This window comes from Eleutherodactylus coqui, chromosome 7 (genome assembly GCF_035609145.1).
Source record: "Eleutherodactylus coqui strain aEleCoq1 chromosome 7, aEleCoq1.hap1, whole genome shotgun sequence".
NCBI lineage: Eukaryota > Metazoa > Chordata > Amphibia > Anura > Eleutherodactylidae > Eleutherodactylus > Eleutherodactylus coqui.
In genome coordinates, this window is record NC_089843.1 from 14396737 (window position 1) to 14540915 (window position 144179).

General features: G+C 49.2%; 3 protein-coding genes across 5 annotated transcripts; 2 read left to right on the top strand and 1 right to left on the bottom strand.

Moving 5' to 3' along the window:
* The first annotated feature begins 7161 nt into the window (after positions 1–7161).
* AP5S1 (adaptor related protein complex 5 subunit sigma 1) lies at positions 7162–11870 on the top strand. 2 transcript variants are annotated; one of them, XM_066572873.1, is made up of 4 exons: positions 7183–7278; positions 7421–7477; positions 9177–9358; positions 11355–11870. In XM_066572873.1, the coding sequence occupies exons 3-4, from the start codon at positions 9183–9185 to the stop codon at positions 11764–11766; spliced, it is 588 nt and encodes a 195-aa protein (XP_066428970.1). In that variant the 5' UTR covers positions 7183–7278; positions 7421–7477; positions 9177–9182; the 3' UTR covers positions 11767–11870. The 2 variants fall into 2 exon arrangements, with proteins under 2 accessions (XP_066428969.1, XP_066428970.1); XM_066572872.1 differs by lacking the exon at positions 7421–7477 and having other exon boundaries at positions 7162–7278.
* A 5478-nt stretch (positions 11871–17348) lies between these two features.
* On the bottom strand, positions 17349–69548 carry ALMS1 (ALMS1 centrosome and basal body associated protein). Of its 2 annotated transcripts, none has more exons than XM_066572874.1 (18): positions 69467–69548; positions 59026–59203; positions 58827–58950; positions 47674–49603; positions 47376–47535; positions 43194–44342; positions 42956–43080; positions 35339–36797; positions 32811–32927; positions 32459–32614; positions 30014–31020; positions 29422–29527; positions 27747–27926; positions 27130–27374; positions 26890–27052; positions 26328–26391; positions 22544–22643; positions 17349–17567 (listed from the first exon to the last, which is right to left on the bottom strand). In XM_066572874.1, exons 1-18 carry the CDS (start codon positions 69500–69502, stop codon positions 17523–17525), a joined length of 7344 nt encoding a protein of 2447 aa, XP_066428971.1. In that variant the 5' UTR covers positions 69503–69548; the 3' UTR covers positions 17349–17522. The 2 variants fall into 2 exon arrangements, with proteins under 2 accessions (XP_066428971.1, XP_066428972.1); XM_066572875.1 differs by having other exon boundaries at positions 69482–69537.
* Positions 69549–112248: 42700 nt separating this feature from the next.
* On the top strand, positions 112249–114460 carry EGR4 (early growth response 4). The gene is made up of 2 exons (XM_066574584.1): positions 112249–112413; positions 113187–114460. Exons 1-2 carry the CDS (start codon positions 112254–112256, stop codon positions 114458–114460), a joined length of 1434 nt encoding a protein of 477 aa, XP_066430681.1. The 5' UTR covers positions 112249–112253.
* The last annotated feature ends 29719 nt before the right edge of the window (positions 114461–144179 follow it).

The following is a 144179-nucleotide window of genomic DNA, read 5'->3' on the forward strand; positions in this document are numbered from 1 at the left end:
ATAGAATGTATACGGCCTCCTATAACTGATATAATGTATACAGCCCCCTCCTATAACTGATAGAATGTATACGGCCCCCTCCTATAACTGATAGAATGTATACAGCCTCCTATAACTGATATAATGTATACGGCCTCCTCCTATAACTGATATAATGTATACAGCCCCCTCCTATAACTGATATAATGTATACGGCCCCCTCCTATAACTGATATAATGTATACAGCCTCCTATAACTGATAGAATGTATACGGCCCCCTCCTATAACTGATATAATGTATACAGCCCCCTCCTATAACTGATATAATGTATACAGCCTCCTATAACTGATATAATGTATACGGCCCCCTCCTATAACTGATATAATGTATACGGCCCCCTCCTATAACTGATAGAATGTATACGGCCCCCTCCTATAACTGATATAATGTATACAGCCCCCTCCTATAACTGATATAATGTATACGGCCCCCTCCTATAACTGATAGAATGTATACGGCCTCCTCCTATAACTGATATAATGTATACAACCTCCTATAACTGATATAATGTATACGGCCCCCTCCTATAACTGATATAATGTATACGGCCTCCTCCTATAACTGATAGAATGTATACGGCCCCCTCCTATAACTGATATAATGTATACAGCCCCCTCCTACTACTGATATAATGTATACAGCCCCCTCCTACTACTGATATAATGTATACGGCCCCCTCCTATAACTGATATAATGTTCATGACCGCCTCCTATAACTGATAGAATGTATATGGCCTCCTCCTATAACTGATATAATGTATACAGCCCCCTCCTACTACTGATATAATGTATACGGCCCCCTCCTATAACTGATATAATGTATACGGCCCCCTCCTATAACTGATAGAATGTATAGAGCCCCCTCCTATAACTGATATAATGTATACGGCCCCCTCCTATAACTGATATAATGTATACGGCCCCCTCTTATAACTGATAGAATGTATACGGCCTCCTATAACTGATATAATGTATACAGCCCCCTCCTATAACTGATAGAATGTATACGGCCCCCTCCTATAACTGATATAATGTATACGGCCCCCTCCTATAACTGATAGAATGTATACGGCCCCCTCCTATAACTGATATAATGTATACAACCTCCTATAACTGATATAATGTATACGGCCCCCTCCTATAACTGATATAATGTATACAGCCCCCTCCTATAACTGATATAATGTATACGGCCCCCTCCTATAACTGATAGAATGTATACGGCCCCCTCCTATAACTGATATAATGTATACGGCCCCCTCCTATAACTGATATAATGTATACGGCCCCCTCCTATAACTGATATAATGTATACGGCCCCCTCCTACTACTGATATAATGTATACAGCCTCCTATAACTGATATAATGTATACGGCCCCCTCCTACTACTGATATAATGTATACAGCACCCTCCTACTACTGATATAATGTATATGGCCCCCTCCTATAACTGATATAATGTATATGGCCTCCTCCTATAACTGATAGAATGTATACAGCCCCCTCCTATAACTGATAGAATGTATATGGCCCCCTCCTATAACTGATATAATGTATACGGCCCCCTCCTATTACTGATATAATGTATACGGCCCCCTCCTATAACTGATAGAATGTATACGGCCCCCTCCTATAACTGATATAATGTATACGGCCCCCTCTTATAACTGATAGAATGTATACGGCCCCCTCCTATAACTGATAGAATGTATACGGCCTCCTCCTACTACTGATATAATGTATACAGCCTCCTATAACTGATATAATATATACAGCCCCCTCCTATAACTGATATAATGTATATGACCTCCTCCTATAACTGATATAATGTATACAGCCCCCTCCTATAACTGATATAATGTATACGGCCCCCTCCTATAACTGATATAATGTATGCGGCCCCCTCCTATAACTGATATAATGTATACGGCCCCCTCCTATAACTGATAGAATGTATACGGCCCCCTCCTACTACTGATATAATGTATATGACCTCCTCCTACTACTGATATTATGTATACAGCCCCCTCCTACTACTGATATCATGTATATGGCCTCCTCCTATAACTGATATAATGTATACGGCCCCCTCCTATAACTGATATAATGTATACAGCCTCCTCCTATAACTGATATAATGTATACAGCCCCCTCCTACTACTGATATAATGTATACAGCCCCCTCCTACTACTGATATAATGTATGCAGCCCCCTCCTACTACTGATATAATGTATACAGCCCCCTCCTACTACTGATATAATGTATACAGCCCCCTCCTACTACTGATATAATGTATATGACCTCCTCCTATAACTGATATAATGTATGCAGCCCCCTCCTACTACTGATATAATGTATACGGCCCCCTCTTACTACTGATATAATGTATACGGCCCCCTCTTACTACTGATATAATGTATACGGCCCCCTCCTATAACTGATAGAATGTATACGGCCCCCTCCTATAACTGATAGAATGTATACGGCCCCCTCCTATAACTGATATAATGTATACGGCCCCGACCTATAACTGATATAATGTATATAACTACCTCCTATAACTGATATAATGTATACGGCCCCCTCCTATAACTGATATAATGTATACAGCCTCCTATAACTGATATAATGTATACAGCCCCCTCTTATAACTAATAGAATGTATACGGCCCCCTCTTATAACTGATAGAATGTATACGGCCCCCTCCTATAACTGATATAATGTATACAGCCTCCTATAACTAATAGAATGTATACGGCCCCCTCTTATAACTGATAGAATGTATGCAGCCCCCTCCTATAACTGATAGAATGTATACGGCCTCCTATAACTGATAGAATGTATATAACTACCTCCTATAACTGATATAATGTATACGGCCCCCTCCTATAACTGATATAATGTATACAGCCTCCTATAACTGATATAATGTATACAGCCCCCTCTTATAACTAATAGAATGTATACGGCCCCCTCCTATAACTGATATAATGTATACGGCCCCCTCTTATAACTGATAGAATGTATACGGCCCCCTCCTATAACTGATATAATGTATACAGCCTCCTATAACTAATAGAATGTATACGGCCCCCTCTTATAACTGATAGAATGTATGCGGCCCCCTCCTATAACTGATAGAATGTATACGGCCCCCTCCTATAACTGATAGAATGTATACAGCCCCCTCCTATAACTGATATAATGTATACAGCCTCCTATAACTGATATAATGTATACGGCCCCCTCCTATAACTGATATAATGTATACGGCCCCCTCCTATAACTGATATAATGTATACGGCCCCCTCCTATAACTGATATTATGTATACAGCCCCCTCCTATTACTGATATCATGTATATGGCCTCCTCCTATAACTGATATAATGTATACGGCCCCCTCCTATAACTGATATAATGTATACAGCCTCCTCCTATAACTGATATAATGTATACAGCCCCCTCCTATAACTGATATAATGTATACAGCCCCCTCCTATAACTGATATAATGTATATGGCCCCCTCCTATAACTGATATAATGTATACAGCCTCCTATAACTGATATAATGTATACGGCCCCCTCCTATAACTGATAGAATGTATACGGCCCCCTCCTATAACTGATAGAATGTATACGGCCCCCTCCTATAACTGATATAATGTATACAGCCCCCTCCTATAACTGATATAATGTATGCAGCCTCCTATAACAGATATAATGTATACGGCCCCCTCCTATAACTGATATAATGTATACAGCCTCCTATAACTGATATAATGTATACGGCCCCCTCCTATAACTGATAGAATGTATACGGCCCCCTCCTACTACTGATATAATGTATACAGCCCCCTCCTATAAGTGATATAATGTATACGGCCCCCTCCTATAACTGATATAATGTATACGGCCCCCTCCTATAACTGATATAATGTATACAGCCCCCTCCTACTACTGATATAATGTATATGGCCTCCTCCTATAACTGATATAATGTATACAGCCCCCTCCTACTACTGATATAATGTATATGGCCTCCTCCTATAACTGATATAATGTATACGGCCCCCTCCTATAACTGATATAATGTATACAGCCCCCTCCTACTACTGATATAATGTATACGGCCCCCTCCTACTACTGATATAATGTATACGGCCTCCTATAACTGATATAATGTATACAGCCCCCTCCTATAACTGATATAATGTATACGGCCCCCTCTTATAACTGATATAATGTATACAGCCTCCTATAACTGATATAATGTATACGGCCCCCTCTTATAACTAATAGAATGTATACGGCCCCCTCCTATAACTGATATAATGTATACGGCCCCCTCCTATAACTGATAGAATGTATACAGCCTCCTATAACTGATATAATGTATACGGCCCCCTCTTATAACTAATAGAATGTATACGGCCCCCTCCTATAACTGATATAATGTATACGGCCCCCTCCTATAACTGATATAATGTATACAGCCCCCTCTTATAACTAATAGAATGTATACGGCCCCCTCCTATAACTGATATAATGTATACGGCCCCCTCCTATAACTGATATAATGTATACGGCCCCCTCTTATAACTGATAGAATGTATACGGCCCTCTCCTATAACTGATATAATGTATACAGCTTCCTATAACTGATAGAATGTATACGGCCCTCTCCTATAACTGATAGAATGTATACGGCCCTCTCCTATAACTGATAGAATGTATATGGCCCTCTCCTATAACTGATAGAATGTATAGGACAGCCTCCTCCTACTACTGATGTTATGTATTCAACCGCCTCCTACTACTGATATAATGTATACGGCCTTCTACTACTGATATAATGTATACAGCCTCTTACTGCTGATATAATGTATACAGTCTCCTATAACTGAAATAATGTATATGACCGCCTCCTATAACTGATATAATGTATACGGCCTCCTCCTATAACTGATATAATGTATACAGCCTCCTATAACTGATATAATGTATACGGCCTACTGCTAATATAATGTATACAGCCTCCTATATCTGATATAACGCATAAGGCCCCCTCCTATTGAAATATGAGGCAGCATTTGATGCACACCCAGGGACATGGGAAATGAGCAAAGCTTTATTCAGTGTCGACATGAATCTAGGAGATACAAAGGCTCTCATATCCAGACTGCCTTGTGACATCACAACAGAGCCGTTATACTGGGTGGGCCGTCTCATTAGAAGCTCATACTTATTGGTCCATCTTATCTCTGATACCAGTTAGGCAGAGCGAGGGGCAATGAGGGACAACAAGGGGAGCAAGGGGCAGCGAGGACAGCGGGGGAAGTGAGGATAGGAGGGGCAACGGGGGATTGAGGATAGCGGGGGCAGCGAGGACAGCAGGACAGCGGGGGGATTGAGGATAGCGAGGGCAGCGGGGGGATTGAGGATAGCGAGGGCAGCGGGGGGATTGAGGATAGCGGGGCAGCGAGGGCAGCGAGGACAGCAGGGCAGCGGGGGGATTGAGGATAACGGGGGCAGCAAGGACAGCAGGGCAGCGGGGGATTGAGGATAGCAGGGGCAGCGAGAGCAGCATCCCATTTACACTCTCCGTATAGGAGACTTGTTACCTACAGAGTTGCGGGGGTGAACCCCTGTGCCCGCTCCTGGTACAGCGTTGCACGGGCTCCCTGACCGCCACCAACATCACAAGGTACAGGCAGCGAGCTTAATAAACGGTGCAGTTAGTACACAGCAGCTTTATTTCATCTGTTAGTTACTTAGAATTACGTTTATACTTATGTAGCAACAGAACAATATATATTTAGGCCGCCTGCAGACGGGCAGCATTCCACCGCTGGAAGCCTGCATAGGATTGCGTTAACATACGCAATCCTATGCAGACGGCCGCCGTTTGGCCGCGCAAAATCTCGCGTGGCAAACAAACCGCGGCATGTTCTATTAGAAACGTCACTCACCCGCCGCCTCTGGTCTGCGCATGCGCCGGCACATGAAAGGGCCGGGGGTGCGGGCGGGTACGTGCTGGTCCCTGCAGGCGTTCAGATCGGGTCCCGTGGCGAGAATCCTCGCCACCGGATCCGACCCGCCCGTCTGCAGGCGGCCTTAAGCTGGGTTCTCACAGGGCGGATTCTCGGCGGAAATCTCACGGTTTGGCCACAGCGAAAAACCGCAAGATTTCCGCCGGCTTTGAAGCGGTCTGGCCGCTCGCTCTACTGCTGCGTCCGGCGCTCCCGTAAAGGAGAGCGCGGCAGCAGCGGGAAAAAAAATGGACATGCTGCGGTCGGCAAATCCGCGCCACAGCGCCGGCTTCTGCCGGCTTAGACGCAGTGGATTTGCCGTCCCGTGTGGAGGTGATTTCTGAGAAATGTCGACCACATGGCTGGCTAATCCCGGGATTAGGCCAGCTGCACACGGCCGTGACGGGCCGCGTGGCGAAGCCCGTCACGGCGCCCCCCAGAGACCCCATACTTACCAGCGGACCCGGCGTTCTGGGTCCCGCATGACGCTTCCCCGCCCACCGCCGCGTCATATGACACGCCCACTGCGTCATATGACGCGGCCGGCCGCGTCATGTGACGCGGCGGCGGTAGGCGAGGCAAACGTTTTCACGCTATCTTCCGCTGTGCTACAGCAAGATATAGCGTGAACAGACGGCTTCCATTGACTGCAATGGAAGCCGTCTGCGCGTACACCCGCGGCAAATAGAGCATGCCGCGGGTGAGGACGGGAGATTTCACGGTGCGGAATTCCACGGTGGAGCACTGAGCTATAGCTGCAGGCAAAGCAGCGGATTTTCGCCGCGGCGGAAATCCGTTCGTGGGAAGGAGGCCTTAGCGGCCGTATGCGTGGTAAATCCGCCCGTATGAACCCTGCCTTAATATGCTTCAGCCTTCGGGCTGGTAACAGAGAAACAATAGCTGATAAGTCCTGATATGTATACGGCCGCCTCCCAGCAGGCCGCACATTCTAGCCCTCCCACTACTGGATCAGTTATATTGTAGTGGCTGCTCCGAGGAGCCAATACATTCTGCTTACAAGCAGCCGCTTGTTTCCTCCCCTCTCTCTCCATAGAACTGCAGTAGAGATAAGCTCCTCCCCACTCAGCCCTGTCAGCTGACCTCAAGACTTCCACGTGATCCGACCTCCTAGGAGCCCATACATTCTATCCTCCACTCCGCTGTCTCTTGTTCAGGTGGTCACCACAGAGCCGGTGGGACTGGTGAGTGTCCGACATTACCGGAGCGTCTACGAGCAGCGTGGTGTGCCGTTATGGGCTGTGGGGGCGGTCTTGCTCCTCCCTCAGCTGACACTGGTTGCTGTATTTGATGTGGCCTCAGTATTTAATGCTCTTTTCCCTGCAGCTTGATGTGTGAGCGGAGTAGAAGAGTGGGCGGAGTCCTATAAGTGCAGGCGGGGCTGTGAGTATCCGCGCTGGGATAGCGGGGGCTGCGTTACCGTACGGGCGCACATCGTGGGAAATCTGCATCCAAGTTCGTGTTCACATGGGTGGATGAGACGGGCGGATCTGAGATGGATGAGACGGGAGGATCGCGCGGGGGATCTGCGGGGCATGAGTCGGGTGGATCGCGCGGGGGATCTGCGGGGCATGAGTCGGGTGGATCGCGCGGGGGATCTGCGGGGCATGTGACGGGTGGATCGCGCGGGGGATCTGCGGGGCATGTGACGGGTGGATCGCGCGGGGGATCTGCGGGGCATGTGACGGGTGGATCGCGCGGGGGATCTGCGGGGCATGTGACGGGTGGATCGCGCGGGGGATCTGCGGGGTATGTGACGGGTGGATCGCGCGGGGGATCTGCGGCGGATGAGGCGGTCCCGTCCTCAGTGCAAAATTCGCACTCCGTGTGCCACTGACCCTCCGGCGGGGAGGCGGCGTCCGCAATGACCCTGCGCTGCGAACCGCGAGGAGACGTTCAGACGGCGCCAAAATAATTATGCAGATATGTTAAACAATAAAACCGCTATACTCGCCCGCTCCTCCCAGCGCCCTGCGGTCCGCCCAGTCTTCCTTTACATGTGCCGCCTCCGCTGCATACATGTGCCACATATCACCCTGTACCCCCAGAGCCCCCTCTAATCCTCTGTAGTCGGGGTGCAGCGGTCTGGCCCCCTCTAATCCTCTGTAGTCGGGGTGCAGCAGTCTGGCCCCCCTCTAATCCTCTGTAGTCGGGGTGCAGCGGTCTGGACCCCTCTAATCCTCTGTAGTCGGGGTGCAGCGGTCTGGACCCCCTCTAATCCTCTGTAGTCGGGGTGCAGCGGTCTGGCCCCCTCTAATCCTCTGTAGTCGGGGTGCAGCGGTCTGGACCCCCTCTAATCCTCTGTAGTCGGGGTGCAGCGGTCTGGCCCCCTCTAATCCTCTGTAGTCGGGGTGCAGCGGTCTGGACACCCTCTAATCCTCTGTAGTTGGGGTGCAGCGGTCTGGCCCCCTCTAATCCTCTGTAGTCGGGGTGCAGCGGTCTGGGCCCCTCTAATCCTCTGTAGTCGGGGTGCAGCGGTCTGGACCCCTCTAATCCTCTGTAGTCGGGGTGCAGCGGTCTGGACCCCCTCTAATCCTCTGTAGTCGGGGTGCAGCGGTCTGGACCCCCTCTAATCCTCTGTAGTCGGGGTGCAGCGGTCTGGACCCCCTCTGATCCTCTGTAGTCGGGGTGCAGCGGTCTGGCCCCCCTCTGATCCTCTGTAGTCAGGGTGCAGCGGTCTGGACCCCCTCTGATCCTCTGTAGTCGGGGTGCAGCGGTCTGGCCCCCCTCTAATCCTCTGTAGTCGGGGTGCAGCGGTCAGGACCCCTCTAATCCTCTGTAGTCGGGGTGCAGCGGTCTGGACCCCTCTAATCCTCTGTAGTCGGGGTGCAGCGGTCTGGACCCCCTCTAATCCTCTGTAGTCGGGGTGCAGCGGTCTGGACCCCCTCTAATCCTCTGTAGTCGGGGTGCAGCGGTCTGGACCCCCTCTAATCCTCTGTAGTCGGGGTGCAGCGGTCTGGACCTCCTCTAATCCTCTGTAGTCGGGGTGCAGCGGTCTGGCCCCCTCTAATCCTCTGTAGTCGGGGTGCAGCAGCCTGGCCCCCTCTGGCCCCTCCTACTGACACGTTATATTGTATTACAGGGCGCCATGGTCTACGGTTTCCTCATCCACACGGTGGGCCCCGCGGCGGGTGGGGAGTCCTGCAGGGTCCTGTACCAGCGCCGCTTCTCCTGCGGCTTAGTGGACGAGCAGCGGCGGGCGGAGGACGACTTCCTGGAGGAGGAGAAAGTTAGAAGAACGGAGCAGATGGAGGCGGTCGCCCGGTAATGTGCTCCCAATTTTACAGCGCCCCTGCTGGACGATATGTATAGAGGACCCCGAGTACCCCATAACGTGACCCTTGTAGAGAGCAGCCCCCTGTACAGCGCCCCTGCTGGATGATACGTATAGAGGACCCCTGAGTACCCCATAATGTGACCCTCGTAGAGAGCAGCCCCCTGTACAGCGCCCCTTCTGGACAATTCGTATAGAGGACCCCCCCGAGTACCCCATAACGTGACCCTCGTAGAGAGCAGCCCCCCGTACAGCGCCCCTGCTGGACGATACGTATAGAGGACCCCTGAGTACCCCATAATGTGACCCTCGTAGAGAGCAGCCCCCCGTACAGCACCCCTGCTGGACGATATGTATAGAGGACCCCCGAGTACCCCATAATGTGACCCTCGTAGAGAGCAGCCCCCCCGTACAGCGCCCCTGCTGGACGATACGTATAGAGGACCCCCGAGTACCCCATAATGTGACCCTCGTAGAGAGCAGCCCCCCGTACAGCGCCCCTGCTGGACGATACGTGTAGAGGACCCCTGAGTACCCCATAACGTGACCCTTGTAGAGAGCAGCCCCCTGTACAGCGCCCCTGCTGGATGATACGTATAGAGGACCCCTGAGTACCCCATAATGTGACCCTCGTAGAGAGCAGCCCCCTGTACAGCGCCCCTTCTGGACAATTCGTATAGAGGACCCCCCGAGTACCCCATAACGTGACCCTCGTAGAGAGCAGCCCCCCGTACAGCGCCCCTGCTGGACGATACGTATAGAGGACCCCTGAGTACCCCATAATGTGACCCTCGTAGAGAGCAGCCCCCCGTACAGCACCCCTGCTGGACGATACGTATAGAGGACCCCCGAGTACCCCATAATGTGACCCTCGTAGAGAGCAGCCCCCCCGTACAGCGCCCCTGCTGGACGATACGTATAGAGGACCCCCGAGTACCCCATAATGTGACCCTCGTAGAGAGCAGCCCCCCGTACAGCGCCCCTGCTGGACGATACGTGTAGACGACCCCCGAGTACCCCATAATGTGACCCTCGTAAAGAGCAGCCCCTCGTACAGCGCCCCTGCTGGACGATACGTGTAGAGGACCCCTGAGTACCCCATAACGTGACCCTCGTAGAGAGCAGCCCCCCGTACAGCGCCCCTGCTGGACGATACATATAGAGGACCCTTGAGTACCCCATAACGTGACCCTCGTAGAGAGCAGCCCCCCGTACAGCGCCCCTGCTGGACGATACGTGTAGACGACCCCCGAGTACCCCATAATGTGACCCTCGTAAAGAGCAGCCCCTCGTACAGCGCCCCTGCTGGACGATACGTGTAGAGGACCCCTGAGTACCCCATAACGTGACCCTCGTAGAGAGCAGCCCCCCGTACAGCGCCCCTGCTGGACGATACATATAGAGGACCCCCGAGTACCCCATAATGTGACTCTTGTAGAGAGCAGCCCCCCGTACAGCACCCCTGCTGGACGATACGTGTAGAGGACCCCTGAGTACCCCATAACGTGACCCTCGTAGAGAGCAGCCCCCCGTACAGCGCCCCTGCTGGACGATACATATAGAGGACCCCCGAGTACCCCATAATGTGACTCTTGTAGAGAGCAGCCCCCCGTACAGCACCCCTGCTGGACGATACGTATAGAGGACCCCTGAGTACCCCATAACGTGACCCTCGTAGAGAGCAGCCCCCCGTACAGCGCCCCTGCTGGACGATACATATAGAGGACCCCCGAGTACCCCATAATGTGACTCTTGTAGAGAGCAGCCCCCCGTACAGCGCCCCTGCTGGACGATACATATAGAGGACCCCATAATGTGACTCTTGTAGAGAGCAGTCCCCCCCCCCCCCCCCGTATAGCACCTACAAGCATTGAGGTACGTAACCCTCTATAATCTGTATGCCTTACATTCTAGTGTCCAGCAGGGGGCACTGATGTTACGTGATGTAGAGCATTCCCATGATGCATTGCTGTTTCTCTCCCGCAGGCAGGTGGAGGCGCTGTATCTCCTGAGGCGTCAGCTCTCCGCTCGTCCGGCCGCTGACTCTGAGGAGGCGGTCTCTTTCCAGGAGGAGGATGTTGGGGTGCTGGGGTTACCAGCGGGGGCAGCGTTCCCACAAGAGGTGGTTGTGCTCTGGCTGGGGGTTCACTCTCTGGGCTTCTCTCTGATCTGCGACCCCCAGGAGAACCTGACGCTGGCGGAGATGACGCTGAGGATGATGGTGAAGCACCTGCTGGAGACGCTGCGCCTCCTGACACACAGCAGCAACGCCGTCCTCCGCGCCGACAAGGTGGAGCTGATGCTGGACACCTTCATCCCGCAGGGGGCGCTGCTGTTCCTAAGTCACCAGGCGGTGCAGGCTCTAGAGAGGGAGCTGAGCGGCTGCATGACTCTCTGATAGCGCCCCCTGGACATTACAGGCCGTACGGGGAGGTGGGCCGGGGGTCTGGCTGAAACCAACCGGAATGTCGCATGGAAATAAAGCTACAGTTTTCTAATAGGTTTTGTTTTTCAAGATCTCTGCTTCATGTCAATGACTGGCATTTAGATCAGTGGCCGGTGGACAACCCCCAGTAGTGTCACCGGCCGCAGGCCGGAGAAGCAAATCCCCCTCAGTGCGGCCGCTATGGCCGCCTCTCCCTCCTCCGTCCAGCTGAAGTCCAGGAGGAGATCAGGGAGCGTCCAGCGCCGCAGAGCATCGCAGCAGGCCGTGGGCCGCCTCCTCCACGGCGGGACAGTCTGGGGGGTCCATGGCTCCAGGTTGGGGGAGGCAGCCAGCACTCAGCAGCAGGTTTGGTTATGGCAGCCTGTACTTGCCCCTGGGGTGGGCCCTCGCCGGGCTTCTCTCTGTTCCTGCAGTGTTATCGGTGTGTCCACAGGGTTTGGACGTCGCTGAGCTCTTCTTCCTCGTCTTCAGTTTGACCTTTGTTTCTTCTGGGGTTCGTTCTTCCTTTGGGATGTCCGAGAGGCCCTTCATGGAATGGACACGGGGGTTGATGTTTTGGATCTGGAGGTTGGTTTACTTAGTTTTTGCCCATGCGGTTCCACAGGTCCCAGAAGGAGCCGCCCGGGAGGGGTGGAGCTGTGGGTATACTTGTACGGCTGCTGGCTGGCATCATGGGCTTCCCTCAGACTGGCGTTGTTGGGGTTTGAAGCAGTTTACCCCAAACTCTCAATGTCAAAGCTATCCCTCCCCTAGGAGTATGAGCGGGCATGGAGGCTCTAGTACCCTGTTGGGCCGCCTCTAGCTTGGATACAAGATGTGATACGGGCAGGCATGGAGGCTCTAGTATCCTGTTGTACCGCCTCTAGCTTGGATACAAGATGTGATACGGGCAGGCATGGAGGCTCTAGTACCCTGTTGTACCACCTCTAGCTTGGATACAAGATGTGATACGGGTAGGCATGGAGGCTCTAGTACCCTGTTGTACCACCTCTAGCTTGGATACAAGATGTGATACGGGTAGGCATGGAGGCTCTAGTACCCTGTTGTACTACCTCTAGCTTGGATACAAGATGTGATATGGGCAGACATGAAGGCATATTGCGCCACCTTTGCTGTATCTGAGCCTTTAGAGCGTGTCGGCTGTTGCAGTTGGTGTCCCAGCTGGTCCCATACATGTTCTATTGGTGATACATCTGGTGACGGGCAGCCACAGAAGCGTGACCATGCTGCTGGGCGCCCCTGTGTGTGCAGGCGGGCATTATCCTGCTGGAGGAACACACGTGGCTGCAGGATGTCCTGAACATATCGCTGAGCTGTCATTGTCCCTGGTACCACTACTAGGGGGGGGGGGGCCGACTGTCATATGTGATGGCCCCCCAGACCATCACACCAGCAGGTGGCAGTGTGCCACCCCACAGCAAAGGCAGGATTGAGGAGCTCACGCTGAGGTCTCTAGACACGAACACGGCCGTCGTCAGCTCCCAAACTAAAGGCCCATTTACACGGGGCGACTGTTGGGCTAAAGCTGCCCAACCTTTGTCCTTGTGTTTCCTCGCTCCCCTGCTGTTGCACGGGAGCTAACAGAGCTGGCTGGCTCACGGAGCGGCGGGCAGTGCAGATTTCTCTCCGCTCGCTCACCGCCCCTCTACATCCACCTACTACAGTGGCCATATAAACTGAATGATGCCCGATGAGCTGATCGCTCAGTGTAAATAGCAGCCGCTCAGTAGTGAACAACCGCTCTGTTATGTCAATGGAGAGGGGCGGGGGGAGCGAGAGGAGAGAAATCTCCTGCAGCTGCCCCGCCCCCTGCTGGCCGCTCTGTGAGTGAGCCAGCTCTGCCAGCTCCTTACAACAGACACACAGGGACGAGTGTTGGGCATCGTTAGCCTGACAGTCGTCCCATGTAAATGGACCCTAAACCTGGATTCATCACTGAAGATAACGAAGTTTCATCGTTCTCAACATCACTGCAAAAGGAGGTGACTGAGAGGTTCAGAGGCAAGACGTGGGGGGGTCTGTCTCTGAACACCCCCCATGTGGGGGCCCCGCCTAGAAATGGTTCCCACAGACAGTGGCCTGTAACAATGGCGCCTCCTGCCTCTGGATGGCAGACAAAACAGGAGGAGCTGCTGGTGGTGGTCAAAAGATCAGACTGTTCTTTCTACTGGTGGTCTGTTGGGGCACACAAGGTGACTGGTCTCAGGACCCCCCAACACCTACTAACAGTCTGGTCAGACGCTCCTCTCTACTAGTGGTCTGTAGGGGGCGTCCTGAGCCCGGTCACCTTGTGTGCCCTCATCCACTGGTCCCAACACCCCCCTAACAGTCTGGTCAGAACGGCCGGTGGGGGACTAATTCGTCAATATGACTATCCAGCTTCTCACATCCCAATAATGCGCCCCCCTCTGGTAACGGGGTGAAATCTCTTCTCTGCGTCATAGAGGCGTCTAGTGGTCAACAAGCTCTACAAGCGGGAGAAGAGGTCACTATACACAAGGAGCCTCCGAGAGCCTCTTGTAGGCCAAGGGGGGAACCACTTTTAGGGCCTCCGGTGACCGTCCATCTAATCACCACAACTCTCAGCATTTACAGATCTGCCTGAGATGGAACTACAGGACAAATATTACACTAAACCAACAAATTTTCCTTGGAGAGCAATGGTGTGACAATTAGTGTACCTACCCCCCCCCCCCCCTCCATCCATCGCCTTCTTCACAAACAATTTAATTAAAAAAAAATAAAAAATTATATTTTATTAATGTTTGCCCTAAAAGTCACTAGGTCTTCTTTTCAGAGGATGTCTTATTTTCCTTATCTAGCAGGTTCAGTCCAGGTCCCTGCCGCTTCCTGCCGAAATACATCACAGCTTCCTGGTTACGGGATTCATGAATCCCACCTCCAGGAAGCGATGTCTGTGATTGGTTGGGCAGCGGTAGAAGAACCAATCATTGCAGCACTGGATGAACCAATGCGATGTCTCTGATTGGCGCATCCAGCACTGCATTGATTGGCTGAGCAGCGGTCGAAGAACCAAATCACAGCCATTTCTTCCTGAAGGTGGGATTCATGAGTCTTGTAACCAGAAAGTGGTGCTGCACAAGCTCCGAGAACTGCGGGATGTTGGCGGTAGGGACCGGGACTGCGCCTGCAATGGTAATGTACTAGTTAAATGTAGTGTTAGTAGGGCTTATATTTCTAGCCTCCCCGAAAAATTAGGGTAGGGCTTATTGTCAGGGAAATATGGTATAAGTGAAGGAATAGGTGGGCCACCAACAGGGGGACAGGCTGTCCGTGGCAGTGACGTCCCCTCCGTGAATACAGCCACCAACAGGGAGACGGACAGTCTGCGGCAGTGATGTCCGCTCCATGTATACAGCCACCAACAGGGGAAGGGGCCGTCTGCGGCAGTGATGTCCGCTCCATGTATACAGCCACCACGAGGGGGACGGGCCGTCTGCGGCAGTGATGTCCGCTCCATGTATACAGCCACCAACAGGGAGACGGACAGTCTGCGGCAGTGATGTCCGCTCCATGTATACAGCCACCAACAGGGGAAGGGGCCGTCTGCGGCAGTGATGTCCGCTCCATGTATACAGCCACCACGAGGGGGACGGGCCGTCTGCGGCAGTGATGTCCGCTCCATGTATACAGCCACCAACAGGGAGACGGACAGTCTGCGGCAGTGATGTCCGCTCCATGTATACAGCCACCAACGGGGAAGGGGCCGTCTGCGGCAGTGATGTCCGCTCCATGTATACAGCCACCAAGAGGGGGACGGGCCGTCTGCGGCAGTGACGTCCCCTCAGTGTATACAGCCACCAACGGGAAGGGGCCGTCTGCGGCAGTGATGTCCGCTCCGTGTATACAGCCACCAACAGGGGAAGGGGCCGTCTGCTGCAGTGATGTCTGCTCCATGTATACAGCCACCAACAGGGGAAGGGGCCGTCTGCGGCAGTGATGTCCGCTCCATGTATACAGCCACCAAAGGGGGGAGCGGGCCGTCCGCGGCAGTGACGTCCCCTCAGTGTATACAGCCACCAACAGGGAGACGGACAGTCTGCGGCAATGATTTCCACTGCATGTATACAGCCACCAAGAGGGGAACGGGCCGTCTGCGGCAGTGATGTCCGCTCCGTGTATACAGCCACCAAAGGGGGGAGCGGGCCGTCCGCGGCAGTGACGTCCCCTCAGTGTATACAGCCACCAACAGGGAGACGGACAGTCTGCGGCAATGATTTCCACTGCATGTATACAGCCACCAAGAGGGGAACGGGCCGTCTGCGGCAGTGATGTCCGCTCCGTGTATACAGCCACCAACAAGGGCACTGGCCGTCTACGGCAGTGACGTCTGCTCCATATATACAACCAACGGGAAGGGGCCGTCTGCGGCAGTGATGTCCGCTCCGTGTATACAGCCACCAACAGGGGAACGGGCTGTCTGTATATATGGAGCAGACGTCACTGCCGCAACCACCAACAGGGGGACGGGCTGTCCGTGGCAGTGACGTCCCCTCCTTGTATACAGCCACCAAAGGGGTGACGGGCCGTGACGTCTGCGGCAGTGATATCCCCTCAGTGAATACAGCCAACAGGGGGCGGTCCATCCGCGGCAGTGACGTCTGCTTGGTGTAAGAAAGGTAGATCCACTCGGCAATGAACAAGGAGCCGCTCAGCAGACGGCTCCGGAGTCTTTCACGTTCAGCCGAGGAAACACAAAAAGAATGGATTTTTGGCGAATTACAGCCCGGAGGAAGAGAGAAGCATCACACTTGTCGGATGTCGGCACACTACGTAACACTCGTTAACAGCAGTCAGGGGGGCACTTACTTTTGAACATGGGTGGTAGAGAAGCCTTAGCTCAGACTGTAGGCTTAAGGCCCTTTTACACGCAACAATTACCGCTCAAAATTCGTTCAAACGGCTGGAAGTGAGCGGTAATCGTTACACGTAAACGCGGGCATTGTGCGCCTACTTATTAGTCGCCATAAAAACGGTTGTCCGGTGGCTCCATGCGAATGGGATTTGTTCAGGCGAGCGGCTGCAGGACGGTTGTTTGCCTTCATACATTGTTTAATCATTGGAATCTTGCCGGACAGATAATCCCTCGTATAAACACCAGCTGGACAAACAGCAGCTCCAGAGTTTACTTTAGCCAATGCGGAAACGGAGGATTAGAAGCCATTATCTGTACCTGTCAGTTTATGCAAAATGTTGTCAGTTCCTTCAGCCGTCTGGCAGTTTTAGTGATATTGTTGCGTGTAAAAGAGCCTTTGTCTGATACATATTTGTCACATTGAATTCCTATGTAACAGAGGGCACCAAGAGGGGGGTGAATACTTTTCCAACGGACTGTACCTCTGTGTGACCCTGCAGGTCTGTAATAACTCTGCCTCTCACCCCATAATACACTCCACCGGGGGCTGCAGTTAGAGGTAAGACCCGGGAAGCCTGAGAGGTGACTAGAAAGCAGCAGAGCTGTAAATGCAGCTTTGGCTGTGAGTGGAGCACAAGTCTGATGGAATTCTTCCACGTAACATCAAATATATTACATTTATTTAACTTGTAAAAGCCCACAAATACATAATAAATAACAGCGATTAGAAAAGTAGAAATGAGACAAATACACAAATGGACGGGGGAGGGGCGGCTTGTATTGTCACATGTCAGGAGAAATAAGGCAATTCCTGGTGTAAAGGGGGTCAGCATCAGTTCCAGGGGGTCTTCCGGCCGAGAACACGGTTGGTCACCTTCTACAAGAAAATAGAAGAATTAGAGGAAACATCACCGGATAACAAGAGCAACAACCTCCCCACAGCACCGAGTATTACAGGAGGGGCCCGGACAGTACTACACCGCAGCACCAAGTACTACAGGAGGGGCCCGGACAGTACTACACCGCAGCACCAAGTACTACAGGAGGGGCCCGGACAGTACTACACCGCAGCACCGAGTATTACAGGAGGGGGCCAGACAGTACTACACCACAGCACCAAGTACTACAGGAGGGGCCCGGACAGTACTACACCGCAGCACCAAGTACTACAGGAGGGGCCCGGACAGTACTACACCGCAGCACCAAGTACTACAGGAGGGGCCCAGAGTGGACTACACAGCAGCGCCGAGTATTACAGGAGGGGCCCGGAGAGGACTACACCGCAGCACCGAGTATTATAGTAACAGCCCGGACAGTACTACACCGCAGCACCAAGTACTACAGGAGGGGCCCGGACAGTACTACACCGCAGCACCAAGTACTACAGGAGGGGCCCAGAGAGGACTACACAGCAGCGCCGAGTATTACAGGAGGGGCCCAGAGAGGACTACACCACAGCACCAAGTACTACAGGAGGGGCCCAGAGAGGACTACACCGCAGCGCCGAGTATTACAGGAGGGGCCCGGAGAGGACTACACCGCAGCACCGAGTATTATAGTAACAGCCCGGACAGTACTACACCGCAGCACCAAGTACTACAGGAGGGGCCCGGACAGTACTACACCGCAGCACCAAGTACTACAGGAGGGGCCCAGAGAGGACTACACAGCAGCGCCGAGTATTACAGGAGGGGCCCAGAGAGGACTACACCGCAGCACCGAGTATTACAGGAGGGGCCCGGAGAGGACTACACCGCAGCACCGAGTATTACAGGAGGGGCCCGGACAGTACTACACCGCACCACCAAGTATTATAGTAGCAGCCCAGACAGTACTACACCACAGCACCGAGTATTACAGGAGGGGCCCGGACAGTACTACATCGCAGCACCGAGTATTACAGGAGGGGCCCGGACAGTACTACATCGCAGCACCGAGTATTACAGGAGGGGCCTGCACAGTACTACACCGCAGCACCGAGTATTCCAGAAGGGGCCCAGACAGTACTACACCACAGCACCGAGTATTACAGGAGGGGCCCAGACAGCACTACACCACAGCGCCGAGTATTACAAGTGTGGCCCAGACAGTACTACACCGCAGCACCGAGTATTACAGGAGGGGCCCAGACAGTACTACACCGCAGCACCGAGTATTACAGGAGGGGCCCAGACAGTACTACACCGCAGCACCGAGTATTACAGGAGGGGCCCAGACAGTACTACACCACAGCACCAAGTATTACAGGAGGGGCCCGGAGAGGACTACACCGCAGCACCGAGTATTACAGGAAGGGCCCGGACAGTACTACACCGCAGCACCGAGTTTTATAGTAACAGCCCAGACAGTACTACACAGCAGCACCGAGTATTACAGGAGGGGCCCAGACAGTACTACACCAGAGCACCAAGTATTACAGGAAGGGCCCGGACAGTACTACACCGCAGCACCGAGTTTTATAGTAACAGCCCAGACAGTACTACACAGCAGCACCGAGTATTACAGGAGGGGCCCAGACAGTACTACACCAGAGCACCAAGTATTACAGGAGGGGCCCAGACAGTACTACACCGCAGCACCGAGTATTACAGGAGGGGCCTGCACAGTACTACACCGCAGCACCGAGTATTCCAGAAGGGGCCCGGACAGTACTACACCGCAGCACCGAGTATTACAATAGGGGCCCGGACAGTACTACACCGCACCACCAAGTATTATAGTAGCAGCCCAGACAGTACTACACCACAGCACCGAGTATTACAGGAGGGGCCTGCACAGTACTACACCGCAGCACCGAGTATTCCAGAAGGGGCCCGGACAGTACTACACCACAGCACCGAGTATTACAGGAGGGGCCCAGACAGCACTACACCGCAGCACCGAGTATTACAAGTGGGGCCCAGACAGTACTACACCGCAGCACCGAGTATTACAGGAGGAGCCAGGACAGTACTACACCGCAGCACCGAGTATTACAGGAGGGGCCCAGAGAGGACTACACCGCAGCACCGAGTATTACAGGAGGGGCCCAGACAGTACTACACCACAGCACCAAGTATTACAGGAGGAGCCAGGACAGTACTACACCGCAGCACCGAGTATTACAGGAGGGGCCCGGAGGGGACTACACCGCAGCACCGAGTATTACAGGAGGGGCCCAGACAGTACTACACCGCAGCACTGAGTATTACAGGAGGGGCCCAGACAGTACTACACCGCAGCACCGAGTATTACAGGAGGGGCCCAGACAGTACTACACCGCAGCACCGAGTATTACAGGAGGGGCCCAGACAGTACTACACCGCAGCACCGAGTATTACAGGAGGGGCCCAGACAGTACTACACCGCAGCACCGAGTATTACAGGAGGGGCCCAGACAGTACTACACCGCAGCACCGAGTATTACAGGAGGGGCCCAGACAGTACTACACCACAGCACTGAGTATTACAGGAAGGGCCCGGACAGTACTACACCACAGCACCGAGTATTACAGGAGGGGCCCGGACAGTACTACATCTCCCCAAAGCACAGATTAAGACAGGAGGGGCTAGGAGAGGACTACACCACAGCACAGAGTATTACTCGAGGGGCCCCGACAGGACTAAAACCCCCCATGTAGTACTGAGTATTACAGGAGGGGCCAGAACAGTACTACACCTCAGCACCGAGTATTACAGGAGGGGCCCAAACACGACTAGACCGCAGCACCGAGTATTACAGGAGGCACCCGGACAGGACTAATACCCCCACACAGTACCGAATATTACAGGAGGGGCCTAGACAGGACTGCACCTCCCTGCTGCACAGAGTATTACAGGAGGGGCTTAGACAGTACTACACTGCAGCACCGAGTATTACAGGAGGCACCCGGACAGGACTAAAACCCCCACACAGTACTGAATATTACAGGAGGGGCCTAGACAGGACTACACCTCCCTGCTGCACAGAAAATTACAGGAGGGGCCCAGACAGTACTACACCGCAGCACCGAGTGTTACAGGAGGGGCCCGGACAGTACTACACTGCAGCACAGAGTATTACAGGAGGGGCCAAGACAGTACTACACTGCAGCACAGAGTATTACAGGAGGGGCCAAGACAGTACTACACTGCAGCACAGAGTATTACAGGAGGGGCCAGGACAGGACTACACCCTCCCTCGGGTGGCAGTCTGTAATAGTGGGGAGATGCTGCCCTCGGGTGGCAGTCTGTAATAGTGGGGAGATGCTGCCCTCGGGTGGCAGTCTGTAATAGTGGGGAGATGCTGCCCTCGGGTGGCAGTCTGTAATAGTGGGGAGATGCTGCCCTCGGGTGGCAGTCTGTAATAGTGGGGAGATGCTGCCCTCGGGTGGCAGTCTGTAATAGTGGGGAGATGCTGCCCTCGGGTGGCAGTCTGTAATAGTGGGGAGATGCTGCCCTCGGGTGGCAGTCTGTAATAGTGGGGAGATGCTGCCCTCTGGTGGCAGTCTGTAATAGTGGGGAGATGCTGCCCTCTGGTGGCAGTCTGTAATAGTGCGGAGATGCTGCCCTCTGGTGGCAGTCTGTAATAGTGCGGAGATGCTGCCCTCTGGTGGCAGTCTGTAATAGTGGGGAGATGCTGCCCTCTGGTGGCAGTCTGTAATAGTGGGGAGATGCTGCCCTCTGGTGGCAGTCTGTAATAGTGGGGAGATGCTGCCCTCTGGTGGCAGTCTGTAATAGTGGGGAGATGCTGCCCTCTGGTGGCAGTCTGTAATAGTGGGGAGATGCTGCCCTCTGGTGGCAGTCTGTAATAGTGGGGAGATGCTGCCCTCTGGTGGCAGTCTGTAATAGTGGGGAGATGCTGCCCTCTGGTGGCAGTCTGTAATAGTGGGGAGATGCTGCCCTCTGGTGGCAGTCTGTAATAGTGGGGAGATGCTGCCCTCTGGTGGCAGTCTGTAATAGTGGGGAGATGCTGCCCTCTGGTGGCAGTCTGTAATAGTGGGGAGATGCTGCCCTCTGGTGGCAGTCTGTAATAGTGGGGAGATGCTGCCCTCTGGTGGCAGTCTGTAATAGTGGGGAGATGCTGCCCTCTGGTGGCAGTCTGTAATAGTGGGGAGATGCTGCCCTCTGGTGGCAGTCTGTAATAGTGGGGAGATGCTGCCCTCTGGTGGCAGTCTGTAATAGTGGGGAGATGCTGCCCTCTGGTGGCAGTCTGTAATAGTGGGGAGATGCTGCCCTCTGGTGGCAGTCTGTAATAGTGGGGAGATGCTGCCCTCTGGTGGCAGTCTGTAATAGTGGGGAGATGCTGCCCTCTGGTGGCAGTCTGTAATAGTGGGGAGATGCTGCCCTCTGGTGGCAGTCTGTAATAGTGGGGAGATGCTGCCCTCTGGTGGCAGTCTGTAATAGTGGGGAGATGCTGCCCTCTGGTGGCAGTCTGTAATAGTGGGGAGATGCTGCCCTCTGGTGGCAGTCTGTAATAGTGGGGAGATGCTGCCCTCTGGTGGTAGTCTGTAATAGTGGGGAGATGCTGCCCTCTGGTGGTAGTCTGTAATAGTGGGGAGATGCTGCCCTGTGGTGGTAGTCTGTAATAGTGGGGAGATGCTGCCCTCTGGTGGTAGTCTGTAATAGTGGGGAGATGCTGCCCTCTGGTGGTAGTCTGTAATAGTGGGGAGATGCTGCCCTCTGGTGGTAGTCTGTAATAGTGGGGAGATGCTGCCCTCTGGTGGTAGTCTGTAATAGTGGGGAGATGCTGCCCTCTGGTGGTAGTCTGTAATAGTAGGGAGATGCTGCCCTCTGGTGGTAGTCTGTAATAGTAGGGAGATGCTGCCCTCTGGTGGTAGTCTGCAGTAGTGGGGAGTTGCTGCCTTCTTGTGCCGCTGGTGGGGTGGTACTTACCTTCCGGTACAGCTGGGCTTTCAGCCGGTTGGTCTCGTACTCCGATCTTCGCTTCTCTTCTTCCTTCCTCTTCCTGATTTCTGGAAGCTGCTGATAAATTCTGTAACAAGTAGAACATGTCAGTGCGTTGTCCCCTCCCCCTCCTCCTCCCCTCCCCCTCCCCCTCCCCCTCCCCCTCCCCATATACATCTCTGCAGCACGCAGCCCCCACGCTGTAAATATGTAGTGGGACAATTAGAGGAGCCCTTTAACCCCTTCACACCACTTCCTGGTCAGGAAGCAGTTTGCGTCAAAGGCTTGAGCACCATCCATGGCAGGAGCCGGACTACAGCCAGCCTCCAGCTGCAGCAGCGGGGACCAGTGAGAACACCGATCCTCACTGTTAATGTCTTACATGCCGCCATCAATGTTGATCATGGCCAAGTCTTCACAGAGGGGGCGCTCCCTCTTACACAGCTGAGGGCTGACGGGCTTCCATGGCTACTGGATGTCTGACTAAGGCGTCCGGATCTGCCAGTGATGGCCAACACAGAGTGGAGTCACATTATTATGACCCCCAGCTAATATCCGGAGTGACCGCTGTGTGCCGCATGACAGGCGGGTTGGGGGGCTGTAAGGGGCTGGTAGGTGGTCTCTGGTATCTGGAGTCATGCTGACTATATCCCACAGCTGCTGGAGGATCCATAGAGCGAGATACACAAAAGGTGCGGGCGTCACGGCGCTCCGTCGGCAGAGATACACAAAAGGTGCAGGCGTCACGGCGCTCCGTCGGCAGAGATACACAAAAGGTGCGGGCGTCACGGCGCTCCGTCGGCAGAGATACACAAAAGGTGCGGGCGTCACGGCGCTCCGTCGGCAGAGATACACAAAAGGTGCAGGCGTCACGGCGCTCCGTCGGCAGAGATACACAAAAGGTGCGGGCGTCACGGCGCTCCGTCGGCAGAGATACACAAAAGGTGCGGGCCTCACGGCGCTCCGCCGGCAGAGATACACAAAGGTGCGGGCGTCACGGCGCTCCGTCGGCAGAGATACACAAAGGTGCGGGCCTCACGGCGCTCCGCCGGCAGAGATACACAAAGGTGCGGGCCTCACGGCGCTCCGTCGGCAGAGATACACAAAGGTGCGGGCCTCACGGCGCTCCGTCGGCAGAGATACACAAAGGTGCGGGCGTCACGGCGCTCCGTCGGCAGAGATACACAAAGGTGCGGGCGTCACGGCGCTCCGTCGGCAGAGATACACAAAGGTGCGGGCCTCACGGCGCTCCGTCGGCAGAGATACACAAAGGTGCGGGCCTCACGGCGCTCCGTCGGCAGAGATACACAAAGGTGCGGGCCTCACGGCGCTCCGTCGGCAGAGATACACAAAGGTGCGGGCCTCACGACGCTCCGTCGGCAGAGATACACAAAGGTGCGGGCGTCACGGCGCTCCGTCGGCAGAGATACACAAAGGTGCGGGCGTCACGGCGCTCCGTCGGCAGAGATACACAAAGGTGCGGGCCTCACGGCGCTCCGTCGGCAGAGATACACAAAGGTGCGGGCCTCACGGCGCTCCGTCGGCAGAGATACACAAAGGTGCGGGCCTCACGACGCTCCGTCGGCAGAGATACACAAAGGTGCGGGCGTCACGGCGCTCCGTCCGCAGATATACACAAAGGTGCGGGCCTCACGGCGCTGCGTCCGCAGAGATACACAAAGGTGCGGGCCTCACGGCGCTCCGTCCGCAGAGATACACAAAGGTGCGGGCCTCACGGCGCTCCGTCCGCAGAGATACACAAAGGTGCGGGCCTCACGGCGCTCCGTCCGCAGATATACACAAAGGTGTGGGCCTCACGGCGCTCCGTCCGCAGAGATACACAAAGGTGCGGGCATCACGGCGCTCCGTCCGCAGAGATACACAAAGGTGCGGGCCGTGGGTGCAAAACATTTCCAAAAACTAAACGAGATTTATTGTGTAAAAGTGGAAACACCTAAAAGCCGATGATATTAATGTGCTGATCGGGCAGAAATGACTATCCTGCCAGTGTGATGCTGCCAACAACTCCGTATTGAAGCCTTTTCTGTCCCGACCCCCCAACATAATAATAAGTCGTATAATAGATGATATCTACACAGATACGGCGCCGCTATAAACTGCAGCCACAAACACACACCGCCACGGCTTCTGAAAAGTGGAGATAAAAATCCACACAAAGTTGTCACATCCTTATGGGCCCGGTTACACAAATAACCTCCTCTGGCTGCAGCCTGCACAGCATTCAGCTTATAGAGCAGCAGCTTGTGCTCCAGAGCTGCTCTTCCTGCTATCAGTTGTTGGGACAGGAAACTGAAGCCACTTTGGTGTGTGTCCGGTATCGGTACGCGGACTCTATCCCCGCTGTCCACCAGTGTCGCCGCGTGACTCCTTGCAGCTGTATCGGTTTGCGGACTCTACCCCGCTGTCCGCCCGTGTCGCCTCGCAGCTGTATCGGTACGCGGACTCTACCCCGCTGTCCACCCGTCTCGCCGTGTGACTCCTCGCAGCTGTATCGGTACGCGGACTCTACCCCGCTGTCCGCCCGTCTCGTCACGTGACTCCTCGCAGCTGTATCGGTACACGGATTCTACCCCGCTGTCCACCCGTCTCGCCATGTGACTCCTCGCAGCTGTATCGGTACGCGGACTCTACCCCGCTGTCCGCCCGTCTCGTCACGTGACTCCTTGCAGCTGTATCGGTACGTGGACCCTACCCCCGCTGTCCGTCTCGCCGTGTGACTCCTCGCAGCTGCAGCATTAGAGAGTATTTACTATTTAAAATAAGAGTTTTCTGGTGCAAATTGCGCTAAAAAAAACCTGTGGAACATGAACTGTTTGACACTTTTCACCAATTTTCTTCGTGTCCAATAAAGGGCAGTGTGACCCAAACTGCACAAAGAAACTGCGCCAAACATAAGCCAACTAAAAGGAGGTGTAAACGGAGAGCAGGCAGAATGACCATCAGAGCAGGCGTAGCGAAGTGCAGAAACGGCGCGCATACGGAATGTAGTTGTGTACGGCGTGCAGCACGCACCCACGGGGGGCAGTATACTCCGTCACCCAGTAAAATAGAGGATGTTGTGCTCTTATTTTTACACACGTTATACACAGGCGTGAGTGGACCAATGAAAATGAATGTAACACGCAGTGAGGTGAGCCCCGCCGCGGCCGGTTTGCTGTAAGTTTGCGCTGTCTGAGTCTTAGAGAGTGAATAATCCCCATATCTTTGTTAAAGTGATATATGTATCCTACGGTGTATATATGTTTCTTACATCAGCCTAGGCAAACACGTGTATACATATATATTCATATATCTACCTTCTTAGTGATTACCCAGCATATAAATGGTTAAAGTGTTCTCAGATATGCACTGGTATGTATTCGATGCAGGCTCATACTCCCCCATATCCTCTCCCAGCGCTCTCTGTGTCAGTGATCCGTGTACACAACTTCTCATATAATGCGGACCGGGCAATGAAGCAATATGAAATCCCTCTGATGATTTTTCCATTTGCTGCGATACTGAAGTAGGAGAGGCCGCATGACCGCCCCGTGCGGGGAGCGAGGAACGCCACAAATCCTTATCCTTCATGCACCTGCATTAACACTTTGTGAGAGTTGGATCCACTCCCAGACACTTGCACTGGGTGCAACCCACCCCCAGTGGATGGCAGGATGGCAACCCTCCCGTGGATGGCACCAACCCCCCCCCCCCCCCCGTGGATGGCACAACACCCACTTGCACACCCGTCAGCTCAGCGCCCGCCGCTCACCTCTTGGACCTCTGGATCATCTCTTTCTTTGGGACGGTTCGGTTCTGCTGCAGCAATCTGGAATCTAAACCACAGGACATGTGTGAGACGGACGGCACTCATCGCTCCGCACCCTGAGACTAATCCTTATAGGACCTCAGTGACAGTCGGCCACTAGGAGGGGATCGGCAGCATCTAAAACATAACCTTAAAGGGGTTTTCACAATTATTTACAGCCACTCTGTCCTTCCAGAACATGTGACCGCTGCAGCCAACCACTGACCACAGCAGTGGCCTTTTATAGCTAGTGATTGGCTGCAGCAGGTCAGGAGGGGTATCATCACTTAGGGAGACACCTAGAAGGTGAGTGAGGAGACTTATAAGGCCATGCATGCTCCTCAGGGTAGTATATGCAAATAAGGGGGAGGGAGGGGCAGACAGAGATTGGGGGGGGAGGAAGACAGAGAGGCCATGCAGTCAGGTTTATGGGGACCTATCTGTACATTCAGCCTTAATGCAGCTTCCCATTTACATAGAGGACTACTCATTCTGGCCTCCCCCTAGTATCTGTAGCTGCTGTCACCTTTGTATCGGGGCGCTCCGCTCCTCGGTGGCTGGTTGAAGAGCTCATCTCTTTCCCCCTGAAATACGCTCTGTAATTTGCGTTCCTCGGTGAGAAGCTGCAGTCGTTTCACCCTCTCGCCAGAGTGGAAGATGAAGTCCGGGCGATGAGACCGCAGCGATTCCTAAGACATAAGCCCTGAGAATGAGAATGGCGCTCTGTGACAGCTTACCTCCCAACACCGCACCTACTCGCCCTCACCTGCAGGGTTACTCTGATGAACGGCTTGTCTAAAGCCTCAGGGATGACTCGGGCTCCATGGATAGGGCCGCCGGGTCTGTCTGGGAGCAGCTCCTGCTGGTTCTTCTCTCGTAGAGGTTCTCTCCAGGGCTTGGTGCTGGCGCCCGGCTCATACCAGGCGGGTCCTGGGCCTCTCCAGAGCTCCGGCTCATTCTCCTTCCGGGACTCGGACTTCAGGTTTGTAGCTGGCACAAACCAGCTGAGGCCTGTATGTGACCCGAACATACAATAGTCACCAACGGGAAACTCCTCTACTGAACGGTCCCCACCAGGCCGGCTGTGCTCGGACCGTCACCCCACCAGGCCGGCTGTGCTCGGACCGTCACCCCACCAGGCCGGCTGTGCTCGGACCGTCACCCCACCAGGCCGGCTGTGCTCGGACCGTCACCCCACCAGGCCGGCTGTGCTCGGACCGTCACCCCACCAGGCCGGCTGTGCTCGGACCGTCACCCCACCAGGCCGGCTGTGCTCGGACCGTCACCCCACCAGGCCAGCTGTGCTCGGGCCGTCACCCCACCAGGCCGGCTGTGCTCGGACCGTCACCCCACCAGGCCGGCTGTGCTCGGACTGTCACCCACCTGGCGGGATGTGCTGGGCCGCCGCCTTCCCTTTGTTCTTGGACATTCTGGTATTGGCCTCCGCGCTCACAGATGCCGGATCGGCCGCACACGTCATCCGCTCACCGGCTGGAGATGGGAATGTCGTCCCCACATCTCTGGTGTTCTTTCTGGTGGCGCTCATCACAATTTCCAGCTCTCCTACAAGAATCAGAAACACTAAACATCAGCAACGATCGTGGCGACGGCTACCTGAGAAAGCAGAAGGGGCGACCCTCACCAGTCCCACCAAGATCTACCAGTGTAGGGTGAACCCCTTTTATATAGTCCTGTGGAGCGGAGCCACCCCTTACATTAACCCTCTGCTTTTAACACCTTAATGCTAAATAATGCAGACAGACGCCCTCTGGTGGCGGGGTTTGCATAGAGCCAGCCCGTAAGCTGAGCCGGCTCCATACAGGGTGGGTTCAGCTGTCTGACTGTTGCGGGTGGGTGTTGATTGTCAAAATCATCATTAACCATTTAGATGCTGCTGTAAAATCTGTGAACACATTGACTTCCAGGTGAGTTGTATATACACCTCATGCCAGTTCTGAGCCCGGGGTCTTGTAATCTACATTGACTTCCAGGTGAGTTGTATATACCTCATGCTAGTTCTGAGCCCGGGGTCTTGTAATCTACATTGACTTCCAGGTGAGTTGTATATACCTCATGCCAGTTCTGAGCCCGGGGTCTTGTAATCTACATTAACTGCCATGTGAGTTGGAAACCGCGGCTCCAAGGTTAAACTAACTGTTTCCAGTGTGGCAGTCAATGTGTTAAATGGCCGTGCGCCACAACGGTGTCAGCAGAAGAACAACTTGTCCCACAAACAAACAGCGCCACCAGCGGAAATATAAGAGACATTACAACCGTCAGAAGATGCCACAGGAAGTGCTTTTTGTTTTAAGAGTTTTTTTTAGTACAACCCCCACCCCTCCCCCCGATATATATTTGGTTTAGCTTCATTCGTACAGCTCCAGAATTCTATGAATGGACCGAGGGCTGCCTGTGATTGGCTGAGCGCTCAGCCAATCAGACACAGCCCTTTCAGCAGGCGGGGATTTTAAATCCTCGCCTGCTGAAATAACATAATTACAGTGCCGGGACCCGAGCGGCTAGACACGCCTGAGCCCCGGCAGTGGCAGAAAGGTAAGTATGTTTTTTTTTCCCAAGCCCTTCCCCGAAAATCACTGCGGGGGTGCCGGCATCCTATTGACATCAATGGGGCTGTTGGCAGCGGCGGCTCCATTGAAATCAATAGGAGGGCTTCGCGGTCCCCTCCCACAGCTTTCACCGCTGTGGGAGGGATTCTTTACTCCCCGCAGGCAGTCCCCTTCACTCCCCATGTATTTAAAACCTGGAAAATTCCGCTGACAGCTCAGTGCTCTGCACATTTCAGCACTAGAGCTGTCCACGGAAACCTTCTGGGGTTTAACTACATGCTCAGCGCAGCAAGCCCCGGAGATTTTCCGGGCGTGCCACTCAAGGGGGTTAATGGGCGCCCCTAAAAAACACAACCACCCCGAATGGCTGTGGCGGCAGGAAAATACAGAAGTTATGATTTTTTTGAAAGTGAAGAGAAAAACAAACAAGCCAAACAACTTCTGAAGGGGTTAAACAAGTTCACTTCCAGAGCTTCAGAAGGGCGACCTACCTGCCTGGACGCCCTTGTTCAGCCTCCTGCTGCTCCGCTTCTGTCGCAGCGCTGGACTTGGCTCCCACAAACTGTTTGATGAGGCAACAGATTCGGATTCCGCCATCTTAGTAAGAAAAAGAGATGCTCAGTGACCAAAGGAGACCCCCAAGAAATAAGCAGCATCGTGAGCGCTGCCCACTGAGTGACCATAGAAGACCCCAAGAGATAAGCAGCATCGTGAGCGCTGCCCACTGAGTGACCATAGAAGACCCCAAGAGATAAGCAGCATCGTGAGCGCTGCCCACTGAGTGACCATAGAAGACCCCAAGAGATAAGCAGCATCGTGAGCGCTGCCCACTGAGTGACCATAGAAGACCCCAAGAGATAAGCAGCATCGTGAGAGCCCCCGACAGGAGACCCCCAAAAGATGTGCAACTTTGTGAGCCCACCCACTGAGTGACCACAGGAGACCCCCCCCCCCCAAAAGATAAGCAGCATCGTGAACGCTGCCCGCTGATAGACCACAGGAGACCCCAAGAGATAAGCAGCATCGTGAGCGCCGCCCCTGGACAATGCAGAGGACCCCCTTACAAGAAGCCACCTCCGTTACCTCACTCCTCCGGAGCTCCTGCATCTCCGCCTTGGCCCGCTCCCGTTTTGATCTCTTCACCGTTTCGTCGGTGCGCTTCTTCTGCAGATGGATGGTGCTGTAGAGACGGCCGAGCCGCGAAGAGGGGAGAACCCTCTCAGGGCCAAAGGCATTAACCAGTCTGATTGTGTCTATGGTGGAGGCAGAGCCGCTGCCGGACAGGGTATCGCTGCCTGTCTGCGACTCTGTGGTGGCACTATTGGTCACTGTGCGTCTCACGTCGGACAAGAGGTCTGAATGCAGTGAGCTGCTGTCAGCGCTGTCCTGGTAGGGTTTACCCACCGAGCCGTCCTCCAGTGAGTCTGCTCCCGGTTTCCCACTGCACCACTGCTCCTGAGCAGGTTTCTTTGTTTTCCTTTTCTGAGAGTTCTCCTCCTTCTCGCCTTTAGAGGGCATTAGTGAGTGGGGTGGAGGGTTCTGCAGCAGCCGGGCCAGCCGCTCTAGACGTTCCACAAGGGAGCCCTCTAGCTTGTTGCTCGGTTGGGTCATCTGCCTCCCCCTGCTTTCCGTGTACCGCGCCCACAGATCATCCAGGCTCTGGTTGGCGAGGACGCTCTGACTTGACCTCCGCCCTCCATCACCTCTGGAGACCCTCCCGTCCAGGCTGCCGTGGGGTGAGCGGCCCGGCTCTCCAGGGGTCTGTGCACTCTTGTGACTTTGTCCAGAAAGTTCAGTGCTGGTTGCAGAGTAGGTTCTCGCTCTCGCTGTGGCCTCCAGAGCCGTGGACCTCGCCGGTAGGTTAGCATTAGGCTGATCCTGGGAATAGTCAATCTCCGGCTGTAAAGGAAGGAACTCGTCCTCCAGTGAAGAGGCTGGAAACGGCTGCAGCCTCCCAGGGTCCGACCTCTCCGGGGGCTCAGCACTTCGAGGATGGATGGTGCTAAAGGACATTTTATTGAAGTTCCCAGATTCCTTCTCTGCCTGACACGGCCGGGGATGCTGGGATGCTTCCAGGTCATCAGTGGGACCTGGAGAGGAAAATACGAGAAGTGATGCTGACGACACGTGGTACGGTATTGGGGGTCATTCACACGGGCGTAATGAGATTTTGGTCCGCGTTTTTTTGGGAGTGTTAAAAATCGCAGTAACGTGCGCAAATAAAATTGCAAGCAGGCCCCACTGATTTTATGTGCAGATGAGTCGGCAGTGAATGTATTCTGTAGGTCGCGGCAGGCTTGCGCCGTCCAATGGAATGCAGCGGGCTATTTCCATCCGTAACGCGGACCAATATAGAACCCGCTGTGTTTTATTTCACACGTGTGAAAACCGCAGATCTGAACGCCCCAACGCAATACGTCCGTGTGAACAGACCGGAGATTTTTTTGGGTGCGTGTAATGTATTGTAGAGGGCAGAGAAAACACACCGGTTCTGCCTTTTTCATTCCAGGTTAATCACGTGTTACTCTGCGGTCCGTGCGATTACGCCAATACCAAAAGGATGGGAGTAATAAACAAAACCTAAACACACTCACATATTTTAAAGTCTTTCGAGTTTTGCACATTTTTATTTCCTGCGGGCCGCGCTCAGACACCCATACAGGTTTTATTATTCCTCTGCGAGGGCTTCTTTTGGCGCGACGAGCTCTAGATTTTATTGGTACCACTGCGAGTTAAGTGTTTGCCGTGCAACAGAAGTGCGCTGAACTCATTGTACTGGTCCTTACGGACAGGGGAGGGCGCAAAACAGGTTGATTTTTTATATTATTTTTTTTACAACTTTTATTTTTAGGCTTTTTAGGTGCCTGTTGGGGACTTGAACCTGTGATGTTATGTTCACTACTTCTGTACTGCAACGCATTTTCGCTTATCATAGTGATCACAGGGCATGGGCAGACCCGGATGCTGGTGTCTGGTTGCAATGGAAACCCATCGGCCCTCTGCGATGACATGGCAGAGGGCCGATGACGTCATAGAGAGAGCCGTGATCAACATGTAAGGGGTTAACAGCGGGGATCGGTGTTCTCACTGTTCTCTCCTGTTGGAGCAGGAGGCCGGCTGATCGCAGCGTGGACCCATGCCATCCATATGACCCAAATCTATGCCCATTCGTGGGAACCCCTCCTCACCCAGGGTGTAACTATAAGGGGTGGGATGGACTGACTTGCAGTGACCCTGAATCACATCACATCTTCTACTCCAGTCACACCTAGAGCTGTACACCACTAGATTCGCTGCATCTCCTACAACGGACCGGACTCACATTCATGGTCAACTCCCACTAACAGGGTAGAGCGAACTCTTGGCATGCCAGATGGCACACTGAAGCAATGGGTACAAGAGGCAGCGAGCAGAATTGTGAATGCAGCTCTGGATGCGAGTGGTGTACAGGACTGATCATACAAAGTGACTGAGATAGTAGAGCTGTGTGCATCTAGTAGCGGACCTGCTGCTGCAGCTGCTGCTCACCTCTTGCGGGCCTCTGCTTCCACTCTGCAGTTTCAGGGCTCGTCTCTTTACTGTAGATGCCCTCTGTGTGTCTGGGTATAGAGGGGTCAGATGACTTTTCTGTAGCGGACCCCAAAACGTTTGGGGGAAACTTTGGGGAAATGGCGTCATTGGAGCCTGTAGAAAGGGAGGAGAAGGAATAACCTTTATTATGACAGACTGAACAAACGGTTGGGGGAGGGTGCGGGGGTGGGGTGGGGGGAGAGGGGGTGGTTAGGGAAGGTGACGGTCCCCCTTGTCCCCCAGTAACAGCAGAATTAGAACAGATATGTCATACAGCCAGCCGCGGCGGGTGGGTGATGGAGGGGGTCACCTGGGTGGGAGCTCTCGGTGGTGCTGACCGGGGACAGTCGGGATCCTCCTTCCATGAAGGGCACATAGAACAGTTCGGGGCTCCCCAGCGGGCGGTACGGCAGCAGCAGCGGCTGATCTGTACGAGAATCAAATGTTAGCCTCTCTCCATACAGGGACAAAGGTACAAGAATATGAAGGTAGCGGCCCCCCACGACGGCCCCCCGCGGCTACTCGGCCACATTAGGCTGTACACATGTAGTTGGGGGTCCCGGGACAAGCTGGTGCCCAAGAGCCTAGGTTAAACTTCTGGCCGGTTGGCCGGACTAGAATTGGCCTTTATGATGGTGCAACGACTGCAAACACCACCAGAATAAGCTGACCCTGTCACAGGTAAGAAACAAGCCCCTCAAGCCTAAAATATGGGTGCATGGCCCCCTCCAGCTACATGTAATGGGGGCCACCAGTAAGGCAAGACATGACTCACCCCGCCATGTTGAGGACAACACCGGACCCTCCATAGATGCCATTCTGCAGCGCTGGCAGCTACACAGGTAACATTATATACCTGGAACTGATGACATCACAGAGTTCTACGCAGAACATCTGAGCTGTAAGATCTGCAGTCCTGTGCAAAAATATCAGGCGGGTGTGGAAGATGCTGCAGAGTAAGAACACTTTCAGATATAGAAGGGTTAATGTTTTATTTATGTTATGCCAAGTGACTGAACAAGAGAGATATGTAATCCCATCAGTGTTGGTTGTGACGCCCGTCACCTTCAGCATCAGTTCTTCTAGATACACTTGCACACAGTTTTTGAAGGCACTCGGCAGGGAGGTTGTTGCAGACATCCTGGAGACCTAAGCCCAGATCCTCTGTGGATGTCGGCTCGCTCCAACCATCTGTCTCCATGTGATCCCAGACAGACGGGATGATGTGAGATCTGGGCTCCGTGGGGCCAAATCATCACTTCCAGGACGCCTTGTTCTTCTTTACACTGAAGATAGTTCCTAATGACATCTGCTGGATGTTGGGGGCGATTGTCCTGCTGCAGAATATATCTGCAGCCAATCAGATACCTCCCTGATATTACATGATGGAAAGAAATTTCTGCCTGAGTTTCTCAGCATTAATGACATCATTAATCCAGACCATACCAAACTCTATGTGCTGAAATGCGGCCCCAGACATGTAAGGAGCCTCCACCAAGCTTCACTGCTGCCTGCAGACACTCATTATTGTACCGCTCTCCACCATGCTTCACTGCTGCCTGCAGACACTCATTGTACCGCTCCCCCCCATGCTTCACTGCTGCCTGCAGACACCCATTATTGTACCGCTCTCCCGCATGCTTCATTGCTGCCTGCAGACACTCATTATTGTACCGCTTTCCACCATATTTCACTGCTGCCTGCAGACACTCATTATTGTACCGCTCTCCACCATCCTTCACTGCTGCCTGCAGACACTTATTATACCGCTCTCCCCCATGCTTCACCGTTGTCTGCAGACACTCATTATTGTACCACTCTCCACCATGCTTCACTGCTGCCTGCAGACACTCATTATTGTACCGCTCTCCAGCCCACTGGCAAACAAACTGCCTTCTGTTACAGCCAAATACTTCACATTGTGGCTCCTCAATCCAGAGCACCTGCTGAATTTTTTTCTGCACCCCAGTTCACACGTTTTCATGTATCGTTTAGTCACTTGGCCTCGTTTCTACGTACAAGGTATGGCTTTTTGACCGCAATTCTTCCATAAGGAGTCCCACTGGTATCTGCCAGTTCTGAGCTGATGGCACTTCCCATTTCAAGCATAAGCAAGCATGTGTCGTCTTTCACCTGCTGCACTAAGTCTCCTTGGCCGACCGCTGTGTCTCAGCGTTGCCAGTTTCTTTTTGCTTCTTTAAAAGAGCTTGAACAGCACATCTGGAATCCCCCGTCTGCTGTGAAGTCTTTGCCCGGTACAGACTTCGCTGATACCGTATAACTACCTTGTGTCTTGTTGCTGTACTCCGTTTAATATTACAGATCATACACCATGGGAAGACTGTCTTCCACAACCTCACCTTTGCAGCAGAGTTCGGCTGTTCCTCACCCAGCTTTAATCCTCCTATACAGCGGGTTCTGTTTCAGTTAATGACTGTGTATACACATATATGAAAAATCATCATCACCTGTTTGGTATAATTGGTTAATCATAAGCCTCACTATAATCCCACGTTGTGCAGGTGTACCGAGAAGAACCGATGCCGTTGTGAAGGTGACGGGCGTCACACCAAACACTGATGGGACTTACATTTCTCTTTTGTTCATATTCACTTTGCATTTTATTAATTGACATATTAACCCTTCTATTGTGATAGCGTTCTTACTTGCAGCAGTTCTTCCACTCCTGCCTAAAGCTTTTGCACATTACTGTACATTTAATTCCTCAAGACCAAGGGTGATCTCTCAGAACACATACATGTAAGCGCACACACTATATTATATTAATAGCTGTGTATGTATGCACATATACACATATATCCATGATACTGTGCTCACCAGTAGCCCGGGAGAGGCAGGACAGTGAAGTATGAGAGGGCGTCTGCTGTTCAAAAGTCTGCTTGACCTTCAGGGTTGGAGACGTGACAGCTCCTCTTGGTGACCCCTCAACAAAGATCTCAGCTGAAAAGGTGGTTTTCTGTGGGCTTTCAGTGGTTATCTGTGTAGTGGCATCAGATAACGGAGAGCGTTGTCTTTCAGACTGGATCAATCTGCTGGTGATGTTTTCTTTGCCCATGAATAGGCCGATATCTTCATGAAAGTCCTTACTGCCTCCTATAGGGTTTATGTGGGAACTGCTGAGTGAGACTCTCCCTGCTAATGTATCGTTGTGGCTCGGGACCTGGCTGCTCCGGAAGAGGTTTGCAGAAGATGACCTAGAAGGATCTTCATCTGCTCTTAAACCATTATCAGCCTGCAAGGAGACCAGGGCTGTGGACACATCAAGAACTTTCATGTCCTCCTTTGGAGAGATTGTCACATGGATACAAGAAAGGGCTTTCAGAGTTGGAGAAGATATCGTTGGTTGGGTTTGGAATTCCTGAGATGATGACTGAAGTAATCCATCCCCACCGACTTTCTCCACACTAATCAGTCCACTATATGGTCTTAGTTGGTCTTCACCGCCATAACTCTCCATCTGATTATCATGATTATTGATTGCAGAACCCTCCAAATTTACATTTTTATATCCAGGATCCAAATTTTCCTTCTGAGGACATGGGAACATGCTAAATTTCTCACTGGACGGAGCAGAAGTCGGTAGTATGGATGCAGCCGCAGAATATTCTTTAACTATAGCCCAGGAACTTGCTGAAGACTCTTGGGTTGTAGAGTCACCGGTTCGCCATTGTTGAGAAGTCACCAGAGCGGGAGCCACATCTTTATAAACTGGGTGTGACAGCGACGGATCTTCATGATAAACGTGCTGGTCTTTATGTGATGCTGATGGTGCAGGAGAAGAAGGTCTAAGGTCTAAACCTTGGTTGATTGGTGACTTATCAAAGACAACTTGGAAATCAGATGGAAGTAGCTGAGAACCTCCATCAGGAGAAGAGCACAGAGGTGAAGAACGTTTACGGGAGGAGAACGTGATTGAGGATATTGGTTTGGTGGCCTCTTCGGTGGCTTTTATTAGAAGTAGGTTTTCTTTTTCCAGTTCATTAACATTTCTTCTTGGTGCTTCTTGTCTGTGAAGCTCAGTCATTGGGTCTACTTGGCAAGCAGCAGATGTTGGCGGTGGCTGATCAGACATGACAGAAAAACCGTCTTTAGTCATTCCTCCATATGTTGCCTTGTGTTGGCTGTTAGAATCTCTGGTGTCAGAGCTTCTATCTCTTCTGTCCTCCATGAAGTCATGAGAGCTGGTGACTGGTAACTGGAACGGTGATGGAGTCAGATGTAACCTGAACTGCTCACTGTCCCCTGAAGACGCTAGCTTGCTGGGATGAGAAGGATCCTGAAAGTGACAGTGATAGAACGATGAGCAGGTTTGTAGATTGGACATACGATGAGTAAGACTGGTCATATCCCCCACCACCGATCACCCATTCTCTAAACTCTCTTCTGTAGACACTACTACAATTCTGAGCAGGTCTGATACAAACAATGTAAACTTGCCTTGGGACTACATGCACCAATTATTGGGATGGCCAACACTTCTCGGAGGGAACAGCCGGATTACCTCCTATACAGCTATGGCCGCCTTTGCCGGACTTCCTTTTTACCCTTATTATAAACCACCGTCCCTATATAGTAGCTATTTATGGTGATCTTCTTCAGCAGAGCCGCCTCCCTGTCACCTACGTTTGCTTTCTTTGCCTGTTGCCTTCCATTGTGCCAGAAGGACAGGATTTTATATTCTGCGCTCCAAGCTTTTCATTCCATTATAAATATCTCGCTAGAAAGGAATTTCATACAAGGACAAAATAATAACCGCGAGGTGCGGATAAAAGAGCCTACGCTCAACGGAGGCTATAAATAAAGCTTCCGGCACTCGCGGTCATGGTCGGCAGAGTCGCACTCTGTAAAAGCGTTAGCTTTGAGTAGTACAGTGTAATCTAGAACTTCTGTAAGCCCCCCCAACCTCCCCTCCTGAGACCCCTCAACATACAATTAAACCCACCTATACACGTCAGGTGGATAATCTACGGGACATTTACAATACAAGCCAATTGCTTATAGAAACTCTCTGAGGAGGGCAGCGCTGCGTCTCGGAAAAGGCTCCACCAAGGTGCATTACACAACGGAAACCCACCAGGTGCCCGGTCTATCTGGGCAGAGGTCTCGCTCCTCGATGACCATTGCTCTTGGGTTTGCAGCCAGTGACGGATGATTGTTTTATGGAGGTCATGTTCCAGGTTACTAACACAGGCCAGAAGTAGATTTGCACCAGGTGGAGTAACAAAGTCTGGAGACCCCAGCAGTACTACTACATCCATGCAAAGAGCATAATGAAGACAAGGCAATCTGTACCGACTCCTCTGGAAGACTTACATCACATGCTATAGACACGGCAAGCAGGAAGCGGTCACACCAAGAACAGAGCCGCAAGCTGTAAGGATTATAGACATAAACCTTAAAAGGGGTGTCCCACTTCTAGCTGTTTTGCTGCAGTTGGCGGACCGCTCCATACATCATGTGGTGGCCCAGGTTGGCACAGTAGCCATTACTCCTATTAAAGTGAATGGGGCAAGGCCTGCAGTACCAAACCTCACCACTATGCAATGTATGGAGCTGTCTGCTTCTTGCAGTAAAAACACCTAGAAGTGGGACAACCCCTTTAATCATTGTATAAGGAGGTTCTGCAACGCTCTAATTAAAAAAAACGTTAAAAAATGTAAACATTATTTCCTTTAAAATAGTGAGAAGTTATAAGTATATTAAACATTTTTTTTATATTTTTTTCAGATTTGCCATGCTCAATGTCATGATCTTAAAAAAAAATAAAATCCTGCAGTTTTCACACTGAACACTAAGCTTTATAATAGTCTGATCCTTCCTGTTCTGTAGGGGAAACATCTCAGCCATCATCTCACTATGATCACAGGCAGGATTACACTGAAAGGTTGCATCGATCCATAGAGAACACACGATCCTCCAATAACAAAAGGAGATGTCACAGCTCACCTCCTCCCCCTTCCATGCACAGCTCATGCTCTAAACACTCACCTGTAGAAAACAATAGGTGATAAGCACAGCTCACTCTCGCGACCACCTCGTCGCTGCTGAAAGAGCAGGTCTTTAATCTCCCATTGAAGACAGAAAATAATAGACACAGATCACCTCCTCCCCCCCCTCCCCGTGAAGGTAACAAATCATGGCTATGAAGCTCTTCTATAGAAGTCAACAGGCGGTGGTCAAAGTCACTTCCTCCCGCTCCCTGCACAGGTCACACAGTATGCCTATGAAGCTCTCCCATAGAAGTCAATAGGTGATGGTCACAGCTCACCTCATCCCCCTCCCTGCACAGGTCACAGGGCATGCCCACAACATGCTAATAGATTATGTAGCCGCAGTAAAGCATCTCTCTGAACCGACCCCAACGCAGGTGAGAGTGCAGAGAGACGGAAACCCAGAACCGACCCCAACCCAGGTGAGAGAGTAGAGAGACGGAAACCCTGAACCGACCCCAACGCAGGAGAGAGAGCAGAGAGATGGAAACACTGAACTGACCCTAACGCAGGTGAGAGCAGAGAGACGGAAACCCTGAACTAACCCCAACGCAGGTGAGAGAGCAGAGAGACGGAAACCCTGAACTAACCCCAACGCAGGTGAGAGAGCAGAGACAGGAACACAGAACCGAGCCCAACGCAGGTGAGCGAGCAGAGAGACGGAAACCCCTAACTGACCCTAATGCAGGTGAGAGAGCAGAGACGGAAACACTGAACTGACCCTAACGAAGGTGAGAACAGAGAGACGGAAACCCTGAACTGACCCCAACGCAGGTGAGAGAGTAGAGAGACGGAAATACTGAACTGACCCTAACGCAGGTGAGAGAGCAGAGAGACTGAAACCCTGAACTGACCTCAACGCAGGTGAGAGAGCTGAGAGACGGAAACACTGAACTGACCTCAACGCAGGTGAGAGAGCAGAGAGACGGAAACCCTGAACTGACCCCAACGCAGGTGAGAGAGCAGAGAGACGGAAACCCTGAACTGACCCCAACGCAGGTGAGAGAGCAGAGAGACGGAAACCCTGAACTGACCCCAACGCAGGTGAGAGAGCAGAGAGACGGAAACCCTGAACTGACCCCAACGCAGGTGAGAGCAGAGAGACGGAAACCCTGAACTGACCCCAATGCAGGTGAGAGAGCAGAGACGGAAACCCTGAACTGACCCTAACGAAGGTGAGAGAGCAGAGAGACGGAAACCCTGAACTGACCCCAATGCAGGTGAGAGAGCAGAGAGACGGAAACCCTGAACTGACCCCAACGCAGGTGAGAGAGCAGAGAGACGGAAACCCTGAACTGACCCCAATGCAGGTGAGAGAGCAAAGAGACGGAAACCCTGAACTGACCCCAATGCAGGTGAGAGAGCAGAGACGGAAACACTGAACTGACCCTAACGAAGGTGAGAGAGCAGAGAGACGGAAACCCTGAACTGACCCCAATGCAGGTGAGAGAGCAGAGAGACGGAAACCCTGAACTGACCCCAATGCAGGTGAGAGAGCAGAGACGGAAACCCTGAACTGACCCTAACGCAGGTGAGAGAGCAGAGAGACGGAAACACTGAACTGACTCCAACACAGGTGAGAGAGCAGAGAGACGGAAACACTGAACTGACTCCAACACAGGTGAGAGAGCAGAGAGACGGAAACACTGAACTGACTCCAACACAGGTGAGAGAGCAGAGAGACAGAAACCCTGAACTGACCCCAATGCAGGTGAGAGAGCAGAGAGACGGAAACCCCTAACTGACCCTAATGCAGGTGAGAGAGCAGAGAGACGGAAACCCTGAACTGACCCCAACGCAGGTGAGAGAGCAGAGACAGAAACACTGAACTGACCCTAACGCAGGTGAGAGAGCAGAGAGACAGAAACCCTGAACTGACCTCAACGCAGGTGAGAGAGCTGAGAGACGGAAACCCCTAACTGACCTCAACGCAGGTGAGAGAGCAGAGAGACGGAAACACTGAACTGACCCTAACGCAGGTGAGAGAGCAGAGACAGAAACACTGAACTGACCCTAACGCAGGTGAGAGAGCAGAGAGACAGAAACCCTGAACTGACCTCAACGCAGGTGAGAGAGCTGAGAGACGGAAACCCCTAACTGACCTCAACGCAGGTGAGAGAGCAGAGAGACGGAAACACTGAACTGACCCTAACGCAGGTGAGAGAGCAGAGAGACGGAAACACTGAACTGACCCCAACGCAGGTGAGAGAGCAGAGAGACGGAAACCCTGAACTGACCCCAACGCAGGTGAGAGAGCAGAGAGACGGAAACCCTGAACTGACCCCAACGCAGGTGAGAGAGCAGAGAGACGGAAACCCCTAACTGACCCCAACGCAGGTGAGAGAGCAGAGAGACGGAAACCTCTAACTGACCCTAACGCAGGTGAGAGAGCAAAGAGGCGGAAACCCCTAACTGACCCTAACGCAGGTGAGAGAGCAGAGAGACGGAAACCCTGAACTGACCCCAATGCAGGTGAGAGAGCAGAGACGGAAACCCTGAACTGACCCTAACGCAGGTGAGAGAGCAGAGAGACGGAAACACTGAACTGACGGAAACCCTGAACTGACCCCAATGCAGGTGAGAGAGCAGAGAGACGGAAACCCCTAACTGACCCTAACGCAGGTGAGAGAGCAGAGACGGAAACCCTGAACTGACCCTAACGCAGGTGAGAGAGCAGAGAGACGGAAACACTGAACTGACGGAAACCCTGAACTGACCCCAATGCAGGTGAGAGAGCAGAGAGACGGAAACCCCTAACTGACCCTAACGCAGGTGAGAGAGCAGAGAGACGGAAACCCTGAACTGACCCTAACGCAGGTGAGAGAGCAGAGAGACGGAAACACTGAACTGACCCCTACGCAGGTGAGAGCAGAGAGACGGAAACCCTGAACTGACCCCTACGCAGGTGAGAGCAGAGAGACGGAAACCCTGAAATGACCCTAACACAGCTGTGAAAGCAGCCTTACTTATGCATTTACTGACACACTGTAACAAACTCAAAAGATGTTATAAGTATTACATCTAGTTCAGCTCCTCCATATTGATGTTTCCATTCACTGACAGCAAGCAAGTATGTTGAAAACAATGAGGAATTGAAATATAACGTCTATTAAAAAGTTGCAGAACTTTTCATGCTACAACTGCGGCGGACATTTAAACGTCAGAAGAAATCTGCCTCCTAGTGGAGCCGTCGTGGTGCGGGCGTCCAAACGGCAGCACCAGCTAGAGACCACATCTATCCTGTAACCATTAGCAGGTCACATTGTTAACCCCTCATGCTCCAGGACGTGCATTTACCCATGTGAGCACGGTTTGTATGTAGCTCCATACATGGTGGTTGCCGGCTGTCTTTGAAAGGTGACAATCACCCACGGCAGCCACTTGTAACTGCTGCACTCGGTATTAGAGGGTCCTGAACAGTCCCCCTGCATTAGACCATGAGGTGGTGTTCGGTTGCCATGGCTAATTGCCTGTCACAATGTGGTATAATGTATTGCATTATACTGTATGAGTGATCAAACAACCACAAGTTCAAGTACCCCGTGGGGACAAAAAAATGAAAAAAACCTAAAGAGGTCATTGGGAGTTTAATAAAAACTAAAACGCCCTTTTTCTATATTTATAATAAAAAAAGCAAAACCTATTTGATAATCGCTGCGACTCTAAAAGTCCAATCTATCAAAGTGACATTATTTTTCCTAATTGATATAAAAGCGACAGAAAAAAAATGTAATAAAAACCGATCAAAAGGTTGTTTGTACTCCAAACTGGTACAAATAGAAACTACGGTGAGTCCTTCAAACAAAGGAGCCGCACACAACGGTGCTGACAGAAACAACAGTTACGGGTGTCAGAGGATGGCGGCAGAAAATAAGATAGCTTTGCAAAAAAATATATATTAATTTTTTTAAAAATAGCACAGGAAAAAAAAACCCCAAAAAAACCCGCCAATGTTGTGTCCTCGTAAATCGCACTGGCCCGCTGAATAAACGTGTCATTTTTGCCGCAGTGTACATTATACGGTACAGTAAAAATAGTACTATTGAAAAATATAAGTCGTCCTGCAAACAAGGCGCCCTCCGACAGCGATGTCCACGGATTACCATTTTTGAAAGTAAGGAGGAAAAAACTCAAAATTAAAAAAAAAAAAAGACAAAAAACCCCCCAATAAACAGCCCGTACTATTAATGGAGTAAAGTCTGAAGAAGAGCTCTCATGCAGAGAAACACGGCACACCGCAGAGCGGGAACTTACCTGCAATCCGCACAGCTCGCTGCGTCACAACAAGTATAGAAATGTTAAAGGATGGAACGTGAATCTGCACCCTACCTGCCCCCCACAACTAGACCAGACTAACTGCATCCCCCTTAATTTACTCACTGCTGCCCCCTTTCTATGAGATGAGCGGTATGACACACGCTCCCCATCCTAGATGTATGTGCACCTTCTCTGCTTCCTTAGCTCTGTCCAGCAGTTCTCTCTTGATTTCCTCTATCCGTCTTCTGTCCTCCTCACTCAGTTCTGTGTCCGGTGTCATCGGGCGACTGGTCAGTCTCAGCTTCACTGAACCTTACAAGAAAGAAGATGATCGTCAGGGTCAGAGGTCACGGGGCTGGATCCATCAGTGCAGCGGCTAGCACAGTGGTCATGGCTCCTCCCCCTGACTACGGGCCGAGTCTTACCTCGTGCTCTCCTCTCCTCCTCTTCTGCACTCTGCCTTCCTTGCGCTGTGAAAGTCGATGGAGTGTCGTTCCTCAGGAGGTTTGTAACTCGTGCAGCTAAGGAGTCTCCGCTACTTTCGTCACTTTCCATTTCACTCCTCCGAACATATCCGGTTCCCGTAGCAGCCAAGGCGGTTTTTAAACCTCCAACCGAGGTTGAAACGCTACTTAGAAGTTGTTTATTGCGCTGCACCCTCTCAGTTACATCCGCAAGGTCCCTTTCTGCCCTGACAGCAGCAGCAGATGGCGTCATCTTATTTGTTATGGCTTTACTGCAGCCTTCTGGCTCTGACCTTCCCCACTGACTAAAGGGTGCAGCCAGAGGGCTTTTGTTTCCAACAGGTTCTCCTAAATAAGAGTTGTCCCTAAGAGAAGAACTACGAAGAGAGTCATTGTTCCAAGTTGCCGATGAATCTTTATTGAGGAGGTCACCAGTTGAACTGCTATTAAATGAAGAGTCCCACGACATGTTCTTCACCAGGAGATCCAGAGGACTTGCTGATCTGCTATTCAGAGAGTCTTCTAAATTCAGGCACCTTGTAGGAACCTTGGTGTACGGATCCCCTACTGGAGACACCAGGCTTAAACTAGAACTAGCTCTACCAAGAGCAACATCATCAGCTTCTGCTAAGAGTTTCTGGATCTCCTTGAGGGTTTTTGACCCAACAAACGAGTCGTCAACAGGAATCACGGTGAGAGGTTTCTTTGAGTAACCGTGTGAGGATGGCGCCTGTTCATGTACATCGTCATGTAAGGTGGTGCCATCAAAACCCCCAAACTGCTCTACCAGCTCCTTCACCCGCACTGATTCAACATTGTCCTCGATGATGAAACGTTGAGATAATGACTTAGGATCATCAATTGGTTGATCACCTGGAGACCTCTCTACATGGTGAGAGAGCACACCAGGATCACTCCCAGCACCCCGAGTTATGGCGTCATCCTGGCTTATCGGTCTATCGTCAGATCTGGAGCCAAACGGAGGAGACGTTTCAGTAGGTAAAGGAGATTCTGGCCCACCGTCCGACCCCATGGGGATAGATACGCTGGTGGTCGAGGTGGACGAGTACAAACTAGATTGAGAGATATTCACAGCGCTCTGAGAACCACCTGACCAAGAAGAGAAAGAAAGTAGAAAAATTAGTCAGTGACTAAACAAGTGTGGACTACTGCTAGAAAACAAATACTACATGATACTACTGTACGGAACTTGGTTAACACTACACAGGAGAGCATACACCAAACCAGTAGGGCGTGCTGGAAGAGGAGAGCGCAGCACACACACAGCTGTTCTTTGGTGATGCTATGGAGGACAGGGTGAGCAAATAGGTTATATTGGCAAACATTTGGGACTGCCACCAATCCTGTGCTGTCAGGCGAAGGGAATGTGCAAAATGGGTGTTTGAGCATCAGGTATAAAAAGGAGAGGATGACACATCATATCCCAGTACAGAAACCAGCAGATGTCACCGGGTGTAGAACTGACAACGGGGTCTGGTGGGGGGATGTCACCGGGTGTAGAACTGACAACGGGGTCTGGTGGGGGGATGTCACCGGGTGTAGAGCTGACCACGGGGTGCGTTGGGGGGGATGTCCCCGGGTGTAGAGCTGACCACGGGGTGCGGTGGGGGGGATGTCCCCGGTTGTAGAGCTGACCACGGGGTGCGGTGGGGGAATGTCCCCGGGTGTAGAGCGGACCACGGGGTGCGGTGGGGGAATGTTCCCGGGTGTAGAGCTGACCACGGGGTGCGGTGGGGGAATGTCCCCGGGTGTAGAGCTGACCACGGGGTGCGGTGGGGGAATGTCCCCGGGTGTAGAGCTGACCACAGGGTGCGGTGGGGGGGGGATGTCCCCGGGTGTAGAGCTGACCACAGGGTGCGGTGGGGGGGGGATGTCCCCGGGTGTAGAGCTGACCACGGGGTGCGGTGGGGGGGGGATGTCCCCGGGTGTAGAGCTGACCACGGGGTGCGGTGGGGGGGGATGTCCCCGGGTGTAGAGCTGACCACGGGGTGCGGTGGGGGGGATGTCCCCGGGTGTAGAGCTGACCACGGGGTGCGGTAGGGGGGGGGGGGGTGGCCCCAGGTGTAGAGCTGAACACGGGGTGCAGTGGGGGGGATGTCCCCGGGTGTAGAGCTGACCACGGGGTGCGGTGGGGGGGATGTCCCCGGGTGTAGAGCTGACCACGGGGTGCGGTGGGGGGGATGTCCCCGGGTGTAGAGCTGACCACGGGGTGCGGTGGGGGGAGGTCCCCGGGTGTAGAGCTGACCACGGGGTGCGGTGGGGGGAGGTCCCCGGGTGTAGAGCTGACCACGGGGTGCGGTGGGGGGAGGTCCCCGGGTGTAGAGCTGACCACGGGGTGCGGTGGGGGGAGGTCCCCGGGTGTAGAGCTTACCACGGGGTGCGGTGGGGGGAGGTCCCCGGGTGTAGAGCTGACCACGGGGTGCGGTGGGGGGAGGTCCCCGGGTGTAGAGCTGACCACGGGGTGCGGTGGGGGGAGGTCCCCGGGTGTAGAGCTGACCACGGGGTGCGGTGGGGGGAGGTCCCCGGGTGTAGAGCTGACCACGGGGTGCGGTGGGGGGGTGGGGGGGATGTCCCCGGGTGTAGAGCTGACCACGGGGTGCGGTGGGGGGGGGTGGGGGGGATGTCCCCGGGTGTAGAGCTGACCACGGGGTGCGGTAGGGGGGGGGGGGGGATGTCCCCAGGTGTAGAGCTGACCACGGGGTGCGGTGGGGGGGATGTCCCCGGGTGTAGAGCTGACCACGGGGTGCGGTGGGGGGAGGTCCCCGGGTGTAGAGCTGACCACGGGGTGCGGTGGGGGGAGGTCCCCGGGTGTAGAGCTGACCACGGGGTGTGGTGGGGGGAGGTCCCCGGGTGTAGAGCTGACCACGGGGTGCGGTGGGGGGAGGTCACCGGGTGTAGAGCTGACCACGGGGTCTGGTGGGGGGAGGTCACCGGGTGTAGAGCTGACCACGGGGTCTGGTGGGGGGAGGTCACCGGGTGTAGAGCTGATCACGAGGTCTGGTGGGGGGGGGATGTCACCAGGTGTAGAGCTGACAATGGGGTTCTGGTGGGGGGGATGTCACCAATCAGTAAGGCACATCACAGCTTCTAGACCTTCCAGAGTCCAGTGTTGGCCTTTTTTTTGGGAGATGGAGACCATCCTGTGTGTGTGGTGCTGCCACGTTCAGGAAGACCTCCTAAACTGACAGAATGTGGACAACAAAGCCTTGTAGGAGCTGTGAAGACATTACACACATTGTCTGCTCTCGCTCAGGGGGTCTCGCAGGATATTGGAACATCCATTAGTACCAGAAGCATCCGTAGGGAACGCCATGTGAAGGGATACCATGGACGAGCAGCTGCACACAAGCAAAGAATTCACAGCGGTGCCTGCGATGGGGGCGAGGAGCGACGGACTGTAAGTGAGTGGAGGTACGTGTTGTTGACAGATGAATCACAGGACACCATCTTCCAATCGGATGGCCGCACTTGGGTGTGGTGATCACCTGGAAAGCGGTTTCTACGTGACGGCATCATCATAACAGTGAAGTTTGGAGGAGGTTCTGTTATGGTGTGTGTGTGTGTGTGTGTGTGTGTGTGTGTGTGTGTGTGTGTGTGTGTGTGTGTGTGTGTGTGTGTGTGTGTGTGTGTGTGTGTGGACTAGTTATAGTGAAGTCCACCTTCAACGCCAACGGGTACAAAGACGTTTAGGGCAATGTGGCATCACCTTCCCTGTGACAGCACTCTGGTCCACATCCGTGTCTCCACCAACATGACGAGCGCCATGTCATAGGGCACGCAGTGTGGAGGAGCAGAACGTCTGCAATCTTTATTGACCTCCCAAAGTCCAGATCTCAATCCCAGCTAGCATCTTTGGGACGAAGTGTGCATCCGTACACACTAAACACAACTATCATCACCGCATCAATATACTGTATGAAGCTCCTCGAGGAATGAAGGCAAAACCCTCCACATATCTATGGGGATCTGAGGGAAAGCAACCTAGGAGGGTTACTGCAGTCATTGAGGCCAAAGGCGGCACAACACCAAATTGAAAATGGGAACCTAATCGAATTTCATTACCTCTTATAATGTGTCCCAATACTTTTGCCAACAAAGTGAAATCCACCATCGGAAGATTACCTTCAGAGAGTCTCATGCTTCTGCTGGGGGTTGCTGTGGATCCCTTGATGGTTCTCAGCTCTGTTGGGGAGAACTCAGGCTCTCGGATGGGTCCCTTTGGAGCAAATGGTGTGAGGATAGCACTAGGGGACTGATCAATGCCGAGGTTCCGGAGATACGTCTAGCAAACAAAATGACCTTGGTTAATTTGACCACAAGGTTTGAAAGGGATTATAACTGCTATGGCATCTCATAGAACTTAACCCCTTTCACTACTGTGACCATTTGTATAACATCAATACCCCTAACAACTACTTACGGGTATTCTTTCTTCAATATCAAGCTCCTGCTTCCTAGACATCTCACCAGCAGGTGACCCATCGTTAGTTCCTTCTCTTTTGCGCAGAGCATGCTTAGCAGAAGTCATTGACCTCTGGAGAATCTCCTTGTCCTCATTACTGGACTGTGAGCTGTTGGCACAATCTTGGTCAAGAGAGACATCACTGAACCGATCCATTGTTACCAAGTTGCAACCTCGATTCCCCGATATATCCAATGTCTTTTCTTGTTCACTACGTGAATTGTCTTTATAGTCTGAAAATTTTTGCGTGGCAAGAAGATCCTGGCCTCCAATACTTGAACCTCTGGTGTTTTTTTCCACCCACTTACTCGCATGATCACTGGTGGAGGAGGAACCCCTCAACAAGACATGAGATTGTGATGCCTCAGACTTTGTTGTCTCAACTACTTCTACTTCGCTTTGATCTCTGCCAGGTAAGACAGAGTTGTAGGACTGAGATCTGGTGATCTGAGAGATGACGGACGACTCCTTCTCTGCCACACTCAGATTGGTCATAGAAGAGGTGGCTTTGACTGAGTCAGAGAGCCCGTTCTTTGGAGTGGTGGCACTGGTCTGTCTAGAGAGCATTCGATTCAAGGAATCAGCTACAGCATTATAAGCCAATTTTTTAGGAGACACGCCAGTAAGACCACGAAGAACCAAGGCATCAAATGACTGGCTTGTATTCCAGGCTCCGACCTTCTCAATATAATTGAGACTCGGCAGAGACTGAATTCTCCTCCTCTGTGGAGACGACGATCTCTGAGAGTCACTGCTCTCGGGGTACCCTTGGCTGCTCTGGACAGACTGGTGTGCCGCAGAAGGAGTTTTATTACGTTCAGAAGGCTCAGCAGAAGGCTCTTCATTTAACGACATATCGAAACCAGTCAACTTGGCTTTGATTTGTTGTATTCGACCTGAGAGTGGTTTCCGATTCATTGTGAATGTTCCAGGCGTCGACTGAGAGATGGGATGAGGTAATCTGCCGAGGAACAAAATCTCATCCACAGGAGTGTTTCCCGAGTGCGACATCTCCCTGTCTTTATGCCCACGTTCTATGTGACAAGAAGATGATGTACTCAGCTCATCCCTTAGGTGGGCTTCCTCCGTGGTGTCATCTATCTTGCTGGGTGGCTCAGTAGGGATTTTGCTGAGGTCAGATAGGTTTTCTGGACGAATGGTCTTTCTCCTGCTCTTTGTGGTGTCCGACATGCTTCTTTCCTGGTATCGCTGCTGGATTTCAGAGCAGAGTTGCTTGTGGAGGGCTTCTTTCAATGGTTGATATGACGGTTTCGACTGTCGCAGAGTAATCCCACTGTGTTCTTCCGTTTCTCCTTCAACATCCTTTAAAAAATCTACTTGACTGGAGTCTCTAAATGACTCCTGTAACGATTGCAAAGAGGTTGTCCTGGGATCAAAAAGCTCCTCAGGCTCTGAGGTGTTGAGGCTCTGGTCTTCTGGATCAGGTTCCTGCTGTTTTACCCCGTTAGCATTCTCTGACCCACTGGCAGAGGAAGACTTTGAGGAACGTCTAGAAGTATTTCCACTGCTACTTGACATGCCAACTTCTTTCTCCAACAACTTCAACAGCACAGGGGCAGGAACCTTGCTGTTCAAGAAAGCACCATCTTCACTTGCCAGCTTCTCCTCTATTACATAGAACGATGTCAGTTTCGAGACTGCAGATTCCAGCTTGTCGTCTTTTTCTTTATGGCTAAAAGAGGATGGGTACGGCAGCGTGCCACCATGTAAAGTGTCATCCAGGGTTGTCTTCAAGTAATGTTGGGACAGAGAGGTACATCCTTCCTCCTGGTCCATCGTTACCTCTTTACTGGCCAGCTCCACCGCGTCACTCATCTGCAACGACTGTGATGGAGGTCCAGGGAACTCTGACATGTCTAGTGAAGCTCTGGAGATACAGAGAACAAGGGGAACAAACATAATCAACATGGTATTCTTCAACGGTTTGTATTTGGTTATCAATCTTGTGGGACGTATGAATGTTTTATTCTCACATCTCAATTATCTACAAAGGCGCTGCAGATCTGAGATGACTTGGTATGAATGTGCGCCTTTCCAGTATGTTACTGCCATGTTTGTAGACTGACTCTATTGCCCGCACAACGCAAAATTATTCCTTCCATCAAGACGACACTAATAAGGATCGGCTCATCCCCGCGACCTTCAGCCATGTACAGACCGCCCATCATTTATCATCAGGATATTCCTGGACACTTCCTGCTATAATCACCCGACGGCCGCAGGATGGCATTTGCTGATTCACAGCAGCCACTTTCCCTATAGAACTTAGTGAGGAGCTAGCTGTGTTTGCCCCTCTCTAACTGGCTGTCAGAAAGGATTATTGAACCCCCGTTGTATGTTGTCAAAGGACAATCCCTTTATAGTCATTTGCCAGAATTAAAGAAAAAAAAAAGAACAAACATGTCTGCTTTCTTGAAAAAACCAGCAGCGCACCTGTCCACAGGTGCAAGATTGCATTGACTTCAGTGGAGCTTCGACACCAGAGAACTCACGGGCGTGGAGCTGTTTTAGAGACAAGCAGCCCTGTTTTTGTAATCTTGGACCACCACTTTAAATGTGTTGTACCAAGATTAGACCTTATTCCCTGTATACAGGATAGGGGATGACTCGCTGATCAGTGGAGGTCTCACTGCTGAGACCCCCACCGACCTCCAGAACGGGCCTCTCGAGTCCCCCTCTGCCTGCCACTACCAGGGTTGGTTCTCCCCCACAGAGACGTTAGAATGTAGTGTTGGCCAAGCATATGCGGTCGGCGCTCCATTCATTTCAACATGGCCGACAGATATATTAGAACACTTGCTGCTTGGCTCCAAAAGTCCTATTGAAAGTTAATGGAGCGGGTGACCAGCCCAGTATCACCTCCACTACAGGGCGAGCAGCAGGGTGGACGGGGGACACGGCATGGGTTTCAGCAACAAGACCCCACCAATCAGCGAGCTATCCTCATCCACAAGATAAGCGATAAGGTCTAATCTTGGTACAAGCCCTTTAAAGCAGTGTTCCCCACCTCCAGTCCTCAGGGACCCCCAACAGGTCATGTTTTCAGGATTTCCTCAGTGTTCCCCAACTCCAGTCCTCAAGGACCGCCAACAGGTCATGTTTTCAGGATTTCCTCAGTGTTCCCCAACTCCAGTCCTCAAGGACCGCCAACAGGTCATGTTTTCAGGATTTCCTCAGTGTTCCCCAACTCCAGTCCTCAAGGACCGCCAACAGGTCATGTTTTCAGGATTTCCTCAGTGTTGCACAGGCGATGTAATTATTGTCGGCGCCTCTGACATTGCCACCGGTGTTCTTACTATAGGATATCCTGAAAACATGACCTGTTGGGGTCCCTGAGGACTGGAGTTGGGGACCCCTGCTTTAAAGTGACCATCTGCACAGTTACTGGCGGGGAGAGTTATATTACCTAATGTGGTCATCTTCCCAAGTCAGCCGTTCTTGGGGCCCCTCTTCATACATCAAAGATGGCCATGGCGATTCGTAGCCTACCTGGCGGTCCACGGGCAGTCTAAGACATCACAAGCTGCTCTGATTGGCAGTGCTGCTCACATGAGTAATGCCATTGAATCAAGAAGCAGCCGTCTCCTTGTAACTACTGGTGCACATTGGAGTAGTGACGTGAGGACTGGAGCCATGTCAAAAGGATGAAGAGGGCAGTGGAAGAGTAGAAAGGACGGCACCAGGTAATGTAACGCCCCACTGTGACCTCCTGGACACACACTGTGCCGCAGCAGGAGGGTCACTTTAAATGCAGTATGTTTCTCATCCAAAGGTCGGAGCAGGAAACCTGATTTAAAATAAGAGTTTTGTACCTTACTGCTACGCGGCCCCCCGCCGCTTCCCTTACTGCTACGCGACCCCCCACCGCTTCCCTTACTGCTACGCGGCCCCCCACCGCTTCCCTTACTGCTACGCGGCCCCCCGCCGCTTCCCTTACTGCTACGCGACCCCCCGCCGCTTCCCTTACTGCTACGCGACCCCCCGCCGCTTCCCTTACTGCTACGCGAACCCCCGCCGTTTCCCTTACTGCTACGCGAACCCCCGCCGTTTCCCTTACTGCTACGCGAACCCCCGCCGTTTCCCTTACTGCTACGCGAACCCCCGCCGTTTCCCTTACTGCTACGCGACCCCCCGCCGCTTCCCTTACTGCTACGCGACCCCCCACCGCTTCCCTTACTGCTACGCGACCCCCCGCCGCTTCCCTTACTGCTACGCGACCCCCCGCTGCTTCCCTTACTGCTACGCGACCCCCCGCCGCTTCCCTTACTGCTACGCGACCCCCCGCCGCTTCCCTTACTGCTACGCGACCCCCCGCCGCTTCCCTTACTGCTACGCGACCCCCCGCCGCTTCCCTGACTGCTACTTTAACCCCTTCAGTGCCGGGTTTCTTACGCCCCTGTCAGACCCACCAGGGCAGGTTCTCTAAATGGGCCAATCATTTAATTTCCACTAATTCTACAGTCGCGTTCCCAGAGCCATAACTTTTTCATTTCCCCAGTGACTCGGCCGTATGAGGGCTTGATTTTTGTGGTACAAGTTGTACTTTTTGATGGCATCATTTTTGGGTCTATATAATGTATTGCAGAACTTTTGTAAAAAGAAAATTGTAAGGAGATTGGGGGGAAAAAAAGAAATTCTGTCATTTGTCTTTCGGATGTCGTGTTTACGGCGTTCAGCGCACAGAATAATGAATGTGATAACGTAATTCTCTGAGTCACATGATCCCGGTGATAACGAGTTTATACAGTTTTTAGGTTTTGCTATTTTTGTACATTTAAAACATTTTTTCTTCTTAAAGGTTTGCTTTTGTGTCTCCACATTCCAAGAGCCGTAATAATGTTATTTCCCATTGCCCGCGCTCTAGACGGCCGTGTTTATAGCGGGATGAACTCCAGGCTTCATTTATCTCATTTTTTGGAACATGTAAAATTTTTATCGCTTTTTATTCCATTTTTTCTGGGGGCAAGATTAACAAAATCTGTAATTCTGGCGTGTTTTTTTTATTTTTCCCAGCATTCTCTGAGCAGTATAAATAATGTATTGAAGTCATTCTACGGGTCGGTACGATTAGGCCAATGCCAAACTGTAAGAGTTATTTCTTTTTTGCAACTTTTTCACAGTTTAAAAAAAAAAAAAAAAAAGTTTAAATCCCCTCCATTTGCCAGATCTATAATAAAAAAAATCTAAAATCATAAAAAGATACATATTTGGTAATCGCAGCGTCCGTAAAAGTCCGATCTAGTGCATTAGTTACCCCATGTGGTGAACGTAGTCCGAAAAAAACAATTAAGAACGCCACAAATGCACTTTTTCAGTCACCCTGTCTCCCAGAAAAAATGCAATAAAAAGCAATCAAAAAGTCGTATGGATTCCAAAATGGTACCAACGTTAACTACAGGACATTCCGCAAAAAATGAGCCCTGGCACAACTACATCGATGGAAAAATAAAAAAGTTATTGGGCGCAGCACATGCAGCAGAAAATAATAAAAAAAAATTAAATGTCTTTGAAAAAGAAATACAAGTACTGCAGCAAAAAAATCCTCTACAAGTTTGGTATCGCAGTAATCGTACCGACCCATAGAATAAAGTTAAGTCATTTTTGTTGCAGTTTGTGTGCCGTAGAAACAAGACGCACCGAAAGATGGCGGAATGTAGTTTTTTTTCATTTTACTCCACTTAGAAGTTTTTCGGTACATTATATGGACATTAAATAGTGACACTCCAGGGGTTAATGGGGAAATCCCACAAAGCAGATTTGTTGCAGAAATTTCTACACTTTTCCCATTTACCTAATTTCGGCCACCAGTGTCACGGGTCTAGAACGGATTATCAATTGCAGAAATGTCTGCAACAAATCTGCTGCGTGTGAAGGCCATTTAACCCCTTCAGGACTCGGCCTATTTTGGGTTTAAGGACCAAATGATTTTTGGCGGATTGTCATCTCCATTTTTCTAAAGCCATAACTTTTTATTTTTCCGTCGTTGCGGCCGTATAAGGGTTGTTTCTTGCGTGGCGGGCTGTAGTTTCTATAGGTGCAGTTTTTGGGTACATTAGACTATATTGTAATACTTTTATTATTATTTATGATAGCAGGGAGAGAAAGCGCATGAGTTCTGCCATAGATTTTTATCATGCTGCATAAATGACACAATACGGTTTTTTTGCGGGTCGGTACGATTACAACGATACCAAAATTCTTATGTCATTTTCAGGTTTTTCCATTTTTCTGCAATAAAAACCCTTTTTTTGGAAATTGTTTTTTCCCCCCTAAATCGCTGCATTCAAAGTCCTGTAACTTTTTATTTTCCCGTGGGCGGAGCTCTGTGAGGGCTTATTTTTTGCAAGACGAGCTGTAGTTGTTATTGGTACCATTTTGGTGTTTTTAGCTTTTTTTTACGCTTTTTACTGTGCAGCATAAAAAGCATGTTCAACCTATTGTATGCGTCTTTACGGACACGACGATACCAAATATGTATATATGTTTTTTTATACTAATATGAGAAAAAGTATTATAAAAAGGTGTTTTTTTTACATTTTTATACATTATTTTAATTATTTTTTTTTTACATTATTTGTGTCCCTCTGGGGGACTTACAGCATACCACTGATGATCACTATAAGGCATTGCAGGACTTCTCTCCTGCAATGCCTTATCGCCTAATCATAGGCAATGGTAATACAGGACGCCTGTAGGTGGCGTCCTGTTACGATGGCAACCAGCCGGGCTCTCTGCGATTACATTACGAAAGCCCGATGACGTCACAGAGGAGCGCGCAACTTCATAAGGCAACTTCAAATCCTAACGTCATAGAAGTAGTTTATAACTATCTCTGGCTCTCTCAACACAGGATTAAACACTTCAAGAGGCTTCATGCATCAGTGGAGCAGATGAGACATCTATAGAAGAGCTAACACGCTGGCCTGGTGACCCCCTAAAGGCCCAGTTACACGCAAAAACAATCTTTCAAACGACTGAAAGACTGACATTTTTAGCGATAGCTTTGCATAAAGTGTTAATTGACATTAACACTATCACCTTCATTTGCATGTAAAAGGGCCTCCGGGAGCGGTTTGCAGAGCCAAGCATGTGGGCTGGGCTCTGCATACAGCTCCTTTGTTCTCACATGGACTGTCGGCAGAATGCAATGTAATCTCTGATTCCCGTGGAGAACATAGTGTGCGTTTCCCGTTCTCTCTGGCTAAATGATGGATTTTAAGCTCACCTTAAAATCATCGTTCAACCGAAGAGTAATCGATGGCAGTGTTTATACGCAACGATCATCGCTTATATGCCATCGTTTTAACGAATTTTGAGCAATAATCATTGCGTGTAAATGGAGCTTTAAAACTTTCACATCACTTAAGACCCATTTAGACTAGACAAATGTCAGGCAAACGATGCCCAACACTCGTCCCCGCATATACTCGTTCTTGTGCAGCAGCACGGAAGCTACATAGTAACATAGTATGTTAGGCTGAATGAAGACAATGTCCATCTAGTTCAGCCTGTTTCAACCCCTAGTTGATCCAGAGGAAGGCAAAAAGCCCAAGAGGTAGAAGCCAATAAGCCCATTCCTTCCCGACTCCATAATGGCGGCCAGAATAATCCCTGGATCAACCCCTAATATCTCCTACCTAAATGTAAGACCCAGAACAACAGCCCGCTGGTCACCTAATGTCTATATCCTGTAATATCCTTCCGCTCTAGAAAGACATCTAGTCCCTCTTAAACTCCTCTATGGATTTTGCCATCACCACGTCCAGCCTAGAGTATACTTCATCGTAGAAGCTGATCAGATTGGTCTGACATGATCGACCCTTCATGAACCCGTGCTGGTGAGGAGTTATTCCGTTGTTCTCCTTGTAGTATTCCAGGATGGCGTCGTTCAGAAACCCTTTGAATATTTTTCCAATTATTGAAGTGAGACTTACCTGCCTGTAGTTACCAGGCTAACTTTTAGACCCCTTTTTGTATATTGGAACTGCATTGGCAATGCGCCAATTCACTTGTACAACCCCGGTGTTGATAGTGTCCATAAATATAAGAAATAGCGGCCTAGCTATCACATCACTTAGTTCCCTTAGTATCCTTGGGTGTATTCCATCTGGGCCTGGCGGTTTATCGATTTTAATCTTCTTTAACCGATTCCGCACCTCCTCCTGCGTTAGGTATGAGATATTTTGTGAGGGGTTCATTTTATTCCCCTGCATCTCGTGTGGCATTTCCTTTTCTTTTGTAAATACACTTGAGAAGAAACTATTTAGTAGATTTGCCTTCCCTCCATCATCTTCAATGATTTCTCCTGTATTATTTTTTAAAGGGCCAGCGCTCTCGGTGCAAATACTTTTGCTGTTAAAGGGGTTGTCTCGCGAAAGCAAGTGGGGTTAAGCACTTCTGTATGGCCATATTAATGCACTTTGTAATATACATCGTGCATTAAATATGAGCCATACAGAAGTTATTCACTTACCTGCTCCGTTGCTAGCGTCCTCGTTGCCATGGTTCCGTCTAATTTCGGGGTCTTCTTGCTTTTTTAGACGCGCTTGCGCAGATCCGTCTTCTCCCTTCAGCTCCGCTCGGCAGCATCGGCGATTTGGCTCCGCCCCCTTGTACGCATCATCGCGTAGCTCCGCCCCATGATGTGTGCCGGTTCCAGCCTCCTGATTGGCTGGACTCGGCACGTGACGGGGGCGGAGCTACGCGATGATGCGTACAAGGGGGCGGAGCCAAATCGCCGATGCTGCCGAGCGGAGCCGAAGGGAGAAGACGGATCTGCGCAAGCGCGTCTAAAAAAGCACGAAGACCCCGAAATTAGACGGAACCATGGCAACGAGGACGCTAGCAACGGAGCAGGTAAGTGAATAACTTCTGTATGGCTCATATTTAATGCACGATGTATATTACAAAGTGCATTAATATGGCCATACAGAAGTGCATAACCCCACTTGCTGCCGCGAGACAACCCCTTTAATATACTTGAAAAATAGTTTTGGGTAGTTTTTGCTCTCTTTGGCGATCAGTCTTTCTGCCTCCTCCTTGGCAATTTTGATCATATCTTTGCATATTTTGTTTTTTTCTCTGTACGATTTTAGTGCTTCTTCGCTGCCTTCTTGCTTTAGTAGTTTGAACGCTTTCTTTTTTTCGTTTATTGCCCCTCTTACCGTCTTGTCGAGCCACATTGACTTCCTTCTACTTGTAGTTCTTTTATTTTTAAAGGGAATGAACTGTTCCCATGAGGTGATTAGGATCCTTTTAGACTCCTCCCATTTGTCCTCCGTACTGATATTTTTGAGGATGTTGTCCCAATTAATGTTACCGATAGTAGTTCTAAGCTCATCAAATTTTGCTTTACTAAAGTTTAGTTTATTTGTCGCTCCCTGATAAGGCTTCCTATTGAATGTCATCTGGAAGTTGGTTATATTGTGGTCACTGTTCCCCAGGTGTCCCTCAACCTGCACCCCCATGATTCTGTCTGGTTTGTTAGTTAGTACTAAGTCCAAAGTGGCCCTCCCTCTAGTTGGTTACCGCACCAGTTGGGTAAGGTAGTTTTTATCAGTCAGTCATTCTGCTTCAAGCTCACCCACTTTACCGATCAGACTTGAACGCCTCCTTCTTACACCAACTCCGGAGCCACTTGTTTACCTCCCTAAGATTCTGCTGCCTTTCTAGTATGGCCTTAGGTGCAGGTAGTATTTCCGAGAAAACTACCCTGGAGCTCCTCGCCCTAAGCTTGGATCCTAGGCTCCTGAAATTATTTTTGAGGGCCCTCCATTGACCTCTAATTAGTATCTCTGGCTCACAGCGGGTAGGCTGGAGGAGTTCTTGACATAACATAGCGGCTGTTCAGTACTGAAGGCTGCTATTTACACTGAGGGATCAGCTCATTGTCCATCATTTGTGCAACATAAACTATGGACAATGAGCTGATCGCTCAGTGTAAATAGCAGCCATTCAGTAGTGAACTGCAGCTATGTTATGTCAATGGAGAGAGGCAGGGGAGTGTGAGGAGAGAAATCTCCTGCAGCCTTCCCGCCCCCCTGCTGGCAGCTCCATGAGCGAGCCAGCACTTCTAGCTCCCGTGCAGAGACCAGTGTTGGGCATTGTTTGCCCGACATTCGTCCTGTGTAAATAGGCCTTTATCAGCGACTAATTAAGTATTTACGCCTCTACCCATTCTGTTCCGCTATTTATGTGCAAATTAATCACATTCATGTCTGTGCCTTGTCATTCATATAGATTATATATAAGCCTCTTCTGATCTATTCCATTTATGCCTGAGGAAAAACCAAAGTAGGTTGGAAAGCTCGCTGTAACATCATGAAATCCATGGGACCCCCAGCTTCTACTGAGTTACAGCTGTTACTAGATGTCCCCCAGCATGAGATATACAGACCCCCAGCATGAGATACACAGGACCCCCGGCTTCTACTGAGTTACAGCTGTTACTAGATGTCCCCCAGCATGAGATACATGGACCCCCAGCTTCTACTGAGATACAGCTGTTACTAGATGTCCCCCAGCATAAGATATATGGACCCCCAGCATGAGATACACAGCTGTAACTCAGTTTCTACTGAGTTACAGCCGTTAATAGGAGCCCCCCCGGGTAAGAGATACACGGGACCCCCGGCTTCTACTGAGTTACAACCGTTACTAGGAGCCCCCCAGCATGAGATACACGGAGCCCCAGCTCGAGATACACGGAGCCCCAGCTCGAAATACACGGAGCCCCAGCTCGAAATACACGGAGCCCCAGCTCGAAATACACGGAGCCCCAGCTCGAAATACACGGAGCCCCAGCTCGAAATACACGGAGCCCCAGCTTGAAATACACGGAGCCCCAGCTTGAAATACACGGAGCCCCAGCTTGAAATACACGGAGCCCCAGCTTCCTTCTGTCAGACAGGAGAGGGTGAAGCTTCGCTCTTGATGGGGTGCTGCCATCTTGCCCCGGTCACATGATCTGGCTCCATGGACGGTGACGAGTTGCAGCACATCCTTATACCGGATGGAATAACCTCCGAGCCCCCGTGTTCACTTCACTAACCCTCGCGGCGCTGGTGAGGTAACTATAGCGATAACCGTACCTTAGAGGAGCAAAGTCGTCCACCTCGGTCTTCTGGAACAAAGTGTCTTCAAAGAACTTGTGTCCTGGGGAAGAATCGGCGATCAGCAGCGGGAGGCGAGGAGATAGGTGGCTGTCCTGGACCTCTGTCACATAAACACAGTACAACATCACCGTCTAGGTCAGTCCGAGGACTGAGCCATCCCATAACAGGCCCGTACCCAGCTGTGGCGCATGGCCCAGTCCAGCGCAGGAGCCCTTCTTCAGATCCGTGCCCAACGGCAGAGTTCCCTCCTCCAAGCTCGGGAAGTCCGTGCGCTCCCCATAGGCGACCATCTCACCCAGCGTGGCATTGCTGGCATCCTCCTCTGCCGGAAGCTGGTACCACGACTCTGCCACCTGCAGGACAGAACACAATGGAGGTCAGACAATATACTTACAATGTTTGGGCCCAGCTCGGTAAATCTCACCATCTGCGACCCGATGGGGGCTTCATGCCGGCGCTTCCTTCACAGCAGCTGGATGACTTAATGGACGCCCGGGAACCTGGCCGCGAAATGAAGCTCTTGGTATGTGCAGAGCCATTTACTGGGCGACGTCCAGCCAGCGCCACGGTGAAGCTGCCGAACCACAATGACCCCCATGGACCTCCGGAACACCAGAAGGGGCAGTTTAGATCCCTTTGGATGCTTTCCTAGGTGTTCTTGGGGGAGGGGCTTGAATGTTCCGATTTTGGCAACCGTTGATCAGTATAGTCATACCCCTACGGCTACGTGCGCACATACATGGCCTTCAGGTTCAGCCTCCGCCGAACAAAGTAAAAACTTGATACGCGAGGTCTGGCGTACGCCGAGCTCGAACGGAGCCTCCGGCGCAAAAGTCAACATGAGCTTAGATATTTGTCGGTAGAGACCCCCAATTACAACAGGACCCCCGCAGACGGTTGTTATGGGCAACTGTTTCTCGTCTCTACGGCAGCCAATCACAAAGCTGCTTTTGCTTTATAACAAGCACTGAAGAAAACTGATTGGTTACTAAGTGTGGCAAAGAGCCAATAGGATTCATCAAGAGAACAGCCGCCGTAGCAACCAATCAGGTCACTGCATTTAGGCTCTAATCTGAACAGGAAACAATGCTGCAATCTGATTGGTTGCTTTGAGTGACAAAGAACCAATAGAATGAACCGACTGTAGCAACCAATCAGATCTCAGCATCCTGCTCTAGCCTGCCCACAGAAACCAGCAGCTGTGTTCTGATTGGTTGCTAAGGTCAGCTGCCCATTTTCTTCCCACTTACTGGTTTATATACACGAGGCCTCTCATGTTTGACACCGGATGTTCCACCGGCGTAACCGTCCTGTTAATTAGTGCCCCCAAGTATGACGCCGGCAATGCTCTATAGAGGACAAAGGCGCCATTCAGAGCGCCGTTACGTATTATGTAAACACGTAAAGACAGAAGCAGTGACGCCCGCGGCCGCGTCAGAGGATCGGGGATTTTAATTAAGAAAACAAACCAATAAAAAATGACAAAAAAATAAATTAATTAAAAGCCATCCTTTTTCCTGCTGGGATGAGATGCCCTACGAGCGGCGCCGCTATTTATAGGAGACGGGTAGCAGCGCGGCTTTTGTTCCTGGATGTGACATAACTGACGCAGACAGACAATAATCAGATCTAGAATACATACAAGAGAAGAAAAGCAGCTGCCAGAAAATAACGCTAATGAGTCAGAAGAATGGAGGCCGCCTCGTTAGCGGGAGCCACACAGCAACTCATTAACAACACCGTCTAAAATACTCCATCACCGGATAACGCTGGATCCGTCGTCGTACGCCAGACGAGCCGCGGGGAGCGAGAGGTCTGCAGGAGAGTCCTCGTCTACCGACCGCCGCTCTACACTACAGTGACATCATCCATTACTGCGGACAACCAGCCTGTGTATCATGTATGAGGGGTAGTCACAGCCCCCGCCCCCGCCGATGTCATCACCGGACCGCGAGCCCCCCCCCCCCCCCGCCGATGGCATCGCTGAACCGGCCCCCCCCCCCCCCCCGCCGATGGCATCGCTGAACCGGGCCCCCCCCGCCGATGGCGTCGCTGAACGGGCCGCCCCCCCCAACCCCGCCGATGGCGTCGCTGAACGGGCCGCCCCCCCCAACCCCGCCGATGGCGTCGCTGAACCGGGCCGCCCCCCCCAACCCCGCCGATGGCGTCGCTGAACCGGGCCCCCCCCCAACCCCGCCGATGGCGTCGCTGAACCGGGCCCCCCCCCCCCGCCGATGGCGTCGCTGAACGGGCCGCCCCCCCCAACCCCGCCGATGGCGTCGCTGAACCGGGCCGCCCCCCCCAACCCCGCCGATGGCGTCGTTGAACCGGGCCCCCCCCCAACCCCGCCGATGGCGTCGCTGAACCGGGCCCCCCCCCCCCGCCGATGGCGTCGCTGAACCGGGCCCCCCCCCCCCGCCGATGGCGTCGCTGAACCGGGGCCCCCGCCGATGGCGTCGCTGAACCGGGACCCCCGCCGATGGCGTCGCTGAACCGGGGCCCCCGCCGATGGCGTCGCTGAACCGGGGCCCCCGCCGATGGCGTCGCTGAACCGGGGCCCCCGCCGATGGCGTCGCTGAACCGGGGCCCCCGCCGATGGCGTCGCTGAACCGGGGCCCCCGCCGATGGCGTCGCTGAACCGGGGCCCCCGCCGATGGCGTCGCTGAACCGGGGCCCCCGCCGATGGCGTCGCTGAACCGGGGCCCCCGCCGATGGCGTCGCTGAACCGGGGCCCCCGCCGATGGCGTCGCTGAACCGGGGCCCCCGCCGATGGCGTCGCTGAACCGGGGCCCCCGCCGATGGCGTCGCTGAACCGGGGCCCCCGCCGATGGCGTCGCTGAACCGGGGCCCCCGCCGATGGCATCGCTGAACCGGGGCCCCCGCCGATGGCATCGCTGAACCGCGGCCCCCGCCGATGGCATCGCTGAACCGCGGCCCCCGCCGATGGCATCGCTGAACCGCGGCCCCCGCCGATGGCATCGCTGAACCGCGGCCCCCGCCGATGGCATCGCTGAACCGCGGCCCCCGCCGATGGCATCGCTGAACCGCGGCCCCCGCCGATGGCATCGCTGAACCGCGGCCCCCGCCGATGGCATCGCTGAACCGTGGCCCCCGCCGATGGCATCGCTGAACCGCGGCCCCCGCCGATGGCATCACTGACCCCGGCCCCCCGCCCCGACATGAGATCTGTACACCTTGTACTACAGCGATATCATCTATTAAAGCAATAATATGATGTATACAAGACAGTTACTGAGATACTGGCTGAACAGATGGCGCCCCCCGCTGGGAGCTCCTGATGGCACCTGGCTCGTCACTGGGAAACCCCTGGAGATTAATTAGCAGGTAAGAAAGGAAAACACCAACACCGGTCCGTGGAGACCGAGCCGTGCCCTGGCCATAACATTAAAACCCCCTGCCTAATACTGCGCAGGTCCCCATTTCTGCCGCCCCCCGGGGCCCGGACTCCAGCGGCCCTCTGTACAAGAGGTCATCAGCAGATCCAGTAAGTTGCTCAATCGGATGAGACCTGCTAATCAGGAGGCGCCATCACCTTCCTCTCCCGATCCTGAGCCGCTCCTGCAGTGCAGCCGGGTACATAAGCCTGCTGGGGGCGCTGCCACTAGGGGATCCCGCCACCAGATACCAAGGCAAGCGGGTGCCAGGCAATGATATCTGGGTCTGCCATGGCCTGTGATCGCTAGGATTAGTACTGAAGTGCTGCAATGTAATGTCGGTGTGACGACAGCGGCGCAGGTTCAAGTCCCCTAAAGGGATAGGAAAAAAGAAAGAAACAAAAGAAAATAACATTTAAAAAACATTTTTTTTTTTGCATATCTTCCACTTTCTTTTTTTAATTTACAAAAAAATAGGAAATAACGTTTGGAATCACCGCACAAAAAATGTAACACATTCTATCCTACCTTGCTGTAAAAAGCAGAAGAAAAGTAAGAAAAAAAGGAAAAAAAGAAGGTTTTTTCTTCATTATTACGCCTTCCAAGAAAAGGGATCACAAAACTCATGTTTACCCCAAAGTAGAATGAGTGAAAACGTGAAGAGTGGAGATGAACCCCCCCCCCCAAAAAGAAAAATCGTCGTGTCACTAAGGGGTGAGGAGAAAGAAAAGCGGCAGCCATGCAGCCGGGCGCACAGCGTATCCTGGTGCTACACCGCAGGACGGCGGCTTACTGAGCAGCCCGAGACCAAAACCCTTCTGGCCTCCTCTGGGCTGATGGCGCCCCCTGTGGTCACACGACCGACTGCAAGCTGGGAATTCATTTCTTAGGTAACGGTCGGCAGGGAAGTCCACACTGAAAGTCTCATCATTGCTACATCACAAAAGCGCCCCCTATATAAAAGGCTATAGATACAATACACACAGAGATCTATAGGGGCCACACAGGAGACTACAGATACAATACACAGAAATCTATAGGGGCCACACAGGAGGCCATAGATGCAATACACAGAGAGATCTATAGGGGCCACACAGGAGGCCACAGATACAATACACACAGAAATCTATAGGGGCCACACAGGAGGGCCATAGATACAATACACACAGAGAACTATAGGGGCCACATAGGAGGCCATAGATACAATACACACAGAACTATAGGGGCCACATAGGAGGCTATAGATACTATACACACAAATCTACAGGGGCCACACAGGAGGCTATAGATGCCATACACAGATCTATAGGGGCCACACAGGAGGCTATAGATGCCATACACAGATCTATAGGGGCCACACAGGAGGCCGCAGATACAATACACACAGATCTATATTGGCCACACAGGAGGCTGTATATACAATACACACAGATCTATAGGGGCCACACAGGAGGCTGTATATACACAACACACAGCTCTATAGGGGGCCACACAGGAGGCTGTATACACAACACACACAGCTCTATAGGGGGCCACACAGGAGGCTGTATACACAACACACACAGCTCTATAGGGGGCCACACAGGAGGCTGTATATACAACACACACAGCTCTATAGGGGGCCACACAGGAGGCTGTATACACAACACACGCAGATCTATAGGGGGCCACACAGGAGGCTGTATACATAACACACACAGATCTATAGGGGGCCACACAGGAGGCTGTATACACCAGACACAGATCTATAGGGGCCACACAGAGGCTGTATATACAATACACACAGAAGGCTGTATATACAATACACACAGAGATCTATAGGGGCCACACAAAAGGCTGTATATACACAATACACACAGATCTATAGGGGCCACATAGAAGGCTATAGATACAATACACAGATCTATAGGGGCCACACAGGAGGCTGTATATACAATACACACAGAGATCTATGGAGGCCACATAGGAGGCTATAGATACAATACACACAGATCTATAAGGGGAATAAAGGAGGCCGTAGATACCATAAACACAGATCTATAGGGGGCACACAGGAGGCTGTAGATACCATACACAGATCTATAGGGGGCACACAGGAGGCTGTATACACCAGACACAGATCTATAGGGGCCACACAGAGGCTGTATATACAATACACACAGAAGGCTGTATATACAATACACACAGAGATCTATAGGGGCCACACAAAAGGCTGTATATACACAATACACACAGATCTATAGGGGCCACATAGAAGGCTATAGATACAATACACACAGATCTATAGGGGCCACACAGGAGGCTGTATATACAATACACACAGAGATCTATGGAGGCCACATAGGAGGCTATAGATACAATACACACAGATCTATAAGGGGAATAAAGGAGGCCGTAGATACCATAAACACAGATCTATAGGGGGCACACAGGAGGCTGTAGATACCATACACAGATCTATAGGGGGCACACAGGAGGCTGTAGATACCATACACAGATCTATAGGGGCCATGCAGGAGGCTGTATACCCAATACACACTGATCTATAGGGGCCGTATAGGAGGCTGTAGACCCAATACACACAGATCTATAGGGGCCATATATAGGAGGCTGTAGACCCAATACACACAGATCTATAGGGGCCATATATAGGAGGCTGTAGACCCAATACACACAGATCTATAGGGGCCATATATAGGAGGCTGTAGACCCAATACACACAGATCTATAGGGGCCATATAGGAGGCGGTAGACCCAATACACACAGATCTATAGGGGCCATATAGGAGGCGGTAGACCCAATACACACAGATCTATAGGGGCCATATAGGAGGCTGTATACACAACACACAGAACTATAGGGCCATATAGGAGGTTGTATACACAATACACAGATCTATAGGGGCTGCATAACAGCCTATAGATACAATACACAGGGATCTATAGAGGTTGTGTAACAGCCTGTAGACACAATACACAAGGATCTATAGGGGCCATATATGAGGCTGTAGATACAATACACAGAGGTTAATAAGGGTCATATCTAATACACAGGAATCTATAGGGGCGGTATAACAGCCTGCAGGTACAATACACGGAGATCTATAGGGGCGGTATAACAGCCTGCAGGTACAATACACAGGGATCTATAGGGGCCGTATAACAGCCTGCAGGTACAATACACAGGGATCTATAGGGGCCGTATAACAGCCTGCAGGTACAATACACAGGGATCTATAGGGGCCGTATAACAGCCTGCAGGTACAATACACGGGGATCTATAGGGGCCGTATAACAGCCTGCAGGTACAATACACAGGGATCTATAGGGGCCGTATAACAGCCTGCAGGTACAATACACAGGGATCTATAGGGGCCGTATAACAGCCTGCAGGTACAATACACAGGGATCTATAGGGGTGCTATCACAGCCTGCAGGTACAATACACGGGGATCTATAGGGGCGCTATAACAGCCTGCAGGTACAATACACGGGGATCTATAGGGGCGGTATAAAAGCCTGCAGGTACAATACACGGGGATCTATAGGGGCGGTATAACAGCCTGCAGGTACAATACACGGAGATCTATAGGGGCAGTATAACAGCCTGCAGGTACAATACACAGGCATCTATAGGGGCCGTATAACAGCCTGCAGGTACAATACACGGGGATCTATAGGGGCCGCATAACAGCCTGCTGGTACAATACACGGGGATCTATAGGGGCCGTATAACAGCCTGCAGGTACAATACATGGGGATCTATAGGGGCCATATAACAACCTGCAGGTACAATACACGGGGATCTATAGGGGCCGTATAACAGCCTGCAGGTACAATACACGGGGATCTATAGGGGCCGTATAACAGCCTGCAGGTACAATACATGGGGATCTATAGGGGCCATATAACAACCTGCAGGTACAATACACGGGGATCTATAGGGGCCGTATAACAGCCTGCAGGTACAATACACGGGAATCTATAGGGGCCGTATAACAGCCTGCAGGTACAATACATGGGGATCTATAGGGGCCGTATAACAACCTGCAGGTACAATACACGGGGATCTATAGGGGCCGTATAACAGCCTGCAGGTACAATACACGGGGATCTATAGGGGCCGTATAACAGCCTGCAGGTACAATACACGGGAATCTATAGGGGCCGTATAACAGCCTGCAGGTACAATACACGGGGATCTATAGGGGCCGTATAACAGCCTGCAGGTACAATACATGGGGATCTATAGGGGCCATATAACAGCCTGCAGGTACAATACACGGGGATCTATAGGGGCCGTATAACAGCCTGCGGGTACAATACACGGGGATCTATAGGGGCCATATAACAACCTGCAGGTACAATACACGGGGATCTATAGGGGCCGTGTAACAGCCTGCAGGTACAATACACGGGAATCTATAGGGGCCGTATAACAGCCTGCAGGTACAATACACGGGGATCTATAGGGGCCGTATAACAGCCTGCAGGTACAATACACAGGGATCTATAGGGGCCGTATAACAGCCTGCTGGTACAATACACGGAGATCTATAGGGGCGGTATAACAGCCTGCAGGTACAATACACAGGGATCTATAGGGGCCGTATAACAGCCTGCAGGTACAATACACAGGGATCTATAGGGGCCGTATAACAGCCTGCAGGTACAATACACAGGGATCTATAGGGGCCGTATAACAGCCTGCAGGTACAATACACGGGGATCTATAGGGGCCGTATAACAGCCTGCAGGTACAATACACAGGGATCTATAGGGGCCGTATAACAGCCTGCAGGTACAATACACAGGGATCTATAGGGGCCGTATAACAGCCTGCAGGTACAATACACAGGGATCTATAGGGGTGCTATCACAGCCTGCAGGTACAATACACGGGGATCTATAGGGGCGCTATAACAGCCTGCAGGTACAATACACGGGGATCTATAGGGGCGGTATAAAAGCCTGCAGGTACAATACACGGGGATCTATAGGGGCGGTATAACAGCCTGCAGGTACAATACACGGAGATCTATAGGGGCAGTATAACAGCCTGCAGGTACAATACACAGGCATCTATAGGGGCCGTATAACAGCCTGCAGGTACAATACACGGGGATCTATAGGGGCCGCATAACAGCCTGCTGGTACAATACACGGGGATCTATAGGGGCCGTATAACAGCCTGCAGGTACAATACATGGGGATCTATAGGGGCCATATAACAACCTGCAGGTACAATACACGGGGATCTATAGGGGCCGTATAACAGCCTGCAGGTACAATACACGGGGATCTATAGGGGCCGTATAACAGCCTGCAGGTACAATACATGGGGATCTATAGGGGCCATATAACAACCTGCAGGTACAATACACGGGGATCTATAGGGGCCGTATAACAGCCTGCAGGTACAATACACGGGAATCTATAGGGGCCGTATAACAGCCTGCAGGTACAATACATGGGGATCTATAGGGGCCGTATAACAACCTGCAGGTACAATACACGGGGATCTATAGGGGCCGTATAACAGCCTGCAGGTACAATACACGGGGATCTATAGGGGCCGTATAACAGCCTGCAGGTACAATACACGGGAATCTATAGGGGCCGTATAACAGCCTGCAGGTACAATACACGGGGATCTATAGGGGCCGTATAACAGCCTGCAGGTACAATACATGGGGATCTATAGGGGCCATATAACAGCCTGCAGGTACAATACACGGGGATCTATAGGGGCCGTATAACAGCCTGCGGGTACAATACACGGGGATCTATAGGGGCCATATAACAACCTGCAGGTACAATACACGGGGATCTATAGGGGCCGTGTAACAGCCTGCAGGTACAATACACGGGAATCTATAGGGGCCGTATAACAGCCTGCAGGTACAATACACGGGGATCTATAGGGGCCGTATAACAGCCTGCAGGTACAATACACAGGGATCTATAGGGGCCGTATAACAGCCTGCTGGTACAATACACGGGGATCTATAGGGGCGGTATAACAGCCTGCAGGTACAATACACGGGGATCTATAGGGGCCGTATAACAGCCTGCAGGTACAATACACAGGGATCTATAGGGGCCGTATAACAGCCTGCAGGTACAATACACGGGGATCTATAGGGGCGGTATAACAGCCTGCAGGTACAATACACAGGCATCTATAGGGGCCGTATAACAGCCTGCAGGTACAATACACGGGGATCTATAGGGGCCGCATAACAGCCTGCTGGTACAATACACGGGGATCTATAGGGGCCGTATAACAGCCTGCAGGTACAATACACGGGGATCTATAGGGGCCATATAACAACCTGCAGGTACAATACACGGGGATCTATAGGGGCCGTATAACAGCCTGCAGGTACAATACACGGGGATCTATAGGGGCCGTATAACAGCCTGCAGGTACAATACATGGGGATCTATAGGGGCCATATAACAACCTGCAGGTACAATACACGGGGATCTATAGGGGCCGTATAACAGCCTGCAGGTACAATACACGGGAATCTATAGGGGCCGTATAACAGCCTGCAGGTACAATACATGGGGATCTATAGGGGCCATATAACAACCTGCAGGTACAATACACGGGGATCTATAGGGGCCGTATAACAGCCTGCAGGTACAATACACGGGAATCTATAGGGGCCGTATAACAGCCTGCAGGTACAATACACGGGGATCTATGGGGGCCGTATAACAGCCTGCAGGTACAATACATGGGGATCTATAGGGGCCATATAACAGCCTGCAGGTACAATACACGGGGATCTATAGGGGCCGTATAACAGCCTGCGGGTACAATACACGGGGATCTATAGGGGCCATATAACAACCTGCAGGTACAATACACGGGGATCTATAGGGGCCGTGTAACAGCCTGCAGGTACAATACACGGGAATCTATAGGAGCCGTATAACAGCCTGCAGGTACAATACACGGGGATCTATAGGGGCCGTATAACAGCCTGCAGGTACAATACACAGGGATCTATAGGGGCCGTATAACAGCCTGCTGGTACAATACATGGGGATCTATAGGGGCCGTATAACAGCCTGCTGGTACAATACACGGGGATCTATAGGGGCCGTATAACAGCCTGCTGGTACAATACACGGGGATCTATAGGGGCTGTCGGTATTATATACGGCACAGGATGATAAAACGGATCAGTAATAACCCTACAGACATACACTGTCTCCTCTCACCGCCACCTCTTCCCCGTCCATGTCCGGCTGTGTCCCGCGCCTGCGCACTCTGCTCTCCCCGGAGCGCCCGCTCCCGCCGCTCACACCCGCCGTTACTATGGACGCGGCCCGGGGGCCTGAGCGGGAAGGATGGAGGGAGCACAGCGACACCTGCCGGGGAGCGTCCGCAGCCACAATACGCTGCTCCCAGTGACATCTACCGGGAAATGACTGCACTGCAGACGAGAGACCCCTACCGACCAACTATGGTACTACATACACTGCGGGGAGAATCCCAGCTTTGCTCATCTATTCACGTGTACGACAGCGGCACCTGCTGGAAGAAGTGTGTATTACGGGCATATTACCTTGTAGAGAGCGTACAGTGCCGCGAGCGCTGCCGGCTATTACTCCCTCCCCGCAGACTATTCACAGGCCGGTGATGCCGCCATACGACTATGTCACGCTGATCGGTGGGGCGATCTCCCCAACTGCTGCACATAACAGGACGGCAAAGCATCCTGTGGATCTACTTATTATAAAAGTGAAAAACATAACCATGACAAGAACATAAGTATCGCTCACTTAGGCCGCCTGCAGACGGCCGGGTCAGATCCGCAACGGGACCCGACCCGAGCGCCTGCAGAGAGCAGCGCGGACTCACCCGCTCCCGCGGCCCCGGCTCCTTTCATGTGCCGGCGGCCGGTGAGTGACGTTTCTCTGCGAGCCCCGCACCAAATTAGAGCGTGCCGCCGTTTGTTTGCTGCGCGGGATTTCGCGCAGACAAACCGCGGCCGTCTGCATAGGATTGTGTATGGTAAGGCAATCCTATGCAGGCGTCCAGGGGCGGAAATTCTGCGGGGAATCCCGCTGCGAAATTTCCGCCCATCTGCAGCCGGCCTTAGCATAAGACATAAACATAAAACAAAAACATATTATCACTTGTGTTACTGCAGGACAAAGGGGACAAAAGCCAAAGGTCCATCTGGTCCAAACAATACACACAGCACACTACACCAACCTACACTCCAAACTACACTCACTCATCCTCGCCAATACATATACACTACATACTACATATAACAATATACACACATGTGAGAAAACATCCCTAACTCACAGGATCCAGCCTGAAATCCCAAAAAAGGAAGAAAGAAAATGTGACTAATAACCAAAACAATTCTATAATAATGACAATAATAAGAACAACCCAATACCTTTTTTTAAAAATATACTTTTATACTATTACACGCCCTGCCCCCCCGCCGCAGCCTGAGGGCCACGCCCGCACCAACAGTCCGTGCCCAGTGTTCATTGTCCGGGACGTGTCAAGCTACGGCTGAGGCATAAATCCCCCCCCTCCCCCCAATAAGCCCCCACCCAACCTATCTATAACCCCTAACCCTATATACAAAACAAAACATATAACATATCTTATATTACATACCTACAAACCAACATAACATATTAATACCCGAAAGCCTAAGGTTCAGTTACCTGCAGCCGTACATACTTTATCTTTGACCGAAAACAAAGACTCTACTAGTGTCACACTCAGCCCTCCACCAGGACTGGATATGATAAGCCGGGCACCGACCAAATAGAGAAAAACTATCCCTATAGTTAATCTGTCCCTACAATGTCCCTACTCCTTCCCTAAAACTTACCCTCAGAGAAACTGTCCCTACCTCTCCCTATTCTGTCCCTACAAAGACCCTAACAATAAGAAGACTGTCCCTAACGGAATACAAACCCTCTCCATAGGAGAGAGGCCTTAGTCGTGCCCAACCTGTCATAATCCAGAGAGCGCACCTTCACCAGGTCACCCAGGATGTTCCTATTCACCTCATCCACGGGGAGGATTTTCTCTTCCGTCGAAACTAAACACCGTGCGTTCCAAATGTGAAACCTGACCACTAGGCTGACTAAGAATAAAGTGCACCGGTCCCTGCCACCAAGGTCCCCGAATGCCCCATAGACCCATTCCGCATACGAGAGGCGTGCCAACCTGGGCCAACCAATGGAGGCTCCCACCCGATTGTATACCTCTGTATTAAAGGGACACTGAAGCAGGAAATGCTCCATGCTTTCCAGCACATCGCTGAACTCCTGGCGGGGACAACCCCTATCCACCAGAGGCCTGCTCTTCAAGTTACCCCTTACATACAGTCTCCCGTGGAAACAGCGCCAAGTAAGTCCCAAAACTTCAAGGGGATCCTGCCAGAATTCAATAAATGTAACCCTCCCTCCAGGTCCCAACTTGGGCAGTCCTTGAGCGCCAGGGGCTTCTGGAAATGGGTCAACAGAACCCTCTTATCGAGGAGTTTCCTTGACAGAGTTCTGATCTCCCACATCCCCAGACCCCACCGACGTATCATCTTCAGAACCACGGTAGCGTAAGCCGGGAGATGCCCGTGCGGTGTGCGAAGATCCTTCACTCGCCCTCCTGTCTCCCATTCCTGGAAAAAAGGCCGAAGCCATCCCCAACAGGAGAATACCCACGGAGGAGCCCTCTCTTGCCAGAGGTTGCCTATATTGATCTTAACAAAGGTGTTTACGAGAAACACCACGGGGTTGACCATAGATAACCCCCCTAGTCTCCTCGTGCGATATGTAACATCTCTCCTAATTAGGTTCAACCTGTTCCCCCACAACATTAGGAAAAACAGGTTGTAGACCCGGGTCCAGAGAGGCTCTGGCAAAATGCATACGCTGCCCAGGTAGATGAATAAAGGGAGCAGGTATGTTTTGATCAGGTTAACCCTTTCCCGAAGGGTCAAAGACCAACCCTTCCACTGGGCCACCTTCTGAGTGGCACCATCCAGCCTGACCACTCAATTTTGCATGGGGTAATCTCCCCGGCCAAATTCGATGCCAAGAACTTTAGCCTGGGGCACTGGAAGGGTGTCCAGGAGACCAAATGTAGGATCTCCCCTTCCTAACCAGAGACTTTCACACTTATCCCAGTTGATGCCGGACCTGGATACTTCCGAGTAGCGATCCACCTCCGTCATTACGTATTTTGCCTCCCCCTTCGAGGACACAAAGACAGTGATGTCATCAGCGTACGCCCGATCCATTCCGACCCCTGCCATAGGCCCACCATCAATCATCCTAAGGAAAGGATCAATGGCAAACACGTACAGCAAGGAGCTCAGAGGACAACCCTGACGGACGCCAGACCCAACCGCAAATGGGTGGCCGACCCAACCGTTCACAAGCGGGAAAGTGTCAGCCCCCGCGTACAATGTCCTGAGCCAATTGACAAACCCCACTGGCAGGCCATATCTCAGAAGAATAGACCAGAGGTACTCGTGGTTAACACGATCAAACGCTCTGGCCTGATCCAAGGACAGCAAGTACCCCTCCCAGTGACTCGCCCTACTCTGCTCCACTGCCTCCGGGACACCGAGAACAGCACTAAAGGTGCTACGGCCTGGAACAGAGCAATGCTGGGCCCCCGAGAGGAGCCGGGGTGCAAACTTGACCAGCCGATTAAACACCACTTTTGCCAGAACCTTCCTGTCCGTATTGAGAAGCGCTATGGGACGCCAGTTCTCAATATGGCTCGAGTCTTTATCCTTTGACAGAAGGATCAAGGCCAACCTCCTCATTGACTTTGGGAGAGTGTCCGAGGAAAGACACTCATTGAATACCTCAGTCAAGAGGGGACTCAAGAGGTCCTCAAAGGTCTTATAGTACTCAGATGTTAGGCCATCCGCTCCTGGCGATTTTTTGAGCCCAAGCCCATCAATCGCCAGTTTAACTTCCTCTATGTTGATCTCCTCTGTCAAAACCTTAAGGGAGATGTCATCCCCTGGCTCAGGAACAGCTTCAGCCAGGAAAGCCGACATCACATCTCGATCTAGATCCCTCTTTCTCAAAAGGTGCGAGTAAAAGGATCTGACGACTTCCAGAATTTCCGATCTGGATCTGTTCAGAGATCCCGTACTGTCGATCAGTCCAGTGACAACTTTACGATTCACTGACATCTTGCAGTTTCTGGAAGGATCAGGCGAGTGGTACTTCCCAAAATACCTCCCAAAAACCAACAATGCGTGCCTATTATACTGGCAGCCTTTGAGCAAAGACTTCACTCTGGAGATCTCCTCTCGGCTACCTCCAGTCGAGACGAGATGTTCGAGCTTCCTCCTCTGGCCTTGATAAAGACGGTACTTACTCAGGCTCCTGAGGCTAGAGAGCTGGCGGAAGAACCTTGCCGCCCTGATCTTGAACATCTCCCACCACTCTGACTTACTGCTACAAAGATCCAGTAATGGTACCTGGCTCTGCAGAAAATCCTCAAAGGACTGTCTTATCTCTGCTTCCTCCAGGAGTGATGAATTCAGCCTTCATAAGCCTCTACCCATCCAGGGGGTATCTGCAACATTCAGGGAAAACAAAATCAGACAGTGGTCGGAGAATTCCACCTCAACAACAGAAACTGCTTATGAGTTGGCTTCCTTCTTCAAATAAGACCTGCTCTGACCTCTATAATAGGTGAACCCCTCGTGGCCTGGGGTGTGCCGGATGTGGACATCCACCAGGCAAGCTTCGCTAGCTATGCTATTAAGCGCGACGCTATCATAAGTCAGCTTAAGTCAGCTTACCTAGGGAGCCTCCCCTGTCACGGGTCCTAGTGACTACGTTAAAGTCACCCCCAAAGATCACCTGACGACTGGTAAAAAGGTACGGCTTGATCCTCATAAAGAGATCCTTGCGGTCCCGCTTGGTTTGGGGACCGTAGATGTTGATTAGCCGAAGCTCTTGTCCCTTCATGAGAACATCCAGGATCAGGCACCTCTCTATTTCTAACTCAATAACCCGTCGGCATTCAACCGCTGCGGCAAAAAGGACCGCCACTCCGCTATACGGCTCGGCCGCAAGAAACCAGTAAGATGGACCAGACCTCCATTCCCTCCTTGCCTTATGCACAGTTGCCAAATTTGGCAGCTTGGTCTCTTGTAAAACAAAATGTTGGCTTCAACATGGCCAATAAAATCAAAGGCCTCAAATCTAGCCTTATCAGACTTAATGCTGGCAACATTAATGGATGCCAGTGTCAACAGAGCAGGTGCCGCCATCACTGGTGATTGAGTTAGCTTGCTTTCTTCTTCCCACCCCCCTTCTCATATGGGTCTGAGGATGACCCCTTGCCACGTTTCTTGGACACTGAAAGGTCCATGGCTATTGGCTCCTCAACCTCATCCTCCTTGCCACTGGGCTCCGGGCCAGCCCTCCCCCTGGAGGTCACCGAACCCTCACAAGAGGAAGGCTCAGCACCCCCTGTAGGCCTCATGCTTGCCCTTGACACCTCTCCCTCTGCCTCCTCCGAAGAGGAGGAGAGAGTTTGGTGCCTGTTGGAGAGCCCAACAAGAGGAGAGTTTGGATTGCCTTCCTGCACATGGCCCATTGTAGGGGAAGATCTCCCTTCCCTTTTTTTTCCTTTCTTGGCGCCCTGCTTGTGCTTTTTCTTTTGCCACTCATCTTTGACTTCACCAACACTTTCATAGTGGGAAGAATCTGAATAAGTGGCATCCTCTTCCCTTCGGATCCTCCTAACCTCCTCATCCAGCTCCCTGTCCCCTGGAGCCTCAGCCACATGATTTGCGTCCAGAGCAGGGGCCAGCATTGAACCATCTGCCACCTGGGTTTCCACCAGCTCCCTGCCCCTTCCGCGCTTCTCTTGGTGACTCAGCTTGGTTTCCGCAGTATGTTTGTTCTTCCTTGGCTCCTGGGCTCGATCGCCTCTGCTGGTCCCCTCCCCTGCAGAAGCAACCTCACGGCTCTCCTCCTCTGGGGCCATGACCGCATTGGCGAAAGGGCGTGGACAGCGACTGAATGGGTGACCGAGGTCACCACACAGGTAACACCTAATCTCTGCACAAGATGCTGCAGGATGACCTACCTCGCCACACAGAGCGCATTTGATGACTTTACAGCCGGCACTCAAATGTGTGGGGTCGCCGCACTTGTGGCAGAGCTTCGGCTGCCCCTGGTAAAAGACCAAGATACAATCCTGACCAAGGAAGGCCGCAAATGGTATGTGGGCCACCAAGTTCCCTGAGCGCTTTAGTTTCACCATAAACGCCCAGGCTCCAGACCAGATGACGTGTTCGTCCCGGTTCTTATTGGGCACGTCTACCACCTCACCATAATGACTTGGCCAAGTCATAACAAGAGAGGGAATCGTTGCGAGTCAAAACGGTCATTCTCTTGACTCCAGTCTGGCGAGTTACCACTTGTGCAGCGAAACCGCGCCAGCCGGGCTCGTCCTTCATCAACTCGTAGTTCCCCCAAAAGAGCTCGAGGCCCTCTGGGCAAACAAAGCTGATGTCGAACTTAGACGTGCCGTAAGGGTGGATCAGGGCATAGATGTCATTTGCCCTGAAATCCATCTTCAGCAGAAGCTCCACCACCTTACTCCTGGATGGGCACGCATCATTGCCTCTCCACTGAAGACGAGCCACATTCCTACGGCCAAGGTCCTGCCCGGTTGTTGGCAGGGACCAGACGGTCTCTCCCCTTTGCTCTCGGAAGGCACCGAGTCAATGTCTCTCTATCCATAGAGACAAATCCACTACTCTACCCCCTACATTCATCGAGCTCTCCCTCCTCCTCAAGGCCTCCAGGAGGCGCTGCTGCAAAACGCTGTCCCCAGAGGCCAAAGACAAGGAGGACACCTCTCCCCTCCCTCCAGCGGCGACACTAGCATAATGTCTACCAAATGTTGTCGCTGCTGGAGGGGCAACTGGATCCTGACCCACCCCCTGACTACCCTCCGAAGCCCCACCCACCTGTACACAAGATGACATACTAACCGGGGAATCGGGGACACCTGGAGTTCCCAGGGTCCCTGCAGGAACAGGGCCGGCAGGGACAGGGGCAACAGGGGTACCAACAGCCACATCTGTTATCACACTCACATCTCCATTAGCTGCTGGACCAGGACTCATTTTACCTTTACCCTTATTTTTCGCCTAATGCCCAGAGGGCAAGTCAATGGCACCTCCGGTAGGTGGCTGAAGATGCACACCAGCAGCTTCCGTGTCTGGCCTTTCAACATTTCTCCTGACTTTGCTGCCTGTAGCTTTTCCCTCCCTAGCCACTCTGGGAGTTGTAGTTCCTCCAGCCTTTCTTCCGGCAACAGGCAGATGCTTACCATGGGTGGGAGGATCGGCAGACCCGGCCACCACCCACTGCACCCCCTCTGCACCTGAAAGGCGCTTTAGGGGCACAGGGGGGACAACCAAGCCACTACAGGTGGGACCTGGTGCTGGATCACGCCCCCCTCCCACTGGGACGTGACCAACAGCACCAGCACCTCTGGACTGGCCGCGACTCTTCGCTTTCCCAACGCTCTTCTCTACCACCTTTACTCCTCCATTCCCACTACTAGCACAAGTGGGCTTGGAGTTTTGGGCCGCATTAACCCTCTCTTCCCCAGTCCCCTGCATCGGACCCACCACAGAGCCCGGGACTAGGAGCTCAGGGTTACCACCCTGGTCTGACTTTGCAGACAAACCAGAGTGCTTGGTGACATAAATAAATTTTTCCTGAAGATATGGTTTTTCCTTTTTCCTCTTCTTCTTGCTCGATGTTTCCGGGGGCAAATCTTTTCCAAAGTAGAAGGACCGCAGCCTCTCTGGGGACTCCTGCAGCTGAATCTGCCGCATTATTAGCGCCCCCTCTCCACTGCTGCTGCAGCTGTCATCTATGTCCTCTAGGTCAGATTCGCCCGATGTGGGGGGCAAGCTGACCTCTTCAGCTGGGATGCTGGGCCCAGTAGTCCCACCTGGCAGTGACGATTGCCGCTCACTGGAACACCCAGCTCGCCCATCCTGAGCACCCTCGGATTCTCCTGAGCTGCTGCTTGAGTGCCTGGCAGAGCGCTCTTTAATGCCACCGCTGCTCACCGAGGCCATTTTGCTGAATCTCTCATCATTCAAGAGCTTCTCTTTAAAAGGCCCACTTCTTTGCAGAATTCTTTCTTCCTCATAGAAGTCAATGTCCTCCTCACAGGCTTTAATCTGCTGTGATATGCCCAATTTCCTGGTGCGGGATCTGGCCCGCTCTGCATCATAGCGGGCAGTGTGCAGCTCCTGCCTATATTTGTTAAGCTGCCTCCCGACATGCCCAAAGTCCTTCATATATTTGGCAATACGGGTTGCCACATCTGTTGCCGACTTGCCCTCCCTGCGATCAGCCCAACTTGCCTGCGTATGATGTTTTGCCGCATGATCCTCCATTTTCTTCCTCTGGCTGCGAGTCATCTTGCGCTCCTCCAGGGGAGTCAGGGTGACGTTACTGCCACTCTGACCAGATGTTCTCGCCTCCTGGGGTGCAGTCCTCCCTCCCCCCGACCGAAGCCGGAGGGAGGAATATATAATAATAATAATAATCTTTATTTGTATAGCGCCAACTTATTCCGCAGCGCTTGAGGAGGTCCGGGACTCCATGGCTGGAGCAAGCCCAGCACCTGTAGACTTTGTGGTAGGTTTTTCTCCCACTGGTGACCACACCCTGGATCTTGCAGAGCTCTCAACCACCCAACCTTCTCCAGAGCTGCACTCACTATTCTGCTGGTGGAGTCACTGTGTACATACATTACTTATCCTGTACTGATCCTGAAGTACATCCTGTATTATACCCCAGAGCTGCACTCACTATTTTGCTGGTGGAGTCACTGTGTACATACATTACTTATCCCGTACTGCTCCTGAGTTACATCCTGTATTATACCCCAGAGATGCACTCACTATTCTGCTGCTGGAGTCACTGTGTACATACATTACTTATCCCGTACTGCTCCTGAGTTACATCCTGTATTATACCCCAGAGATGCACTCACTATTCTGCTGGTGGAGTCACTGTGTACATACATTACTTATCCTGTACTGACCCTGAGTTACATCCAGTATTATACTGCAGAGCTGCACTCCCTATTCTGCTGGTGGAGTCACTGTGTACATACATTACTTATCCTGCACTGATCCTGAGTTATATCCTGTATTCTACCCCAGAGTTGCACTCACTATTCTGCTGGTGGAGTCACTGTGTACATACATTACTTATCCTGCACTGCTCCTGAGTTACATCCTGTATTATACTCCAGAGCTGCACTCACTATTCTGCTGGTGGAGTCACTGTGTACATACATTACTTATCCTGCACTGCTCCTGAGTTACATCCTGTATTATACTCCAGAACTGCACTCACTATTCTGCTGGTGGAGTCACTGTGTACATACATTACTTATCCTGTACTGATCCTGAGTTCCATCCTGTATTATCCTCCAGAGCTGCACTCACTATTCTGCTGGTGGAGTCACTGTATACACACATTACTTATCCTGTATTATCCTCCAGAGCTGTACTCACTATTCTGCTGGTGGAGTCACTGTATACACACATTACTTATCCTGTACTGATCCTTACTTACGTCCTGTATTATACTCCAGAGCTGCACTCACTATTCTGCTGATGGAGTCAGTTACTCTATGATCCGTGTCTCTGATAACCCCTCTAGTCGTTCCATGAGTCAGTCGCATTATGGAGGAGCCGTGAAACAATGACAATCCTCGCGGCACGATGTGTAAAGCCGCTCGTCTATTTAGGGGGATAATTAGATAGAATGAATATTTATCAGAGATCCCGTAAAAGTCCCGTTATGTGGGGGAGGGGCGGAGACATAAGAACCGGAGCAGTGGGGTGGAGGGGGGCACAGGACCTCCATGCTCAGAGCAGTGGGGTGGAGGGGGGCACAGGACCTCCATGCTCAGAGCAGTGGGGTGGAGGGGGGCACAGGACCTCCATGCTCAGGGCAGTGGGGTGGCGGGGGGCACAGGACCTCCATGCTCAGGGCAGTGGGGTGGCGGGGGGCACAGGACCTCCATGCTCAGAGCAGTGGGGTGGAGAGGGGCACAGGACCTCCATGCTCAGAGCAGTGGGGTGGCGGGGGGCACAGGACCTCCATGCTCAGAGCAGTGGGGTGGCAGGGGGCACAGGACCTCTATGCTCAGAGCAGTGGGGTGGAGGGGGGCACAGGACCTCCATGCTCAGAGCAGTGGGGTGGCGGGGGGCACAGGACCTCCATGCTCAGAGCAGTGGGGTGGAGGGGGGCACAGGACCTCCATGCTCAGGGCAGTGGGGTGGCGGGGGGCACAGGACCTCCATGCTCAGAGCAGTGGGGTGGCGGGGGGCACAGGACCTCCATGCTCAGAGCAGTGGGGTGGCGGGGGGCACAGGACCTCCATGCTCAGAGCAGTGGGGTGGCGGGGGGCACAGGACCTCCATGCTCAGAGCAGTGGGGTGGAGGCGGGCACAGGACCTCCATGCTTAGAGCAGTGGGGTGTAGGGGGGCACAGGACCTCCATGCTCAGAGCAGTGGGGTGGCGGGGGGCACAGGACCTCCATGCTCAGAGCAGTGGGGTGGCGGGGGGCACAGGACCTCCATGCTCAGAGCAGTGGGGTGGCAGGGGGCACAGGACCTCCATGCTCAGGCTCCCACCAGTCAGACCTTTATAATAGCCCCTTATGGGATAACCCTCTGATATAATAGGACTGAAGCAGCGGGTTCCTGGGATGATCCTGGGGTTGTCTCGCAGGTTCTTTGGTGCCGTCCACACCTACCAGTCCCAGAGAAGATGCTGGAGCTGTCCTGGTGGAGCCGTGGTCACTACCTGTCATGTGTGGACATTAGGGGTTACAGATGGATATGAGGATAGAAGTGAGGAGAGCGGAGCAGGGACGATAATTAAATCTGCGAGAATATTCATCCTTAACAGCTGTGACTCATCCCTGATCCCGCACCTAAATGTGTTACTGAGGGGGGGAGACAGCAAGGGGTCCGCACATCTCCTGCAGATTCTGCTGAGCCGGGTATCTAATCTTATCACACTGATACTATCTAATGGGCCGTGTATCTAATCCTATCACGTGTGATACTGGCTGATGAGCTGCTGTATCTGATCCTGTCACATAGATACATTCTGATCAGTCGCTGTATGTTAGGTTGACCATGTACATTAGATAGCTGTTGGCTGTATACTAATTAGGCTGAGAGCCATCTCTCTTGATCCCCCCATTATGGTTGTGACCTCTGTCACCAAAAAGTCCATGCTAAAGGAGGTGTGGTTTAGGGGCATTGCCTAACATATGATCTTATGTCTGTTATTCCAGTGGCGTTAATAGTAATTGTTAAGGACTGCGAGTGTGGACCCATTGTGCTAGCCTTCTGGTTTGGCAGCTGACCCTCAGTGGTTAGAGGGGAAATCTCGCCCTTTTTAGTCGAGAAGATGAGGGGTACCCCTGCCGAAAAGTGGGGTAGGCGTCCTAACAAGGACGGCCCCACAGTCTTTTTCTCGGCCCTGATTATCCCTGATAGGACACATAACAGGACGGTACACACCACAGGGACGGGAACGGTGCAAGGATAGGAATGCAATGAACAAGCGCACACAGACAAGGGCAAAAGACAGAGGGACAGAAAACGAGGTCAGAGACAGGATTCGAACAAAGACAGGGAGGCAGCAAGCAAACAAACAGATATGAATTCAGAGTAAGCTCAAACAAGGTAGTGGGAGACAGGACCTATGCTGGGTGTCTGAGACAAACATACACCAACAGTGAGGCAATGAGGGAGGATTCCCAGCTCAGCTAAATAGGGAGGTAATTGCCCATGCCCTACAGCTGAGCTGAGAGCACTGGAGGAGGTAACCCCTGATGTGCTGGTGAGAAGTGTGCAGTAGTTCATGTAAGAGAGAAAGCAGGATGATGCCCACATCTGCCAGAAAGAGTAGAGGGAAGGCAAGTCTGGGAAGCTGGCCTTAAAGTAATAGTGCCCCGTCTCAGTGGTTCCATAAATAATACTGCCCCCTCTAGTAACAAAAGTGCCTCCTCTCAGTGGCCCCAGTAGTAATAGTCCCCCCCCTTTAGTGCTCCCTGTAGTATTAATGCTTCTTTTAGTAGCTCCAGTAGTATTAACCCCCTGTAGTGACCCCAATAGTGACCATGCCCCCTTTGGTGGCCCCAGTAGTAATAGTAACCCCCTTCATGCCCCCTATAATAATAGTACCTTCCACAGCCCTGTACCTATGGCCATGCAGCAGCTACACCATAAAGTATTTTAACTCACTACCTAGCTCTAGTTGGGCCACCACTAGTGTTACCCGCCAGGCACCTCTGTTACCTCTAAGACCACAAAAATAGATTCACACATACAGCCAAGAATAACTAAAATAGATGAACTTTATTGCAAAACAAAATAGTTAAAAACATATATAGTGGGAGAAAATGAGTATCTGGACTGCAGGAACAGGACTTAAACAATAAAAACATATCAATGGTATAAATAGGATAGCAATAAATATAATAGTGGATCTACTGAGTCATATATAGTACAAGCCAGACAGGCAAGGCAATAAATTAGGACTGTCAGATCACACAAAATAGAAATGCAAAGCTGTTACCACATGCTAGTCTAGACCTGTATCCTGAGCCCACCGCACATTACACATCTGCTATCTCAGGGGGGTATGGGAACAATGACTGATCATGTGTAAATAGTCTCCTAAACAACACAACATGGAGCTCCTGATGTATCACATGACTCCAGAACACCCCCCCCCCCCCCAGCATGTCTCCCAAAGAGAGCACAAATCCATCAAAAGTACAGACAAAAGATTTTACAATATATTACAAAAATCAATATATATACATTTACCATTGGAACAGTCATAAATATGTGAAAACATCAGAATAGTCTAACTATGGTGATTCTCAAGAGGAGGGAAATAAAGTGAATAGAGGTGTCACACAGCTCTCCCCAAGCGCAGTGCAAAAGTGAGGAAAAAGGGAAGAGTATCCAAAAATATATACACCAGGAAAGGGATACATAGTGAAAAAACAATAGGTGAGTAATGGGGCTGAATGCCCACCTTACAACAAGTCAAACAATCCATTAGATGCTGCATTTGGTTCGTCACCTGGAAGATAGAAAACATATACCACAGGGTGATAGTGTCATGTACATCAAGAATAGGGGAAGAAAAAAAAACAGAACGAAACAAAGAATACAATTAATTAGATTGGACCAACACGACCAGAAATACACAAACAGTTAAAGAAATGAAAAAAGCCATTATACATTAAAATCTAATGTAAAACCATACAAAAATGGTGATGTCAGATTGAATGAGAGGCTCTACAAGAATGGAACGAAGCTGATGTTCTCATTGAGGCCATAAGGGCTTACTGTATTAAGAGCATAGATCCATCTACATTCCTTCTGGGCAGGAATTGTTTTCCATTCTCCTCCTCTAGAACTAGTTAGAATTTTGTCAATACCTCTGATCCTGAACAAGTCTCCATCACACTGATGGAGCTCCTTAAAGTGTCTTGGCATGGTTTTCGATTTAGTCTCATCAGATTCTTGTCGTGCAGCCTCGATACCTATGTTCTCTAACCCGCTTCTCAGGGGGTCTTGTGGTCATTCCTACCTAAATATAATGATATGGACGTATTCCATAGTAAGTTACTCCTACACTTTCACAATTAATAGCATGTGTGATTTTAAATGTGTGGTCGTGCCTGAAGTTGGTAAATGTGGTGGTTAAATCCACACAATGACCACATGGTCGGCTTCCCAATTTGGGGCCCTTAGTTGACAAAAATGTAGTTCGATTAGGAATAAATTGACTCCTCACAAGACAATCTCCCAAATTTGGTGATTTACAGTAAGTGATCGATGAGTAATATTTTCCTTAGATCATTATCAACCCTGAGAATATTCCAATATTTGCTCAGTATTGGTCTCATCTCAGACCATCCTGGGTTGTTCTGTGTGATCAATCTTACACTATGGTTTTCTTTGGGATGTGGTTCTGATCTTAAAGGAGATGTCTCGAGGAAGCAGTTAATTTTTTTTTTTGCCCAGTCCCCCCCATTAAACATACATTACAAAGCCCCCCTGTAAATGACATTTCTAGCTGGTTCGTACTTACCGTTCCAGCGTTTCAGCAAGTTATAAAAGTTTCCTCAAGATGGCCGCCGGCTCTTTCCCCGTCGCTCGCTGCAGCCCGACGTGCGCGCTCCCGAGACGCCGCCAGCTGTGTCTCCATGGCAACCGGACGCATCGCAGCCGCCGACCAGACGCCCCGCAGCCGCCGACCAGACAGCAGGTAACCGGCGCTAGCCCCCGGCTCCCCAGCGCTAGCTCCCCCGGCGCAGCGACAGCCCCCCCCATCGCAGCGACAGCCCCCCCGGCCTAGCGCTAGCTCCCCCGGCGCAGCGACAGCCCCCCCGGCCTAGCGCTAGCTCCCCCGGCCTAGCGACAGCCCCCCCGGCCTAGCGACAGCCCCCCCGGCCTAGCGACAGCTCCCCCGGCCTAGCGACAGCTCCCCCGGCCTAGCGACAGCCCCCCCGGCCCAGCGACAGCCCCCCCGGCCTAGCGACAGCCCCCCCGGCCCAGCGACAGCCCCCCCGGCCCAGCGCTAGCTCCCCCGGCCTAGCGACAGCCCCCCCGGCCCAGCGACAGCCCCCCCGGCCTAGCGCTAGCTCCCCCGGCGCAGCGACAGCCCCCCCGGCCTAGCGACAGCCCCCCCCATCGCAGCGACAGCCCCCCCCGGCCTAGCGCTAGCTCCCCCGGCGCAGCGGCAGCCCCCCCCGGCGCAGCCCGGCGCAGCGGCAGCCCCCCCCGACCCATCACTTACCTGGGAGGCTTCTCGGGGCTGCTGGGCTGGGCTGGTCTTCTCCGCTGGGCAGCTCCAGTTTCTGCACCTTCCTCTAACAGAGGATGGTGCAGAATGGCCGCTTCAGCGCGCTCCCGAGCAGTGACAGCTCGTCTGCGCATGCGCAGAAGAGCTGTAGCGGGGAGCACACTGAAGCGGCTCGTGCTGAATGGAGAAGACCGGACTGCGCAAGCGCGTCTAAAAAAGCAAGCTGCCGGCGAATTTAGACGGAACCATGGAGACGAGGACGCTAGCAACGGAGCAGGTAAGTGAATAACTTCTGTATGGCTCATATTTAATGCACGATGTATATTACAAAGTGCATTAATATGGCCATACGGAAGTGTATAACCCCACTTGGTTTCGCGAGACCACCCCTTTAATAAAGACTGACGGCTGGTGTTTTTGATGGGAAAACACATTTGCTAATAGATTTCTGATCATACCCTCTCTCCCGAAACCTATTACTCATCTCCATGGCTCTCAGTTCAAATGTAGGTTCATCTGAACAGATACGCCTTAGCCGGAGAGATTGACCGACCGTAATATTCCTTTTAAGTTGATCTGGGTGGGATGAGTTGGCATGCAGGATGGAATTCACTGCCGTTGGTTTTCTGAAGATGTCAGATTTGATGAACCCCCTTTCATCGGTAGAAAAAAGGACATCCAGGAATTCGATATTCTGTCTTCCATATCTATATGTCAATTTAATATTGAGATCGTTGTCATTGAGAGTTGTCATGAAGTCATCAAGGTCACTGACTGACCCCTGCCAAATGAACAAAATGTCATCAATATATTGAGTCCACATTTGGACTTTCTCTGACAGAGGTGTAGGGTCGTCAAAAATGATGCCTCTCTCTAACAGCCCCAGGAACATGTTTACCTGTTCCCTCCAGACACTTCTGATCCCTCCAGACACTTCTGTTCCCTCCAGACACTTCTGTTCCCTCCAGACACTTCTGTTCTCTCCAGACACCTCTGTTGCCTCCAGACACCTCTCTTGCCTCCAGCCACTTCTGTTGCCTCCAAACACTTCTGTTCCCTCCAGACACCTCTGTTTCCTCCAGACACCTCTGTTTCCTCCAGACACCTCTGTTTCCTCCAGACAGCTCTGTTGCCTCCAGACACTTCTGTTTCCTCCAGACACCTCTGTTGCCTCCAGACACTTCTGTTCCCTCCAGACACCTCTCTTGCCTCCAGACACTTCTGTTGCCTCCAGGCACTTCCCTTCCCTCTAGACACTTCTGTTTCCTCCAGACATCTTTGTTGCCTCCAGACAGACACCTCTGTTCTCTCCAGACACCTCTGTTCCCTCCAGACACCTCTGTTCCCTCCAGACACCTCTGTTTCCTCCAGACACCTCTGTTTCCTCCAGACACCTCTGTTGCCTCCAGACACTTCTGTTCCCTCTAGACACCTCTCACTTTTTTTAGACTACTCTATCCTCCTCCAGACACCTCTGTTCCCTATGCAGCACCTAGGGGTGTAACTATAGAGGGTGCAGGGGATGCGGTTATCGTGCACGCAGCCTTGTGATTGTCTATTAACATTCGTGGCACCCACCTGGGGGAAACATTCCGTATTTTTACACAGGACAGTGCGCACAGATCTTGCGGAAATGCCGACTTTGCAGGCAATCGCTTCCACAGTCAATCAGTGGCCCTCCATAGCCACTTGCTCTGTTTGTGCAATCCTGTTGTCGGACCCCCTGGTGCATGGCCGAGGCCCTTGTGGTTCATTCCCACATGACATTAAACCTGCTTGGAACTGTCGCACCTACGAACGCACATTTTTCATTTCCGTGATACCTTCACTGCCTGTCTCACTCAACTGATGATGAAAGTCAATGAGTGTCATTCTACACAAGTGAAGAAAACGGCCGATTACATGCTGTTCTTGGAATGTGAATGTAGCAATTTTAAGTATTGAAAACACTTCTAACTCCAACCGCCGTAACTTGGGTTATGTGCACTGCACGATGCCACCATCAGTCGCATTCATACCCCCAAAGAATGCCCATGTCTTCTAAAATGTTTTTCTCTGCTCCTCTTCTAGAGAAAAAAATTAGGAGACCTTAGAGTATGAATGCACCTCATAAAACAACAGCATGGAGGACATTATAGAGAAGTCCTAAGCAGTGTAGATGTAATTCCAGTATCTCTGAGATGGTAAAACACTATTAGCTGCAGCATCATTTCTATGTGTGTCACGCTGCTTCTCTCTCAGCTCCTCCTCTCTCCTCAACAATAGACGTTTATGGGCAGCATGTCTGTCTCTCTGCCCCTCCTCCTTCTTAAGGAGGTAAGTCTGAGTCAAGCAAAAGGGAGTTCCTGAGCTCAGGAGTGGTGACGGAGGTTGGCGCAAATACCGGTATCGCTAGGTCTAGTTTAACATAAGTGGGTGGTGCTTGCAACTGGCCTTCATGGCCCAGATCAGGCCATATCAGGTCATTGGAAGTCTGGATGCGAACTGGTCCCGCAGACATCGACTGTATGAGGTACAGTCACAGGAGGCCATAGTGCTGTCCAATAACGTTTGGTAAAATGATATCACAAGCAAATGAAATATTTCCGTCTTGTGGATTATTCGTATAATAAGTTTGTCTTATTATAGGGCTATATCAATGCCCTTTGGGTGAAGAAAATGTCTATTGCTGTCCTGGATTGCCTGGAATAAGTACTCACTTAAGTCTTCACCTGGGCCGGTGAGGGAGGGGAGTGACGCAAGTTCAGTCTCTGCTCGGGAATTCAACCTTTTCCAGGCTGAAGGTCTTACTTGTTAGACCAGATTGAGGTGCCCAAAAGCTGCAGCTGTACCACCTAAGCTGCTCTAGGGAGTATCCCCAGCTCATAAGGGTATTATTGTATCTTGACGCCACCAGAAATTCCTGGTGGAGCCAAGAGTGACAGCTGGGTGACGCCCCCTGAACCTGATTGGCTGCAGAGCTGGCTCCCCGGCAGGTCCTGGCACCCACTATAATTATCTTCTCAGCTCCTGCCTCCCAACTACTGCCTGGAGTCCTGACTCCTGGCCCCTCTGTAAGGCTCCCCGCTGCTGCTCTGTATGCTCCTGTCCTGGCTCCCGGCACTGATAAAAGCTGCTGCCTGCAGTCCTGGCTCCTGGCCCCTCTGTAAGGCTCCCTGCTGCTGCTCTGTATGCTCCTGTCCCGGCACTGATACAAGCTGCTGCCTGCAGTCCTGGCTCCTGGCCCCTCTGTATGTCTCCCTGCTGCTGCTCTGTATGCTCCCTTCCCGGCACTCATACAAGCTGCTGTCTGCAGTCCTGGCTCCTGACCGGCTGTTTGCCGCTGTTGCTTCTTGGCCGGCTCTTTGCCGCTGTTGCTCCTGATTCCCGCTGGCAGGCCAGTATGTCACCGCAGCTACTGTCCGTGCTGCTGGTCATTTAGTGCGGCAGAAGGCAGCCGAGAGAGCCGCCTGTCCCGACATGTGAGCCCTGATGAGTGCCGGTGGGCCGCGCACACTGCTGATATCCGCAGCATTGGGGTAGCACAGTATTCCGAGCGGAGTCGGGTGTATGCCTATTATGTGGCGCTCACAGGCTGCCTATTAACATGGCTATTATTGTATGTTGACGTGCAACTTCCAGGACCTTACGTAATTTACCCAATCGGGAGCTAGGGGTGTGACAGGGGCGTTAGACCTGTCAAACCCCTAACTTCCGGTGGTGTCAAGATACAATAATACCGCTCCTAAGCATGCAGCATAGCTGCCTTACACTCAATTCCTGTCCCATGCATAGGCTCAGTCCCTTCGCTCCCACCCCCTTAGAGGCACAGGAGGCATGTATCACAACATTACAAACTGTAGTAAAACTGAAATGACAGCCCTATTACACTCTTCCCTGAGTTATTTAGGCTGACATCGCCCCTTCCATGAGGCAACCTGAGCCTGGCACCTCAGGCGGCAGGACTCAGAGGGGCGGCACAAGGGTTTCCAACTGTATTATTTTACAGAAACTCCATAAGCAGTGCACTCTATTCACAGCTTCAATTGGGCAGCTGCCACTGCTGTATAATCAATCTATGATTCCTGAACTCTCCCCTCCCCACCCCGGTATCTGCATTCCTGCATGAAGAAGCCAAACTATATGAGGGAAGAGGTGAGGGGTCACAGATTGATCACAGCATGGCAGCCACCGGTACCAGAGCAGCAGACACAGAGAGTGCACTGCTTGTGGGGTTGCTGCCTGGAGGTCCAGCATGGAGGACACTATTACTAATGGGGCCACTATGGGGAACATTAATAATAGTGGGGCCATTAAGGGGGGCACTATTAATACTGGGGCCACTATGTGGATCACTATTACCAATGGGGCCACTATGGGGAAGTCTATTAATAGTGGGGCCATTAAGAGGGACACTATTAATACTGGGGCCACTATGTGGATCACTATTACTAATGGGCCCACTATGGGGAACATTATTAATAGTGGGGCCATTAAGAGGGACACTATTAATACTGGGGCCACTATGGGGATCACTATTACTAATGGGGCCATTAAGAGGGACACTATTAATACTGGAGCCACTATGGGGATCACTATTACTAATGGGGCCACTATTACTCTGCCACTTCAGAGAAGTCTCAATGCTTCAGATGTGTGCTGGGTATCTTGTGTACTGGCGCTTTCAATGCCAGTAAAATGACGGGGAAAGGTTTTTCCACGGGAAGGGGGGAGGGGGATTGCATTTTACACTTCATCTCAGGCAGCATAAAGGCTTGGCACTAGAGATGAGCGAGCGTACTCGGCCACGCCCCTTTTTCGCCCGAGTACCGTGATTTTTGAGTACTTCCGTACTAGGGCGAAAAGATTCGGGGGGGCGCTGTGGGTGAGTGGGGGGTTGCAGCGGGGAGTGGGGGGGGGGAGAGGGAGAGAGAGGGGCCTCCCCCCTGGTCGCCGCTGCTACCCCCTGCGCCACCACGCCTCCCCCTGCCCCCCGGCACCCCCCGAATCTTTTCACCCGAGTACTGAAGTACTCGAAAATCACGGTGCTCGATCGAGTAATTACTCGAAACGAGTACGTTTGCTCATCTCTACTTGGCACCCCTTGGCCACCCTTAGAAGTAATATCCACAAATATTTGCAATCCCCAGAATGCCTTGTCACGATCAGGTCAAAGATCAGCTCAGTATTTTGCTACCTTACAGTTGAGATCTTAGCTGGTGTTCCTGCTAATGAACCCACATAAAAATGGTAGCTTACAGCTAAACTGACTCAATGGCCAATGACTCATCAAAGGCTAGAGATCCATCATATCCCCAGTGAATAGCTACCCTGACCCTGGAAGCCAAAGTGAGACCCGGTGGTACCATCACAGCAGAGGAGACCCCCGCAGATCCTTCCCGGTCATGTTCCTCTCTTATCCCAGGATTCCTGCTTCCGGAGCTGCACTGTTCCCTGCAGGAGATAATAGTGGATTTGTGGCACAGATGATGGAGTTTTCTCTTGCAGTTTCCATAGATGGTCTGCTCTCCTGTTTATCTGCCGGCTCCGAGCGTCTTCTGATTCCAGGATGATATTTATATGTCAGCTCTGATTCAGACATCATTCAGCATCCAGCAGCTCCGTACACAATAGTGGCGCTGACATTCCAGCTGGCAAAAGCCCAGAATCAGCGCAATATGTCTAGATGTAACAAGCTGGTGGCAATGCCCAGGTTCAGGATGGTGCGGCGGAGGCAGGCGGAGGCAGCATTTATACGTGAAAGAAAGCTGAACTTTACTTAAGTTAGTTTTGCCCCTCCGCGGGGGGTCACCATACTGCTAATGTATAACGTCGCTCTCAACACTTGACAGTAGATACATTGTACTTAACCTCTGGCTGCTACAAATCACCTGTAACCTTTACCGGCCGTTAACCACCATCATGTAACATAGACCTCTTCCCACCCCTTAGGGGTTGCGTCTCCGTTCTGAGAACCTAGATGTTCTAAATGTCATAAACTCGTAATTTTTATCTAGTGCCAGGTGGCCTGCTGCACCATTACAACATCATATCAGAGCAATCATGGCATCTTATGCACACAGATCATACATAATGAAAACCCTTTCCAGTGCCCTGCGGACCTGCCTTAGCTCTCACGCATTACTGCCCCACAATCCCAGGCTCAATTCTCATTATTTAGCTTAGTCTCAGCTCTTCACCTACTCATGTATGCATACTCTATTTCCCGAGGCCAGCCTCACTTACGTACATTGGTGGGAAGCATACCCTTGACCAGATATGATACCAGTCCATGCACTTATCTGGCTGACTCTGCAACTTCAGCCCTGGCTCTCAGGGCCCTTTGGGTTCTCCACTTCACCTCCGGTCTTTAGGGTCTTTTCCTGCACTGCTTCTCAGCTTGGGGACAGTGCTGCTTGTATAGTGATTCAATTTTGTCACTACTAAGCGTTAATACAATTCTTGGAAAGTAGTGCCATAGGACTGATTATTACTGCGATGATTCTGTGTTGTTTTTTCCTGTTAAATGGGCTGAATAGATGTTTATAGTGGAGGATCAGAGAGAACGGGCATTGAGATAGAATGGCCTCCGATCTGCAGTATTACTTAGTGTATTGATCTAGCCCCTCAACCAATCAGCTCTATGCCGCTGTGAGGGACCAAAGTTTATAAAAACCCATATTTAGTTCTAGAATCTTCAGGAAAGGAAGGCACGCTAGGTGTAGCAAAAAGGGCAGCAATTGGTTAAAGAGGTTTTGTTACAGTAAAACATTCTTAGTATACTTACCTATTCCTCCCCAGTCGGCTTCATTAACAGGTCTTCTCCTTCTCAATGTTTTCCTGGCTCCTAGATTCCCACAGGTCACGTGACCTCACCAAATGCCGAATCTGTCGCTTCTGCTGAGGTAGCATACATTCACAGGTCTGTACTTCCGGACAGGGAAATTATCATTATGTCACTAGGTCTATTCCCTGGCCAGTCTGTCAAACACTGGGCATGCACAGAATCATGCAGCGAGTGCGCATGCGTTATCACTTTGCACTGTGCAAAATAGGGAAATGGACAGAAGTAGTACTGTGAGGGTGGGAGTAGCAATCCGGTACCTGTATGGACAGTCACCAACTCTGAAGTATGAGAATGACCTGTAAGAACAGTCACCAATTCAGAAGTATGAGAATGACCTGTAAGGACAGTCACCAACTCTGTAGTTTGAGAATGACCTGTAAGGACAATCACCGATTCTGAAGTATGAGAATGATCTGTAAGGACAATCACCAACTCTGGAGTATGAAAATGACCTGTAAGAACAGTCACCAGCTCTGGAGTATGAGAATGACCTGGAAAGGACAGTCACCAACTCTGTAGTTTGAGAATGACCTGTAAGGACAATCACCGATTCTGAAGTATGAAAATGACCTGTAAGAACAGTCACCAACTCTGGAGTATGAGAATGACCTGTAAGGACAGTCACCAACTCTGGAGTATGAGAATGACCTGTAAGGACAGTCACCAACTCTGGAGTATGAGAATGACCTGTAAGGACAGTCACCAACTCTGGAGTATGAGAATGACCTGTAAGGACAGTCACCAACTCTGGAGTATGAGAATGACCTGTAAGGACAGTCACCAACTCTGTAGTTTGAGAATGACCTGTAAGGACAATCACCGATTCTGAAGTATGAGAATGACCTGTACGGACAGTCACCAACTCTGAAGTATGAGAATGGCCTGTACGGACAGTCACCTTGTTTCCTTCAAGCTTAAATAAAAGTAGGTTTTCCTGTTAACCCCTTCCTGACTCCTGGAGCTCCTTCACACGGCAGGGCCTGCACCACGCTACATTGTGAGATCTACCCCAGGAGCAGAGAGCAGCACATAATATCAAGTTCCCCTTACTTTACTGTAGTGCAGCCGGGTGTGGGTTATGGATTATAGCCATAATAGCACTAGCTGCTCCCATCCTTGCGTGCTGTCATCTGGACTCAACTGCCGCCATTAACCATGCAGTATTTCTCAGGGGATCCAAATAAATTGCACTGCGGGAAGAGTCCAAATATGAGATTATATATGAGCAGGGAAGAGGGGGCCAATATCCTGAGTGCATTTCACCTGTGTAAATATGACCTAAAAATGTTCTGTATTCTTCCCACACTCTTGCAGTGTCTCCCCTCCGCCTCCACCATAAGCCGGGGAACACCTCTCCTCAGCAGGAGCCCGGGTGCTGAGGCGGCAGGAAACACTCATCATCAGCACACGGGATTCCTCGCTGATCCAGCTCTATATATGGAGATCATACAGTCTCTCATTGCTTCCCATCTGCCGGCTTATAGATGCCATTTATGATTCCTGGTAGCAGTACCGTGGTGCCCAGGTCCCCGCTGCACATTACATGGGGGGGAGTCACATACTTTACCTTGTTCTGTGATAGGCTTCAGTGTCTGGGTCAGCTATTGATTTGCAGGGCTGCAGTTAGTAGGAAGATAAGCAGGGACTATTACTCATTATCGTGTTGTTGATGCCCCACCACCAACACCGTCAAGTCCTTCCTCTACCAGACCCAGATCAAGTATAGTCTAGAGCAGTGGTGGCGAACCTATGGCACACGTGCCAGAGGCGACACTCAGAGCCTTCCCAGCTGGCACTCGCCGCCATCGGCCGCTCACCACATTAGTAAATACCGGCAGGGGTGCCGCAGCTCCCATGCTGGTATTCACTCAGCAGCGCTGCTAGAGGCGCTGATCCCGGCGCACACTGTGATGTCAGTGTGCAGCCAGGATCCTCCTCCCCCCTCCTCTGACGTCTCCTACTTGGTTCCACGAGAGCAGGGGAGGGGAGAAGGTGTCCGGCAGCATGTCACATTGTGCTCCTGCAGCAACAGCACCAAGCAGAGGAGGTGGGGGATGGGGGGCGGGATTTGGGTCTCAGAGGGGGGCGCAATTACTACATGGGCCACTATGGGATGTCGCTATTACTACTGGCTACTGTGGGATGTCACTATTACTACTGGGGACGCTGTGAGGTGACACTATTACTACTGGGGGCTGCTGTGGGATGTCACTATTATTACTGGGGCCACTGTGGGATGTCACTATTACCACTGAGACCACTGTGTGGTGTCACTATTACTACTGGGGACGCTGTGTGGTGTCACTATTACTACTGGGCCGATGTGGGATGTCACTATTACTACTGGGGCCACTGTGGGATGTCACTATTACCACTGAGACCACTGTGTGGTGTCACTATTACTACTGGGGGGCCACTGTGGGATGTCACTATTACTACTGGGGCCACTGTGCGGTGTCACTATTACCACTGTGGCCGCTGTGCGGGGTCACTACAACCACTAAAGCCGTTCTTGGGTGGGTCACTATTAGCGCTGGGGCCGCTCTGGGGTTGTCACCCTTACTGCTGGGGCCGCTCTGGATGGGGGGGGGGGGGTAAATATCACTGCTGGGATATGTTTACACAAGTTGGAAATGCTATAGAATGTCCTCAGCGGAAATTTCCATGACAAATTCCACAGCATTTCTGGATCTAAAAGAATTCAAAATCTGCACTCTGTCTATTTTGAAACAGCCTTATCCTTTTAAGAACGACAGGGGTAAAAATCATACGTCGTGATAAGCCCCGCCCCCTGACATGTTGGCATTTTGCTATAAATAAGTGGGTTTTGGGTTGCAGTTTGGGCACTCGGTCTCTAAAAGGTTCGCCATCACTGATCTAGAGCATTCACCAGACCCCAACAGCAACACCTTCATAAAACCTAGGACTTTTATCAGAATCCAGCAACTGTAGCTTCACAAGACCCAGTAACCTTCACCAGGTCCAATATCTTCACCAAAACCTAGAATCTTTACCAGTATCTAGCACCAGTAGCTTCCTCAGTGCCAAGAACATTCACTGGATCCCAATACCTTCACCAAAACCTAAACACTTACAGACCCAAGCACCTGCAATTTCACCAAAGAGTCATAGAATGGTAGAGTTGGAAGGGACCTCCAGGGTCATCTGGTCCAACCCCCTGCTCAATGCAGGATTCACACCAGATTGTAGAACATTCACCAAATCCCAGGCATATCACCTTCTGCAGCTTCACTATAGCGTAGAACCTTCAACAGACCCCAGAAATGATACGTTCACTAAAATCTCACCAGAACCAAGCACCAGAAGCTTCATTAGACCTTAGAGCATTCACCAGAACCCACTACTCTTACCAAATCCGAGAACTCTTACCACGACCCAGCAGCAGCTTCACCAGATCATCAATCATGCACCAAGGCACATTTATCAAAATCCAGCACCAGCAACTTCAACAAAGGCTATAACCTTTACCAGACCCTAGCACTAGTAGGGTCACCAAAACCTAGAATTTTACCAGAACCCATCACTAGTAGCTTCACCAGACCTTAGCATATTTGCTAGACTACAGGCCCAGAAATTCATCAGACTCCAGAATAGGCACCTTAATCAATATCTAGAACCTTTACCAGATCCCAGCAATAGCAGCTTCCGCAGCTCCTAGAACATTCACCAGAACCAGAAAATACAGCGACATTTTACGTTTCACCAGACCCCAGCACATTTACCAGATTTTAGAACATGCGACAAATCCTGTCTGCCAGACCCTAGAACTTGCACTTTCACTAGACCCTATCATGGCTCCCTCACAAGACCCTATCATGGCTCTCTCACAAGACCCTATCACGGTTGTCTCACCAGACCCTATCACAGCACCCTCACCAGACCCAGTCATAGCTCCCATACGAGACTCTATCAGAGCTCCCTCACCAGACCCTATCACGGCTCTCTCACAGACCCTATCACGGCTCCCTCACAAGACCCTATCATAGCTTCCTTACCAGACCCGATCACAACACTCTCACCGGACCCTATCACAGCTCTCTCACCAAACCCTATTACAGCACCCTCACCAGACCTTATAATGGCTCCCTCACCAGACCCTATCAAGGCTTCCTCACCAACCAGACCCTATCACAGCTCCCTCACCAGGCCCGATCACAGCACTCTCACCAGACCCTGTCACACCTCCCTCTCCACACCTTACCACACCACCCTCACCAGACCCTATCACAGCTCTTTCATCAGACACTATCATAGCCCCCTCACCAGACCCTATCAGAGCACCCTCACTAGACCCCATAGTGGCTCACTCACCAGACTCTATCATGGCTCCCTCGCCAGACCCTATCATGGCTCCCTTACCAGACCCTATCACGGCTTTCTCACAGACACTATCACGGCTCCCTCACCGGACCCTATCATAGTTCCCTCACCAGACCCTATCACAGCACCCTCACCAGATCAAATCACAGCTCTCTCACCAGACCCTATAACAGCACCCTCACCAGACCCTAGCACAGCTCTCTCACTAGACCCTATCAAAGCACCCTTATCAGACCCTCTTACAGCACCCTCACCAGACATTATCACAGCATCCTCACTAGACCTTATCACAGTTCTCTCACCAGACCCTATCACAGCACCCTCACCAGACCCTATCACTAAACCCTCACAAGACCCTATCACAACTCTCTCCAAATGCTATCACAGCACCCTCAGCAGAACCTATGACAGCACACTCACCAGACCCTAGCACAGCACACTCACAGACGCTATCAAGGCTCCCTCACCAAACCCTATCATAGATCCTTCACCAAACCCTAGCACAGCACACTCACCAGACCCTATAATGGCTCCCTCACCAGAACCTATAATGGCCCCCTCACCAGACTCTATCACAGCACCCTAACTAGACCCTATCACAGCACCCTCACGGGACCCTGTCACAGCTCCGTCACCAGACCCTATCACGGATTCCTCACAAGACCCTATCAGGGCTCCCTCACCAGTCCCTATCAAGGCTCCCTCACCAACCAAACCCTATCACAGCTCCCTCACCAGACCCGATCACAACACTCTCACCAGACCCTGTTACACCACCCTCACCAAACCTTATCACACCACCCTCACCAGACCCTATCACAGCCCTAACACCAGACCCTATCACAGCACTCTCATCAGACCCTATCAGAGCACCCTCACTAGACCCCAGAGTGGTTCACTCACCAGACCCTATCATGGCTCCCTCACCAGACCCTATCATTGCTCCCTTACCAGACCCTATCACAGCTCTCTCACCAAACCCTATCACAGCTCCGTCACCAGACCCTATCACAGCACCCTCACCAGACCCTATCACAGCTCTCTCACCAGACCCTATCACAGCACTCTCACCAGACTTTATCACAGCACCCTCATCAGACCCTATTACAGCTCCCTTAGCAGACCCTATCATGCCTCCCTCACCATACCCTATCACAGCATTCTCAACAGACCCTATCACAGCTCTCTCACCAGACCCTATCTCAACTTCCTCATCAGACCCTGTCACAGCACCCTCACCAGACCCTATCACAGCTTTCTTACCAGACCCTATCACAGCTCTCTCACCAGACCGTATCACAGCACACTCACCAGACCCTATCACAGCTCTCTCACTAGACCCTATAACAGCATCCTCACCAGACCGTATCACGGCTCCCTTATCAGACCCTATCACAGCACACTCACTAGACCCCATTGTGGCTCCCTCACCAGACCCTATCACAGCTCCCTCACCAGACCCTACCACAGCTCCCTCACCAGACTCTATCACAGCACCCTCACCAGACTCTATCACAGCAGCCTCACCAGACTCTATCACAGCACCCTCAGCAGACCCTATCACAGCTCTCTCACCAGACCCTATCAAGGCTCCCTCACTAGACCCTATCACGGCTCTCTCCCCTGACCCTATCACAGCTCCCTCAGCGGACCCGATCACAGCTCCCTCATCAGACCCTATCACAGCACCCTCACCAGACCCAATCACAGCTCTCTTACCAGACCCTATCACGGCTCCATCACCAGACCCTATCACAATTCTCTCCCGAGACCCTATCAAGGCTCCCTCTCCAGACCCTATCACAGCACCCTGACCAGACTCTATCACAGCACCCTCACCAGACCCTATCACAGCACCCTCACCAGACCCTATCACAGCTCTCTTACCAGACCCTATCACTGCACCCTCACCAGACCCTATCACAGCTCCGTCACCAGACCCTAGCACAGCTTCGTCACCAGACCCTATAACAGCTTCCTCACCAGACACTATCACAGCTTCCTCACCAGACACTATCACAGCACCTTTACCAGAGCCGATCACAGCTTTCTTACCAGAGCCTATCACAACACCCTCAACAGACCCTATCACAGCTCTCTCACCAGACCGTATCACAACAACCTCACCAGACCCTATCAAAGCACCCTCATCACACCCTATCACAGCCCCTTGTAACAAATCCTATCACGTCTCCCTCACCAGACCCTATTATGGCTCCCTCCCTAGACCCTATCACAGCTCCCTCACCAGACCCTATCACAGCTCCCTTCCCAGACCCTATCAAGGCTCCCTCACCAGATTCCATCAGAGCACCCTCATTAGACCCCATCGTGGCTCCCTCACCAGACCGTATCATGGCTCCCTCACCTGACCCTATTATGGCTTCCTCACCAGACCCTATCACAGCTCCCTCACCAGACCCTATCACAGCTCCCTCACCAGAACCTAAAAAAGGCTCCCTCACCAGACTCTATCAGAGCACCCTCACTAGACCCCATCGTGGCTCCCTCACCAGACCCTATCATGGCTCCCTCACCAGATCCTATCATGGCTTCCTCACCAGACCCTATCATGGCTCTCTCACCAGACCGTATAACAGCTCCCTCACCAGACCCTATAATAGCTCCCTCACCATACTCTATCATGCCTCCCTCTCCAGACCCTATCACGGCTCCCTCACCAGACCCTATCACAGCTCCCTCAACAGACCCTATGACAGCTCCCTTACCAGACCCTATCACAGCACCCTCACCAGACCCTATCACTGCTCTCTCACCAGACCCTATCAAGGCTCCCTTACAAGACCCTATCGTAGCTTCCTCACCAGACCCTATCACAGCACCCTCACCAGACTCTATTACAGCTCTCTCACCAGACATTATCAAAGCATGCTTACCAGACCCTATCACGGCTCCCTTAAGAGACCCTATCACAGCTTTCTTACCAGACCCTATTACATCACCCTCACCAGACACTATCACAGCTCCCTCACCAGACCCGGTCACAGCACCCTCACCAGACCCGGTCACACCTCCCTGAACACACGTTATCACAGCACCCTCACCAGACCCTATCACAGCTCTCTACCTCGACCCAATCACAGCTTTCTCACAAGACCCTATCACAGCACCATCACCAGACCCTATCATAGGTCCCTCACCAGACCCTACCACAGCACCCTCACCCGACCCAATCACAGTTTTCTCACAAGACCCTATCACAGCACCCTCACCAGACCCTATCATAGCTCTCTCACCAGACCCTATCACAGCACCCTCACCATACCCTATCACAGCACCCTCATCAGACTCTATTACAGCTCCCTAACCAGACCCTATTACGACTCTCTCACCATACCCTATCACAGCACCCTCACCAGACCTTATCACAGCACCCTCACTAGAACTTATCACAGCTCCCTCACCAGACCTTATCACAGCACCCTCACTAGACATTATTACAGCTCCCTCACCAGACCCTATCATAGCTTCCTCACCAGACCCTAGCACAGCACCCTCACCAGACCATATAACAGCTCTCTTACCAAACCCTATCACAGCACACTCACCAGACCCTATCACAGCTCTCTCACTAGACCCTATAACAGCATCCTCACCAGACCGTATTACGGCTCCCTTATCAGACCCTATCACAGCACACTCCCTAGACCCCATTGTGGCTCCCTCACCAGACCCTATCACAGCTCCCTCACGAGACTCTATCAGAGCACCCTCACTAGACCCCATCGTGGCCCCCTCAAAAGACCCTATCACAGCTCCCTCACCAGAACCTATTACAGCTCCCTCACCAGACCCTACCACAGCTCCCTCACCAGACTCTATCACAGCAGCCTCACCAGACTCTATCACAGCACCCTCACCAGACCCTATCACAGCTCTCTCACCAGACCCTATCGAGGCTCCCTCACTAGACCCTATCACGGCTCTCTCCCCTGACCCTATCACAGCTCCCTCAGCGGACCCGATCACAGCTCCCTCATCAGACCCTATCACAGCACCCTCACCAGACCCAATCACAGCTCTCTTACCAGACCCTATCACGGCTCCATCACCAGACGTTATCACAGCTCCCTTACCAGACCCTATCACAGCACCCTTACCAGACCCTATCACTGCTCTCTGACAGACACTATCAAGGCTCCCTTACAAGACCCTATCGTAGCTCCCTCACCAGACCCTATCACAGCACCCTCACCAGACTCTATCACAGCCCTCTCACCAGACATTATCAAAGCATGCTCACCAGACCCTATCACGGCTCCCTTAAGAGACCCTATCACAGCTTTCTTACCAGACCCTATTATATCACCCTCACCAGACACTATCACAGCTCCCTCACCAGACCCTATCACAGCACCCTCACCAGACTCTATCACAGCCCTCTCACCAGACATTATCAAAGCATGCTCACCAGACCCTATCACGGCTCCCTTAAGAGACCCTATCACAGCTTTCTTACCAGACCCTATTATATCACCCTCACCAGACCCGGTCACAGCACCCTCACCAGACCCTATCACAGCACCCTCATCAGACTCTATTACAGCTCCCTAACCAGACCCTATTACGACTCTCTCACCATACCCTATCACAGCACCCTCACCAGACCTTATCACAGCACCCTCACTAGAACTTATCACAGCTCCCTCACCAGACCTTATCACAGCACCCTTACTAGACATTATTACAGCTCCCTCACCAGACCCTATCACAGCACACTCACCAGACCCTATCACAGCACCCTCACCAGACCATATAACAGCTCTCTTACCAGACCCTATCACAGCTCTCTCACTAGACCCTATAACAGCATCCTCACCAGACCGTATTACGGCTCCCTTATCAGACCCTATCACAGCACACTCCCTAGACCCCATTGTGGCTCCCTCACCAGACCCTATCACAGCTCCCTCACGAGACTCTATCAGAGCACCCTCACTAGACCCCATCGTGGCCCCCTCAAAAGACCCTATCACAGCTCCCTCACCAGAACCTATTCAAGCTCCCTCACCAGACCCTACCACAGCTCCCTCACCAGACTCTATCACAGCAGCCTCACCAGACCCTATCACAGCTCTCTCACCAGACCCTATCGAGGCTCCCTCACTAGACCCTATCACGGCTCTCTCCCCTGACCCTATCACAGCTCCCTCAGCGGACCCGATCACAGCTCCCTCATCAGACCCTATCACAGCACCCTCACCAGACCCAATCACAGCTCTCTTACCAGACCCTATCACGGCTCCATCACCAGACCCTATCACAATTCTCTCCCGAGACCCTATCAAGGCTCCCTCTCCAGACGTTATCACAGCACCCTGACCAGACTCTATCACAGCACCCTCACCAGACCCTATCACAGCTCTCTTACCAGACCCTATCACTGCACCCTCACCAGACACTATCACAGCTCCGTCACCAGACCCTAGCACAGCTTCGTCACCAGACCCTATCACAGCTTCCTCACCAGACACTATCACAGCTTCCTCACCAGACACTATCACAGCACCTTCACTAGAGCCTATCACAGCTTTCTTACCAGAGCCTATCACAACAGCCTCAGCAGACCCTATCACAGCTCTCTCACCAGACCGTATCACAACAACCTCACCAGACCCTATCAAAGCACCCTCATCACACCCTATCACAACCCCTTGTAACAATTCCTATCACATCTCCCTCACCAGACCCTATCATGGCTCCCTCCCTAGACTCTATCACAGCTCCCTTCTCAGACCCTATCAAGGCTCCCTTACCAGACTCTATCAGAGCACCCTCACTAGATCCCATCGTGGCTCCCTCACCAGACCCTATCATGGCTCCCTCACCTGACCCTATTATGGCTTCCTCACCAGACCTTATCATGGCTCTCTCACCAGGCCGTATCCCAGCACCCTCACCAGACCCTATCACTGCTCTCTCACAGACCCTATCAAGGCTCCCTTACAAGACCCTATCGTAGCTCCCTCACCAGACCCTATCAAAGCACCCTCACCAGATTCTATCACAGCTCTCTCACCAGACACTATCAAAGCATGCTCACCAGACCCTATTACGGCTCCCTTACGAGACCCTATCACAGCTCGCTCACCAGAACCTAAAAATGGCCCCTCACCAGACTCTATCAGAGCACCCTCACTAGACCACATCGTGGCTCCCTCACCAGACCCTATCATGGCTCCCTCACCAGACCCTATCATGGCTTCCTCACCAGACCCTATCATGGCTCTCTCACCAGACCGTATAACAGCTCCCTCACCAGACCTTATAATAGCTCCCTCACCATACTCTATCATGCCTCCCTCTCCAGACCCTATCACGGCTCCCTCACCAGACCCTATCACAGCTCCCTCACCAGACCCAATGACAGCTCCCTTACCAGACCCTATCACAACACCCTCACCAGACCCTATCGCTGCTCTCTCACAGACCCTATCAAGGCTCCCTTACAAGACCCTATCGTAGCTCCCTCACCAGACCCTATCACAGCACCCTCACCAGACTCTATCACAGCTCTCTCACCAGACACTATCAAAGCATGTTCACCAGACCCTATCACGGCTCCCTTACGAGACCCTATCACAGCTTTCTCACCAGACCCTATTACATCACCCTCACCAGACCCTATTACAGCACCCTCATTAGACCCCATAGTGGCTCATTCCCCAGACCCTATCATGGCTCCCTTACCAGACCCTATCATGGGTCCCTGACCAGATCCTACCACAGCACCCTCACCCGACCCAATCACAGTTTTCTCACATGACCCTATCACAGCACCCTCACCAGACCCTATCATAGCTCTCTCACCAGACCCTATCACAGCACCCTCACCATACCCTATCACAGCACCCTTATCAGACTCTATTACAGCTCCCTAACCGGACCCTATTATGACTTTCTCACCATACCCTATCACAGCACCCTCACCAGACATTATCACAGCACCCTCACTAGAACTTATCACAGCTCCCTCACCACACCTTATCACAGCACCCTCACTAGACCTTTTCACAGCTCCCTCACCAGACCCTATCACAGCATCCTCACCAGACCCTAGCACAGCACCCTCACCAGAACGTATAACAGCTCTCTTACCAGACCCTATCACAGCACACTTACCAGACCCTATCACAGCTCTCTCACTAGACCCTATAACAGCATCCTCACCAGACCGTATTACGGCTCCCTTATCAGACCCTATCACAGCACACTCACCAGACCCCATTGTGGCTCCCTCACCAGACCCTATCACAGCTCCCTCACCAGACCCTATCACAGCTCCCTCACGAGACTCAATCAGAGCACCCTCACTAGACCCTACCACAGCTCCCTCAACAGACTCTATCATAGCACCCTCACCAGACCCTATCACAGCTCTCTCACCAGACCCTATCAAGGTTCCCTCACTAGACCCTATCACAGCTCCCTCAGCGGACCCGATCACAGCTCCCTCATCAGACCCTATCCCAGCACCCTCACCAGACCCAATCACAGCTCTCTTACCAGACCCTATCACGGCTCCATCACCAGACCCTATCACAATTCTCTCCCGAGACCCTATCAAGGCTCCCTCTCCAGACCCAATCACAGCACCCTCACCAGACCCTATCACAGCTCTCTTTCCAGACCCTATCACTGCACCCTCACCAGACCTTATCACAGCTCCGTCACCAGACCCTAGCACAGCTTCATCACCAGACCCTATTACAGCTTTCTCACCAGACCCTATTACATCACCCTTACCAGACCCAATCACAGCTCCCTCACCAGACCCGGTCAGAGCACCCTCACCAGACCCTGTCACACCTCCGTCAACACACCTAATCACAGCACCCTCACCAGACCCTATCACAGCTCTTTCACTCGACCCAATCACAGCTTTCTCACAAGACCCTATCACAGCACCCTCATCAGACCCTATCAGAGCACCCTCACTAGACCACACAGTGGCTCATTCACCAGACCCTATCATGGCTCCCTCACCAGACCTTATCATGGGTCCCTCACCAGACCCTACCACAGCACCCTCACCAGACCCAATCACAGCTTTCTCACATGACCCTATTACAGCACCCTCTCCAGACCCTATCACGGCTCCCTCACCAGACCCTATCACAGCTCCCTCACCAGACCCAATGACAGCTCCCTTACCAGACCCTATCACAGCACCCTCACCAGACCCTATCGCTGCTCTCTCACAGACCCTATCAAGGCTCCCTTACAAGACCCTATCGTAGCTCCCTCACCAGACCCTATCACAGCACCCTCACCAGACTCTATCACAGCTCTCTCACCAGACACTATCAAAGCATGTTCACCAGACCCTATCACGGCTCCCTTACGAGACCCTATCACAGCTTTCTCACCAGACCCTATTACATCACCCTCACCAGACCCTATCACAGCTCCCTCACCAGACCCGGTCACAGCACCCTCACTAGACCCCATAGTGGCTCATTCCCCAGACCCTATCATGGCTCCCTTACCAGACCCTATCATGGGTCCCTGACCAGACCCTACCACAGCACCCTCACCCGACCCAATCACAGTTTTCTCACATGACCCTATCACAGCACCCTCACCAGACCCTATCATAGCTCTCTCACCAGACCCTATCACAGCACCCTCACCAGACCCTATCACAGCACCCTCATCAGACTCTATTACAGCTCCCTAACCGGACCCTATTATGACTCTCTCACCATACCCTATCACAGCACCCTCACCAGACATTATCACAGCACCCTCACTAGACCCTATCACAGCTCTCTCACTAGACCCTATAACAGCATCCTCACCAGACCGTATTACGGCTCCCTTATCAGACCCTATCACAGCACACTCACTAGACCCCATTGTGGCTCCCTCACCAGACACTATCACAGCTCCCTCACCAGACCCTATCACAGCTCCCTCACGAGACTCTATCAGAGCACCCTCACTAGACCCCATCGTGGCTCCCTCAAAAGACCCTATCACAGCTCCCTCACCAGAACCTATTACAGCTCCCTCACCAGACCCTACCACAGCTCCCTCACCAGACCCTACCACAGCTCCCTCACCAGACTCTATCACAGCAGCCTCACCAGACTCTATCAAAGCACCCTCACCAGACCCTATCACAGCTCTCTCACCAGACCTTATCAAGGTTCCCTCACTAGACCCTATCACGGCTCTCTCCCCTAACCCTATCACAGCTCCCTTAGCGGACCCGATCACAGCTCCCTCATCAGACCCTATCACAGCACCCTCACCAGACCCAATCACAGCACCCTGACCAGACTCTATCACAGCACCCTCACCAGATCCTATCACAGCTCTCTTACCAGACCCTATCACTGCACCCTCACCAGACCCAATCACAGCTCCATCACCAGACCCTATCACAGCTTCCTCACCAGACACTATCACAGCTTCCTCACCAGACACTATCACAGCACCTTCACCAGAGCCTATCACAGCTTTCTTACCAGAGCCTATCACAACACCCTCAACAGACCCTATCACAGCTCTCTCACCAGACCGTATCACAACAACCTCACCAGACCCTATCAAAGCACCCTCATCAGACCCTATCACAGCCCCTTGTAACAAATCCTATCACGTCTCCCTCACCAGACCCTATTATGGCTCCCTCCCTAGACCCTATCACAGCTCCCTCACCAGACCCTATCATGGCTCCCTTCCCAGACCCTATCAAGGCTCCCTCACCAGACTCTATCAGAGCACCCTCACTAGACCCCATCGTGGCTCCCTCACCAGTCCCTATCATGGCTCCCTCACCTGACCCTATTATGGCTTCCTCACCAGACCCTATCATGGCTCTCTCATCAGACCGTATCCCGGCACCCTCACCAGACCCTATCACAGCTCCCTCACCAGAACCTAAAAAAGGCTCCCTCACCAGAACCTAAAAAAGGCTCCCTCACCAGAACCTAAAAAAGGCTCCCTCACCAGACTCTATCAGAGCACCCTCACTAGACCCCATCGTGGCTCACTCACCAGACCCTATCATGTCTTCCTCACCAGACCCTATCATGGCTCTCTCACCAGACCGTATAACAGCTCCCTCACCAGACCCTATAATAGCTCCCTCACCATACTCTATCATGCCTCCCTCTCCAGACCCTATCACGGCTCCCTCACCAGACCCTATTACAGCTCCCTCACCAGACCCTATCACTGCTCTCTCACAGACCCTATCAAGGCTCCCTTACAAGACCCTATCACAGCACCCTCACCAGACTCTATCACAGCTCTCTCACCAGACACTATCAAAGCATGCTCACCAGACCCTATCATGGCTCCCTTACGAGACGCTATCACAGCTTTCTCACCAGACCCTATTACATCACCCTCACCAGACCCTATCACAGCTCCCTCACCAGACCCGGTCACACCTCCCTCAACACACCTTATAACAGCACCCTCACCAGACCCTATCACAGCTCTCTCACTCGACCCAATCACAGCTTTCTCACAAGACCCTATCACAGCACCCTCATTAGACCCTATCAGAGCACCCTCGCTAGACCCCATAGTGGCTCATTTACCAGACCCTATCATGGCTCCCTCACCAGACCCTATCATGGGTCCCTCACCAGACCCTACCACAGCACTCTCACCCGACCCAATCACAGCTTTCTCACAAGACCCTATCACAGCACCCTCACCAGACCCTATCACAGCACCCTCATCAGACTCTATTACAGCTCCCTAACCAGACCCTATTACGACTCTTTCACCATACCCTATCACAGCACCCTCACCAGACCTTATCACAGGTCCCTCACCAGACCCTATCATAGCTTCCTCACCAGACCGTATAACAGCTCTCTTACCTGACCCTATCACAGCACCCTCACCAGACCCTATCACAGCTCCCTCACCAGACCCTATCACAGCTCTTTCACCATAACTCTGTCATGGCTCCCTCACCTGACCTGATCACACCACCCTCACCAGACCCTATCAAGGCTCCCTCATCAACCAGACCCTATCACAGCTCCCTCACCAGACCCTATCACAGCTCCCTCACCAGACCCTATCACAGCTCCCTCACCATAACCCTATCACGGCTCCCTAACCAGACCTGATCACAGCACCCTCACCATACCCTATCAAGGCTCCCTCACCAACCAGACCCTATCACAGCTCCCTCACCAGACTCTATCACAGCTCCCTCACCAGACCCTATCACAGCAACCTCACTAGACCCCATTGTTGTTCCCTCTCCAGACCCTATCACAGCTCCATTACCGGACCCTATCACAGCTCCCTTAGGGGACCCTATCACGCCTCCCTCACCAGACCCTTTCATGACTCCTTCACCAGACCCTATAATTGCTCCCTCACCAGACTCTATCAGAGCACCCTCACTAGAACCCATCATGGCTCCCTCACCGCACCCTATCACAGCTCCGTCACCAGACCCTATCACTGCTTCCTCTCCAGACCCTATCATGGCTCCCTCACCAGACCCTATTCCAGTTCCCTTACCAGACTTTATCATGCCTCTCTCACCCGACCCTATCAAGGCTCCCTTACCAGACTATCTGAGCACCCTCACTTGACCCCATCGTGGCTCCCTCACCAGACCCTATCATGGCTCCCTCAACAGACCCTATCATGGCTCTCTCACCAGACCCTATCACAGCTCCCTCACCAGACCCTATAACAGCTCTCTCACCAGACTTTATCACAGCACCCTCACCAGACCCTATCATGGCTCCCTCACCAGACCCTATCACAGCTCCCTCACCTGACCTTATCACAGCACCCTCACCAGACTCTATCACAGCTTCCTCACCAGACCCTATCACTGCTTTCTCACCAGACCCTATCACAGCACCCTTACCAGACCCTATCACAGCTTCCTCACCAGACCCTATCACAGCTTTCTCACCAGACCTTATCACAGCACCCTTACCAGACCCTATCACAACACCCTTACGAGACCCTATCACAGCCTCCTCGCCAGACCCTATCAAGGCTCCCTCACCAGACCCTTTCATGGCTCCCTCACAAGACCCTATCACAGTTCCCTCACTAGACCCTATCACAGCTCCGTCACAAGACCTGATCCCAACACCCTCACCAGACCCTATCGTGGCTCCCTCATCAGACCCTATCACAGCACCCTCACCAGACCCATCATAGCTCCCTCACCAGACCCTACCACAACACCCTCACCAGACCCTATCACAGCTTCCTCACCAGACCCTATCATGGCTCCTTCACCAGACCCTATCACAGCTCCCTCACCAACCCTATCACAGCTCCGTCACCAGATCCTATCAGTTCTGCTCACAGTCGGTTCTGCTGACCATCAGTTGTGCTCACCATAGTCTCCTCACACTATCGGTTCTGCTCACCTTTGGTTCTGTTCACAGTAGGTTCTGCTCACAGTTAGTTCTGCTCACCATCGGTTCTGCTTACAGTCGGTTCTGTTTACCATTGGTTCTGCTCACCGTCGGTTCCGCTCACCATCGGTTCTGCTCACAGTTGGTTCTGCTCGCCATCGGTTGTGTTCACCATCGGTTCTGCTCACTGTTGGTTCTGCTCACCATCGTTTCTGCTTACAGTCGGTTCTGTTCACCATCGGTTCTGCTCACTGTTGGTTCTGCTCACCATCGTTTCTGCTCACTGTCAGTTCTCCTCACCGTTGGTTCTGCTCACTGTCGGTTCTGCTCACCATCGGTTCTGCTCACCGTCGGTTCTGCTCACCGTCGGTTCTGCTCACCATCGGTTCTGCTCACTGTCGGTTCTGCTCACCATCGGTTCTCCTCACCGTCGGTTCTGCTCACTGTTGGTTCTGCTCACCATCGTTTCTGCTCACTGTCAGTTCTCCTCACCGTCGGTTCTGCTCACTGTCGGTTCTGCTCACCATCGGTTCTGCTCACTGTTGTTTCTCCTCACCGTCGGTTCTCCTCACCGTCGGTTCTGCTCACTGTTGGTTCTGCTCACCATCGTTTCTGCTCACTGTCAGTTCTCCTCACCGTCGGTTCTGCTCACTGTCGGTTCTGCTCACCATCGGTTCTGCTCACTGTTGTTTCTCCTCACCGTCGGTTCTGCTCACTGTCGGTTCTGCTCACCATCGGTTCTGCTCACTGTTGTTTCTCCTCACCGTCGGTTCTGCTCACCATCGTTTCTGCTCGTCTCTTTCTCACCTGTTATTTAGAATGATATTAATGCTAGAGAATGAACTTTGCTGCATTCAGTAGGGCTGTAGACTCCTCTATCATCCACCAGGGGGCACTCAGCCAACCGTATCTGTAGAACACCAGCATTATAAAGCCCATACAAGTTCATAGTCTCTTCCCCGGATGAAGGCTCCAAATGTATACTGAAAGGAGAGGATAATCTAATGCCCATGGGGGCGCCCCCCCCCCTTCCTCGTGTTCCCTGAAATCTTATTCTTGAGAGGACAAGGCTCAGCATGTTGGATTTTAAAGGGATATTCCTAAAAAGTAATGCTGTTTTCTCAGATACTTTGGATTTTTATTTCAAATGGTTTTCATGATCTCTGCTTGCTGTCAGTGAAAGGAAACATTCATTGTTTACATTCAGAAAATTAGAACAGAGATGTGAAGATAGTGGGCCACCATAGCAAAGATCAAATTCACCCTCCCTACCCACATATTATTGTGCCGAGCTTTACCCAGGATAGAAGGGCTAATTTCTCACCCCTTTGGCTGGTGGTAATAATGCAGCTCTGCTGCAGAGGGAAGTTCTCTATACCCAGTAGCAAGCCAAATCAGGGCTAGCCCCCCCCCCTTCCCTCTTCCAAGGGCCCCATAGCAGTCATATGGTTAGCCTCTATAGCCATGCATTTGGAAGAGCCATGTGATCATACAGGAAAATAAAGTCATATACATAAATCGGCAAAATTCAACCTCGCATTAAAATGAAGTAGCAGTGAGAAAGCAGAAGCAGTTCATAGGATAACCACCAGGGGTCAGCAGTGTGCTATGACATTTGTACATTATACTGGGCAGGATTGTATGTACCATTATACTGTACTTTAAATATATTAGGTCAGGTATTAGCGCTGCTATATAAACTGATTCTTAATAAAGTCTAAAAGTAATCAGACACAATCATCATAAATATACAACATTGCTGCTACTACTAAAGTGTGAAGGTTCTCAATAAGAGAAGCCAAGTATTCTTGTAGATATGATACCTTTTAATTGCTAACAAAAATACATGATGGTAATGCAATTTTTCGGACCTCACAGGGTCCTTCATCAAGGCTACTACTAGTGATATTCTGATAATTTCCCATATACCAGTTCTGACCACTGGGAGGCAGCAGTGTATCAGTAGTTTGTGCACTATATCGGTCAGGATCATATGTACAATAAAGTAACTCCAGAGCAAACAATAATTAGTGAAGATGTTTCAACCTTCTTATGGCCCGTTTGAAGCCCCCAGCCTTGGATTCTGTACAGTGTATTAGAGTAGGGTGAGAGGTCACACAGGAGCTGGTGGGGCTGAGAATGATTCTTTCATCCCAAACCAATAATTTCCTAACATATCAGTCTAACACCATCACAAAGCAAAATCATTAGTTGCAGTACCAGTTACAACCAACAGGAGTCAGCAGTGTGTTATGGTGTGATTTTTTTCTGTATTCTGGGCAGGATTAGATATACCACAGCAGGGACCTATTAGGACAGTTTCTACATACAGTGTCCCATCATTGCTGCAGCAATAATGTTACCTATGTAGCCCTATAGTAACCTGGATGTAACATTATCTACTAGAAGTTGCACTAAAAGTTCCAGCATTACCCCACATTGGGGTAAACAATGGAAAGGATTTCTGAGTTTAACAAATCTAAATGTTTATTATACCCTAAAGACCAAGGACACAATGATCATGATGGAAGCCCATCCAAGTATGATAAATGAATAGTGATTCCTGCACTGGTGTGGTTCATTCATAGTAATTCTATATAGGTAATAAAGGCTTCATTTTCTATGTTTAATTACCATGTGTGTATCTTCTGCTTCTTCCATGTATCTTCTCCTCATCCCTCCTATACCTGCTTATCTGCTCCCCTGTGACTTCTGTCCCTCTTTTCCATATCCCTCATCCCATTCCCCTAAATCTTCTCTGCAGCTCCCGTATCTTCTCCTCGTGCCCTTTATCTTTATTCTGTCCCCTTGTGTCTTCTCCCAATAATACAGTATCTTCTCTCCATCCACCTGCATTTTATCAGCTTCCCTGTATCTTCTGCCCATCCTTGTGTCCTCCTCCAGTGCCCCTGACTTTTTTCTGTGCCCTCCTGTACCCTCTCCTCGGTCCCCGTGTATCTTCAATTCTTCCCCCTGCATTTTATCTTTTCCATCCAGTATCTTGTTTATCTCTCTATCCCTCTTGTAACTTCCTATTGACTTCCTCGTATCTTCTGCTCTATGTCTTCTTTTTAACACGCCTGTATCTCACTTTTTTCATCCACTGTATCTTCTTGCTATCCCTCTTCTAACTTCTCTATCTATCAATTTCCTTTTATCTTTTGTACTGCATTCCCTGTATCTTCTTCCCATCATCCTAGATCTTTATTTCTAGCTGCCTGCATCTTCTTCCCATTACTCCGTATCTCCCCCATATGTTTATCTCATCATGTTGTACCTTTCACCATAATCCTGTCTCTCCCCGATATCTTCCCCTTATCCCTCCTATATCTTACACACACACACACACACACACATAATTCTGGATCTTTTCCACCATTTCCCCTGTACTTTTTCCCACCCCCTGTAGCTTCTCCCCATCATTTTGTATCTTCCCCATCATACTGAATCTCCCCTGTTGCTCCCTGTCCCTACTCTATCTTCCTGACATCATCCTGTATCTTTCCCCATGCCCATAGCTTCTCCCTAACTCTCCGGTATCTTCCCTTCCATCATTATGTATCTTCTCCCTGTCCCCCTATCTATAGCTGCTCATTAACCCTCAGTTATTGCCCAGTTATCCACTATTAACCGTCTATTATCCTGCATCTTTCCCCATCCCATATCTTCTCCTTGCCCCTCCTGTATCTTTCCTTCCATCACTATGTATCTTCTTCTCCCTTGCGTCCCATCCCGTCTCTATCTTCTCCGTATCTTTATCTTTCCCCAGCGATCCGGTATCCTCCATCCGTCATTCTGCATCTTCTTCCCATCCACCTATGGCTTCCACATCATTTTGTATCTTCCCCTATAAAACTGAATATCCCCCGTTGCCTCTGTATCTTCTCAGTGTCCTTCCTCTGTTTTCTCGACATCGCCCTGTATCTTCCCCATCCCGTATCCTCTCCCTGTCCATCCTGTATCTTCCCTTCCATCACATGTATCTTCTCCTTATCCCCCTTTATCTTTCTCCAGTTATCCTGTATCCCCATCTATTATTTTGTATCTTCTCCCCATTTCCCTATTTCTTCTTCTATGACCCCTTTTATTTCATCTCCGCCCCCCCCCCCCACACTTCTTCACCCCCCCCCCCCCTCAGCCCCTCCCCCATCTCTGCTACTGAAGTGTTGAGAATTCACAACTTTCTTGCACAGGTTTTATTAAAAGAAGAAAAAAGGCATCACAACAACAAGCAGCAGCCGGGAGGCGTCACAATAATGAGAGATCTCCTTTTTGGGAGTCCCCATCCTACATCCTGTGTCCATATATGGGCTTTTACGTCACAGCAGCATCACTGGAGACTCCTGAAATGGAGAGATCCCAAGCAGCGGAAGATCAGGGGCTGCCCCTGCTGCATATATAAGGAGGAGGCAAGGCAGGAGCATGGACACAAGAGCCAGATCCTCCACATAGCAGCAAGGCAGCAGTGTGACTACCTGCACCCCCAGTCTGGCACATAGCTGCCCCCTAAAGCAGCAGCTTCATATGCAGCTCAGAATCATGGATCTCTCCTGCCAGGACTCCATCTACCCCAAATACCCGAAGGATTGTGACTTGAAGGAGGAAGGGGAGCAAAGTCGGGGGTCATCAGTGGAGCAGCAGCTGCCAGCAGCACAGGAGACCCCAGCAGCCCAATACGCTGGAGGTAAGAGACGATCTATCTGTATTACAGCTCAGATGATGTATCCAGTGTAGATGTAGGGGGTTCAGGAGAACGCAGCAGCTGGGGGGCGGTGCAACCGGGATTCACATCCACCGAGGCTTTGATGTTGCTTCAGATTCCATGTGTGATTTTATCTGAAGTCCATTAATGAAAGCCAGGAATACAAGGTGTTGATGGGTGTATAAGGGGCCATAAATGGGGTGCGATGGTAGATGGATGGAGTGCAATGCTTGAAGTATGGGGGTGTAGTGGTTAATGGATAGGGGTGCAATGCTTATTGCATGGCTGTGCAATCCTTAATGGATAAGGGTGCAATGGTGGAACGATGGCAATGCAATAGTTAATGGATGAGCGTGTAATGTCTGAACTATAGGGGTGTAATGGTTAATGGGTTGGGGTGCTATGGTTATTGAATTGCTGTATAATGGTTAATAGATTGAGGTGCAATGACTGAAAGATGTCAGTGCAATGGTTAATGGATGCGGGTGCAAAGGCAGGAGGATAGGGTGTAATGATGGTAGGGGGAGGGTGCAATGGTGGTAGGATGGGGTGCAATGGTGGTAGGATGAGGGTGCAGTGGTTGATGCAAAGGGGTGCAGTGGTTGAAGAATGGGGATTAAAGGATGGAGCAGTAGTGTTTGAAGGATGGTGGATGATAGGGGTGATAGTGTACTTGGGTGTATATGGTGGGTCCCGCAGTCACTGAACTCACCTGCTTTCCCTTTCCCCCTCAGATGCCTTTGGGACTCCTTCAGACCAAGAAGCCCCTGACTACTTCTTCTTGAGCAGCCAGCCCTCCCCACCTCTTCCTCTCAACTACTCCGGGAGCTTCTTCATAGAGTCAGTCCCAGAGCACGGCCATGACCCGGAAGCCTTGTTTAACATCATGTCTGGAATACTTGGACTGTCTTCTTTCTCTGTACCACCACGTATGAACCGCCAGGAGTCGCTGTACTCGGTCCCTGAGACCATCCAGAACCACATGGACCTTTACTCCCAGCCCAACCTCAACATCTCAGTGCAGCAGGGCTTCTCTGGCCAGCTGTACTCTGCCTTCAGCAGCACGGAGGACATTCACCAGGTGCCCAGCTCACCCAACCTGGGCAGCTCCTGTTCTTCCCAATGCTTCTTTGACTCTAAAGTCCTCCCCAACAAGCATGACTTGTCCCCAATCTCCCCTACATTGGATTCTTTTGGTGGTCAGTGGGATTCGCAGGGACCTCAAAACTTTGCACAACCTTCCTACCCTACTGAAGGCTTTCTGCCCCCTGACGATGCTTCCCATGTCTTTCATCCCTTGGAATCTAAAGTGGAGAACATGATGTCCTCTTGCTGCCAATCCCAAGTGAGTGACCTTCCTGGTGAGGAGTCTGTTCTGTACAACATGGACTTCAGTTCTCAGTCTGACACTTATCCATCATCTCAGTCTGACACATATGACTTTACTGAGACCCAGATTGACTTAAAGCCACAGCTCTTGTCGGATGCCAAATACCAGCTGAGCCATCCAGGGCTAATGAACCAAGAGGATGTTCTTCAACACCAGTCCCCACCAATCATTTCCACTGACTTTCTGGGTCTCTCCCCAACAGCTGACAACATGATGCCAGCTAATTCTGGGACCCCTCTAACAGAACCCAGAAGGAAATACCGCAGGAACAAGTTCCCAGCCAAGTGTTTTCGCCCCAAGCCCCACGAGAAGGCCTTTGCTTGCCCAGTGGACAGCTGCATCAGGAGCTTTGCCAGGTCAGATGAGCTTAACAGGCACCTGAGGATCCACACTGGGCACAAGCCCTTCCAGTGCAGGATCTGCCTGAGGAACTTCAGCCGCAGTGATCACCTGACCACCCACATCAGGACCCACACCGGGGAGAAGCCCTTCTCCTGTGACCTGTGCGGCAGGAGGTTTGCCAGGAGCGACGAGAAGAAGCGACATGGCAAGGTGCACCTGAAGCAGAAGACCAGGACTGAGGAGAAACTCAAAGGACTTGGATTTTACTCCATGGGACTGTCCTTCAGCACCCTGTGAGCTTGGTGGGCAGTGACAATGATCTGCCTTTTACTTTTCTCCTTGGAGATGCAACTTATCTCCTAGAGGTATGTCAGCTCTAGTCCCAACTACTTCTTGGAAGGTTCTAGTCTGGCTTGTGGCTCGGCTGTTCCCTGCATGGCTCTGTTATCTGTGTGATGTATGCTTCTATAGGAGCTCCTTCAGAGCAGAACTCCCGACCTGGGAGCTATGGGACAAAGTTCAGCACCACTAGCTGGACAGCTCCGACCTTGCAGGAGGATATTGCCGGCTGCAGCAGACTACATGGGATGAGCTGGGAGCTGTATATACTGTAGTAGCCATGGACTGTTTCTCCTGCACTATGTGTGATGTGTATGATGTGTAGTGCACTGATGGCTGATGCTGCTGCACTCTCTACATATGGACCCACTTGCAGGCTGCTGAGGACTGTTCGGACTCTTTGTAGAAGACGCTGATGCTGGAGTTTTCTGTCAGCTGCTGTTCTCTTCGATTTATCATTTTTGTATTGAAAAAAATCAAATGAAAGTGAAAAATAGAAAATGTTTATTTTTTCAAGGAAATAAAGCTGGTTGTGATTCACCAACATCACCTTGTCGTGTCAATGGAGGTCATTCTAATAGGGTGGGGGTAAGAACTCCAGGACTGGTCGTTGTATGCGACCAGTTACTGGCACAGGGGGTGTGATGGGTGCTTCCTAATACTAGGATGTTCCAGGAGCTATTACTATATCTTGTACTACCACTTTGATACTCCATGTTATTACTACAATACTCCATCTCATCCTACTAATACTATAGGACTCCATCTCATACTACTACAATACTCCATCTCATCCTACTAATACTATAATACTCCACCTCATACTACTACAATACTCCATCTCATACTACTAATACTATAATACTCCACCTCATACTACTACAATACTCCATCTCATCCTACTAATACTATAATACTTCACCTCATACTACTACAATAATCCATCTCATACTATTAATACTATAGTACTCCATCTCATACTACTACAATACTCCATCTCATACTACTACAATACTCCATCTCATCCTACTAATACTATAATACTCCACCTCATACTACTACAATACTCCATCTCATACTACTAATACTATAATACTCCACCTCATACTACTACAATACTCCATCCCATCCTACTAATACTATAATACTCCACCTCATACTACTGCAATACTCCATCTCATACTACTAATACTATAATACTCCACCTCATACTACTACAATACTCCATCTCATCCTACTAATACTATAATACTCCACCTCATACTACTACAATACTCCATCTCATACTATTAATACTATAGTACTCCATCTCATACTACTACAATACTCCATCTCATACTACTACAATACTCCATCTCATCCTACTAATACTATAATACTCCACCTCATACTACTACAATACTCCATCTCATACTACTAATACTATAATACTCCAACTCATACTACTACAATACTCCATCTCATCCTACTAATACTATAATACTCCACCTCATACTACTACAATACTCCATCTCATACTACTAATACTATAATACTCCACCTCATACTACTACAATACTCCATCTCATCCTACTAATACTACAATACTCTATCTCATCCTACATCCTACTAATACTACAATACTCCATCTCATCCTACTAATACTATAATACTCCACCTCATACTACTACAATACTCCATCTCATCCTACTAATACTATAATACTCCACCTCATACTACTACAATACTCCATCTCATACTACTAATACTATAATACTCCACCTCATACTACTACAATACTCCATCTCATTCTACTAATACTATAATACTCCACCTCATACTACTACAATACTCCATCTCATACTACTAATACTATAATACTCCACCTCATACTACTACAATACTCCATTTCATACTACTAATACTATAATACTCCACCTCATACTACTACAATACTCCATCTCATACTACTAATACTATAATACTCCACCTCATACTACTACAATACTCCATCTCCTCCTACTAATACTACAATACTCCATCTCATCCTACTAATACTATAATACTCCACCTCATACTACTACAATACTCCATCTCATCCTACTAATACTATAATACTCCACCTCATACTACTACAATACTCCATCTCATCCTACTAATACTATAATACTCCACCTCATACTACTACAATACTCCATCTCATACTACTAATACTATAATACTCCACCTCATACTACTACAATACTCCATCTCATCCTACTAATACTACAATACTCCATCTCATCCTACTAATACTATAATACTCCACCTCATACTACTACAATACTCCATCTCCTACTAATACTACAATACTCCATCTCATCCTACTAATACTATAATGCTCCACCTCATACTACTACAATACTCCATCTCATACTACTAATACTATAATACTCCACCTCATACTACTACAATACTCCATCTCATCCTACTAATACTGCAATACTCCATCTCATCCTACTAATACTACAATACTCCATCTCATCCTACTAATACTACTAATACTCCATCTTATACTATAACTATAATCTCATACTATTAATATTCTAATACACCATCTTATACTGGTAATACTGTAGTACTCCATCTCATACTACTATAATCAGACTGTATACTTAAAGGGGTTTTCTGGGACCCTCAAAAATATTATAGAGAGTTAAAATGACGAGAAATTGAATGTTTGCTTATCCCAGCGGCTCGTCACCCAGTGCTGCTGCCCAGGTTCCTACCGCACGGAACCTGGGAGACACGGCGGGCGGTCACATGCCATTCAGTGTGCATGTGACCACTCAGCTACCCACAGGCTTCAGTGGGGATTCTCCTATGGCCACTGCAGCCAGTCACATGAACAATGTACGGCATGTGACTGCCCATTGCTTCTTCCAGGTTCCGTGTGGCGGGCATCGGGGCTGCAGTGCTGGATTCATACTACTGCTGGGAATGATGCTGTTATAATGCACTACAGGTACATTTCCTTAGACTGGTGGTTACATGCTGGACTAAGTAAGCTGCTCACAAGTGCAACAAATGTACTAAGGAGTGCAAGCCTGTCAATACATTTGTCACATCTGGTGGCTCGTCCACACGCCGAATGGAAACCTACGTCAGCTGCTTTGGGTCTCTAATGTACACCGGTTGCTGGCATATATTATACTAAAACCGATGGTGACGTGTGGCTACAACCCTTTCTGAAAATGTAAAGGGGCCTGATATGAAGGCCCAAAACATTGCAATTTTGGTGCATGAAAAGCGGCGTCCAAACAATAGTACATACGCCCTCAGGTCTTGATAATACGCCTTCTTCTTACAGAGATCCCAGATTAAGGTCTTATATTCTGTAGATATTATATGGGATTCTGGAGACGGCAGAGGAAGGTGCTCTACTCAGGACCAGGAAGAACACGGATATATATATATTTCTACAAGACAAATTTTAGAGCATGGTGAGCCTAGGTACAGCGGCTTACTTTAATATACCTGTAAATGATATAGTGAACACGTGATCTATTCAATTAACAGCTCTACAGTGATAGTGATTACAGTTCAGTTACCTCCAATGATCACAGGTAATGTCATCTCTGTTTGGAGTCGTCTGTATTTGGTTTTCTTCTCTCTGGGCCAAGACTGACACTGAGACTATTCCCAGCCATGAGTCGCCTCTGCAGATTCACCCGATCCTGTTGCCGCAACCACTTATTAATTTCTCAGTTCCCTCCCACAGTAATAATGTGCCCACTGTGGTCCCACTGAGTAATTCAACATTCCATGTGCCCCAATAAGTAATAGTGCACCCCTTGTGGCCCCTCTGTAGCCCCACTGACTAAAAAGGGAATCCTCTGTGGCTATACTGAGTGATGGTGATCCCCTCTGTGGCCACACTAATAATGGTGACGCCCCCCTCTGTGGACACACTAAGTAATGGTGACCCCCCTTTGTGCTCCAGTGTAGGTACCCTCTCTTGCCTCCTAATACTGCATACTACATACACGCACAGGCTGGCACTCTCTCACAGCGTTATTTCATTTTTTTCCCTGGCACTCGCATGCAAAGTGCAGTGAATGATATAGCCAGGTGGGCAAAGTGAGGTCATGCTGTGAGAGAGCACACACAGTGTCATACTAGCTGGGAGATGCCAGTTTCTGTGTGCATATAGTGAAAGGTCTACCTGCTGCAGTATCAGGAGCTGGTGCTGTTGGGTGGTTTGTGAAGCTATGGCCCCTCCCCCGAGGAGCCTTGGGCCTAGGATGGCTGCCCTTAGCGTTCCTATGTAGTTTCACCATTGAGTCTGAGCATTACATGGATGACACAGTGATGTCAGCAGCTGCTGTATGATAATTCACTTCTAGTCTAATGTGTCTCCACCAGGTAACTGAAGAAGTAGCAGCCACCAATATCAGCTGATTCCCAGGGACCCCCTCTGATCTGCTCATCTATAGGAGTACTGTGAAAACACAGGGAATGCAGAAAATGGACCCTGTAATTGTGTTACAAATGAGGAAGAATAATCCCATATTATATTGTAATACAGCTGCCAGAAAAAGTAAGTGAACCTTTTGGAATGACCTGGATCTCTGCATTAATTACTAACAAAAAAAAGTGGTCCAATTGTATCTAAGACACAAGTAGAGACAAACACAATATAACTAATAACACAGACAGTTGTTCCCCTTCATGTCTTTTAGTGAGTAAAAACCACAGAGCAGGAGAAAAAGTAAGTGAAACCCATATAATAACCTGTAGATCCCCATGTAGCAGCTGACACCTCAACCAAACATTTCCTATAGTTGCAAATAAGGTCTGTAAAACACAGCTAAATACATTTTGGGCCATTGTCTCTACAAATGTCTTTCAGATCATCAATATTTCTGGGATGCTTTGTGTGCTCAGCCCTCTTAAGGTCATGCCATAGCATCTGCATGGGGTTAGGGCTCTAACTTGGCCATGCAAAAACAAAAATGTTTTTTAGTAATTCTTTAGGGGATCTCCTTGTGTTCCTTGGGCCATTGTCTTGTTGCATCCCCAAACCATGCTGCTTCCTCCACCAGGCTCCACAGTTGGATGAGGTCTTGGTGTTGGTGTGTGATGTCCTTCTTCCTCTAGTGTTGTACATTTGTGCTAAAAAGTTCCACTTTTGTCTCATCTGTCTATGGAACATTTTTCCAGAAGCATTGTGAAGCATCCTCCAGCCTTTTGTGGGCAAACTCAAGATGAGCCGCAATTGGAAAGCAGCGGCTTCCTTTGTGGTGCGCTTCCATCATCTCCATTCTTGGAGAGTGTTTCTCCAATTGTGGAGACATGCAGAGAGGTTTCTGCAGTCTGTGGAGACTTCTGAAGGTCTTTTGATGTTCCCCTCACCTCTTTTAGGATTGCACATTGTGCTCTTGGTGTGATGTAACAGGACTCTCCGGGGGACACTGGAAGGGTCTTCAATGTTCTACAGTAGACAACAACCGTCCGCGATTCTCCACGGTCAGCCTATCTGTTAGATAGGCTGACCAGCAGAGATCCATCTGCCAGCTCCTGCTCCAGGGCGGCGGCTCCGGCGGCAGAGATCTACCGCAGGATACCACAATGCCCATGGACAGGCAGCCGTACTATGATTTCCTAATAATTACTAGTCTGTAGTATAACACACAGCAGGTTTTCCATCATCAGTCATCCGCCATCATGGAAGCAGCGCACGCTGACAGTAAAGTCACTGGGCTGAGAGCGGCACTGTGTGTACAGGGGAGTTTACAATGCAGCAGACTTAACACCTCCTTACTGATAGGAGGCGCAGTGACAGATTCTAGCATCCTCTCCAGCGCTGCACAAGGACGTCCTTATATAATGACCACAAGTGTCATCCAGGAATTGGGGCAGCGCAGCACTGGCACTAGAATGATGGCAGCACTTCAGGAGAGCCGCGTATAAGAGGACTATTTACAAGATGCCACTTCTGGAATAAAAGCACAAAACACAAAAAATCGGATTCTGTAGATACAGCAAAGAAGCAAAAAGTTGATTTAAAAAAGTACCCGCAGAGAAGATGATGAGAGTGAGAGGCTGACGTCAGTCCCATCCATGAGGAGCAGCCTACAAGAGGTGAAGTTCAGGAGCTCAGAGGCAACCATGAAAAGTGCTGGAAGTCATAGAAGGCTTTGTGCCCGGTTACCGGTCTAAAAAAAGTAGCACATTTTGGTATCTTTTGTATAGAATTACATATGTATAGCTGGTATAAGTTATACATCCTGTATATAGTGATATGGAGCATGCTGGTATAACCTGGGTATCTCCTGTATATAATTATATATGTACAGCTGATATAAGATATACATCCCGTATAGAGTGATATGCAGCATGCTGGTATAACCTGGGTATCTTCTTTATACAGCGAGATGTATATCTCATACCAGCTGTACATATATAATTATATATAGTAATATGGGGCATGCTGGTATAACCTGGGTATCTCCTGTATATAATTATATATGTACAGCTGATATAAGATATACATCCTGTACATAGTGATATGGAGCATGCTGGTATAACCTGGGTATCTCCTGTATATAATTATATATGTACAGCTGATATAAGATATACATCCTGTATATAGTGATATGGAGCATGCTGGTATAACCTGGGTATCTCCTGTATATAATTATATATGTACAGCTGATATAAGATATACATCCCGTATAGAGTGATATACAGCATGCTGGTATAACCTGGGTATCTTCTTTATACAGCGAGATGTATATCTCATACCAGCTGTACATATATAATTATATATAGTAATATGGGGCATGCTGGTATAACCTGGGTATCTCCTGTACATGATTATATATATACAGCTGGTATAAGTTATACATCTTCTGTATATAGTGGATATGGAGCATGCTGGTATAACATGGGTATCTCCTGTATATAATTATATATGTACAGCTGGTATAAGATATACATCTTCTGTATATAGTGGATATGGAGCATGCTGGTATAACCTGGGTATCTCCTGTACATGATTATATATATACAGCTGGTATAAGATATACATCTTCTGTATATAGTGGATATGGAGCATGCTGGTATAACCTGGGTATCTTCTGTATATAATCATATATGTACAGCTGGTACAATATATAGAAAAAAGAAAAACTCCTTCTGCGCTCTTTTTTGGGGGTTTTGAAATCCAAATAAGGAACTGCCAGGTCACCGCAATATACAGCAAAGTATATTTATTTGTACAACATGTACATAAAATTAAATCAATCTTGCAACGTGTTTCGGTGCTATTATAGGCGCCTTTTTCAAGCATGCAACGTGTTTCGGCACTATTATAGGCGCCTTTTTCAGGCATGCTTGAAAAAGGCGCCTATAATAGCACCGAAACACGTTGCAAGATTGATTTAATTTTATGTACATGTTGCACAAATAAATATACTTTGCTGTATATTGCGGTGACCTGGCAGTTCCTTATTTGGATTGCAAAACCCCAAAAAAAGAGCGCAGAAGGAGTTTTTCTTGTTTTCTATATATTGCATTTCCCCCATTGTATGGTTTACCACCTACTGGGGCTTCTCCCACTGCTGCATCTCCTTGGACCAAGGATCATTGGGGACCTTGCATGAAGAAACACCTATAGTTCTACAGGCTAACGGGGATCATTGGTGCAAGCGGGTTCCTTCCTCACACGTGGGATCCCGCTTTGCACCAGGTGAGTAAAAACCCCCCTTATTTCGGATTTCTGTGTGGTGGCGCGGATCTATATTTTGTGAATACAGCTGGTATAAGATATACATCGCCTGTATACAGTGATATGGAACATGCTGGTATAACCTGGGTATCTATCTGTATATAATTATATATGTACAGCTAGTATAAGTTATACAATCTGTATATAATGATATGGAGCATGCTGGTATAACCTGGGTATCTCATGTATATAACTATATATGTACAGCTGGTATAGGTTATATATCTCCTCTATATAGTGATATGGAACATGCTGGTATAATTTTGGTATCTTCTGTATATAATTATATATATACAAGTGGTATAAGTTACATATCTCCTGTGTATAGTGATATGGAGCATAACCTGGGTATCCTCTTTATATAATTATATATGTACAGCTGGTATAAGATATGCATCTTCTGTATACCGTGATATGGAGCATCCTGGTATAATTTGGGTATCTTCTGTATATAATTATATATGTACAGCTGGTATAAGTTATACATCTCCAGTATACAGTGATATGGAGCATCCTGGTATAACCTGGGTATCTTCTCATATAATTATATATGTACAGCTGGTATAAGATATGCATGTTACGTTCATATGGGCAAATAAGCACCGGACTCACACAAATGTGACCAAGAAAGGATAGAGAACACCAGGTGAACTGCAACAAATTTACACTTCTCCCTATCAACTACTCAGGGTTAGTGACACAGACCTACCTGAGCGAGGACATCGCCCCAATAAAGGGCGGCTCAGCGGTATTCAAATCTGGGCCCTGGCTGCTCCTAGGTATAGACAGGGACAACTGGACAGAATAAGAAGACACACAGAGCCAGAAACACACCATACAGCAGCCAAAATGCAACCACTAGTAGCAGGTGGTAAACCTATAAATGCCAGGTATTAGTTGACATTTTGATCAAAATATGGTAGCTAGCAGGCCACTTCACGGTTCCTGGCTATACCACTAGTCAGAGGCGTATCTTAAAGCTTATGGGCCCGGTGCAAAATCTGTAACAGGGCCCCCTACTGTAATGCTTTTTTCATAGTACTGGGCTCCTAATATGGAGAAAAGAGGCCTTATGGGCCCCCTAAGGCCCCTGGGCCCAGGTGCAACCGCATCCCCTGCACCCCCAATAGTTACGCCCCTGCCTCTAGTACCTACACTAACCAGGAGCCCAGTGACACAACCAAACAAACACAAACCTATCTTGCAGCTGCCACACAGAGAAACTGTTCAAACCACAAACAGAGACAGCTGACGACACCCACAGCTGGGAAAGACAGCTTTTATGGGTACTGTGAGAGAGCGATTGGCTGGCACACACGTTCAGCCAGCGCAATCGCTAACACCTGAGCAGGAAAAATCCAGAGCTCCGGTACCACCACAGGTCTCAGGAGACAGACGGGACAAAACATCACCTGTATAGAGTGCTATGGAGCATACTGCTATAACCTGGGTATCTTCTGTATATAATTTTAAATGTACAGCTGGTATAAGATATATATCTCCTGTACAGAGTGATATAGAGTTTGCTGGTATAACCTGGGTATCTTCTGTATATAATTATATATGTACAGCTGCTATAAGATATATATCTCCTGTATAGAGTGATATGGAGCACCCTGGTATAACGTGGGTATCTCCTGTATATAATTATAAATGTACAGCTGGTATAGGATATACATCTCCTGCATACAGAAATATTGACCATACTGGTATAGCTTGGGTATCTCCTGTATATAATTATATATACAGCTGCTATAAGACATACATCTCCTGTATAGGGAAATATCGACCGTACTGGTATAGCCTGGGTATCTCCTGCATATCATTATATATACAGCTGCTATAAGACATACATCTCCCATATAGGGGGATATAGAACATGCTGATATAACCTGGGCATCTTCTCTATATAATTATATAATGTACGGCTACTGTACGTTATTCATTATGTACATAGTGATAGGGAGCATGCGGGTATAACCTGGGTATAGCATGTATATAAATATATATGTACAGTTGTATTGGTTGCACATCTCTTGTTATACCCGCATGCGTCAAGTCACTATATTCAAGGAATATTATTATTAGCTGTCAACAGTAGTGGGAAAACTGATTGATGACTACTCTGAGTAAAATTCAACTACTATAATACTGCCTCCTATGTATAAAAAAAAACTACTGCTATAATACTGCCACCTATGTACAAAAATATAGCTATTATAATACTGCCCCCTATGTACAAGTATATAACGACTATAATTCTGCTCCTATGTAAAAGAATATAACTACTATAATACTGCCCCAATGTAAAAGAATATAACTACTATAATACTGCCCCCTATGTAAAAGAATATAACTACTATAATACTGCCCCCTATGTACAAGAATATAACTACTATAATACTGCCTCCTATGTACAAGGATATAACTACTATAATACTGCCTCCTATGTACAAGAATATAACTACTATAATACTGCCTCCTATGTACAAGGATATAACTACTATAATACTTCCTCCTATGTACAAGAATATAACTACTATAATACTGCCCCCCTATGTACAAGAATACAACTACTATAATACTGCCCCTATGTGCAAGAATACAACTACTATAATACTGGCCCCATTGAGCGCATATAGAGAAGAGAACCGGAATCGCAGATCGCAGATAGGTGCGATCTGCGATTTCTGTTCTATAATTTATCGGACGAGCGCATAAAAAGCGCTCATGTGTCCGATACCATTGCAAAGCAATGGTTTTATAAAATCGCCGGACGCATGCGCATGCGCAAATCGCGGCTAAAAACGCCCGTCTGACTAAGCCCTAATACTGCTTCTATGTACAAGAATATAACTACTATAATACTGCCTCCTATGTATAACAATAAAACTACTATAATACTGCCTCCTATGTACAAGAATATAACTACTATAACACTGCCTCCTATGTACAAGAATATAACTACTATAATACTGCCTCCTATGTACAAGAATATAACTACTATAATACTGCCTCCCATGTAGAAGAATATAACTACTATAATACTGCTCCCTATGTACAAGAATATAACTACTATAATACTGCCTCCTATGTACAAGAATATAACTACTATAATACTGCCTCCTATGTACAAAAATATAACTACTATAATACTGCCCCCTATGTACAAGAATATAACTACTATAATACTGCCTCCTATGTACAAGAATATAACAACTATAATACTGCCCCCTATGTACAAGAATATAACTACTATAATACTGCCCCCTATGTACAAGAATATAACTACTATAATACTGCCTCCTATGTACAAGAATATAACAACTATAATACTGCCCCCTATGTACAAGAATATAACTACTATAATACTGCCCTCTATGTACAAGAATATAACTACTATAATACTGCCCCCTATGTACAAGAATATAACTACTATAATACTGCCTCCCATGTAGAAGAATATAACTACTATAATACTGCTCCTATGTACAAGAATATAACTACTATAATACTGCTCCTATGTACAAGAATATAACTACTATAATACTGCCCCCTATGTACAAGAATATAACTACTATAATACTGCCCCCTATGTACAAGAATATAACTACTATAATACTGCTCCTATGTACAAGAATATAACTACTATAATACTGCCCCCTATGTACAAGAATATAACTACTATAATACTGCTCCTATGTACAAGAATATAACTACTATAATACTGCTCCTATGTACAAGAATATAACTACTATAATACTGCCTCCTATGTACAAAAATATAACTACTATAATACTGCCTCCTATGTACAAGAATATAACTACTATAATACTGCCTCCTATGTACAAGAATATAACTACTATAATACTGCCTCCTATGTACAAGAATATAACTACTATAATACTGCCTCCTATGTACAAGAATATAACTACTATCATACTGCCTCCTATGTACAAAAATATAACTACTATAATACTGCCTCTATGTACAAGAATATACCTACTATAATACTGCCTCCTATGTACAAGAATATAACTACTATAACACTGCCTCCTATGTACAAGAATATAACTACTATAATACTGCCCCCTATGTACAAGAATATAACTACTATAATACTGCCCCCTATGTACAGGAATATAACTACTATAATACTGCCCCCTATGTACAAGAATATAACTACTATAATACTGCCCCCTATGTACAGGAATATAACTACTATAATATTGCCCCCTATGTACAGGAATATAACTACTATAATACTGCCCCCTATGTACAAGAATATACCTACTATAATACTGCCTCCTATGGACAAGAATATAACTACTATAATACTGCCCCCTATGTACAAGAATATAACTACTATAATACTGCCTCCTATGTACAAGAATATAACTGCTATAATACTGCCTCCTATGTACAAGAATATAACTACTATAATACTGCCTCCTATGTACAAGAATATAGCTAGTATAATACTGTCTCTATGTACAAGAATATAACTTCTATAATACTGCTCCCTATGTACAAGAATATAACCACTATAATACTGCTCCTATGTACAAGAATATAACAACTATAATACTGCCTCCTATGTACAAGAATATAACTACTATAATACTGCCCCCTATGTACAAGAATATAACTACTATAATACTGCCCCCTATGTACAAGAATATAACTACTATAATACTGCCCCCTATGTACAAGAATATAACTACTATAATACTGACTCCTATGTACAAGAATATAACTACTATACTACTGCCTCCTATGTATAAGAATATAACTACTATAATACTGCCTCCTATGTAGAAGAATATAACTAATATAAAACTACCCTTATGTACTATAATAAAACTAATATAATACTGCCTCCTATGTCCAAGAATATAACTACTATAATACTACGCCACATGTACAAGAAATAACTAGTATCATACTGCTCCTATGTACAAAAATATAACTACTATAATACTGCCTCCTATGTACAAGAATATAACTACTATAATACTGCCCCCTATGTACAAGAATATAACTACTATAATACTGCCTCCTATGTACAAGAATATAACTACTATAATACTGCCCTCTATGTGCAAGAATATAACTACTATAATACTGCCCCCTATGTACAAGAATATAACTACTATAATACTGCCCCCTATGTACAAGAATATAACTACTATAATACTGCCCTCTATGTGCAAGAATATAACTACTATAATACTACCCCTATGTACAAGAATATAACTACTATAATACTGCTCCCTGTGTACAAGAATATAACTACTATAATACTGCCCCCTATGTACAAGCATATAACTGCTATAATACTGCCCTCTATGTACAAGCATATAACTACTATAATACTTCCCCCTATGTACAAGAATATAACTACTATAATACTGCTCCTATGTACAAGAATATAACTACTATAACACTGCTCCTATGTACAAGAATATAACTACTATAATACTGCCTCCTATGTACAAGCATATAACTACTATAATACTGCCCCCTATGTACAAGAATATAACTACTATAATACTGCTCCTATGTACAAGAATATAACTACTATAATACTGCTCCTATGTACAAGAATATAACTACTATAATACTGCCCCTATGTACAAGAATATAACTACTATAATACTGCCTCCTATTTACAAGAATATAACTACTATAATACTGCCCCTATGTACAAGAATATAACTACTATAATACTGCCTCCTATTTACAAGAATATAACTACTATAATACTGCCTTCTATGTACAAGAATATAACTACTATAATACTGCCCCCTATGTACAAGAATATAACTACTATAATACTGCCCCCTATGTACAAGAATATAACTACTATAATACTGCTCCTATGTACAAGAATATAACTACTATAATACTGCCTCCTATGTACAAGCATATAACTACTATAATACTGCCCCCTATGTACAAGAATATAACTACTATAATACTGCTCCTATGTACAAGAATATAACTACTATAACACTGCTCCTATGTACAAGAATATAACTACTATAATACTGCCCCTATGTACAAAAATATAACTACTATAATACTGCCCCCTATGTACAAGAATATAACTACTATAATACTGCCTCCTATGTACAAGAATATAACAACTATAATACTGCCCCCTATGTACAAGAATATAACTACTATAATACTGCCCTCTATGTACAAGAATATAACTACTATAATACTGCCCCCTATGTACAAGAATATAACTACTATAATACTGCTCCTATGTACAAGAATATAACTACTATAATACTGCTCCTATGTACAAGAATATAACTACTATAATACTGCTCCTATGTACAAGAATATAACTACTATAATACTGCCCCCTATGTACAAGAATATAACTACTATAATACTGCCCCCTATGTACAAGAATATAACTACTATAATACTGCTCCTATGTACAAGAATATAACTACTATAATACTGCCCCCTATGTACAAGAATATAACTACTATAATACTGCTCCTATGTACAAGAATATAACTACTATAATACTGCTCCTATGTACAAGAATATAACTACTATAATACTGCCTCCTATGTACAAAAATATAACTACTATAATACTGCCTCCTATGTACAAGAATATAACTACTATAATACTGCCTCCTATGTACAAGAATATAACTACTATAATACTGCCTCCTATGTACAAGAATATAACTACTATAATACTGCCTCCTATGTACAAGAATATAACTACTATAATACTGCCTCCTATGTACAAAAATATAACTACTATAATACTGCCTCTATGTACAAGAATATACCTACTATAATACTGCCTCCTATGTACAAGAATATAACTACTATAACACTGCCTCCTATGTACAAGAATATAACTACTATAATACTGCCCCCTATGTACAAGAATATAACTACTATAATACTGCCCCCTATGTACAGGAATATAACTACTATAATACTGCCCCCTATGTACAGGAATATAACTACTATAATACTGCCTCTTATGTACACGAATATACCTACTATAATACTGCCTCCTATGGACAAGAATATAACTACTATAATACTGCCCCCTATGTACAAGAATATAACTACTATAATACTGCCTCCTATGTACAAGTATATAACTGCTATAATACTGCCTCCTATGTACAAGAATATAACTACTATAATACTGCCTCCTATGTACAAGAATATAGCTAGTATAATACTGTCTCTATGTACAAGAATATAACTTCTATAATACTGCTCCCTATGTACAAGAATATAACCACTATAATACTGCTCCTATGTACAAGAATATAACAACTATAATACTGCCTCCTATGTACAAGAATATAACTACTATAATACTGCCCCCTATGTACAAGAATATAATTACTATAATACTGCCCCCTATGTACAAGAATATAACTACTATAATACTGCCCCCTATGTACAAGAATATAACTACTATAATACTGCCCCCTATGTACAAGAATATAACTACTATAATACTGCCTCCTATGTACAAGAATATAACTACTATACTACTGCCTCCTATGTATAAGAATATAACTACTATAATACTGCCTCCTATGTAGAAGAATATAACTAATATAAAACTACCCTTATGTACTATAATAAAACTAATATAATACTGCCTCCTATGTCCAAGAATATAACTACTATAATACTACGCCACATGTACAAGAAATAACTAGTATCATACTGCTCCTATGTACAAAAATATAACTACTATAATACTGCCTCCTATGTACAAGAATATAACTACTATAATACTGCCCCCTATGTACAAGAATATAACTGCTATAATACTGCCTCCTATGTACAAGAATATAACTACTATAATACTGCCCTCTATGTGCAAGAATATAACTACTATAATACTGCCCCCTATGTACAAGAATATAACTACTATAATACTGCCCCCTATGTACAAGAATATAACTACTATAATACTGCCCTCTATGTGCAAGAATATAACTACTATAATACTACCCCTATGTACAAGAATATAACTACTATAATACTGCTCCCTGTGTACAAGAATATAACTACTATAATACTGCCCCCTATGTACAAGCATATAACTGCTATAATACTGCCCTCTATGTACAAGCATATAACTACTATAATACTTCCCCCTATGTACAAGAATATAACTACTATAATACTGCTCCTATGTACAAGAATATAACTACTATAACACTGCTCCTATGTACAAGAATATAACTACTATAATACTGCCTCCTATGTACAAGCATATAACTACTATAAAAACTGCCCCCTATGTACAAGAATATAACTACTATAATACTGCTCCTATGTACAAGAATATAACTACTATAATACTGCTCCTATGTACAAGAATATAACTACTATAATACTGCCCCTATGTACAAGAATATAACTACTATAATACTGCCTCCTATTTACAAGAATATAACTACTATAATACTGCCCCTATGTACAAGAATATAACTACTATAATACTGCCTCCTATTTACAAGAATATAACTACTATAATACTGCCTTCTATGTACAAGAATATAACTACTATAATACTGCTCCCTATGTACAAGAATATAACTACTATAATACTGCTTCTATGTACAAGAATATAACTACTATAATACTGCCCCCTATGTACAAGAATATAACTACTATAATACTGCTTCTATGTACAAGAATATGACTACTATAATACTGCCCCCTATGTACAAGAATATAACTACTATAATACTGCTCCCTATGTACAAGAATATAACTACTATAATACTGCTTCTATGTACAAGAATATAACTACTATAATACTGCCCCCTATGTACAAGAATATAACTACTATAATACTGCCCTCTATGTACAAGAATATAACTACTATAATACTGCCCTCTATGTACAAGAATATAACTACTATAATACTGCTCCTATGTACAAGAATATAACTACTATAATACTGCTCCGTATGTACAAGAATATAACTACTATAATACTGCCTTCTATGTACAAGAATATAACTACTATAATACTGCTCCCTATGTACAAGAATATAACTACTATAATACTGCTCCCTATGTACAAGAATATAACTACTATAATACTGCTCCCTATGTACAAGAATATAACTACTATAATACTGCTCCCTATGTACAAGAATATAACTACTATAATACTGCTCCCTATGTACAAGAATATAACTACTATAATACTGCTCCTATGTACAAGAATATAACTACTATAATACAGCCCCTATGTACAAGAATATAACTACTATAATACTGCCTTCTATGTACAAGAATATAACTACTATAATACTGCTCCCTATGTACAAGAATATAACTACTATAATACTGCTCCTATGTACAAGAATATAACTACGATAATACTGGCCCCTATGTACAGGAATATAACTACTATAATACTGCCCCCTATGTACAAGAATATAACTACTATAATACTGCTTCTATGTACAAGAATATAACTACTATAATACTGCCCCCTATGTACAAGAATATAACTACTATAATACTGCCCCCTATGTACAAGAATATAACTACTATAATACTGCCCTCTATGTACAAGAATATAACTACTATAATACTGCCCCCTATGTACAAGAATATAACTACTATAATACTGCTCCTATGTACAAGAATATAACTACTATAATACTGCCTCCTATGTACAAGCATATAACTACTATAATACTGCCCCCTATGTACAAGAATATAACTACTATAATACTGCTCCTATGTACAAGAATATAACTACTATAATACTGCTCCTATGTACAAGAATATAACTACTATAATACTGCCCCTATGTACAAAAATATAACTACTATAATACTGCCCCCTATGTACAAGAATATAACTACTATAATACTGCCTCCTATGTACAAGAATATAACAACTATAATACTGCCCCCTATGTACAAGAAGATAACTACTATAATACTGCCCTCTATGTACAAGAATATAACTACTATAATACTGCCCCCTATGTACAAGAATATAACTACTATAATACTGCTCCTATGTACAAGAATATAACTACTATAATACTGCTCCTATGTACAAGAATATAACTACTATAATACTGCTCCTATGTACAAGAATATAACTACTATAATACTGCCCCCTATGTACAAGAATATAACTACTATAATACTGCCCCCTATGTACAAGAATATAACTACTATAATACTGCTCCTATGTACAAGAATATAACTACTATAATACTGCCCCCTATGTACAAGAATATAACTACTATAATACTGCTCCTATGTACAAGAATATAACTACTATAATACTGCTCCTATGTACAAGAATATAACTACTATAATACTGCCTCCTATGTACAAAAATATAACTACTATAATACTGCCTCCTATGTACAAGAATATAACTACTATAATACTGCCTCCTATGTACAAGAATATAACTACTATAATACTGCCTCCTATGTACAAGAATATAACTACTATAATACTGCCTCCTATGTACAAGAATATAACTACTATAATACTGCCTCCTATGTACAAAAATATAACTACTATAATACTGCCTCTATGTACAAGAATATACCTACTATAATACTGCCTCCTATGTACAAGAATATAACTACTATAACACTGCCTCCTATGTACAAGAATATAACTACTATAATACTGCCCCCTATGTACAAGAATATAACTACTATAATACTGCCCCCTATGTACAGGAATATAACTACTATAATACTGCCCCCTATGTACAGGAATATAACTACTATAATACTGCCTCCTATGTACACGAATATACCTACTATAATACTGCCTCCTATGGACAAGAATATAACTACTATAATACTGCCCCCTATGTACAAGAATATAACTACTATAATACTGCCTCCTATGTACAAGAATATAACTGCTATAATACTGCCTCCTATGTACAAGAATATAACTACTATAATACTGCCTCCTATATACAAGAATATAGCTAGTATAATACTGTCTCTATGTACAAGAATATAACTTCTATAATACTGCTCCCTATGTACAAGAATATAACCACTATAATACTGCTCCTATGTACAAGAATATAACAACTATAATACTGCCTCCTATGTACAAGAATATAACTACTATAATACTGCCCCCTATGTACAAGAATATAACTACTATAATACTGCCCCCTATGTACAAGAATATAACTACTATAATACTGCCCCCTATGTACAAGAATATAACTACTATAATACTGCCCCCTATGTACAAGAATATAACTACTATAATACTGCCCCCTATGTACAAGAATATAACTACTATAATACTGCCCCCTATGTACAAGAATATAACTATTATAATACTGCCCCCTATGTACAAGAATATAACTACTATAATACTGCCCCTATGTACAAGAATATAACTACTATAATACTGCCCCCTATGTACAAGAATATAGCTACTATAATACTGCCCCCTATGTACATGAATATAACTACTATAATACTGCCTCCTATGTATAAGAATATAACTAGTATAATACTGTCCCCTATGTACAAGAATATAACTACTATAATACTGCCTCCTATGTACAAGAATATAACTACTATAATACTGCCTCCTGTGTACTAGAATACAACTACTATAATACTGCTCCCTATGTGCAAGAATATAACTACTATAATACTGCCTCCTGTGTACTAGAATATAACTACTATAATACTGCCCCCTATGTACAAGAATATAACTACTATAATACTGCCCCCTATGTACAAGAATATAACTACTATAATACTGCCTCCTGTGTACTAGAATATAACTACTATAATACTGCCCATGTCCAATAATATCAGATTTTCAGTTATCATCACTTCACTGTGAACGAGGTGTCTACATCTTCTGTCCTTATATAGTGTGTGATAACGCTGATTTGGCATCGTCTCCTGGGATTAACCTCTGATGATCCAACCATGTAAAGTCTCTGCATGGATATGGTGGGTCCTGATGATTTAGGTTCTCATATAGTACATTGCAGTTCTCAGTGTGATAGGATGGGGTTTAGGGTGGGTTGGATGTGTTTTGGATATTCGGTTGTATGGATGGGTCTTTCAGCTCTCAGTTTCATGGGATGAGTTGCATAATTTCCCCTGCGGAATTCCTTAATGAAAAGTAACCTGGAGCTAGAGCTGTCCACAGTTGGAGATAAGATATCCCTCCAAGGTCACTCGGACCAGCAGATCTGACAGCGGTGGCCCTGAGTCCTGCACACGGAGTCTTTAACAAGTCATTTAAATGATGGGAATTGTAACCACTCCGCTCAAATCAGATCACCATGACAACAGGGACAGAAAAAATTCCTCGAAGGGGCGTTTTCTTATTTTGTCAGTTAACCTTAACATGACCGCAGACTTTAGGATTACACGTTCTAAAGTCATATTTATTGTATGATAGCAAGAGCCTGTCCTTGAATCACTTGACATTGAGGAGTCACTCCAGTAACCACAAGGAGATGAAAGATGAGCGCACTGTCGAAACGTCTCCAGCCTTATCAATGGTCGGAGTATGTATATAGAATATAATGAGTGGCTCCAGTTATAGCATGTACTACTATCACTGGAGCAGGAATTATCCATAAACCTTGGAGCATTCCCTTGTGCCTTTCTTGATAATTGCCCTGGTAGTAGCTGCAAAGAGGAGTGGGGGAAGGGAAGTGACAACCTCTCTGATTTCATTTCTGACTTTCACAGTTTACTTGGTTAACATCTGCACCACTGGTCACCAAGAACAAGAGCACCCAACCACTGGTCACCAAGAACAGGCGCACGAAACCACTGGTCACCAAGAACAAGAGCACCAAACCACTGGTCACAAAGGACAAGAGCACCAAGCTACTATTCACCAAGAACAGGAGGACCAAAGTATGGGTCACAAACAACAGGAGGACCAAATCACTGGTTACAAAGAACAGGGGGACCAAACCACTGGCCCCCAAGAACAAGAGCACTAAATCATTGGTCACAAAGAATAAGAGCATCAAATCATTGGTCAGCAAGAACAGAAGCATGAAAACACTGGTCACCAAAAACAAGAGCACTAAACCACTGGCCCCCAAGAACAAGAGCTCCCAACCACTGGTCGCCAAGAACAGGAGCACCAAACTACTGGTCACCAAGAACAAGAGCAGCAAACTACTGGTCACAAAGAACAGGAGGACCAAACTACTGGTCACAAAGAACAGGTGGACCAAACTACTGGTCACAAAGAACAGGTGGACCAAACTACTGGTCACAAAGATCAGGAGGACCAAACCACTGGTCACAAAGAACAGGGGGACCAAACCACTGGTCACAAAGAACAGGGGGACCAAACCACTGGCCCCCAAGAACAAGAGCACCAAATCATTTGTCACAAAGAATAAGAGCATCAAATCATTGATCACAAAGAACAAGAGCACCAAAACACTGGTCACCAAGAACAAGAGCAGAAAACCACTGGTCCTCAAGAACAGGAGCACGAAGCCACTGGTCTCAAAGAATAAAAGCACCTAACCACTGGTCACCAAGAACAAGAGCACCAAACCATTGGTCACCAAGAACAAGAGCACCAAACCACTGGTCACCAAGAACAGGAGCACCACACCACTGGTCACCAATAACAAGAGGAACAAACCACTGGTCACTTGGGACAGGAGCACAAAACCACTGGTCACCAAGAACATGAGCACCAAACCACTTGTCCCCAAGAACAGGTGCACCAAATCAGTGGTCACAAAGAACAGGAACACCAAACCAATGGTCACAAAGAACAGAAGCACCAAACCATTGCTCACAAAGACCAGGAGCACCAAACTACTGGTCACCAATAACAAAAGCACCAAACCATTGGTCACCAAGAACAGGAGCACAAAATCACTGGTCACAAAGAACAAGAGCAACAAATCACTGGTCACCAAGAAAAGGAGCACAACGCCACTCATCACCAGGAAGAGGAACACCGAGCCATTTGTTACCAGGAAGAGAAACACCAAAGCACTTGTCACTTGGGAAAAGGGCACTAAACCAGTGGCAATTAGAGTCAGGAGCACCAAACCACTCTTCACCAAGAACAGGAACACCAAACCACTGTTCACCAAGAACAGGAGCACCAAACTCCTTGTCACTAAGAACGGTCACAACAAACCACTGGTCACAAAGAACAAGAGCACCACACAACTGGTCACCAAGAACAGGAACACCAAACCACTGGTCACCAAAAACAGGAGCACCAAACCACTCATCACTAAGAACAGGCACAACAAACCACCGGTCACTAAGCACAGGAGCACCAAACCACTGGTCACCAAAAACAGGCAAAATGAACCACTGGTCACTGGGAACAGAAGCACCAAACCGCTGGTCGCCAAGTGCAGGAGAATCAAACCAATGTTCACCAAGAAGAGAAGCATCAAAGCACTGGTCACCATGAACAGGAGCAACCAGCCACTGGTCACCAAGAACAGAGCCACCAAACCACTGCTAACCAGTCAAAATGGAGAGAACCATCAAACCACTGGTTGCCGGGCATTGATCACTAAGGGTACCGAACTATGACACATTGAGACTTTGGGGACAGGAAGACACACTGACACTGGGGGAACAGGATAATGACACGCTGATACTTGAGGGACAGGATGATACGCTGACACTTGGGGGACGGGATAATGACACACTGACACTTGGCATTGACAGATCTGAAGAATAGGGCACTGGAAATGGAGATGTGAGCAGGGAACAGCTGGGGTCTGTGGTGTGCGTGATCCCAGTGATCCTGGTTGCAGTCACAGTGATGAACGTGAGAGGATGATTGGTAGGTCACAGTATAGTGGTTGGTACTCCGTGGGCGGCTCATTCCTGGGGTGTGGCCAAATTACAGATTACGCTAATTATCTGCTGCATAGCATTTTAAGAACATCACATGGTTTAGATCAGTGGTTCCTAAAGTAGTCTATGTGGACCCCCAGGGGTCAATTTTGACTTGCTGGGGGTCCATGTGAGCAGGAAACATTTTTTGGGATGCACAAGATGTAAATGGGGGTCCACGTGAGCGGACTCATTTAGGTATGTCCTCATCATTTAGGTGTTCTGTAAATGACATAATCCACCTTCCACAGATTGGGCATAATGCTTATAATAGACATAGAAATTACTGACCTCTTAGATAGTTCATAAAGTTGTTTATGCAGAGTTCGCGCAAAACTTCTTGGCTCTGGCGATAGACAAAACAGACCTGCGCAGCCGCTAATTTACCTATAAAGTTTCTACTGCCCATTGTTTCATGTAACCCAAGAGGTTTTGTGCAAACTATACCATGTGCTTTGTGGTGGGCTACGTTCATGGGCAAGTCTTTACAAGTCTCCTATGGGAGATGGATAACACGCTCCACGCCCCCTGGATCGCGTGGACGGGTGACTTCAAATAGCTGGAATCCACCCATTCCCGCGATCTTTAGTGCAGTGTAGCTGCGGTCTTTTCATACGCCTATGCGCCGCACAGACAGCGCTCATGTGACCGAGGCCTCTCAGTGAGCAGCGCCGTGTCAGCCATGAAAAACCCATTTGACTTTAATAAGCTAAAAAAAAATTCGATATTAGCCCGCTGCACACGGACAGATTTGCATTCCAAATCCAGAGCGGGCATCTGCCTCTGAATTGCGCAACAGATACCGCCCAAAACATGATATTGAAAAGTGCTTTCCCTGCAGACAAGTGGAAATCGGTTGTGATTTTCTGCTTGTGTTCTTGTGTTTAAGCGGATTACGTGTGGACGGCTTTCATCGAAGTCAATGGAAGACATCCGACCCGCGGCCTGTGCGCAATTGACAAGAACAAGGGTTTACAAAAAAAAATCTGTTCTGTGAGCCGTGCGGACTCGGAATTATGCAATCCACTCGCGGAAAAGAGAACGCAGCAGGTTCTATTTTACCGCAAATATCCGCAACATAGAGCCCATTGTGCTCCATGGTCGTGGATATACCCGCTGCCCGTACGCAACTACGTCACTAAGTGATGGAGCGGGAAACATAAATAAAGTGTACTGCGCAGGACTGCCTGTGTGAGTACTCAGACATGCGTGGTACATTACGTGGCCTTATGCAGCTGTGATCCGCTGCACCTCCCTACAAGCGGATTCCACATATGGCCGCTTGAGCCGGCTGCAGCGTCTGAGGAGCGGGTCTCGGCCTAGGAGATGGCGGGGATTAGAGTAGAGCCTTGTCACGATAACACTACCGTCTCTCACCCAGAAGGTAACCGGAGAACAAGTCCTAGGGGCCGAGAGCAGGCTTTTAAATGGGGTTGCTTACTTGATTCAATGGTTGTCACGGGTGACGCCACCGTTCCTTCCCCTGCGGTGAAACTGACATTGTAATAAATTTCATACACAAGGGGAGTAATGAAAAACTCACAATTGACAGGAATGGTTGGCAGCTGTCATTTTATTTGAACAACTTGAATAAATTACAGTGGATGGAAGTAGTTGTAGCAAACACACCCGTGCAGGCAGGATTAGTGGTGGGGACAGGGAGGCAGACACAGGATGACACCGGGTCCACAGTCCAAGTTATCTGTGGAGCATCGCTCCCGGAATAGATACTCCGTAGGAGAACACAAACTCTCTACCGTTCACTCACACGTTTAGCCAGACTTGAACTCTGCACGGCGGGCTCCACATTTCAAACACACTCCTTAAGTGGGGATCATAGGGAAAAACTTCTAGGCCACCTCTCTGCTTCTTCCATCTTCTCCATATGCAGGTTGAAGGTACCTGCATGCGGGCAGTGCTTCTCAGATAGCTCTCCTGTCACACTCCACTCCACCTCTAGGCAAGAGACAAAAGACTTAATCATTCAGCTTGCAAACACATATGCAAGAAACACGGTCATATGACTTACAAAAAAAAACATTTTTAACATGACCCAGACAGTAACCCATTCAGTGCTGCAGCTAAGCAATACTCTCCATATACATGTGTAGTGGCCCAGGAAAATGGGGCCCCTCCATAACTGTATACATGCGTTTGTCTATGTATTGTCAGTGTTTTCTGTGTTGCAAGGATGATGTGTATTGCATAGCTGCAGCACTGAAAGGGTTAAGTGTCTGCTTTGTGAACTGACTGTCTGGAAAATGTATCTGTTTGTTTTGTCACGTGACCTTGGGTGATACATGTGTTTGCAAGCAGTGTGCAGAGAGAGTTCTGAGCGAGAAGAGGCTTCTGTACTGGTCCTGCCAGAGAGAGGAGCGTGGGGAGTTCTGCAGGAAGCCCACACCGGTACCTTCTACCTGTGTGGTACAGAATAGAGGAAGCTGAGAGAATGGACGAGTGATTGTTGGGGACTGCCAACCCCAGACGTTCTTCAGCGTGTTTCTACTCGTGAGTGTGTACCGGTAGAGATCGAGAGAGGAAAGCAAGCAAGGTGCCGGGCCAGGACCTGCAGATAACTGTGGCTGTGGTCTCTCCTGTGATCCCATGAGGTCTCTCTGTCACACCATTTATCAAGAAACTGCTGAACTATTTGGCTATTGGAAATTGAAGTAAAACGACCAGCCCGTCCGTTTCCGAAGGCTGTGTCTTAAAACGTACCCGTGTGTATGAATTTACTCTGCCAACTACGAATGCCCTCATGGCAGCTGCGCCGAAGAGGATTTACTCCACCAACCAGGAATCCTCCACTGCAGAAGAAACGGTGGCAACACCCATGACAGAAGAGACTAAGGTAATCCAATATTGGGTTTTCCCTTTTATTAACCTGCGCTCGGAAGTGTCACCAGTTACCCTCCAGGTGGGAGACAGTAGAGCCACCGTGACAAGGCCCAAACTCTACCTCGCTGTCTCATAGGCCGTGGCCCGCTCCTCAGTCACTGCATAAGCAACATAAAACGAACTGACAATACACATAAGCACCTCATATTCAAAGAGTGGTCCTAAATGGCTGCACATCCAAGTAGAAGAATGTATCAAGTGGGGACCACAAGGCTCTGTCCTAGGCCCAATGTTGGTCAACATTTTTATAAATGATCTGGAGGAGGGAATTGATGGGAAACTGATCAAATTTGCTGATGACACAAAGCTAGGAGCGATAGTTAACACTAGGGAAGAGAGAGAGAGAGGATTCAAAAAGATCTAGAAAAGCTTGCACAGTGGTCGGCGACTAACAGAATGGTATTTAACAAGGAGAAATGCAAAGTCCTACATCTGGGCAAGAAAAGTGAAAAGCACATACAGAATGGGAGGAATTGGGCTAAGCAGCAGCACAGGTGAAAAAGACTTGGGTATACTAATAGATCATAGACTGAACACGAGTCAGCAATGTGATGCAGCAGACAAAAAGGCAAACACAATTCTGGGATGTATTAACCCCTTAACGACCAGCCCATAGTGTTTTTACGTCCTGCCCAAGTGGGCTTTATTCTCTGAGGAAGTAAAAACATGTGTCCTGCAGAGAATAAAGCCCCGTGGGCATTGGACGTGACAGCTCCATTCTGTCGGTGTCCGCAGGTAGCCGACAGCATGGAGCTGTCATCCTGGGCTGCGGGGACCCCTCCCCCCCGGCATTGCGGTTGGCGCTATCCAAGCGCTTTAAAATTTTTTTTCAAAAGTACAAGTTTCACCTCCCCTCATGGATCCGATCCATGAGGGGAGGTGAAAATACTCACCTCAGGTCCGCCGATGTCCCCGGTGTTTCGGGACCCGAAGTCCCCCTCTGCGCATGCGCGCCCAATGATTGACGTCGGTCGTGTGCACAGAGGGGCTTGAGCCCCGGGAAATTCAAAATCCCTCTGCTCCTGGCTGTCATGTGTAGCCAGGAGCAGAGAGATTATACCGGGGACATGATCACAGTCATCCAATGGATGACAGTGATCATGTAAAGTAAAAAAAAAAGTGTAAAAAAGTTTTTAAAAAAAGTTAAAAAAAGTTTTTAAAAGTTTTTAAAAAGTTTAAAAAGCTTACGTTTCATCTCCCCTCACGAATCATGTCCGTGAGGGAGGATGAAAGTACGTACATAAGACCCCCGGATTTATCCGTGGACCTTACCCCAGCTTCTGCGCACACGCCCGTTGCCAAAATGGCGGACACATGCGCAAAAGCTGTGGATTGCCAGGATAATTGAAATTCTCCCTGCTCCTGGCTACAAAACGTAGCCAAGAGCCTGGAGATTTCACGGGGGGCCGCGGTGAGTGGTTCCTCGTCACGTGGTCGCCGTTATCCAATGGATAATGGCGATCACGTAAAAGTTAAAAAAAGTGAAGCTTCATCTCCCCTCACTGATGCGATCGGTGAGAGGAGATGAGACTTTTCACCAGAGGTCTCCGTATTTGAACCCCGATGCGATCCTCCTTCATGAACTTACCCGGATTCTGCACATGCGACCGCCCGCAAAATGCCGGACACATGCGCAGGAGTCGGGGAGCCCAGGAAACTTAAAATATCCTTGCTCTTAGCAACCAACAGTCGCCGAGAGCCTGGAGCAGTGACGGGTGGCCTCGTTGAGCGGTCCCCGGTCACGTGATAAAAAGGTAGAGATCTACCTTAGGCCGGTCTCACATGACCGGAGAGCAATTACGGATTCCGCATGCGTCTGATCCGCGGTAATATGCAGATCAATCGCATTGGATTACACAATTCAGCTCACATTAGCGGGTCGGAATTGTGTAATCCACTCGCAGAAAAGAGAACGCAGCATGTTCTATTTTACTCTGAATATCCGCAACATAGAGCCCATTGTGCTCCATGGTCATGGATATACCCGCAGCCCATATGTAACTACATTGTATACGGGCTGCGGGTACCCGGGTCATCGCTAAACGACGGTGCGGGAAATACAAACAAAAAAAAAAATTGTACTGCGAATGACCACCTGTGTGAGTAGGCAGTTATGCGCAGTACATTACGTGGCCGTACGCAGGGTCACAGCCGGGCTCACAGCTGGGATCCGCTGCGGGCCTCGGCAAGCGGATTCCACCTACAGCCATGTGAGCCCGGCGTTATTCAGACCGCTACCTGTGATACGTATTTTACAAGAACCCCCGGGAACGCTCGCCTTCCTGAAGTTCCAGGAGCAGCTTGTTGAGCGCCTTCTGTGCGAGACCGCCGCACCTTGGCAAGATTACGAAGACTCACAGAACGCTACTTTTTACACCCCATACCCGCCACTGAGGTCAAGAAATACCCCCAAAAACATGAGAGGAGGGGGGATACCAGTTTTATTGCCCCATGTGCCCATCCAACCAGCCTCCGTAATTACCCCTGTCTTCGGAAATACCACACAGTTCACATTATTGCTTTTAACTAAGATTTGGGGAACGCCAAAAAGGGTGCGGGAGAAAGGGCGGGGTGGGGATATTTTTAGGGAGTCAATTTTTATTCCGTACAAATGAGCAATGGGGCCTGGAATTTATTCAGTTGTGCCCTGCAATCCAACGGGTGTTCCCTCCTTTATTGGCCTAGCCATGTGTCCTCTAAGTAGATTAGGGCCACAATGGGTATGTTTCTGAACACGGGACAAGAGGGGGTATCCATTTCGGGGTGAACGTCTTCATTCCTATGTGTGCTGTACAAAAAAAACAGTTTTTAAATTGAAAAACATTGCCAAAAATTGAAAATCGTAATTTTTTCCCTCTGCTTTGCTTAGATTCATTCAAATACTTTGGGGTCAAAATACGCAGTACACCCCTAGATGAATTAGTTAAGGGGTCTAGTTTTCAAAATGGGGTCATTTGAGGGGGTTCTTTATAGTTTTGGCCGCTGAATGGCTCTACAAGTGGGCAATGGGGCCTGGGATTTATTCAGTTGTACCCTGAAATCCAACGGGTGTTCCTTTCATTATAGGCCTAGCCATGTGCTCTTTAAGTAGATTAGGGCCATAAGGGGTATGGTTCTGAGCACGGGACAAACAGGGGGATCCATTTTGGGGTGAAAGTCTTCATTTATATGTGTGCTGTACAAAAAAACCTGTTTTTAAATTGACGCAATTGCCCAAAAAAATGAAAATCGTTATTTTTTTTTCTACTGCTTAGATCTATTCAAAAATTGTACAATTAAAATACGCAGTACACCCCTAGATAAATTCGTTAAGGGGTCTAGTTTTCAAAATGGGGTCATTTGTGGGGGTTCTCTATGGTTTTGGGCGCTCAAGAACTCTACAAATGTGCTATGGGTCCTAAAAGGACTTCAAGCAAAATCTATGTTCTGAAAACCACCGACTACTCCTTTCATTTTGGGCCCTGTTGTGCATGCGGACATAATATTAGGGCCACAATGGGTATATTTCTGAAAACAGCACAAATAGGGGTATCCATTTTGGGGTGCAAGTCTTCATTTATATGTGTCCTGTACAAAAAAAGCTGTTTTTAAAATGACAGAATTGCTTTGCTTTGCTTGAATTCATTCAAAAACCGTGGGGTCAAAATGGGCAGTACACCCCTAGATAAATTCGTTAAGGGGTCTAGTTTTCAAAATGGGGTCATTTGTGGGGGTTTTCTATGGTTTGGGGCGCTCAAGAACTCTACATGTGTGCTATGAGGCCTAAATGGTCTTCAAGCAAAATTTCTGTTCTGAAAGACACCGACTACTCCTTTCATTTTGGGCCCCGTTGTGCACTCAGATATAAGATTAGGGCCACATTGGGTATATTTTTGACCACAGGACAAACAGGGGTATCTATTTTGGGTTGTAAATCCTCATTTTCATGTAAATTATAGAAAAAATATGTCTTTAAAATGATAGATTTGCAAAAATATGAAATTTTACTTTTTCTCCTCTAAATTGAATTAATTCCTGGAAAAAAAACTGTGGGGTCAAAATACTCCTGACCCCCACTCAGTGGATACATTAAGGTGTGTAGTTTTTAAAACAGGGTCATTTGTGGGGTATCTATCATTCG

Excerpts from the sequence above, each read along its gene's own strand:
- ALMS1 (XM_066572874.1), bottom strand. The coding sequence starts at position 69,502 with ATGGACGGGGAAGAGGTGGCGGTGAGAGGAGACAGT. Across the intron at positions 59,204-69,466 it reads TGGCGGTGAGAGGAGACAGT|GTGGCAGAGTCGTGGTACCA; the intron begins GTATGTCTGTAG and ends TCTGTCCTGCAG. Across the intron at positions 32,928-35,338 it reads CTGCCTCTCCCGGGCTACTG|ATCAGCCGCTGCTGCTGCCG; the intron begins GTGAGCACAGTA and ends ATTCTCGTACAG.
- AP5S1 (XM_066572872.1), top strand. The coding sequence starts at position 9,183 with ATGGTCTACGGTTTCCTCATCCACACGGTGGGCCCCGCGGCGGGTGGG. Across the intron at positions 9,359-11,354 it reads CAGATGGAGGCGGTCGCCCG|GCAGGTGGAGGCGCTGTATC; the intron begins GTAATGTGCTCC and ends TCTCTCCCGCAG.
- EGR4 (XM_066574584.1), top strand. The coding sequence starts at position 112,254 with ATGCAGCTCAGAATCATGGATCTCTCCTGCCAGGACTCCATCTACCCC. Across the intron at positions 112,414-113,186 it reads AGCAGCCCAATACGCTGGAG|ACCAAGAAGCCCCTGACTAC; the intron begins GTAAGAGACGAT and ends GGACTCCTTCAG.